This window comes from Astatotilapia calliptera, chromosome 12, assembly GCF_964374335.1.
Source record: "Astatotilapia calliptera chromosome 12, fAstCal68.1, whole genome shotgun sequence".
NCBI classification, from domain to species: Eukaryota; Metazoa; Chordata; class Actinopteri; order Cichliformes; family Cichlidae; genus Astatotilapia; species Astatotilapia calliptera.
The window spans coordinates 38,770,797-38,912,918 of record NC_137433.1 but is presented as its reverse complement, the minus strand read 5'-3'; the positions used below and the strand labels follow the sequence as shown (position 1 = coordinate 38,912,918).

General features: G+C 42.4%; 3 protein-coding genes and 3 long non-coding RNA genes across 11 annotated transcripts; 3 read left to right on the top strand and 3 right to left on the bottom strand.

The window, feature by feature from the left end:
* Positions 1–1,498: 1,498 nt before the first annotated feature.
* Positions 1,499–14,706, bottom strand: LOC113034390 (GTPase IMAP family member 8-like). Of its 3 annotated transcripts, none has more exons than XM_080308956.1 (5): positions 14,475–14,706; positions 12,808–12,885; positions 12,221–12,276; positions 4,440–5,669; positions 1,499–4,347 (listed from the first exon to the last, which is right to left on the bottom strand). In XM_080308956.1, exons 3-5 carry the CDS (start codon positions 12,237–12,239, stop codon positions 2,792–2,794), a joined length of 2,805 nt encoding a protein of 934 aa, XP_080165082.1. In that variant the 5' UTR covers positions 12,240–12,276; positions 12,808–12,885; positions 14,475–14,706; the 3' UTR covers positions 1,499–2,791. The 3 variants fall into 3 exon arrangements, with proteins under 3 accessions (XP_080165082.1, XP_026044696.2, XP_080165081.1); XM_026188911.2 differs by lacking the exon at positions 14,475–14,706 and adding an exon at positions 13,987–14,042; XM_080308955.1 differs by lacking the exon at positions 14,475–14,706 and adding an exon at positions 13,727–13,773.
* Positions 14,707–23,224: 8,518 nt separating this feature from the next.
* Positions 23,225–25,143, bottom strand: LOC145432251 (uncharacterized). The gene is made up of 2 exons (XR_013912533.1): positions 24,142–25,143; positions 23,225–23,661 (listed from the first exon to the last, which is right to left on the bottom strand). It is a non-coding gene; the product is annotated as an uncharacterized LOC145432251 (long non-coding RNA).
* Positions 25,144–34,179: 9,036 nt separating this feature from the next.
* On the top strand, positions 34,180–94,537 carry LOC145432246 (protein mono-ADP-ribosyltransferase PARP14-like). Of its 4 annotated transcripts, none has more exons than XM_080308945.1 (27): positions 34,180–34,470; positions 34,914–34,996; positions 37,233–37,260; positions 37,628–37,696; positions 38,259–38,432; positions 39,036–39,161; positions 43,407–43,580; positions 44,214–44,339; positions 51,125–51,298; positions 55,100–55,225; positions 58,034–58,132; positions 62,214–64,401; positions 75,626–75,814; positions 76,402–76,468; positions 79,056–79,292; positions 80,034–80,255; positions 80,559–80,673; positions 81,026–81,175; positions 81,396–81,458; positions 81,542–81,724; positions 83,452–83,655; positions 87,253–87,335; positions 87,953–88,188; positions 90,149–90,420; positions 91,019–91,173; positions 91,528–91,702; positions 94,049–94,537. In XM_080308945.1, the coding sequence occupies exons 1-27, from the start codon at positions 34,287–34,289 to the stop codon at positions 94,327–94,329; spliced, it is 6,183 nt and encodes a 2,060-aa protein (XP_080165071.1). In that variant the 5' UTR covers positions 34,180–34,286; the 3' UTR covers positions 94,330–94,537. The 4 variants fall into 4 exon arrangements, with proteins under 4 accessions (XP_080165071.1, XP_080165072.1, XP_080165070.1 ...); XM_080308946.1 differs by having other exon boundaries at positions 75,623–75,814; positions 91,028–91,173; XM_080308944.1 differs by having other exon boundaries at positions 75,623–75,814.
* On the bottom strand, positions 84,203–85,775 carry LOC145432249 (uncharacterized). Its single transcript, XR_013912531.1, has 2 exons — positions 85,031–85,775; positions 84,203–84,450 (listed from the first exon to the last, which is right to left on the bottom strand). It is a non-coding gene; the product is annotated as an uncharacterized LOC145432249 (long non-coding RNA).
* A 7,704-nt stretch (positions 94,538–102,241) lies between the features above and the next one.
* On the top strand, positions 102,242–102,738 carry LOC145432252 (uncharacterized). Its single transcript, XR_013912534.1, has 2 exons — positions 102,242–102,271; positions 102,531–102,738. It is a non-coding gene; the product is annotated as an uncharacterized LOC145432252 (long non-coding RNA).
* Positions 102,739–103,219: 481 nt separating this feature from the next.
* Positions 103,220–140,866, top strand: LOC145432107 (protein mono-ADP-ribosyltransferase PARP14-like). The gene is made up of 16 exons (XM_080308668.1): positions 103,220–103,488; positions 104,990–105,072; positions 111,497–111,524; positions 111,879–112,052; positions 113,296–113,421; positions 113,649–113,951; positions 126,145–129,352; positions 129,900–129,975; positions 131,345–131,405; positions 131,598–131,716; positions 135,849–136,084; positions 136,166–136,434; positions 137,144–137,389; positions 138,103–138,242; positions 139,532–139,706; positions 140,247–140,866. The coding sequence occupies exons 1-16, from the start codon at positions 103,305–103,307 to the stop codon at positions 140,525–140,527; spliced, it is 5,709 nt and encodes a 1,902-aa protein (XP_080164794.1). The 5' UTR covers positions 103,220–103,304; the 3' UTR covers positions 140,528–140,866.
* Positions 140,867–142,122: the final 1,256 nt, after the last annotated feature.

Sequence of the window (142,122 nt, the reverse complement as noted above, 5' to 3'; positions counted from 1 at the left end):
TGCTGAGTTCTGCCCACGTGATTGTTGGATTTACACCGGTGAAATGACACACATGGGAGCACAGCTGACACACATGAACCTAACGACAGGACAGGAGGGGTGAAACTAAATACACTGACATTGAATACAGACTTTCAAAGTAAAACAGGAAACATGGAGATTAGACATGACATGAACTAAACATAACCACGCAGACATGACGCATGAACCAGGGAGACTTAGTACAGGGGGAGACAACAAGACTAAACAGCAATCTAGAAATTAACTAGGTGAACTAAGCTAAGGCACAAATCAATACAAAAGATACATAAACTCAAACACTGGGTTGCTCGACCCAGGACCATGACACAAAACAGTGAAGAAGGCGCCACAGCGCCTCTTCTTTCTCAGGAGACCAAAAAGATTCGGCATGAGCCCCCGCATCCTCAGGACCTTCTATCACTGTGCCACTGAGAGCATCCTCACTGGATGCATCACCACCTGGTACGGCAACAGCAGCACTTACAACCACAAAGCTCTCCAGAGAGTAGTGCGGTGTGGGGAAAGGATAACTGGAGGTGAGCTTCCCTCCCTCCAGGACATCTACAGGAAGCGGTGCCTGAGGAAAGCGGGGAGGATCATCAAGGACTCCAGTCACCCCAGCCAGAAACTGTTCAGACTGCTTCCATCGGGAAGGAGGTTCTGCAGCATCGGGTCCCGAACCAGCAGACTGAGAGACAGCTTCTTCCATCAGGCCATCAGACTGCTGAACACGTCATGGACACCTCACCTTCACTTACCAGAACTTCAACATTATGCACTCCACACTGTATATAAATGCCACTCGTTTTGCACATTTCCAACTGCCGACCTCTGTAGATTTAATTTAATTTAATTTTATATATATGTATATATACACACACACACTTAGATATACATATTTACTATACATATTCAGTAATGCGCATACATACTATCCCATAGCCCCCATCCTTAAAACCTCCTCCCTCACAGAGAGAATTATGACCTTGTTTTCTGCTTGTCCATCATCTAAAACAGGAGTCTCTGTTTAACGTCTCCCATGAACTTACAATGGCCTCACTGTGGCAAGTGTGTGTGGTAGAGCATAAGGCCCATTTGTAGTTCACATGCATACAACTAAGTGAGAAAGTGATATTACTGTTACTAATGTGATATGATTAAAATATGTGAACAATACACAGGATAAAGAAATCTGCCACCACACGGGAAACATGGAATTGTTTTCCATTATTCTGCCGATGACTCGAGGATTCATTAAAAAGATAAATGGTTTATCAGCAGACTCCCTGCTCAGGTGTCTTGATAAATTAAAGGCCTGGATGGCTTTGGGCTTTTTGCATTTTAATGAGCAGAAAACAGAAGTGACGGTTTTTGGTGGCTTTTCTGAGACCACGACTATGGATCTTGGTTCTTTGACACAGTTTGTTAAACCAATCATCACTAATCTGGGAGTTAAAATGGAAAACATACATCAGTGTAAGTGGAGATATTAATTCAATGTTTACTTTGATGAAACATCAAGAAAGACATGAAGTTACTGAAAAAAGGTTTTGGACTTCACCATTTAACAACAGTCCACACTGAACCACAGACAAGAACTGTAGTAAAATCAAATAATCCATATGAAACAAGCAAACGACATATCATTAAAATCAGTCTCAGTTATGTCATTAATTATGAAACAAAAACATATTGGAGAATCAGTAATCAAAGAAAAAAATCAAAGCATTAAAGGCATTTTATTACAATATGCTATTGATTTAATTGATATTAATATATATTAAAAATTAAGTTAATGCTGTAATATTTGTAATTTAAAGGTCACAGAGAAAATAGAATGACTTATATGTAAACATTCAATTTCATTCAAGTCATAAAAATCTTTTTTTTTACTGAAAGAAAACCAAACTGTCTCTAATGACCAAAACTAAAGACGTTTTCCTGTCGCCTGTTTATTCATACATTTATGATAAATTGCCTTCTTTACTAATCAAACATATATTTATGAAAGTAGTAATGGTTATAAATGAACATATTGTTACTTAACAACTCAGGGACATAAAACTCAGGGAATCCACACGTTTGGCTTTAATAATACAGTATATAATATTAGCCAGTCTGAGTACAGTCTTACTTGATACACATATACTGTGTTGTGATAACAGCTGTATTATACCACTGTCTTTTCATATTTAGACACAACTATAGTTACATGTCTCATTATTAAGTCTCTATTAACTAGCAGTCGAAGTATATTATGATCACACAAAACTGTATTACAGCTTTCTGCCATATTGTTTACTGTAATAATCAAATAACATGTCGATCCACTGTGATTTTTTTATTGACTGTTTTTACTATTATAATTCATTTTTCCCCTTTTCGGCTCATTTTGTGGCCTGGCTGCATCTGACATCAGAGATTTGTGTTGAACTAATAAATTCTGCTGTGATTGTTCATTGTAATTGGAGACAGAAATAAATTACATAATTATGTGAAGAAGTGCTTGTATAATAACTTGTCTTTAGTGTTTTTGTAAGCTAACAAATGGAGTTCTGTAACATACCCTTATATTGTTAGATTGTTTTTTGTGTATTCATTGGATATGAATACATGTATTTAGCTTTAGAAAATAATGAATGTCCAGGCAGAAGTGTTTTCTATGTGCTGCAAAATATGGGGAAGTATACAGAACTTTAAAGAAGTACTGATTCATTTTTGTTTGTTTTTACTGACATAAAATGAAGCATCTGAAACTGTTCGTTTCTTATCACATAACGCTGCAGGCTGATGCGTCATTGATCTTTTCTGATAAGATTTCTTGCATAAGCGTAACTAATTCTTTTTCATGTGTTTCCTGGAGTTCCTCTTTTTTATCCTCATCCTTCACTTTCTTCATTTCATTTTCCTGTTTTTCCAGTAATCTCTTGATCCTGTAATAACTGGAATTCCTTTTGATGACATGTTTCAGTAACTCATTCATTTCCTTCTGATATTCTTTCTTCTGATAAGCTAATTCCTCCACAAGTTTCTTTTGGGATTCATTGGCATTTTCAGCTGCCTTTCTTGCGTCCTCTTCATGTTTTTTCTTCATCTCCTCCAGGGTTTTCTTATGTTTCTCCTCCAGTTCTTTCTTCTCCTTTTCCTCCTGTTCTCTTCTGAGGTGATCCTCCTTAAGTTTGTTTTCATATATTTGCTTTTCTTGTTTGTACTTTTCTTCAAGCTCTTTGATTTTTTGCTCTTCCTCTCGTCTCGTCTCTTCTTCTTGTCGTTGTTTCTCCCACCATTCTTTCTGTTCTTTCTCCCACTCTTCTTGTTGTTTTCTCAGCTGTTCTCTGCTTTCTTCCAGCTTTCTGTCGACATTTGTCTTTTCCTCTTTTTCTGACTGAATTTGTTTATCCACAATTTCAATCTGTTTGTTAAAATTCTCCCGATATCTTTCTACTTCCTTTTTCTTATTGATTTCTTCTTCATTTCTAATTTGTTCTTCTTTTCTTCTTCTCTCTTGTTCGAGTCTAATTTTCTCCTCCATTTCCTGGAGTTCTTTGGCTTTTTCTTGTCTCTCCTGTTCCATTTGTTTTCTCTCTTTTTCCATTGTTTCCTTAATGGTTTCCATGTCTTGATTGTATTTTCTCTGAATCTCTTCTTCCTTCTTCTTTAGAATGCTCTCCATTTTCATCTGTATCGCTACTTCAGCCTCTTGCAGCATCTGATTGGTGAAGTAGTTGCCTCCATTGTCCTTCACCATGGTGTCAATCTTTGCTATCAGCTCACTGACTTGTGTGCGGTTTTGTTTCTCAGAGTTATTGAACACATGGTATCTTCCTCCACAGTCAGAGATCAGCTTCTTAAAGGAACTGTGACATTTGTTCTTGATGTAATCATCAACAGACTCTCCCTGACGCTCCAGATCGTCTCCTCTGGTTAAAAGAACAAAGGTGAACTTTTCTGAATCCTTCTTAAAGAATTTCTTGATGAGTTTCAGTGTCTCCTTCTCCTCTTCTGTGAATCTGCCGACCTGTATCACCAGCAGGAAAACATGTGGTCCTGGAGCCAGGAGACTGACACATTTCACCATCTCCTCTTGAATTTCTTCATTGGTCAAACTTGTGTCAAACAGACCTGGAGTGTCGACCACAACAACAGGACGACCGTCCACCTCACCGTGTAATTTCTGACATTGTTGTGTAACTGATATTTGACTTGATGCAGCTTTAAACTCATCTCTTCCTAAAATGGTGTTTCCTGTAGAGCTCTTTCCACAGCCGGTCTTCCCAATCAGCACAATCCTGAGACAGTCTGAGTCCTGTTCTCCACCTTCATCGCCTAAAACATAAACATAAAGTTTTATATTTATTATTATAGGTTGTTATGTCAAGACTGTAGGACATCAGACTAAGAAAAATATTTGTGCTTACCTGTGATCATGTTCATCTTCAATTTCTTAGCTTCATCTTGTTGCCTCTTAATGATTTTCTCTTGTTGTAAGACTTTCTCCATTTGTGCATGTAGCAAGGTTATAGCTGTATAACAGTGTGGTTTGCCCATGCTCTTTTCAGACAGGCTCATTTTATCCACAGTCTGAAGCATGGTCTCCAAACTATCCCTCTGCTGTTTAGCCTTGATATTGAGAACCACATGTCTTTGTCTAAAAGTCTGAAGGAGCTTCTGGATGTCCTGGTTTTCCTTGAAAAAGTTAAGAACAGCTGGATCTGTAGGATCTGAGTCCACGGTGAACAGAATCATGGTGAAGTCATTGACCCGAGAGCTGAATGTTTCCTGGATGGTCTCTAACTCTCCCTTGTCTTCATCAGTGAGGGGAGCCACAGGTAGGACCAGGATGAAGGCATGGATTGCCTGACAGAGGGAGATACACTTGAATGATTCCTCCATCACTGCCTCCTGAGGTTTTCCATACAAGGCAGGCAGCTCCACCAGGGAAACCCAACGTCCACACACCTCTCCCTGATGTTTAACACACTCTGATGAGTTGGAGACTGAATGAAGCTCAGTCTGACCTAAAATGGCCTTGGCTGCTGAAGTCTTCACTGCTCCTCTCCTCCCACACAGAACCAGGTTCAGACTGGACTTCACTCTCGTGGGTTTAGCCTCTTCTTTTAACATGAGATATTTTCCCCAGTTTTTACTCACTATTTGATTCATTTTTTCCATAAACTTTGAGTAAGATATGGGAATGTCTTTTTTGTCAAAACTGATATATTCCTGCCTGTGATCACAGTGTTTGATGAGTCTTTCCACTGAGGAACTCTTTCTCTCATTATGTGTCAGGATGACCATGGAGTGCTTAAATGCATCTTGACCAAACACACTGAGGACCAAGTTCAGATTTTTTCTGTCCTCTTCAGAGAAATCAGATCTCACTAACAGCAGCAGAACATTTGGTCCAGGAGGACAGAGACTCACACAGCTCTTCATCACTTCTAACAATTTATCAACAGACAGACTGAAGATGTCGGGAGTTTTGACTACTGTTAACGGTTTCCCGTTCCACTCTCCAGAGGCAGCGTGACATTGCTTTCCTCCAAGGACTTTAGACACAATGGATCTTTTCTTTCCAGTGATGAGGTTTTCCAGGGATGATTTCTTGTCATCATTTTTTCCAAACAGCATTATTCTGAGTTCATGTGCTGAAAAAAAAAATTTCATAATGAGAACACACATGTCCATCTCACTCCTATTTACCACATTTCATTACGTAGTTTTCAATAACTAAATAGACCAGAAAAATGTTCTTTAAAATATTTCTGACTATATCTTTTAGTTGGTTACAGGTGGATCAGCACAGACAGAAAACTTAATGTTACAGACTCAAGTGACACCTAACAACTGCCATCAAATTTGAATATTATCTCACTGTCGACTGATCCATCCATCTCTCACCATGTTGTCGCAGTGTGTGTGTGTGTGTGAAACTATGGACCGTATTTACTAAATGCAGTCCCCAGTTACAGTTAGGTGTGGGTAGTTTCCTTTTACACTCAGCTGTCTCTGCAACACGATGGACTGGTACAGCATCCGTATCACTTCAGCTGCAGCACCAATCCGTCTCTCAATATCCTGCTTCCTTCTCCCGTCACTTGTGAACAACACCTAAAAATACCTAAAATCCTCCACTTGGGACAGGATCTCATCCATGACCCAGAGTGGGCTCTTCAAACTTTTCCGACTGAGGAACATGGTGGAAATTTGAAAATGTTGATTCTCATCCCCACTGCTCACACTAGGCCACGGCCTGTTACAGGCAAACTGGAGGCCATTTCCCACCAGGAGTCTGACTTATTGCCTCAACGTTCCACATGCCACAGCTGTGAGTTGAAGATCTCGTGGACTGGAGCCTCTGCCTGGCATTCGCAGCGCACCTTCACTGTACTTTTAGGTGTGCTTGGTCTGTCCGTGTGATTCGACTCACCACCAGGTCGTGATCAGCTGATATCTCAGCCCAACTCTTTACCAGAGTGTCCAGAACATATGGCTACAGGTCCAGTGATACATTTACAAAATCCATCATCGACCTGTGACCTAGGGCATCCTGGTGCCATGTGCACTTATGGAAACCCCTATGTTCGAACATGGTACTCGTTATGGACAAAATGGGATTTGCCCATAAGTCCGAGAAATAAACGGAGTGTCACAGGGCTCTGTATTAGGTCCGCTTCTATTTATCATTTACATAAACAATCTTGGTCTAAATGTGCTAGATGCAACATTGCACTTCTATGCTGATGACACAGTTATTTACAGCTGTGGTTCAACTCTTGTCCAAGCCATTGACTTCTTGCAGAAAACATTTTCTCCTGTCCAGTACTCATTACTTTAGCTTAAACTAAAGCTTTTATTCGCCACATGCAGTGGCAGGGTGCCCTGCAGTGGAATGAACCCGCCCCCCGACCATACACACACAACACAGACATCACATGGGGATACAAGTCAGAGAACGGTTGCATTACAGAAAAACACTGAAATGTACACTACAATGGGAAAGTACAAGAGGAAAAAAAAGAGACCTCTGCTCATGCTGTGCTATAGGAGGACAGCATGAGAACAGGAAACAAAAAAACTCCTCCGCACAGAAAAGCACATAAATGTCCACAGCACAACAATATGGAGCACGTGACCAGCAACAGGGTTGGGTAGGGGGTGAGGAGTAATCCCAGGCAACACAGCAGCCATCCTGCCACTGCGCCGTCTCTCCAGCGCGGGCCCAGACCTGCCTCGTGTTCCCCGACCCGCCTCGTGTTCCCCAAGAGGAGTCAAGCATCGAAGGCGTTGGAAGGGGAGGGGGGAGAGTGAGTGCTTATCAGTGTAAGTGTATGTGTGTGTGTGTGTCCATAGTTCAGCTGAGACAGTGTCCTTCGCACTATCAGGCTAAGTAAACAGACTACCAGCCAACCCAGGTGGCCTTGCATGGAATGGGAAGAACAGTCTAAACACAGTCGTTATCAGGGTGTTGTTGTACGGCTCCAGCCTTGAGCCCACAGCTGGCGCCGAAGGGATAGCCGCAATTAGATGGTATTTTTTTCTTTTATACAAACAACTCATGAGAATTTCAAAGTTGTACTTTAACACTCCGACACCGACATTGGTCTCTCAATCTCCCGTTGGAGAGCCGCGAGCTTCTCCATGATGTTATCAAACTTGCTCCCCGTGGTCTTGTCATTCTTGTGCTCAGAGAGCAGATTCTGAGAACTCACGACTGCAGTGAGCTGCTCCACGATGTGGTCCAACTTTCACTCAGAGGTCTTATTCTGAGTGTTCATGGCAGCCGTAAGCTTCTCCAAGATCTTAACCATGCTGCACTCAGGGAGCCCATTCTGAGAAGTTGCACCTTGTCCCAACATTTCAATCCCAGCGGGCAGCCTTGGGGGGGTTTGCACAGCTGGTTCCGCTGTCTTAATTCTTCGATAAGCCAGGGCCAAGCCAGCTCCGATCAGCAAGAACCCTGTTATCATGGTTCCAAATAGATAGATATCTTTAACGTCCTCGATCGACAGTCCCGCCAGGCACACAACCCTCCAGTTATGCCACCCGTCCATCGTGTGTCCGGCAGGGAAAGTCCTTCCAGGGCACTCGGACTCTCCTGACCCGGGGCTTCTCGTTGAGAAGAGTGTGTCAATTGCATTCAGAGACCAGTTGATCAAATCCATAATTCTCTTTTAGGTTTTAGAAACAGACTGTGAGAGAGTGTTCCAGGGAGAAATAAAAACACGAGACAAGACAAGGACATAAGAAGCTAAGCAGGGAAGATAAGGGAGAGGAGAGGAGAAAAGTGTGACCGCCTTCGCCGAGAGCCAAACGAGCAACTCAACTGTTGTTCAACAACTGTTCTCAATTCAGGCAAAACAAAGCTAGTGTTGTTTTCTAAATCAAGGAAATGGACCCAAACAATTCCATCAGTAACCACTCTTCAGGGTAATATAATAGAGTTTGTTCACACGTAGAAATATCTGGGTTTTTCTTTTAATACAAAGAAGCGGCTTGTTGCTGCAACATTTTTACCTGTGCTGGATTATGGGGATATTCTATATATGAATGCTTCTGCTGCTCAATTTCTTCAAATGGTTGATCTGATGTTCATCACTAACCGTACATTTCAGACTCACCACTGTGAGTTCTATTCTCAGGTAGGATGGTCTGCTTTGGCAAGTCGGAGGAACTCTCACTTATGCAGTTTTATTTCTATGGCAATACTGGGATTGCTGCCTTCTTATATATGTTCCCAGCTTGCAATGAAGCATGCTGGTCGCTATCCTCTTCATCCACAAGGTTATTTGTTGCTTTCTGTTCCATTTGCCCGAACTGAATTTAGAACCCTGTGCTTGGAACAACCTGCAGAACGACTGGAAAATGACTGAATTATTTTCATTAAGTGCTTTTAAATGTAAACTAAGAATCCATGAAACTGTTTCCATTAGACTGATTGTCATTTTAACAGAATTTGGAATTTTTGTTTAATTTTATTTTTATTTTTTTAATTTTTATTTCTTTTTGCATGTGTGGTGTTGCTGCTGGCTGTGTTTAATTGAGTAACTTTTGTAACTGTGAGACTCTTCCTGCTGCCTATCTTGGCCAGGTCGTCCTTGAATAAGAGGTTTTTAATCTCAATGGATCTTCCTGGTTAAATGTGTGGATGACTGAATGTAGTGTAAAGCACTTTGGGGTGCATAGGGCTAAGATAAGATAAGATAAGATAACCTTTATTAGTCCCACACGTGGGAAATTTGTTTTGTCACAGCAGGAAGTGGACAGTGCAAATGTTATGAGGCAAAAATTAGAATACAATAAGAATAAATACAGTACACAACTGTACAGAATAGAATAAAATACTATATACAGTAGAATACAATAAAATAAATATACAATAAGATAAAAATAGAATACAAATACTATATACAACTGAGTAAAAATACAACGATGACAGAAAGGAGTAAAGCACTATACAAATACAGGCCATTTACCATTTAAATAAAGGTTTTTAAAAAAAGAAAGAAAGAAAAAACAAACAAACACACCACTCGGGTTTTGATCCGGGAGGCCGCTCTACCCAATCACGCCCCTCCAGGTCTCATTGTCGTTGCCCACATGACCATTGAAGTCTCCCAGTAGGACAACAGAGTCCCCAGGTGGAGCACCTTACCCAAGGACTCCAAGAAGGCTGGGTACTCATCATTCAGCGCATATGTGCAGATGACAGTCAGGACCCATTCCCCGACCCGAAGGCGCGGGGAACAAACCCTCTAGTCCACGGGAAAAAAACCCAACATATAGGCAGCAACCTGAGGGGATAGAATACCCACCTCGGCCTGCTACCTCCCACCAAGGGCATCTCCAGCTGGAGACAGAGTCCATCCATTCTCCAGGAGACTGGTTCCAGAGCCCAAGCTGTGTGTTGAGGCCAGTTATATCTATTCGGTGCCTCTCAACCTCACACACTAACTCAGGCTCCTTCTCACCAGAGAGGAACATTCCATGTCCCAATTTCTTGTCTTGGTAGCAGGGGATTAGTCCGCTAGGGCCTTGTTCCTGGCTGCTGCCCGACACACTGCACCAGACCCCTACGGTGCCTCTGCAATAAAATATTTTCTTCATTTAGTTTCCTGTGTGAGGGGTTATGTATGTTACTCCTCCAAGTTCCCTAGCAGAGGGGGTCGTAACATAAGTAGGGGCTCGTCCGGGGCTCCTTTTCCCCCATCAGGAGAATTCCATTTGTGAAAAAGTGAGAACCTGTGTTTTGCTACCTTTATTTCCCCTCTGCCCTCCTCCCTGGTTGAGCACCATGTTGGCTGCATTTTGTTTGGATTGGTTCTTAGCTGCTCCATCTGTTGAGCTCCTTGATAGCTGCCACAAGTGTGAATTGCTGCGGATTGCTTCGTGTCCTTCGTGTCCTTAAAACACTGTAAGAGTAAGCTGAAATAACTAGTAGCAGACAAGTTGGTGGAGGCTGGTTTGATCCAAGCCTCTTACCTGCCTGAAGGCTCTGGTGAGCTAAGACGAACTTCCTTGTTTGAGAGCGACCATAAAGATGGTTCTAGTATGGATGGTGTGGGAGATGGGTGGGCGAAGACACCGCGCACGCTCCCTGGCTATGATCACCTCTCCTCTGGAAGTTCAGAAGCATGGATTGGGGGCCGGTTAAAGGTGCGACTGGTACGGCTCCATTTGGAGGCTGAGGAGAAGGCCCAGGTCAGGCGAGTTCAGCTAGAGCTTGAGATCCATTGCTTGGAGACAGAAGCAGATAAAGCAGTGAGGCTGCGTAAGCTGGAGTCTCAGCCACAAGCCTCATCTGTCTCTGCTGTTCTTCCAGGTTCTACCCCGACTTTGCAGTGGCCGAGTGATATATGGCCCCTTTTATTGCAGTGTAATCTGACTGGCAAAGCCCAGAAGGTGGTGGCCACACTTCCTTTACAGGACATTTGAATTATTCCAGTTTAAAATCGGCTGTTTTTCAGGCCTATGAATTGGTCCCTGAAGCATACAGGCAGAAATTTCGGCAACAGGAAACTTCCCTCCCAAACATATGGGGAGTTTACCAGGGAAAAAGGGATCCTTTTTGACAAGTAGTACTCTGCGTTAAAAGCCAATGATTATTAATCACTGCGTGAATTGATGTCACTGGAAGACTTTAAAAAGGGCCTTCCAGAGAGTGTAGTTTTACACTTGAATGAGCAGAAAGTAAACACTTTAGCAACTGCAGCTGTTCTTGCTGATGAGTATGTGCTCACCCATAAATCCTTTTTCACAGTTAATGAGAAGTCATGGCTCAGTGCCGTGCAGCAGGCAGGCATGGCTAAAACTTTAGGTTCAAAAGAGTCATGAATTTCGTGTTGTTATAAACCGGGACATGTCATTGTGAACTGTTTGGACCTGAAGCATTAAATTCTCAGCAAACTAAAGGTATTGCCTTTGTGAAAGTAGCATCCAATCCTGAGTTGCTTGGTTGTGGCGGTAAGGTGCCGTTCATCTTTGATGGTTTGGTCTCACTAAGTAATAGAAACACTGACCTGAAACCAGTGCGCATTGAGAGACGCTGGAGGTGCTCAGATTAATTCTTTCTAGTGTTTTGCCTTTCTCAGCAGACTGCATGTGGTTTTAATGTTGTACTGCGTGGAATAGAGATGGCTCCCAGACCAGTTCAATGGGTTTATATAAAATCAGAACTTGTTTCAGGAGTTTTTCCCATCGCAGTATGCCCAACCTTGCTAACCTTGCGTGTTGTTGGGGTGGGTTAGTGCGTCCTAGTCTGGAGGTTCTAGATCAGTGGTTCTTAACCTTGTTGGAGGTACCGAACCCCACCAGTTTCCTATGCGCATTCACTGAACCCCTCTATAGTGAAAAATAAAATATGATTTTTTTTTTCAAATTCAAGACATAGATTTTGTTTTACTGGTGCACAAAATGAGCCGTGCATGTCACGGCGGAGCCTCTGCCGAACCCCTGAGACGACTCACCAAACCCCTAGGGTTCAATCGAACTCAGGTTAAGAACCACTGTTCTAGATAATCCCGTCAGTCACAAGGCCCCAGACATTTCGTTGACGCTGAAGCTGTACCCAGCTTGTGTGGTTACTCGTGCACAAGCCCGTAAAGATGTTGATATTTAAACTCTTTTTGTCTAAGTGCTTGTGAAATATTTGCAAAGTGTCAGTGCAGTGTGTTATCTCAGTGAAGATGACTGGACTCACCAGATTCTGAAAAGGCCATGATGTCACTCTGCTGAAAACACCATAGACTGGTTGACCTGTAGAGGGGAAAGTGCTTGATGCTATAAACACAACACTGACAAATACACACTCCAAAAGCAAGGCGACTGTAGAAAATGAATCCTTCTAACCAAAAAGAATCTTAACCTTAACTATGATGCCATTTTTAATTATTAGTATTTAAATTAAGTGATAAGTATGGAAGAAGCAGAAGCATGTAATTTATGCATAATCATCATTAATATTAACATAATATAAGTTCAGAGTTAAGAGGTTCTCAGTCATCCAGGTCATCGTAGTCTAAGGAGCTTGGAAAGAAAAGCGTCTGGACTTCTTTAAGTTGCTTGAAAATGTTCATATGGCTGATAACTGTGATTTGGTGTTTAAAAAATATCACCTACGCATTGCCCCTTAGTATTACTTTGTACTATTATTTCATCTAAAATTTTGATATAATAATTAATTTGACAGTTTTGGGTGTGATCAGTGATTTACTTTCTAAATACATTATCGACAAGCTTCATTTATATCTAATTTGGAAGAATTTACTTTCATTCTAGTTCACTCACCTGCTGATGTCTCCAATGTCTCCTTACACCAAGATTAACTTGACAGTTCAAAAGGTATGAATTAAAGTAGAGCTGTGCCTGGATTAATAAAATAAGATAAAAGTGTTTCACATGGCGATATTTCTCCAAATGTAAAGGTTTAATACAAACTGTGAGTGCTACAAAGATCAAAGTGTTTACAGCTGTTTTCTATGTTTGAAACACATTTCCATTGCATATTTACCAATTGATGAACATATTTTACAAAACATATTCAAAATTCAAACTATTTAAGAAAAAATATATACAAATGTCACGGCTGCGGCGGCAGACGTGTGGAGTTATGATCGAGGACCCAAAATGGAAGCACTGCCTATGATGCAAGTGAGCTTTATTTAAGGTGCGCAGGATACAGCAGGAGCGGAGAATGGCATACACAGAAACTAAGGGGAACCTAAACAGAGGAAACACAGGGAGACTCCAGGAGACATCGCAGACGGACCAGCGATGAGAACGAGCTGACTGCACTACAAATACACAAGCAGAAACACGAAGGAATGAGGAACAGGTGGCAACAGCTGGAACTGATTGGGCAAGACGAGACAAGGAAGTAAAACAGAATACATGAGACACAGACCTTCACAATAAAACAGGAAACTCAACACACACAGACTCAGAGACACAAGCTTTACACAGAGACCTGACTACACTGGAACACACAGGCAGGGATGAGTAGACACAGAACAGGGGGAGCACAGAATAACACGAGGAGCAAAGGGATCAACACTAGGACCTAGAAATACAGACAGCAATAACATGAGGGAAATAAATAATAAACAGTGCAACTCACTGGGTCACAGACCCAGGACCAGGACAATAAATACAAACAAAATAACTGAAAACTCACAAGTATATAATTTATGATTACACAGAAGGTTACCTGTTGTAACCAGTAGTGACTGAATGTCATGAAGCATCTGGTTCTGGAGGTGGAATGACATGTTCTCTATAAAAGTATGTAATCATATAAGAATTTTACAAAAATGCTTATATAAATTGCTAGAAGTAATCTGAAGTGTCAGCTGAGATCAAACAAAACAAAAATCACCACTTATTCCCTCACATTGAAAATTGTATTTACGTCAGTAGTTTCCCTTGTTTTCTTTCGGTGAAGCATTTAGGTATCTAGGTATTACTTACCTGCTGAAGTCAGTTGTGTCTTCACACCAAGATGGCTAAAGTGAAAGTAAAAAAAACTCCAGTTCTGCCTGTGAAATATGTGGACTGGGTGTGGTTTGGAAAAAAATGTGTCAGGTAACACTAGCTTGTTTTTCTGTTGAGAAATATGGACTCAGACATCAAGATGTTAAATCCCACCATATCTGTGCTCTGATGTTTTTTCCCCTAAAGTTAAAGTCCTCTTTGTAAAAAACGTGAAGAAGTCATCAAAAAATGTTTTGCAACAATCAATACACTGAAACAAAGAAATTAGGTTGAGATTTCAATCAATGGGCTTTGATCAGTAGTTGTCCCATTGTTAATTCAGTAGTGTTAGTTTCAGTCATTGTGCAATGTACTTTTGGGGAAACCTGCAGTCAGCTGAGACTGAAGAAGTCACTGAGTGACGAAATGTTTCTCCCACTGAAAACATCCAGATGAACAGAATCAACGTTTTGGGATTTACTTACCTGGATGACTGAGCCTGAGCATCAAGACCTTACCCAAGGATGTTTGGCATGAGACTGAAGCAGCCTGGAGTAGGTGACTTGCTCTACTGCCTGAGCTACAGCCACCCCAGACATATTACAGGGTTTAAAGTCTACAAAAATTAAATATCTTGTAAAGAAGAAAGCAAGAAATAAAAACACCTGGAAGAAACTGTTCTTCTTTCATTTACTCATTGTAACTCACTAGGCCAGAGTTACAGCAAGCACAATTTGTTTGTCGCCACAAATGTATCGCCCATATGAGATCACTAAATGTTTCTCAATCCTAAAAGCTCACACGGCGTCTGTTATGCATGTTTAGTTCTGTAAAGAGAGACCTGTCTGACCTGTTTTACCTGCTCACTTAGTATCAGTAACAGATTCCATGAAGATGAGTTGGTGCAATTTTCATGAAGTGTTTTTTTGCATTTTCACTTCAGACAAACATTTTTTCAAAGTTTGTTTTCTGTGTTGTTGGTGTTATGTAAGTTCCAGGTGGAGGCTGACCATTGGTGGAGGACTGGGAGAGGCCGGACACAAATTGGCCGGGGCACCCTTCGCTGCCACTCCCTGTTCCCATATGGCTGCGTGTGAATCTGTTTTCTAGGATGAGAAGCTTTTCGCTGTGTTGTAAATAGTGTAAATGGGCCTTTTATTTTGACCCTGTAGCTTTAGGGGTGGGAAGCCATTTTATTTCGGTGCCTTTTTTCTGTAACCGGAAGGTCGCCGGTTCGATCCCTGGCCTCTCTGTCCTGGTCGTTGTGTCCTTGGGCAAGACACTTCACTTACCGCCTACTGGTGTTTGCCAGAGGGGCCGATGGCGCGATATGGCAGCCTCGCCTCTGTCAGTCTGTCCCAGGGCAGCTGTGGCTACAACTGTAGCTGCCTCCACCAGTATGTGATTGTGTGTGTGAATGAATAGTGGCATTGTAAAGCGCTTTGGGTGCCTTGAAAAGCGCTATATAAATCCAATCCATTATTAAATATTTTCATAGAGCAGTCAGTGTACCAAGAAGTTTTTTTTTCTTTTGTAATTTTTCCCATGTGAAATACACTAGCTTGGCCACCCAGTTAACATTAGTAATGCTCTACTTTAGCAAATTTTATTTTTCTGTAATGAATTCAATATTCAAGACTTTAATCTCATAATTAATTTTTTTTTCTAAATGTGGTGTAATACTCCTTCATAATATTTGTAATTTCGTTGCTCAGAAATTATTTATGTAATCATCTCACAAAAACAGACCTGAAATAATCCCTAAATGTTTCGTTTTCATTTGCAGAAATGACAAAGCCAAAAACCAAACCAGGCCCTTCCTGTCAGGCTCCAAACACCTGCAACAGGGAGACATGCAGTGGATGCCTGGGCAGCCTGAACGTAAAGGAACAAGAAAACAAACAAGAAAAGCTTAAAAACAGCATCTGGGCTGCTTCTGTTAAAAAAAACAAATGCGAGCAGGGTGGTTATTTTTGCCCAGTTGTCAGTAAGTCTCAAAGTTCTGATCTAGGGTTGGTCTGCCAGACAATTCTATATTTATCACAGTTATCAATGTTTCCTTGAATATGATGAAGTAAGAAACTAACAAGACATGTTTAAACACATAAAATATTAATTTATAAAAGAGCATAAATAAAAAAGCTATTCACATCAGAATAACATCATCACACTAAAGACATCAAACTAGAAAAAACTTCAACTATTTTAATTTAAGCTACTTCTGATTTTTAATTTAATCGGCTATTAACTGAGAGACAAAAGAGAAATTTACAGGTTTGGTCACCATAATTACTGTTTAACTACGACAATAAAACAACAAAGATGTGAAACTTAAAGGTTTGTTATACATCAATTTGCTTACATGAAAGACTGGCTGCATGTTTTTCTTTGTTGTTCTTGCAGGTTTCAAAGCTACATGCACTGGGCTACCAACTAATTCTGTTTCTTGGACAGTTTGACTGAAAGGGCCGTGTAGTAGGGGATGTGATCACTCACATCGAACCAGCGGAAGGTGCTGCACGTGACATCCTCATGAAGATGAGGAAACTTTATGAACACCTGCTGAGAAGTAAGATATGCTTTGTCCATTATCTGTAACCAGGTCTCCTTATCAGGTAGCCTATCCTAGCTGACTTAGATACTCATGGTACCCATTCAGACCAGTAACCTTCTTGCTGTGAGGTGACAGCTGCCCTACATGTGGCTAACATGAAAAAAGAGTTATATGTGCCTTATTACCTCCGCATGTGGAGTTCACATAACCAAAGCTAGCCATACTGAACCTCTGGTGTTACCCGCCTTAACAATTTTGTAAATGTTTTTGTGTGTGTGTGTGTTTGTGTATATAATATGGTCGTTCACACTCATGTATATAAAAATGTAATTGTACAAATCTTCTAGAACACCACACCTGATAATCCTCACCAAGACTTTCTAGTATAACAAATACATCTGTAAACATGTTATGAATATGAACACCAAGATTCTTAAACACTAGTGATGTGCGATACCAAGTAATATCCAGGGTGGTATGGACGATACTGATCCGATACCGATACTTTGTACAAAAACTTATTTTATTTATTGTATCTCAAATTATAGCATCATAATGATTACAGGACATCAGATTTCTTGTTCTTATCACTTAATAATGCAGAGTTCATCATATAGAAATAAAAAACCTCAAGTTTTGCCCTATTTGAACACGTTGCCTGCAGCAGTAAAGGACTCTGTGAGAGACGTCAGTCTCGCCCTAGCAGCACCTGTCCCTGTCCTCCTCGTCAGTTCGCCTCAACATACGCTCGTCATATTCTGTGATTTACTCTGAGGTGTTTGACAAGGTTAGTGATGTTGCCACAACCATACATGCCAACCCTCCTGATTTTTCCAGGAGAATACCGAATTTCAGTGCCCCTCCCGAAAATCTCCCGGAGTCTCCCATTCTCCCGAATTTCCACCCGGGCAACAAAATTGAAAAAAACCATTGTAAGAAACTCCGTTCCGGGTTTCTCTGAGGCGTGGGCTGGAATCATCAGAGTCCATCCTTTAACCTATAACAAAATCAAAATATTCTCAAGCATGATCAACGGTTAATCACGGTACCGGCCGGAGTACCGGGAGCAGTTTGGAAGAACAAAGAGACACGGAGACTGTTCTAGATTGTCATTCCAAACTAACTCAAAGTTTATTCTTTTGTGCAGCAGTTTTATAGGCAGAAGGGTTCGTGTGTCAACAAGTTTCAAGTTACAACCCTGCCCACTGGGTGGGGTGGCGTCCTTCTGACAGTTGGAATCCTTTGTTCAGCAAGGGCAACAAAGATGCACTCACAAGAACAATAAATCTTATACAGAGGTCTCCTACATCCTGAGTTCTGACACAAAAACCAGATGGTCTTCACATAAACATCTTCTGCAAGGGAGTGATAGGTAAAAGAGTGATTTGTCGGTGTTTTCCCTCCAACCTTAGCATCTACTTTCACACCATAAATCTTGAGTTGACATAGCAAGAGAAAATACACTCCTAGACATAGAATACAGAGTTCTTTCATTAGTGAATTCTGAAACAAACCACCTGGCCCTTAACAAGCTCTTTTCTAAGAGATAGAGAAGGGAGGATGGGAATAAGGAGGTGATCTCTTGTGGTATTTTCAACCTTGAAGTACCAGCCTGTGATTCTTACACATTAATTCTTGGGTCACATAGAAAGAGAAAAACAACTAGTAAATGGGCCTTATTGAGTAACAGTTTTCCTGTATAATATCACTACAAAACAATATCCTGTAAATGCTAACCGTAGTGCTAAAATTCACAACAACCATATCACAGAATTGATAGCGCGGCCCAGCCAATTCCAGTTTACAACAATGGCGGCAGCTGCTTAGTTTTAATATTACTCTTATTTCTCTTTCTGGGTCACAAAAAACTTTTAACATATTTTCAGGTGAGAATGTAGCTGTGTGAACTTCAAATATCTGAGCCGACACATCGTCTTCAAACCCCCGCGGTCTTTCGCTACTCGGGTTAAACATGATATGTTTTCTTCACTGTTGTGTTTTCTAATGTAAACTCAGAATCAGAAAGGGTTTTATTGCCAAATGTTGAGCAGGTTTACAACATTAGGAAATTGCTGCGGTGCTTCAGTGCAAACATACTGTCATAAAAATATAAAAATAAGAATAAGAATTAAAAGAGCTAAGTGGATAGATATATACATGATATATACATGAGTGCAGGGCCCTATTTCAGGAAGCCGGTTTAGAAAACTCAGAGTGAAAAATGACACTCAGGGTTGAGTAACCCCGAACTGTCCAACTCGGAATATTCGGTTTCAGAAAGACTGATAACAATTAGTTCAATCAACGCGGAGTTGCTTTAACCCCAAGTTAAGCACACGCACGAGGATACATAAAGCCCTGATTAGTGGAGCACAGATTAAGCGAGTCACCATGGAGACGGAGGGAAAGAAGGCGCGGTCAATGTATCTTACAGCGCTTGAGGCCGAAATTCTGATGGCAGCATATGCCGATAACATGCAAATTCCACGGAAAAAAAGTAACACAGCCTCAGCTGCAAAAGAAAGGGAGCATGCATGGCAAAACATAGCCGACAGAGTCAATGCGTGAGTGTTAATTTAAACATTGATCTAGGGATTTCCACCCATATAACACGTTATTTTATCATATGTTATTTTATTTGTTATTTTATACATTTTATTTTGTGATGTGATGTGAGCGCAGGTGCAACCCAACAGGCCCCAAACGTTCCTGGCAGCAAGTAAAAATGAAATATAAAAATATAGTCCAAACAGGTGAGGTGTAATTGTATTATGAGCCATAGTGCTTGGTCTGTTTGTCCCATGTAAATCAATTGCAGTTAGAGGCTACATTAATTTTCTTTCTGTAAGAACTTATTGAAATTATCTGAGCACATTACAAGTACATATTTGCTTACTCTGTATGCTCAAATGTGACCCGTTATAGCCAACAGAAAAAAAGCGGAGGCCCGAAAAACAGGTGGGGGTCCTCCACCACCACCACTCACAGAGGCTGAGCAGTTGGCCCTCAGCCAAAACAGTGGGCGCCCTGTGGCCGAAGGCATCTCTGCGGGGACATCCTCTGAGTCAATAACCCCGCAAGACACAAGTGCCTACATAAGAGGTAAATCCAAAATAATACATGATGTGCATACATCCTTTCTTCACAGTCACCTTCGCAGTGCTGCTCATTCATTTGATAAACTCTTTACCATAATGGATTATTTTGTAGTGAAGTTATTTTCCGACTGATTTTGCCTTCCCTCAGTCTTGGTTGTCTTTGAGAGCATAATGACAATGAAGTGTGAGGTGATTGGTATGTTTGTTAATTGCCATTTGGTCCCTTGTAAGTTATAAGTGACCTGTATAAACCTCATATTCTATCAGTTGATGGTGATGGTGTACTGCATCTGGTGCAGCCTCCTGTTGAGCCAGACCAACATGCAGTTGTGAGTAATACTCCACAGATTATATGAGTTTACAGTAGAACAGCAATGTTGAGTGCACTATACAGGTCATCGGATGTTTAAGATGGGCTTTACATCTTCCAACAACTGCTCACACTGTCAAGGCAATACACCAGACAATTACATCCACGCTCTTTGGTTCTGTCCACCAGTGCAAAAGTTTTGGCGCGAGATATGTGAAGACTTATCAAAATGTCTGAAATGTAACATTCCAACTTCCCCCTTAGTGTGTTTGTTGGGCAGCTTAGATAATGTCACTTCAGAAAAGAATATAGCCCATATGATCTTCACTGCCCTATGCATAGCCAAGAAAACAGTCCTCATGAACTGGAAAAATAAAAATAATCTTAATTCTAACCAATATAGAAATTATCTATTAGATTACATTAGTCTTGACACAGCCTCTGCCACCACATCAGATCAATTGCTCTGGGCCCCTTTTATCAGCTCCATCACCTAGTGGGGGTGGGGGGTCATAGTTTGGTCCCGCCTTCACTGTTGTGATTGGTGAGGGGGTAGGGACAGGCTTAGGGCGTCGGGGGGTTCCCCGGAGGCATCTTCCTTGGGGGGCTCAACCCGGGGTAGCGGTCACGTCCGGTTGAGGGCTCTGTTGGCTCTCAGGTGACTGTTTCCTCGCGGCTGCGTGCAGCGGGGCTAGGGGAGGGTCTGTGCTGACGGACGTGGGTTACTGACCTGGCAACCTGGCTGCCCCTGGGTGGGTCCGGGATGGGCGTGAGGTTCTGGGGGTGCTCCGTCTCTGGGCGGGGGCCCGGGCCGGGCCTCGGGGGCTCGGGTCCTGGTTGGTGTGTTGCCGGGGTTGTGGGCGGGTGGGTGCATGGGGGCCCGGCCCTGGAGCAGGGTGCCGCCGGTGCATCGAGCCGCCTGGGGGGCTCTTCAACTGGTGGGGGGGATGGTCACATCTGGCAGGAGCTTTCTTCTCTCAGGAACTCTCTGCAGGAGGGGGAGATACAGGAGAGGTGGAGGAAGATCTCAGCCTGGGCGTTTACCGTCTTATGTAGTCTGGAAGATGTGTGGTTGGTGGGGTGGGTGCAGTTTTCTCTGTGGTGGGGTTGGGTGGACTGTCCAGGGCTCTGTGGAGCCGGGGGGCGCTACTGCACTGGGCCCCGGTCTGATGGGCCTGGGCCCCCCTTCCCTGGCGGGTCGCGGAGGGTGGGAGTGCCTACTGGGGTCAGCGGGGGAGCTGGCCCCAGGGAGGGGTTACCTGCCCCTCCCTTCCTTCCCTCCCCATCTCCAGCTGCCTCCCTCTTCCCGCTCCTCCACAACCACCCACACATGCAGGGCCTTGGAGTGGGGGTATGTCACCAGGGTGCAGAGGAGGCTACCCCCCCCCCCCCTGTCCCCTTCTGGCTGCCTCTGCCTCAATTTTATCCCACAACTTAGACATTCACATTATTCACACTCTCATTACACATACATATAGGATCTTGGGGGTGGGCACAATCACGGAGTCCAAATCACCATCAGGGTGTATACCTCACCCCTGACGTCGTTGCCCACCTCTCAATTTTAAATACACTTAGTCATTGAGGGCTAGCAGGAGGGACCATGCGCTTACCTGCTGCTCCTTGGCAGGTAGCTCCATGCCCTCCTGGGTTTTAATTGCACCTTAGAACACATATGCATCAACACTACAATGAGCGGGTGGAGGGAGGTTTGGAGTCTTCTCCCACCCCCATTCTCTGCGGCCTGCTGGAGCGGGGGGGCTAGTAGGAGGAGTTGGCCGTCCGACTGCGGTCTGGGGTGTGGGGCCTCCCTGCTGCTGCGGAGTCGGGGTGGTCTGCCTCTCCCCACCGCAGGGAAAAGGGTAACACCACCTGGGTCTGGGTGCAATTCCCCCCTCCAGGGGCAAGGGTACCTAGACCCGGTTTGTAGAGTACGCTTGGGGAGTGTGATTGTGTGTACAGCGTCTCTTTATGTCTGTCTCCACGTTGGTTGAGTGTGGAGTGAGTGCATATGAGAGCATGAGGGTGGGAATGGATGTTTGTGTCTGTGTGTGCCTGTATGTCTGTGTCTATATGTCAGGTTGGGTATCAGACGCCACCTCTCTGGGGACACCTCAGGCCCTCCAAGGTTTGGAGGCCTATCTCCACCCACCACCACTTCCCCTGCCGGTGGCGGACTCCCTCAGGTGTCGGTGTGTTGGTGGTTCTTTGTGTCTGGGGGTGGGCGTCCGGGTACACACCGGCTCACTCCTTGGCGGCCGCTTGTCGGGGCCTGGGGCCTGGGGCTCGCTCGGGCCCCTTTGGAGGTGGGGTGCCCCCGGCCTCTCGGCCTAGGGCTCGGTCACTCAGGCGCAGCTGGGGGCCGGCGGAGCTCACGGGCGCGTCACTGCAACCCCCCCTGGCTTCTGCTCCGCGGCTGCTGAGTGAACCCTCATCTGGGACTCTCCTCAGCTCTTACTGGAACAGTGGCGCGGCTGCCCCTCTGTTGGTCTTCCATGGTCTCTTGTGTTCTGGGGGCCTCTGGATGTCTGGAGTTTTGATCTCCTCCATACCCGCTTCACACCCTGGAGGATGGGGCTGTGGCCCCCCCACACTCCCTAGCAGATCATTACATGGAGAAACCTTTGGAATGCAAGCATGCTGATCCACACAGGTATGCACACATGGGTATTCACAGACGCGGACGAAAGCTTTCTTGGCTGCTGCCTCAAAGCACACTGTGCGCTGTCTATCTTGCGTGCTGCACAATATCGTTTATTACTTAGTAAATACTGATATCTATGACTAGCTAGTTTATTGTGATGGTGCTTTGTTTTCTCTATTATTATGTTGATCTTTGTTGTTTGCTGTCTCCTCTGTTTGTTTGTTTGTTTGTTTGTTTGTTTTTTCTCCATACAGGTGACCCAGGAGTTTTTTTTTTTTTTTGTCTCTCTTCCCCCCCCTTCTCACCGTCTCTTCTCCCCTTGGGTTTTCTTTCTTTCTCTCCCCCTCTCTCTCTCATTCATTCCCCCTGTCCTATTTATTAAAAAAAAAAAAAAAAAAAAAATGACAAAGGATGAACTGAAGCTCTGCCATCACGTAATGTCGCATACTGCTGTTTCTGATGTCATTTAAAAAAAAAAAAAAAAGAACAGCAATGTTGTTTATTTCTTTACTACAGGAAAATAATGGAGAAACATTGACAGCTGTTACAGAGGAGGAAGCAACAGAGACACTTTATGAGGTTTACATCTTTTAATACTTTGTGTACAGGAAATACAGGCGACCAATAAAGCCAGTTGAACAAAAAATCTGTTTATTCTTCTTTCAACATGTTGAGGTGATGGGTCAAAAGAAATGATTGTGACATATGGTGTCTCTGACTGCGCTTCCATCTTGTATGTCCGTGCGAGGGTCAGGATGTTCATGGTTTGGATCACTGCTGATGTTTGGTTCAGAAGGACAGTGTTCTCCTCTAATTGTGGCAATGTTGTGAAGAATCACACATGCCACAATAATGTCACATGCCCTTTCTGGGGTGACCCTGAGTCTTTGCAGGCACTGGAACCGGGCCTTAAGCATTCCGATAGTCATTTCAATTCTGGCTCTTGTCCTGCAATTAGCCAGATTATATCGCTGCTGTGGGCCCGGTTCAGGGTCAGGGTAAGGGGTAAGCAAATAGGGTAAACATGGATACCCCCTATCACCAAGCAAGTAGCCAGTGAACTCTCCTAAGACAGAAGGATACACTTCAGTTCAAATGTCCCTGAAGCAATTGGTCTTTATATATTTTAAAGTATCCTCAACTCATCCATCCATCCATCCATTCGCTTCCGCTTATCCTTTCCAGGGTCGCGGGGGGCGCTGGAGCCTATCCCAGCTGTCATGGGGCGAGAGGCAGGGTACACCCTGGACAGGTCGCCAGTCTGTCGCAGGGCCAACACATAGAGACAGACAACCATTCACTCGCACATTCACACCTAGTGACAATTTGGATTATCCAATTAACCTATCCCCACAAGTTGCATGTCTTTGGACGGTGGGAGGAAGCCGGAGTACCCGGAGAGAACCCACGCAAACACGGGGAGAACATGCAAACTCCACACAGAAAGACCCCGGCCTGATGGTGGAATTGAACTCAGGACCTTCTTGCTGTGCGGCAACAGTGCTAACCACCGTGCCACCGTGCTGCCCCTGTATCCTCAACTCACCATGTCCAAATTTTGTGCTCAGTGTACATTCACGGAATATTTGTGAGTCATGGACAGAGCCTGGCCACTTGGCTTCCACATTTGTGATAATGTTGGCAGCATCATATATGATCTTCACAGTGCAGAGAACACAAATTAGCATCCATTACTATGATGAAATAATTTGTTAGTTTGAAATGCTACAGGGAACTATGTACCTGTACATTAATGCTGTGGAAAGACTTCCTGTCCACATAGTCTCCTTCATTTACTGAAGGAGCAATGATTGGAATGTGAGTGCCATCTATACAGCCAATCACGCCTGGGAACCGTGAGAATAAATGTAAAATTTAAGTAGTAGTTCAAATATCACCACATCATGAATTAAGTTTTGGTCATCCTGATACCTGCAATTTTGTGGCATCCCTCTTTGATAAATCTTGTGGGTCTATGACCGGGGAACACCACAAACGAGTGCAGGAGACGTTTCAGTGCAACTGTAACATTCCTGACTGCCCGACAGACGGTAGCCTTGGAAACGTGCTCAGCGTCACCAATATTATACAGAAAGCTCCCGTTTGCAAAAAACCGAAGTGCAATACAAATAATATGCAATGAACTGAGAGCATGTCCGCGATGTGTCACATGAGCAATATTAGGCCTGAGGATGTTATTCAAATAAATTATAGATTGTGCTGAGAAACGGTAACGTTCACACAGAAGATCATCAGGAAATGATAAAATGTCCAAACGCGCTCTGATCACTCTCTCCCGGCGGAGAGCTCTGCGGAGAATTTGGGCTTCAACATCTACTGGCTCTTCAAGGAAGGAGCACGCCATGTCTGACACTTCCTACTGTCAGGTTTCCGACAAAGAGGCGGAGAAGGTCAGGGTTAGTTGAAGTAAACCTGCTAGGGGGCAGGTTAGCTTCACGGAGTGTGTCGTCATAGTGACTCACTCAGAATTAATCTGAACTCGCTTTGTGAAACCGAAAACCCAGAGTTTTCGTTAACTCACGGTATACTTACTCAGAGTTTGCACTAAACCGGCTTCCTGAAACAGGGCCCAGGTGGTGATCAGTGCCAAACATGAAATGATGCAGTGACACAGCGTAGGGTCATGTGTTAGTGGCGGGTACAGTCATATGGTTATTGTTCATGTGTCCGACAGCAGAGGGGAAGAAACTGTTCTTATGGCGAGAGGTTCTGGTGCGAATGGACCGGAGCCTCCTGCCTGAGGGGAGCAGGTCAAACAGACTGTGTCCAGGGTGAGAAGGGTCAGCTGAGATCCGAGCTGCACGCCGCAATGTCCTGGAGGTGTACAGGTCCTGCAGAGATGGGAGTCTGCAGCCAATCACCTTCTCAGCAGAGCGCACGACACGGTGCAGTCTCTGTTTGTCCCTGATAGTGGCTCCAGCGTACCACACGGTGATGGAGGAGGTGAGGATGGACTCGATGATTGCAGTGTAGAACTGCATCATCGTCCGTGTTGGCAGGTTGAATTTCTTCAGCTGCCTCAGGAAGTACATCCTCTGCTGGGCTTTCTTAATGACGGAGGTGATGGTGGGCTCCCACTTCAGGTCCTGGGTGATGGTGGTACCCAGGAAGCGGAATGAGTCCACAGAGGTGATGGGGGTGTCAGACAGGATGATGGGGGTGAGTGGGGCTGTGTGCTTCCTGAAGTCCACAATAATCTCCACTGTCTTCTGGGCATTCAGCACCAGGTTGTTGTGGCTGCACCAGGACACCAGACGTTCAACCTCCCTCCTGTAGGCAGACTCATCCCCGTCCGAGATGAGTCCAATAACGGTGGTGTCATCTGCGAACTTGATTAGCTTGACAGACTGGTGGGTGGAGGTGCAGCAGTTGGTGTACAGGGAGAAGAGCAGAGGAGAAAGAACACAGCCCTGATGGTCCGGGAGTCCGAGACATTCTTTCCCAGCCTCACATGCTGCTTCCTGTCCGTCAGGAAGTCAGTGATCCACCGGCAGATGGGATCAGGCACATTCATCTGGGAAAGCTTGTCTCGGAGATGGTCTGGAAGGATGGTGTTGAAGGCAGAGCTGAAGTCCACAAACAGGATCCTGGCGTAGGTTCCTGGGGAGTCCAGATGCTGCAGGATGAAGTGTAGGGCCATGTTGATGGCGTCGTCTACAGACCTGTTGGCTCTGTATGCAAACTGCAGGGGGTCCAGGAGGGGGGCTGTGAGGGTCTTGAGATAGGAGAGAACCAGGCGCTCAAATGACTTCATGACCACAGATGTCAGAGCCACGGGTCTGTAGTCATTTAGTCCAGTGATCCTAGGTTTCTTGGGGACAGGGATTATGGTAGAGGACTTGAAGCAGGCAGGCACATGACAGGCCTGCAGTGAGGAGTTGAAGATGCCAGAAAACACTGGGGCCAGCTCGTTTGCACAGTGTCTGAGGGTGGCAGGAGACACACCGTCTGGGCCGGGAGCTTTCCGAGCATTCAGATTCTTAAACTGCTTCCTCACATCTGCTTCATGAATATGAAGAGTTGTGGTGGGAGGAGGTGGTGTGAAATCCTCTTTTGTGTGGGGTGAGGAGGGGGGTGTTGCAGGTGAAGTGATTGAAGGTGGTGATGGCTCTATGGAGGGGGGAGAGGTGGGGGAATGAGTGTCCAAAGTGCCTCTATTGTTGGGGCCGTTGGAGGTGTGAAGGCTGCCTGATGGCTCGTCAAAATGGCAGTAAAAGTCGTTAAGGGTGTTGGCTAAGAGCAAGTCGAATCCCATCACGAATGACCCCGAGTCCGGCCTCCGCTCGCTGCCTTTTATTGAAAAAACTGTCACAATAAACAATAGTTTACACAAGTACCTCCCCTCGTAAACCCTCCCTTGGTTACAAAGACAAGGCACTGTATGTATGTGTGTGTGTGTGTGTGTGTGTGTGTGTGTGTGTGTGTGTGTGTGTGTGTGTGTGTGTGTGTGTGTGTGTGAGACGTCCTGATCACAACTGTTTCAAACAACATCATGGTCATAAAGAGGGTAACCTCCCTCTTCCCGCTCCACCACAACCACCCACATATAGGGCTTTGGAGCGTGATGTCACGGGGGTGGGCGTGGAAAGGATTTTGGCCCGATCCGCCATTTTGGGGGTCTAGCGCAAGTGAAAAGGGAGCGAAGGCACACACAACAGCCACGGTTCGTTCTTGCTGTGTGGTCGGCTGCAATGTTCGATCGCACGACCGGCAAGAGAATAAGGTTGAAAATGGTTTATCTTTTCATTCTTTCCCAACCTGGAAGCAACATGAATCATCTGCAGCTCAACGTGGCAAAGACCAAGGAACTGATCGTGGACTTCAGGAAGACCAGGAAACACTTGACCCCTGTTTCAATCCAGGGGGTCAGTGTGGACATTGTGGAGGACTATAAATACCTTGGAGTACACATTGACAATAAACTGGACTGGGCTAAAAACACCACAGCACTTTACAGGAAGGGCCAGAGTCGTTTCTATTTTTTGAGGCGACTGAGGTCCTTCAACATCTGCCAGAAAATGCTGAGGATTTTCTACGAGTCTGTTGTGGCCAGTGCGATCCTCTATGCTGTTGCATGCTGGGGGAGCAGGCTGAGGGTCGCAGATGCCAACAGACTTAATAAACTGATCCGTAAGGCCAGCAATGTTGTGGGGATGGAGCTGGACTCCCTCAAGGTGGTGTCGGAGAGGCGGATGCTGTCCAAGATAAAGACAATGTTGGATAACACCTCCCACCCACTCCATGACATGCTGGTCAGTCACAGGAGCTCGTTCAGTGAGAGACTGAGATTACCCATGATGCACCACTGAACGACACAGGAAATCATTCCTGCCTGTGGCCATCTCCCTGTACAACGCATCCACTTAACACACTGTTTGCTGCTACAACTACACATGTTTCTTTTCCAACTATTTATTTATGAGTGACTTATGTATGTATGTATGTATATATATGTATATATTGTACTATTCTTAGTTAGTGTATTGTCTGTCTTGTCTTAATGTTGGTTTAAAATGGAGCACTGTAACAAAAAATAATTTCCCCCAGGGATCAATAAAGTATTCTGATTCTGATTCTGATGAGGCAGCTCGTGTATTGATGTTAGCAAACGAAGGCGTCCAGCCTGGATAGCAGCTGTGAGACGAGCTGATATCCAGTTCTCTTCCATCTCCAAATATCTGTTGGTGCTCCAGACATTTTCATTCCGGTAAGTTCTAAATATGTTCATATCACTCTTTATAGCCTGTTAGTTTTATTTTCTATGCACTCTGAGCTCATAGCAAATTAGAACAAACATCCTACTGAGTGATTTTGCAGAACTACCTTCTATTTATAGAGTTGCTAATTATTTGACATTATTGCAGCAAACCAGCCGATGAAATGGGTGAAACACATCGTGACTGGTTTCCAGCACTACACGAGGGACCTGCTTCAAACATACCACCATGCCAATCAGATTACTTCTTCCATGTGAGGGTGAAGAGGTGACCCTCCTGGATAAGATGGTGAAGGTTTGCTGCGTTTGGTGAACAGTGTGATAATAAAACCAGGGAAGAATGAAACCTGCTCCTGTTAAATATTCTTAAGTATTGTGCTGTTATTTTTTCAAAAGATACAGTAAATAATGTTAGTAGTGGGTGATATCATGTAAACACTCATGATTTGGTGTAAACATTTTGTCATTTGTAAACTGTAAATGACATGGATTCTACACTGTTACTGATGTGATGTTCTATAAAGTGGTTTTAATAAAAAAAAAAAGGCAAGATTATTTTGTTTCTTTATTCAACTTTTGAACAGTGGGACTCAGTCCGTACATATTCAGTAAATGCAAATTATTTACACAGCAGTGCACTTCAGGCATAAATCTAGACCCCTAGATAAAACATGATGGCATTATAGCAGTGACAACTCCTCCACAGTAGCAGGTGGGGTTTTTCTGTTTTGAGGACGGCTCCTTTTACCTTTCAATACAGATGGTCTGTCTATGTTTTGATCAATCAAGAGCCTTTTTTTGGGCAGCTGAAGAGGAGAAGTCCATCTTATGGCCAACCTCTGGCTGTATCTTGGTCATATTACCAGGCAAAACCCAGTATGCAGGTTCATCTGTAACAGTCCTTGTGCCACGGATCAACACTGTTCCGTCTACTTTAGACAGAAGAGCAGGGACATGGCTGCAGGTCTCTGCGACTCCGGCCATGCAGGTGCAGTGGGCGGCTTCAACCTTCCCTGTGATGCTCACAGTGACCCATGGCTGCAATGCTGGTTCATTCAGTCTTTGAGAGTGCAGGACCTGAAACACACACAGACAAAGTTCATTTAAAGACAAGAACTATGAGCCAAGGCCGACATAAATGTGTTTTATCTACTTTATCATAAATGTAACAAAGTGTCTAGAAAGTTAGCAAATACATGTAATTATGCATTTCTTTATGTGTCCATCTATATAACGCTGCATGTTATAGTGTAAATCTGCCTGTTCTCTGTCAGAAACCTGCCTGCAGAAAATGAACTTAAAGTATGTAATGCAAGGATGTCATCACTGTAGAGATGGAGAAAGCATAAAGTGACAATTAAGAATCACTTAATATGATAAGGAGATTCTGCAGGTCATTAATCAATGTATAAAACTAAAATAAAATGTATTTTTAGTGACACAGGATACAAATATGGAAGCAAGATGTATAATTAGGATTATTTATAATAAATATGAATAAATCATTGCAATTTCTTTAACCATAGAGAATAACTAAATCCTTCAGGACAGTGTCACATCAATGCACTGAACTCACTGTTATCCCTCTAACAGCCTCTACATGTTCTCACTGTAATTTCCCCTCATGAATGAATTTATGCTGCACTAATCTGAATGTTTGCAGGGAAATCAAACGCATTTCACTCGCAGTACTCGAGCTGACTTACCTTTGTTTGAATGACGACTTGTACGGCGCTGACTCCACAGATAAGGTATGAAATATGTCAGGCTACGTCAATAGCGGTTGGTCTTCAGGGTTTCTACTCCACGGCCGTATTTCATACGGGTCCACATTTCCAATGCACGCTATTTTCTGCAAGTACCGCCGCTTCGCCTCTGAACGCAATCGGTCTCTATACAGTCCATTCTCTTTTGAGCTGGTTTTAAGCATCTTTCTTGCAGTCGTCGTTCCAACACAGTGTGTTTCTTTTGATTCGTAGACCCCGAAAATGGTGCCGCGCTCCCACAATGCATTGCGGTGTGACGTCAACTCCAAAGCCCTATGCAAGACCTTGGAGTAGGGGTATGTCACCAGGGTGCAGAGGAGGCTAACCCCCCCCTCTGTCCGCTTCTGGCTGCCTCTGCCTCAATTTTCTCCCACAACTTAGACATTCACATTACTCACACTCTCATTACACATACATATAGGATCTTGGGGGTGGGCACAATCACGGAGTCCAAATTACCATCAGGGTGTACACCCCACCCATGGCATCGTTGCCCACCTCTCAATTTTAAGTACACGTAGACATTGAGGGCTAGCAGGAGGGACCATGCGCTTACCTGCTGCTCTCTGGCAGGTAGCTCCATGCCCTCCTGGGTTTTAATTGCACCTTAGAACACACATGCGTCAACACTACAATGAGCGGGTGGAGGGAGGTTTGGAGTCTTCTCTCACCCCCGTTCTCTGCGGCCTGCTGGAGCGGGAGGGCTAGTAGGAGGAGTTGGCCGTCCGACTGCGGTCTGGAGTGTGGGGCCTCCCTGCTGCTGCGGAGTCGGGGCGGTCTGCCTCTCCCCACCGCAGGGAAAAGGGTAACACCACCTGGGTCTGGGTGCAGTTCCCCCCTCCAGAGGCAAGGGTACCTAGACCCGGTTTGTAGAGTACGCTTGGTGTGATCGTGTGTACAACGTCTCTTTATGTCTGTCTCCACGTCGGTTGAGTGTGAAGTGAGTGCATATGAGAGCATGAGGGTGGGAATGGATGTTTGTATCTGTGTGTGCCTGTATGTCTGTGTCTATATGTCAGGTTGGGTATCAGACGCCACCTCTCTGGGGACATCTCAGGCCCTCCAAGGTTTGGAGGCCTATCTCCACCCACCACCACTTCCCCTGCCAGTGGCAGACTCCCTCAGACATTTTTGTGTCTGGGGATGGGCGTCCGGGTACACACCGGCTCACTCCATGGCGGCCGCTTGTCGGGGCCTGGGGCTCGGTCACTCAGGCACAGCTGGCTGCCGGCGGAGCTCACGGGCGCGTCACTGCAACTCCCCCTGGCTTCTGCTCCGCGGCTGCTGAGTGAGCCCTCATCTGGGACTCTCCTCAGCTCTTTCTGGGACAGTGGCGCAGCTGCCCCTCTGTGGGTCTTCCTTGGTCTCTTGTGTTCTGAGGGCCTCTGGATGTCTGGAGTTTTGATCTCCTCCACACCTGCTTCATGCCCTGGAGGACGGGGCTGTGGCCCCCCCCACACCCTCTAGCAGATCATTACATGAAGGAACCTTTTAAAAAAACAAGCGCGTCCATGCTCACAGGTGTACACACGGGTGATCACACCCACAAACTACACCCTTTTTGGCTCCTATCTCAAAGCACACTGTGTGCTGTTGATCTTATGTGCTGCACAATAATGTTTAACATTTAGTATTTACTGTCATATTCCCATATATCATTGTGATGTTGTTTATTCTATTACTCTTGTTCTCTTCGGCTTGTTTTCTTTTTTCTTTCTCAACAGGTGATCCAGGTGATTGATAGATGCATTTTTCCTCTGCCCGTTCTGTTGGTTTTTGTTTTTTGCCCATCTCCCCCGTCCCTCTTCTCAGCTGTTTCTCTTTCTTTCTCTCCTTCTTTCCCCCAGTCAAGTCTGTCCCGTATTCAGCAAGTGAAAATAAAATAAACAATAAAAGGTGAATCAAATGGACCATTACGGCAAGGCTGGGATGGTCAGTTTGGTAAAGTAAATCCGTTGGGCATCTTTCTTTGCCTTTAGACAATAATTCTGATGCAAAAGAGCCAAACGGGACAGGCAAGAAAAACCAAACAATTCACTTTAACAAAAGCCTTACTTTTTCATTGGTCTTTCTTACCATCAAAATAAAGCAGGATCTGTAAGTTGGGACAGATACTTAAAAATGGATTTGCTGGTTAAAATATCAAAAAACAAACGTCCAGCACTCCTGTAAAGTCCCATATTTGATCACACAGTAATAAATAACAAACAAACAAAAAATCTTAGTCACAAACATGGATTAAATGATATTTTCATTCAGCTGCTGGAGACCAAGTACAGCAAGTTGTATCACAAAAAAACTAAACTTTGGAGAGCAGACACACTCTGGGGTTGGACTCAAACCCAGGACGTTTCAGCTGTAAGGCTGAGTGGGTGGGTGCTGCTCAACCCATCTGGTTCTCAGTGTCCCAGTATTCTCACTGGTTTGTGATCCTCAGTGAGCATGTCAATACTACTACTACTACTACTACTACTACTAATAATAATACATTTTATTTATAGGCACCTTTAAGTCCCTCAATAATGTGTTAGTCCCCATAGGGAAATTACTCCTCTGCATTTAACCCATTTACCCAGTGAAGCAGTGGGCAGCCATTGAATGCTGAGCAACGTATAAATGGACTAAGACAGAGTCAGTTGTATGCAATACTGAATAGATGGGTTTGAGAGGTGATTTAAAAGTGGTGAGAGAGTTTGTGGTCTGGAGATCTGGTGGAAGTGCATCCAGTGTTTTATTGCCATTAAGTTTTAGAAAGTTGTTAGTGCTGAGTTAAACCAGAGCTTGATTTCACTGTCAATGACATAAATCCATTGAGGATTAGGGATTTAAAGCACTCAGGCTCAGCACGATTAACTGTTCTAATCACGTTAATGCCTTTAACTTGCTTTGCTGTTTACACTTCAGAGATGCAGTGATGTCTCCTGCTTTATGACAGCAGCACTTTTGGGTTAGGTGGAGCACTTTTAAATTGTTGGGGCTGTGATTCAACATTTTTCTCTGCATAGTCACATGTAGATGTTTCACATCTAGTCAGACTTTCCTATTGGTCTGAATTCCTCTGCAGCGCCTTAGGCTGGTTTCTTTTGTTCGTTCAGATCAACACTTCATGCTGTGCATAGTTCTTGAACTGTAGCATGAACTCTGGAAAATTCAATAAATGTGTGTGAAGACACTTTCACCATGTTACAAAAGTGCTGCTTATTTACTTCATCCTGTCTGCGTTTCCTCAAATTCATCATGGAGTAGGCACATCCTGGAGCGTGCATCAACATTAGACAAATGGGAAGAATCAATCGAAAGTGGCTCGAACAGTGTCAGAGAGGTTTGTGGGTTTTTTCTCATCTGGCTTAAGAGCAGTGCTGGTACTCAAAACACATGATCTGAAAGCAAAGTAAGCAGCAGCTCCAGAAATACCAGCAGCAGTCTTTCCCACACCTTTCTATCAACAACACTTCTTTGTCCACTAAGCCGTTAAAACAGCTTTACTCTCTTCATCAGAGACCAGGGGGACGCACTCGCATTCCTCATCCAGCCAGGTACTGTGTGTGAAATTTTGAGGTGAGAAATGAATTTAATCCATTTTGGAATTGGGCTATAATATGACAAAATGTGGAACGAGTGGAGTCCTGTAAACTCTGGATGCACCGTGTATATGAGCCTCTGCAAATGAGCAGAATGCTGTTTAGCTGTGGAAATCAGGCGTGGCACACCTGGAGCAGAAAACAGCTCTCTTTCATGAAGAGGTCAAAAGGTCAGTGGGCGTAACAGTGTTAGTGTCTGATTGTCTACATTGGTCTTCACAAGACACTCCAAAAATAAATATGATAAATTGCTCGTTGTTTTTTAATTTAGATCCACTCGTAATAAATAAAAGCTGTAGTGTTCAAAATATTTCTGTAATCACAAGGCTCCGCCCATTTTACTGAGGTCCATCCGTAATCAGAGTCCTGACATCGCATCTGAGCTGGAGTGTTGGAAAACTACTGTAAACCAGTGAACCAGTGAAAGCATCTCAGTTAGAAGTAAAAGTAACCAGACCAGTTGGCCTGTGTGTCTAACCAGTAAGTCATGCTTTCACTTATCAGGCTGCTTATGAAGAAACAAAAGTGAAAAGCTTTTCCTGAAGCCTGTGATGCTCATTCAGCTGTGCCAGTGTGTGTCAGTGTGCGACTGTGTGTGTGAAGCAGGATGGAGGGATCCAAGTGTCCACCGGTGATCGTGGAGGGGGACTGGACTCCGGCTCAGACCAAAGCCCTGAAGAACAAACTGCAAATTTACTTCATGAGCAGGAAGAAGTCGGGCGGGGGAGACTGCCAGGTGGAGGCGGAGGAAGGAGCACCGAGGGCGGCTGTTTACTTCAACTCAGTGGAGGGTGAGAGTCTGCTTCATGGGTTAATTTTTTATATCCTCATATCTGTCTGGTTGCTGGAGTCTTTTAGAAATGTGTATTTACAGCCAGGAAATGATCCCACAGCAGCAGTTTGATTGGATTAGAACAAACTGCAGATTTACAGCTTCAAACAGCTGATTTTTAAAAGTGTGTGAGCGTGTATTCATGTCTTTATGGGGACCAACAATTGGAAGTTTACTTTGCTTGTGGGGACCAAAATCCTGGTCCACACAAGTTTGAAGGCCTTCCTGAGACTCAAAATGTGGTTTTAGTGTTAGGGTTACAATTGGGTTACGGTTAGGTTTAAGGTCAGGGTTAGGCATTCATTTTCCATGGTTAGGGTTAGGGGCTAGGCAAAGCATTATGTCCATTACATGTCCCTACAAGATATGAATACCTGTGTGTTTGGTTTGCTGTGATTTCAGTGAGAGAGCGAGTCCTTGCGAGGAAGGATCATGTGATCACCCTGGACAGTCAAACCATTCAGTTATGGCTGAGCTCAGCAGCAGTAAGTCCAGTTTAACATGTTTCATGTGGATTTTTCCTCACTCAACTGCATATTTTCTGCTGATATCATGGCTCTTTGTGTGTTTTGTACGTTGCCGTATGATGGGGTGTGGCTCCTCTGAGCTCCAATAATAACCAGCCTGACTGGCAAGATGATGTCATGTATTCGTTGGGGTTAAAGGCAGTGAAATGACTCATCAGGGCAGCACAGCCTAACCTCCAAATCTCCCAGTTTACACTCTCCTCTCAAAGATTTAGTGATGTTCGATTCGTGAACGAATCATTCAGTACTCGAGAATCACTTTACTGACTCGTGAATCATGATTCACAAGCGCAACTGACTCACTGACTCATCCCTGTTGCTGTTAGCAAACTAATTCCATTAGTAGAAATATATCTAGCTTATAATTAAAATTGTGGGGGAAAAACAACAGCCAGTTTATTGACAAAAACATTCCTGCTTTGAACTGGAAGAAAAAACCCTGAGTAGAAGCTCACATCAAGACAATAGCTCCTCGGTTCACAGTAGCATCGCTCAGCTAGCATGCTAACAGCGCATTTGAGGTACTCACCCCCTCCCTTGCTGTGCTGAATCATAGCGTAAGGCGAATCACTCACTCCCTCCCTCCTGGCTCACAGCTTCTTCTTTGTCTTCTTGGTTGGCAATCAATGTTAAGACTGAGAACCTTCACAGACAACCAATGTTAAGGCACTTTACCGACCCCTGGCTCACAGCTCCGTGGACATTTAGATGAGAAAATATATATTTGACACATTTAAGAAAAATACTAATAAAATAAAATAAAAATAAATAAATGTTTCCTTTGGAATTTTTTTGCTCTTTTTTTGCTCTAAAGAAAATAGTTGTTTTCTTTTACAATCATTCCTCTTAGCAGTAGGATATACATTAAAAGAGAAACAAATTAAGTTTGAGTGAAAATATACATTTTTGCACTCTCTGGTCAACTGACTCAGTGACTCAAATGACTCAATAAAATCCGATTCACTTTGGTGAGTGACTCATTAAAACTCGATTCAGTAAAAAGAATCGAATTTACCATCACTACAAAGATTCACAAAATAAACTTTTGCCTTTAATGTCACTAATCGTTCCTCACAGCTACAGCATGTTAACACTGGACTGTTTAGAAAGAAAGTCACATGCGTCGTGTAATGTGATGTTAGAAATGCTAATCAGAGACAGATCAGAGTTTGCACAGGATCAAACTTCGGATTTTTAACTTTTGCTCAGACAACAGAAGCAATCTGAGGATTTCAATTACACATTTTCACATTTAATATATTCGATAAAGTAGTTAGATATCACATTTATGGAAAAAAAATGTTCTCTTATTGTATAAAGTGATATAAAGTAAAGTAACAAAGTCCTGAAGCTGGATATGGGCTCAGTTTCTGTGAGACGACGGCCTCATGCAGCTCCAGTTCTCCTTCATGGTGTAAACTTCTAAAAATGAAATAGATGCTTATTTGGCGTTTCCTGTTTCCTCTCTGCTCCACACTGAACTTCACTGCTCTCCACGTTCCTCCTGACTCCATCATAACTCTACTCAAATGTGATTGTAAAGTACTTTCAAAGTTCTTGCTTTTTTAAAAATTTCATTTAATTTAATTTAAATTATCTGTATTACATTTCTCTGTTCATCACTTTGGCCAACACTTGATGTCTTTTAAATGTGCTATATATAAAGATGACTTGACTTTAAATTTCAGTTCCACTTCAACAGGGGGCAGATTTTTATTTTTTTATTTACTTTCATTGAAACAAATTGTGAGTTCATAAAAGTGGATCCACCAGAATCTCAAGAAAGAAACACAGAGTATGAGTAGCTGTTAAAAAAAACTGTTCAGGTTTTCTGATGAGTTTATCATTCACTCAGTGAACAGCAATAAAACATTCAGCTCACGCTCACATGTGTCAGTCAGGTCATGTGATGATATATAGACTATTCACCCATACAGGAATTTTTTTTAATCAGGCTATTGCTGCTGTCTGTTATTTATATTTATACTCTTTATGAATGTTTCTGCAGCATTTAAACTGTGCTGTTTGCTGAGTTCAGTGGTCTAATAATGAAGCTATTCTTTTTTTCAATTGTTTTTTCAAGAAATAAAAAGTTTAAAACTCAAAAAAGTTTGAAATGTGCAATGCTTGAAATGCTTGTTAAACTGAATGCAGACATACTTTTAGATTAAATCTTATTTTTGTTTTTTCTCAGAGCCCAACATGCAGTGACGATGTCTCAGGTAAATCCTCCTCTCAGTTTATCTCCTTAGTTTTCATCATCACAGTTTTTTTTTCAACCTCTTCTTCATGTGAAACAAGCTACAGTGAGTGTTTGTGGTACTGAATGAAGATTTTACTGGACTTAAAGTTGAAGCACATTCACATCACAAACTGATCTGTCAACATGTCAGATCAGTTTGTTAAACATGTTCTTCATTTGACTGATTATTTATTGTTTCTATGAAGAAAAACAATAAGATCAACTTTAAATCAGTTTGATGTGTTCAAGCTTCATCTGAGCTTTTCTCTGAGCTCCTGTGGTTCGATGTGTTCATGTTTGCTGATCATTACTCTAAACTGGACAAACTGGATCCTCTTGATTCTCAGACTCATCGATGGACACAAAGAAACCTCAGGCTGAACCTGGAAATGGAGCTGCTGCTGCCAGCAAAGAGGGTAAAAACAATCTGTTTAAATAAAGAGAGCTCACGAAAAAATACAGAAAGCTTGTATTTATACTTTATAAAATCACCAAAAAAATTGGCTTTACTGTAGTTGGTCTTTTCATTGAATAAACCCTCACCTTCATCAGCACATGGAGAAGATTTTTTTTTAAAGCTGTAAAGTGACAAAAACAATTTCCTATATGTTATTATAATTACAAAGTCAAGTCAAGTCAGTGCTGATGAGTCTCTCAGGACTTGTTGATGTAGGCAGCTGCAGCTGGAAGAAGCTTTGCTCTCATGAGGTGCATCCTACTGTCTGAGGTTTATTGAAGTCCTCCTACCCATGATTTTCTACTGTTTACAGAGCACATTTTATTTCTGATGAAAATTTAAACTTTTTTTTCCCCCTTTTAAAGTCTGTGAAGGTTCTCAGTCATCCAGGTCATCGTTACTTTCCTTTTAAAGAGAAATGTTGCTGAAAGTAAAGTTTCAGGAATAACAGGTGAACAAAAGCCTCCTTCCCTCACTGCTCACAGACACTTTCTTTGATCATGTTTGTGTGTTTCTCTCAGACTCAGAGTCGTCTCAGAGCTGTGCAGTGGTTTTGGAAAATGTCACAGACAACATGTCCACAGATCTGCTCTCCATGCTGGTGGAGAACATCTCTGGGTTGGATGAGAACGGCTACAGCATGGAGAGGATCCTGGAATCCAACAAAGCTGTGGTCACCTTCAGCAGCCCTGCAGGTAGGAAGCAAACAGCTGGATGTTTCCACATACACAAACACAACAAGGCAATACAAGGACAAACATTCAAAATCCCCTTTAGATTAACCTTTGAGTCTAATTTTAAATTGGCTTTAAACCTGACTTTATACACCAGTCCCATATCTGATCTGGAAAAGTGCAGAGAAGAGCCCATATTCAGATATTTTGTGATTTATGATGGGTCCTCTGTTTTATGTCTAAATATGTTCACCATTCTGTTTGCTGCCACTGCATCTCAACATCTTTGTTGCTTTACATACAACATAAAGTCGTCTACATACAAAATATGATCACAATATGCAGGAGCTCATTTAATATTTTTCTGTGAAGACAGAGCACAACCATTCCTTCTGTTATTCATTAAAACTGGATTCTAACCTTGAATCAGGATCTATTGCAAAGAACAGAAACAGCATAAAACCACGCAGGTCTGTCTGTAATAAAATGAAAGAAATTTAGACATATATTGGCAATTAATTTATTTCTGACAACATGTCTATATAACAGTTTATAGCCCAGCTCTTTTCTCTCATCCTCTGAAACTGTTTCAGTCTGAAAGGATTAATCTGGATTATTTTGCAGATGTGGAGAGATTCCTCTCTGTAAGTCAGAGCAGCACAAAGATGAAGAAACAAGGACTGACTGCTCGGCCTTTGGAGGCAGCTACGAACATCCGAGTAGAGAGTCCTCCTTTGACTGTGGTAAAAGGTATATATATTTTTAATGCACTTTCACATAGAAAGTTAACTATGCTGCGCTGACGGCTAGGCAGAGGTGTAGTCCAACTGAAAAACACCAGAGTGAGTGATTTTTTTTCTCAAGTGAAACAATTTAAATATTCACAGGTTGAGATTCACTTCTCACTTTTAATGTTTTTCACTCAACAAAGTTTATAAAGACAAAATGTGTGTTTTAAAATTAGTTGCCTCAAAGTGCTTTAAATGACAAGATAAAGACCCTAAAATATTAGAAAGAAAACAGAAAACTCCAACAATCTTACCCCATGAGTCTTGGCTACAGTGGCTACATTTAAAGGAAGAAATCTTCAGCAGAACCAGACTCAGGGAGGTGAGCAAGGGTCAGCACCAGGGGAAAGCACTCTGTTTACATCCAAAAGCTGTATTTCTAACCTGTACTTGGTAAGGAAATCTAAAATCTAAACGTGTCTGTTGTTGTTGTTTTTGAAGGCTGTAAGTTTCGATGATTTTTTTCTAGATGAATCTTACCTCCACCTGAGGTGCCACATGTATCTGTATTTGTCAGGCCTTGTTGATGAGGGCAGCTGCAGAATGGGGATTTTGCACTGATGGAGTGCATCCTCCTGTCTGATGTTTATTGAAGTCGTCAGCAGCTCTGCTTTAGATGACTTCCTCCTTTACTTATCTTAATGTAGCTTTTAAGGAGCACATTTTATTTCTGATGAAGGATTTAAACTTTTTCCCGTTGGGCCCATCCCGTTTAAAGAAAGAGAAATGCTGCTGAAAGTAAAGTTTTAGGAATAACTGTCACAATCTGCAGAAGCTGACTGTATGGAGTGAAGAGTTGGACCCAAGTGGAGACACAGGAAAATCAAACTTGATTTTAACTAAGTGCGAGCCGTTTATTGAAGGCTAGTAAAACAGTACAAAAACTAAGAGCAAAATGGGAAACTAAGTTGTAAACTAAACTGGGTGAGCTAAACAAAAAACAAAAACAAAAAAACAAGAACAAGAACATAAATGTAGAAAACCTGAAACAAGAAGACTTGGCATGAATTCATGGACTTGGAAACATTGCATAATATAAAGAGAATGAACAGACAAGGAAGGAAGGGAAACTCAAAGAGTAAATACAAAACGGAGGTGATCAGAGGTAGTGGGAACACACGGGGAAAAAGCTGATATGAATGAACAAGACGCCACAGAAAAAGTGAAACTAATCACATTGAACATGGAAACACCAGACTCCATCCATCCATTTTCTTCCGCTTTATCTGGGACTGGGTCATGGGGGCAGCAGCCTCAGCAGAGAAGCCCAGGCCAGCTGAGAGATATAATCCCTCCAGCGTGTCCTGGGTCTGTCCCGGGGCCTCCTCCAGGTGGGACATGCCCGGAACACCTCACCCATGAGGCGCCCATGAGGCATCCTTGTCAGATGCCTGAACCACCTCCATTGGCTCCTTTCAATGTGGAGGAGCAGCGGCTGTACTCTGAGCCCCTCCCGGATGGCTGAACTTCTCTCCCCATCTCTAAGGGAGAGGTCAGCCACCCTTCAGAGGAAGCTCATTTCCACCGGTTGTATCCACAATCTCATTGTTGGTAGTGACCGAAAGAATGAGGATAGGGACATAGATCGACCAGTAAATTGAGAGCTTCGCTTTTACGCTCAGCTCTCTTGTCACCACAATGGACCAGTGCAACGTCCGCATCACTGCAGCTGCAGCACCAATCCGTCTGTCGATCTCCGGCTTCCTTCTTCTATCACTCGTGAACAAGACCCAGAGATACTTGAACTCCTCCACTTGGGGCAGGAACCCGTCCCCGACCCGCAGTAGGTACTCCACCCTTTTCCGACTGAGGACCATGGCCTCAGATTTGGAGATGCTGATCCTCATTCCTGCTGCTTCACACTGGCTGTGAACCATTCCAGTGCAAGCTGGAGGCCATCACCCGATGACGCCAACAGAACCGCATCATTCGTGAAAAGCAGAAATGAGATTCTGAGGACACCTAAGTGAAAGCCCTCCGACACTGGGCTGCACCTGGAAATCCTGTCCATAAAAGTTATGAACAGAATCAGTGACAAAGGGCAGCCCTGGCGGAGCTCATCTCCCACCGGGAACGAGTCCGACTTGTTGCCGGCTATGCGAACCAAGCCCTTGCAACAGTTGTATAGGGATCGAATGTCCCGTAGCAATGGGCCAAACACCCTATACTCCGGCAGCACCTCCCACAGGACACCCCGAGGGACACGGTCGAATGCCTTCTCCAAGTCCTCAAAACACATGTAGACTGGTTGGGCAAACTCCCATGCACCCTCAAGTATCCTGGAGAGGATAAAGAGCTGGTCCAGTGTTCCGCGACCAGGACGAAAACCGCATTGTTCCTCCTGTATCCGAGGTTCGACTAGCGGACGAACTCTCCTTTCCAGCACCCTGGCATAGACTTTCCCAGGGAGGCTGAGGAGTGTGATCCCCCTGTAGTTGGAACACACCTTCCGGTTCCCCTTCTTAAAGATGGGGACCACCACACCGGTCTGCCAGTCCACAGGTACTGCCCCTGATCTCCATGCAACATTGCAGAGGCGTGTCAGCCAAGACAGCCCTACAACATCCAGAGCCTTCAGGAACTCGGGGCGGACCTCATCCACACCAGGGGCTCTGCCACCAAGGAGTTGTTTAACTGTGTGGCGGAGGTGTGGTCCCACCCGCGGGTGCAGGGGAGGAGTGATGCAGTGAGCTCAACGGGGCGGTGCTGGAGAGGCAGGTGAGAACAGCTGATGGTGTTTGGACTGATTCCTTCCCCTTTTTAGTGAGACGGGAGAGGAGCGGAGGTGAAGCTGTGATCAGCTGAGGCCGGAGCTGTCCAGACTACAGACTATCACTACAAACGAAAACTAAAAATAAACTTGGCTTCTGGCAGTAAAGAACTGTGTGTGCGTGTACGTGTGTGAGGTGCATTTCACAAACTGCCTCAGTGACCTCACCCCCGGAAATTGGCGGGTCATTCCCCTCATCCCCAGACTCTGCTTCCTCCTCAGAAGACGTGTCAGTGGGATTAAGGAGGTCCTCAAAGTATTCCTTCCACCGCCTGACAATTTTCTCAGTCGAAGTCAGCAGCGCTCCACCAGCACTATACACAGTACAGGTAGAGCACCGCTTTCCCCTCCTGAGTCACCTGATGGTTTTTCCAGAATCTCTTCGAGGCAGTCTGAAAGTCTTTTTCCATGGCCTCTCCGAACTCCTCCCACACCAGAGTTTTTGCTTCAGCCACTGCCTGATCCGCATTCTGCTTGGCCTGTCGGTGCTTGTCAGCTGCCTGCGAAGTCCCACAGGCTAACCAAGCCCAATAGGACTCCTCCTTCAGTCTGGTGGCTCCCTTCACCTCTGGTGTGCACCACCACCTTGCGGCCACAGCTCAGTGCAGCAGCTTCGGCAATGGAGGTGCTCAACATGGTCTATTCGGACTCAATGTCTCCAGTCTCCCTCGGAATGCTGTTAAAGCTCTGCTGGAGGTGTGCGTAGCAAATCTCGCAGACTGGGGTCTCTGCTAGGCATTCCCAGCGCACTCCCATTATACGTTTAGGTGCACCATGTCTATTCAGGGTCCTCCCCCACGACCTGATCCAACTCACCACCAGGTGGTGATCAGTTGACAGCTCAGCCCCTCTCTTTACCTGAGTGTCCCGAACATATGGTTGCAGGTCTGGTGATATGATTACAAAATCGATCATCAACCTGCGATCTAGAGCATCCTAGTGTCACGTGCACTTATGGAGACTAATCTAACATGATAAACCGACGAGAACATGCACACTATAAATACATACAGAAGGGAAAGGGAACTTGAGATGAGACACGGACATAACTAAGCACAAACAGAAACATGATGGTTGGGGAGAAACACACGTGACAGAAGGAATGGGTCACAAGGAGAAAACATGCAAACAAGAGGAGGAGATGTGAGACAAAGACATTACTGATATACATGAAGGGCAAAGGAGACTAAAACACAGGGACGAAAACACTAGGGGGATCTAATAAACATTACACTATCATGGCAGCCTAGGCAAAATAGAAATGAGCTTAAGATAACTAAATGAACTTAAACATAAACCAGAAACATCAAAATAAAAGAAAACTCCATACACTGGGTCATATGATCCAACATCCTGGCAATAACAGACCGAACAAAAGACTCCTTCCCTCACTGCTCACAGACACTTTCTTTGATCACGTTTGTGTGTTTCTCTCAGACTCAGAGTCGTCTCAGAGCTGTGCAGTGGTTTTGGAAAACGTCACACACAACATGTCCACAGATCTGCTCTCCATGCTGGTGGAGAACATCTCTAGGTTGGATGAGAACGGCTACAGCATGGAGAGGATCCTGGAATCCAACAAAGCTGTGGTCACCTTCAGCAGCCCTGCAGGTAGGAAGCAAACAGCTGGACATTTCCACATACACAAATACAACAAGGCAATACAAGGACGAACATCCAAAATCCCCTTTAGATTAACCTTTGAGTCTAATTTTAAACCTGACTTTATACAACAGTCACAGATCTGATCTGGAGGTGCAGAGAAGAGCCCATATTCAGATATTTTTTCCACACAGATTGTGTAGTTGATGAATGGGTCCTCTTTTTGATGTCTAAATATTTAGTACTTTGAGATTTCAATAATGTAAATGAATGAATGAACACAAATGAGTCAACAGACACAATATTCCTCTTCGAGCAGGGAACTTATCATCTACATATAAAATAAGAACACAACACGTAGGACCTGATTTAATATTTTTCTGTGAACACTACCAGTACAACCATTCCTTCTGTTATTTATTAAAACTGTATTCTAACATTGAATCAGGACCCATTACAAAGAACAGCACACAACAACAGCAGGTCTGTCTCCAATAAATTGAAATTAAGAAATTTAGACATACATTGGGAGCTTCATTCATTTCTGAAAACATGTCTATATAATAGTTTATAGCCCCAATCTGCTCTCTCATCCTCTGAAACTGTTTCAGTCTGAAAGGATTAATCTGGAGTATTTTGCAGATGTGGAGCGATTCCTCTCTGTAAGCCAGACCAGCACAAAGATGAAGAAGCAAGGACTGACTGCTCGGCCTTTGGAGGCAGCTACGAACATCCGAGTGCAGAGTCCTCCTTTGACTGTGGTAAAAGGTACTAATCTTGTGCTATTTTATATACAGAGATGCAGTTAATTCATTTTATTAATTACCTGCCAATAGCAGCAACAATTGGCTGCTCAGAATTGAACACATCTGATGAGGAACAAAGGAGCGATTGATGTCCAGATGACAATAATATAGTGTAAGCAAAGGTTTTACATGTTTCTGTCTAAAAAAAAAAAAAAAAAAGGTAGTTAAGATCTGTTAGAGAATGCCAAAGAAAATCGATATAATTTTAATGAATAGAAATACTTTCCTGATAGATTTGTTGGGGACTGTGTGAGGTCCTGAGGATTGAGACTCAGGTGGAGTGCATCATTTAGCCAGGGGATTATAAAAAAAAAAAATATTCCACCGTATAAACCGGTAATCTGTGTGAAACAGCTGACTTGTAACATTTTCAGCAGAACACAACATTATATAATGTCAGCTCTTTATTTGTTCATGAGGTAATGAAGTAAGTAAATAAAGTTTATTTATTAAGCGCTTTTCACAGACAGGCAGTCACAAAGCCCTGTACAAAGATTAAAATAAACAGTACAATCAATAGACATTATACACTTCACCTTTTACATTGTGTAAGTTAAATAATGTGAAGAATATAAAATACATAGATTAACAAAAGGCTTGTTTGAACAGAAAAGTAGTGATGTGCGATACCACTGATTTCCTTTCCGATACCAAGTAATATTCAGGGTGGTATCAATGATACTGATCCGATATCGATACTTTGTACAAAAACTTATTTATTGTATCTCAAATTATAGCATCATAATGATTACAGGACATAAGATAACTTGTTCTTATCACTTAATGCAGAGTTCATCATATAGAAATAAAAATACTGAAGTTGTGCTATTTGAACACCTTGACTGCCTGCAGCACTAAAGGACTCCGTGAGAGACGTCTGTCCCTCTCCTCTTCAGTTCGCCTCAACATACGGTTGTCATGCACTGTAAAATCTAATTAGTTCACAGAACTCAAAAAAAAAAAAAAAACTATGTAAACTCGTTGCCTCAAAAAACCCCAAAAAATAATTCAGTAACGTTTTACCTAAGATGATTAAGCTATGGCAACTTACCCATTTTGAGTACACTGTATAGCCTCTTTAGTTCCCAGAACTCAAAACTCAACTAAATGAAAAAACAATTTGTGGTAACCTGAATATGATTAAAAATAATTAACAACACTTTTTGTAATGATGTTAAAATCAGCCCAACTTTTAATTCAATTTTATTTATATAGCGCCAAATCACAACAAAATTCGCCTCAAGGCGCTTCATAGGTACAGAGAAAAACCCAACAATCATGTGACCCCCTATGAGCAGCACTTTGGCGACAGTGGGAAGGAAAAACTCCCTTTTAACAGGAAGAAACCTCCAGCAGAACCAGGCTCAGGGAGGGGCGGGGCCATCTGCTGTGACCGGTTGGGGTGAGAGTATGTATTTTCAAACACAAAGTATAACAGCCAACATACTGGACATTGTTCTGCTGAACAACAAACAATTATATTGCCATCACTGTTATAATCTTAGAATGAAACAAAGTCTCAGATTTAATTATTCTGAAAAGTTTAGGCCTACCAAAACTTTGTTTTGTACTTACATTACTTATATAACCGAAATAAAATATATGTATTGTTCTGTCACAAGTGCAGTCTCTAATTTAAACAACAAGTTTTTCATTCCAACACAGGAGCTGGAATGTTGTAATATTTTAAGGATGGCTTGTTTTCAGTCCAGGCATTACTGCCTGAATGATTGTCATTGATTTAGGTGATCCAAATTTAAGTGCGGAAGAAAGTCTTTAACTTCCCTTAAGTACAGTGGCAGTGGATGTGTGTTGGAGATGCAATGAGCTTGAACCTGCAGGCGACCATCTTCACTGACCACACCATCTGTGACGGAGGACTCATCTCTCCTGTTGTCCTGCAAGCAAACAATCATATTTTTTGGAACACGAACTTAATTGCTTTCTTAAAACAATTTTTCTGCATTTGGTATAGAACAGACTCCAATTTACACAATCTTAGGCTCCCTGCCCACTGGAGAGGTGACATTCTGTCCCACTTGTCAGTCTAGATAGCCCTGACCACCAATAGAGCGGGCGAGCACAGCTAACTCCTGGCATGTCGTTTTCAACCCACCTGCGGTCTTTTGCTACTTAGGTTAAACATGATATATATATAGTTAGGGCTATGGATTCAAAATACACCCCACACCCCACCCCTAACGGTTGCACCTCCCGAAAACGTTTGTCTAGGCGCTTATCTCACTTTTTTATTTCAAACAATAAACAGAAAATTTCACAGACATATTTTATAAGGTTTTTAAGGCTGTGGTGTTCATTTTTAAGTAACATGAGCCCAGCGGCAGCAGCAATGCTAGGCTAACACTAACTAGCTAGCAAGATTATAAACCTGGTGCTAAACTAAGAGAAGCCACAAAATCAGTTTGAATAAGAGTAAACATTTACTCACAAAGTCAGTGTATCAGGTAAAGATCCACAGCAATGACAACAATAATCTCTTGAGCTGACGCTTTTCTAGGTTTGCTCAACATATTCCAGAAAAAATGCTGGAGCCATGTAAAAGCGGACTGATCTGTGCTAGGGAGGAGGATGGTAGTGTCGTGGCATTTTCAAACCACATCGTTTCATCCTTCCGCACTGAGAAGCTAAACTTCCCGCTTACTTCGTTTTTCTAAGTAAAGAAAACTCAAATAAATTGAGTTGATCAGCATTTTTGCATAAAAAGTACTGGTAAGTTACTTAAATTGAGTTCTAATAACAAATTGATAAAAATTGAGTTTTGCCTACTTAATTTTTAATTAAACACAATATTACATTTTACAGTGTATTCTGTGATGTGATTTACTCTGAGGTGTTTTACATGGCTAGTGATGTTGCCACAACCATACATGCCAACCCTCCCGATTTTTCCAGGAGAATCCCAAATTTCAGTGCCCCTCCAGAAAATCTCCCGGAGCCACCATTCTCCCCAATTTCTCCCGATTTTCCACCCGGACAACAAAATTGAAAAACCATATCGCAGAATTCATAGCGTGGCCCAGCCAATTCCAGTTTCCCACAATGGCGGCAGCTGCTTAGTTTTAATATTACTCTTATTTCTCTTTCTGGGTCGCAAAAAACTTTTAACATGTTTTCAGGTGAGAATGTAGCTGTGCAAACTTCAAATATCTGAGCCGACACATCGTTTACAAACCCCCGCAGTCTTTCACTACTTGGGTCAAACATGATATATAAGTCACTTTGATAACTTAAAAATGTTATTGTTTGGCTTTTTCAGTGTTTTCTTTGTTCGTGAGTAAATCGGTTTGGCTGAAATCAAAGTTATTAGATTAGATCAAATTAAATTTAACTTTATTAATCCCTCGGGAGGGTTCCTGCGGGGTTTTCACACAGCTGAATAAACATCAAACAGAAAACAAATTAAACAAAGTGTGAGACGGTCGAGAGTTTATGCCAGTGCCGGTTATACTTTAGATAGCAAGGAGCAGACGGCAGAGTTTTACTCCACCGAGGGAGCTCGTGACTACCCGGCTTTTTTTAGACCGCGAAGGGCGGGTCCTCAGGTGGAAGCAGCCTCTGAATTTGGACACCCCCGCTGTTTCCGGGCCGGCCAATAACAACGGTGACATTTAACTTATTTTATCCGATAAATAAGCCCGCCCCCCCAAACAGCCCTTTTGAATGTCTCCCTAGTATGGCCACAACATCTCACTTTTTTGCCACATGTATCGCAAACCACGTCTCAGCTGTTTGTGGAGGTAAAATACGTTCGCACATGACTCCAATTACGCTCAGCCATTGTTGTGAGTGCCCACACCAAGGGGTTGCGAGACATTTATACAGCCGTATTTCGCACATGACTATCAACGGCGGAAGAGGAAGTAGTTCCTTTGAATGTAGACAATTAGAATGTTATAGTTTCTTTCCACTGTGTTCCTGTTAATGATAAACTACAAATTTACCCTAAATTACTAAAATATCGATATTTTAATGTGAGAATCGATTCTAGAACATAAATGATTGGTATCGGAGGAATCGATATTTCAGGATCGATCCGCACTTCACTACAGAAAAGTTTAACTGCTTTTTTAAAGGATTGTCAGAGTCAACCAAACGTAATTGTGGTGGTAGACTGTTCCACAGCCTTGGGGCAACAGACTGAAAGCCTCTGTCCCCTTTTGTCTTCAGTCGAGTACGGGGAACAACCAACAGACTGAGTCTGTGAGCGAAGAAGGTGAGCAGCAGTATATTTTATAAGAAGCTTGGATAAATAATCTGGGGCCTGGCCGTTTAATGCTCTGTATGATAAAATTAATTCTAAACTCTATTGGGAGCCAGTGTAAAGAATATAAGGCGGGAGTAATGTGAGAATGCTTGCTAGAACAAGTTAGTAGTCTGGTTGCTGCATTTTGTATTGCATGAATGAGTTTCTCCAATTCTGCTGAAGAGACCATACGTCACAGTTTAGAGATGTTTCTTAAGCAAAAGGAACGGGACAAAGATTTTACATGAGTCAAGGCTCAGAGAAGAGTCAAATATTACTCAAAGATTTCAAATATTTGACTTGACAGAAGGACAGAAAGGAGCAAGAACCTGACTAATTTTAGAATGTAGTTCAGGAGGGGGTATGATCATGGTCTCGGTCTTATTCGTGTTTAATAATAATGAAAATGGATTGCATTTATATAGTGCTTTTCGAGATGCTCAAAGCGCTTTACAATTCCACTATTCATTCACTCTCATATTCACAAACTGGCTTAGAACGAAGTAGTTGCTTGAAAGCCAATCAGAAACCCGAGTTAAGCACTGGACTAGGGTTGACAGTCTATCCAGCTGATGAGGCTTAAAGGACATATGCAGCTGGATGTCATCATCATAAAAATGATAAGACAAGTGGCTAAAAGACTGAATAATGCCAGCTAAAGGAAGCATATAAAAAGAAAATATTAATGGACCTAAAACTGAACCCTGTGGCACTCCGCAGGTTAGGGCAGCAAAGTTAGAGGTGAACTTATCAGTCCTAACAGAAAAAGTCCTCTCTGATAAGTAGGAAGAAAACCAGTCTAGGGCAGAGCCAGATATACCAGCCAAAACCTTAAGCCTGTTAAGTAGAATTTTGTGGTCGATGGTATCAAAGGCTGCGCTAAGATCAAGTAAAATGATCACAGAACAAATCCCTGCATCAGATGGGGGCCTCTGTCAGTGCACCCCGGGGTGGCTGTGGCTACAATGTAGCTGCCATCACCAGTGTGTGTGTGGATGGGTGGATGACTGGATGTGTAAAGCGCTTTGGGGTCCTTAAGGACTAGTAAAGCGCTATATAAATACAGGCCATTCACCATCAGATGCCGTTAATAGATCATTATAGACTTTTAAGAGAGCGGTCTCCATAGAGTGCTGCTTTTGAAAGCCAGACTGAAAAGGGTCATAAATACGTAATTTACATAATAGGGACCTGAACTGATTTTCAACAATTTCTTCTAGTAATTTACTTAAAAATGGCAATTTTGAAATAGGTCAATAATTACTAGTGGAGCTAGGATCTAAATTCTGTTTTTTAATAGAGTTACTTCTGCATGTTTAAAATAAGGTGGAACACAGTCTATCTATATACACACACACACACGCACGCACGCACGCACACACACACACACACACACACACAGCTGTGTACTGCCTTTTGTTCCTGGAGAAGGTATTTAACTGAGAGCTATGCTAGACTCTGTGAGACTTCGCTGACCGTCTGCCCCAAGTAGGCTCTCCATCAAGCTTATTTTTCTGGGGTTTTTTGCGTTTTGGTTAAAGAATGTTAGCTACTGCTCGCCGCTTGTCTGCAGGCTTTATTTAAATGGAAAACATCCACAACAGTGTGATTGGAGAAAAGGTAAATGACCCATGACAGCAAGGGGTATCTTCATAAATGGTAGCACTTGGGGAGATGGTCCATTCCTTCTGTCCATCACCTTATTTACGAAGTAACTGAGGAAAGTATTACAATCTTCATCAGAAAGTAACAGAGCATGCTGGGGTGGTGGAGAGACAATACTGCTCATGGTATCAAACAGAACTCCTGAATTATTTTTATGACGTTTTATAAGATTATTGAAGTAAAACGATCTGGCCTCTTTGACTGACTCACTATATAAGTGAAGAAGTTCTTTGAAGTGTTGACAACGGACAATCAGACCAGTGGACTTCCACAGATGCTCTGATTTTCGACAGGAGCGTTGAGGACCAGAGTCTGATTATTTAACCATGGTGTGGGAACTAACAGAGCAATGACTGATTTTGAAAGGAGCAACCTGATTGAGAATAGCAAGACAGTGTTCATTAAAAGAATTAGTTAGAAGGTCAACCTTGTTGGAAGAAGTTTTAAAATTACAAGACAGGAAAACTTAGAAATGATAGAGTCATCAATAAAGCGCTTGCAGCAGTATGAGTAGGCCCTGCTACATGCTGAACAAAATTGAAAGAGTCCATAATGTTCAGGAACTCCCTAGTGGTACTATTTGTTAAGTCATGCATATTAATGTTGAAATCTCCAACAATGATGACCTTGCCCATTTTAATAGTGGAAGTTAATAATTCTTGTAAGTCTGGCCTCAAATCCTCCCCCCTCCCCATTCCAATTAAAGAAAGAGAAATGTTGCTGAAAGTAAAGTTTTAGGATTAACAGACCGAACAAAAGCCTCCTTCCCTCACTGCTCACAGACACTTTCTTTGATCATGTTTGTGTGTTTCTCTCAGACTCAGAGTCGTCTCAGAGCTGTGCAGTGGTTTTGGAAAACGTCACACACAACATGTCCACAGATCTGCTCTCCATGCTGGTGGAGAACATCTCTGGGTTGGATGAGAACGGCTACAGCATGGAGAGGATCCTGGAATCCAACAAAGCTGTGGTCACCTTCAGCAGCCCTGCAGGTAGGAAGCAAACAGCTAGATGTTTCCACATACATAAACACAAACACAACAAGGCAATACAAGGACAAACATTCAAAATCCCCTTTAGGTTAACCTTTGAGTCTAATTTTAAACCTGACTAAACTGTCTAAATATTTAGTACTTTTTTTTTTTTTCTGCCTGTCCCGTTTGGCTCTTTTGCATCAGAATTGTTGTCTAAAGGCAAAGAAAGATGCCCAACGGATTTACTTTACCAAACTGACCATCCCAGCCTTGCCGTAATGGTCCATTTGATTCACCTTTTATTGTTTATTTTATTTTCACTTGCTGAATACGGGACAGACTTGACTGGGGGAAAGAAGGAGAGAAAGAAAGAGAAACAGCTGAGAAGAGGGACGGGGGAGAAGGGCAAAAAACAAAAACCAACAGAATGGGCAGAAAAAAAAATGCATATATCAATCACCTGGATCACCTGTTGAGAAAGAAAAAAGAAAACAAGCCGAAGAGAACAAGAGTAATAGAATAAACAACATCACAATGATATATGGGAATATGACAGTAAATACTAAATGTTAAACATTATTGTGCAGCACATAAGATCAACAGAACACAGTGTGCTTTGAGGTAGGAGCCAAAAAGGGTGTAGTTTGTGGGTGTGATCACCCGTGTGTACACCTGTGAGCATGGACGCGCTTGTTTTTTTTAAAAGGTTCCTTCATGTAATGATCTGCTAGAGGGTGTGGGGGGGCCACAGCCCCGTCCTCCAGGGCATGAAGCAGGTGTGGAGGAGATCAAAACTCCAGACATCCAGAGGCCCTCAGAACACAAGAGACCAAGGAAGACCAACAGAGGGGCAGCTGCGCCACTGTCCCAGAAAGAGCTGAGGAGAGTCCCAGATGAGGGTTCACCCAGCAGCCGCGGAGCAGAAGCCAGGGGGAGTTGCAGTGACGCGCCCGTGAGCTCCGCCGGCAGCCAGCTGTGCCTGAGTGACCGAGCCCCAGGCCGAGAGGTCGGGGGCACCCCACCCCCGAAGTGGACCGAGCGAGCCCCAGGCTCCAGGCCCCGATAAGCGGCCACCAAGGAGTGAGCCGGTGTGTACCTGGACGCCCATCCTCAGACACAAAGAACCACCAACGCACCGATGTCTGAGGGGGTCCGCCACTGGCAGGGGAAGTGGTGGTGGGGGGAGATAGGCCTCCAAACCTTGGTGGGCCTGAGGTGTCCCCAGAGAGGTGGCGCCTGACACCCAACCTGACATATAGACACAGACATACAGGCACACACAGATACAAACATCCATTCCCCCCCTCATGCTCTCATATGCACTCACTCCACACTCAACCAACGTGGAGACAGACATAAAGAGACGCTGTACACACGATCACACTCCCCAAGCGTACTCTACAAACCGGGTCTAGGTACCCCTTGCCCCTGGAGGGGGGAACTGCACCCAGACCCAGGTGGTGTTACCCTTTTCCCTGCGGTGGGGAGAGGCAGACCGCCCCGACTCCGTAGCAGCAGGGAGGCCCCACACTCCAGACCGCAGTCGGACGGCCAACTCCTCCTCCTAGCCCCCCCGCTCCAGCAGGCTGCAGAGAATGGGGGTGAGAGAAGACTCCAAACCTCCCTCCACCCGCTCATTGTAGTGTTGATGCATGTGTGTTCTAAGGTGCATTTAAAACCCAGGAGGGCATGGAGCTACCTGCCAGAGAGCAGCAGGTAAGCGCATAGTCCCTCCTGCTAGCCCTCAATGTCTACGTGTATTTAAAATTGAGAGGTGGGCAACCACGCGAGGGGTGAGGTGTACACCCTGATGGTAACTTGGACTCCGTGTATCGTGCCCACCCCCAAGATCCTATATGTATGTGTAATGAGAGTGTGAGTAATGTGAATGTCTAAGTTGTGGGATAAAATTGAGGCAGAGGCAGCCAGAAGGGGACGGGGGGGGTTAGCCTCCTCTGCACCCTGGTGACACACCCCTACTCCAAGGTCCTGCATGTGTGGGTGGTTGTGGTGGAGCGGGAAGAGGGAGGCAGCTGGAGATGGGGAGGGAAGGAAGGGAGGGGCAAGTGACCCCTCCCTGGGGCCAGCTCCCCCGCTGACCCCAGTAGGCACCCCCATACTCCGCGACCCGCCAGGGAAAGGGGGCCCAGGCCCATCCAGACCGGGCCCAGTGCAGCAGCGCCGCCCGGCCCCACAGAGCCCGGGACAGTCCACCCAACCCCACCACAGAGAAAACTGCACCCACCCCACCATCCACTCATCTTCCAGACTACATAAGACAATAGACGCCCAGGCTGAGATCTTCCTCCACCTCTCCTGTATCTCCCCTTCCTGCAGAGAGTTCCTGAAGAGAAGAAAGCTCCTGCAAGATGTGTCAATCTCCCCCACCAGTTGAAGAGCCCCCCAGGTGGCTCGACGCACCGGCGGCACCCTGCTCCAGGGCTGGGCCCCCATGCACCCACCCGCACACAACCCCGGCAACACACCTACCAGGACCCAAGCCCCTGAGGCCCGACCAGGGCCCCAGCCCAGAGACGGAGCGCCCCCAGAACCTCACGCCCATCCCGGACCCACCCAGGGGCAGCCAGGCTACCAGGTCAGTAACCCACGTCCGTCAGCACAGACCCTCCCCTAGCCCCGCTGCATGCAACCACGAGGAAACAGTCACCGGAGAGCCAACAGAGCCCCTAATCGGACATGACCGCTACCCCGGGTTGAGCCCCCCAAGGAAGATGCCTCCGGGGAACCCCCCGACGCCCTAAGCCTGTCCCTACCCCCACACCAATCACAACAGTGAAGGCGGGACCAAACTATGACCCCCCACCCCCACTAGGTGATGGAGCTGATCAAAGGAGCCCAGAGCAATTGATCTGATGTGGTGGCAGAGGCTGTATCAAGACTAATGTAATCTAATAGATAATTTCTATATTGGTTAGAATTAAGATTATTTTTATTTTTCCAGTTCATGAGGACTGTTTTCTTGGCTATGCATAGGGCAGTGAAAACCATATGGGCTATATTCTTTTCTGAAGTGACATTATCTAAGCTGCCCAACAAACACACTAAGGGGGAAGTTGGAATGTTACATTTCAGACACTTTGATAAGTCTTCACATATCTCGCGCCAAAACTTCTGAACTGGTGGACAGAACCAAAGAGCGTGGATATAATTGTCCGGTGAATTGGTTTGGCAGTGTGAGCAGTTGTTGGTAGACGTGAAGCCCATCTTGAACATCCGATGACCTGTATAGTGCACTCTATGTAATATTTTGTATTGAATTAATTGAAGACTGGGATTTCTAATTAGATGAAAGGTTTTTAAGCAAATCTGAGACCAGAATATTTAGTACTTTGAGATTTCAATAATGTAAATGAATGAATGAACACAAATGAGTCAACAGACACAATATTCCTCTTTGAGCAGAGAAACTTATCACTGCTCTCCTTTATCACCATTCTGCCACTGCATCTCAACATCTTTGTTGCTTTACATACAACATAAAGTCGTCTACATACAAAATATGATCACAACATGCAGGAGCTCATTTAATATTTTTCTGTGAACACAACCAGTGCAATCATACATTCTCTTATTCATTATAACCTGGATTCTAACCTTGAATCAGGATCTATTGCAAAGAACAGAAACAGCATAAAACCACGCAGGTCTGTCTGTAATAAAATGAAAGAAATTTAGACATATATTGGCAATTAATTTATTTCTGACAACATGTCTATATAACAGTTTATAGCCCAGCTCTTTTCTCTCATCCTCTGAAACTGTTTCAGTCTGAAAGGATTAATCTGGATTATTTTGCAGATGTGGAGAGATTCCTCTCTGTAAGTCAGAGCAGCACAAAGATGAAGAAACAAGGACTGACTGCTCGGCCTTTGGAGGCAGCTACGAACATCCGAGTAGAGAGTCTTCCTCCGACTGTGGTGAAAGGTACATGTGGTCCGTTGCTATTTCAGTTACACTGGCTTCCTGTTGAATTCAGACTATATTTTAAGATCCTGGTTTTGAGTTTTAGAGCTTTGCATGGACTGACACCAGCTTACATCTCTGATCTTCTACAGCCCTATGTTCCCCAGGTCCCTGAGATCATCTGATCAGGGCTTATTTGCTATAAAATACACTAAGATGAGACCTAAGGGTGATAGAGCTTTTGTCAATGTGGCCCCTGACTGTGGGACTCTCTCCCTCTGAGCCCAAGAACTGTGTAAACGGTATTGACTTTCAAAAAACAACAACAAAAAAGAAAAATTCACCTTTTTAGAATTGCTTTTGGTTAATTTTTGCCTGTTTTATGTTTTTGTTTTATGTGCAGAACTTTCTGATTCTCTGTCTAGAAAGCTGCTATATAAATAAAATTTTACTTACTTTACTTTTACTAGCAATCCATACATTATTAGTAAAGCTGCGATTAAGGCAAGGCAAGACAAGTTTATTTGTATAGCACAATTCAACAACAAGGTGATTCAAAGTGCTTTACAGAGACATTAGAAACAAAAACAAATAAAAAGCATGATTTAAAATTGATTAAAACAAGCAAATAAACTAACTAATTAACAAACAAACAAACAAACAAACAAACAAACAAAACAGTATATAAAATCAAAACAGATAAAATCAAGACATTTAGCTGCTATTAAGACATTTAGTAAGTAAGTAAGTAAAGTTTATTTATTAAGCGCTTTTCATAGACAGGTAGTCACAAAGCGCTGCACACAGAGATTAAAATAAACAGTACGATAAATAGCAAAATGCACAATATACACAATATAGAGGTTAAATGTAGATTAAAAATGTAAAAAAGTAAAAAGCATTGGTCAACAGAAAGCTTGTTTAAACAGTAAAGTTTTTAACTGCTTTTTAAAGGATTCCACAGTGTCAACCAAACGTAGTTGTAGAGGTAGACTGTTCCACAGCCTTGGTGCCACAGACTGAAAGGCTCCGCCCCCTTTCGTCTTCAGTCGTGTTCGGGGAGCAACCAACAAACTCTGAGTCTGTGAGAGGAGATGGCGAGCAGCAGTGTATTTTGTGAGAAGCTTGGATAAATAATCTGGGGCCATTTAGTGCTCTGTACGTTAAAACAATAATTTTAAAACGAATTCTAAAATCTATAAAATAGGAGCGATGTGAGCTCGCTGGGTAGAGCGAGTTAGTAGTCTGGCTGTTGCGTTTTGTATAGCTTGGAGGCGAGAAAGAGATGGTTTATCCAAGCTGGTAAACAGGGAATTACAATAATCTAAACGCGATGACACAAATGCATGGACAATTTTTTTCCAGTTCAGCTAAGGAGGCCATATAAGATAAGATAAAACTTTATTAATCCCTCGGGTGGGTTCCTCTGGGAAATTCGGTATGTCGCAGTTTAGAAATATTCCTTAAATGAAAGAAACAGGAACGAGACAGAGATTTTACGTGTGAGTCAAAGCCCAAAGTACAGTCAAATATTACTCTAAGATTTCGAATATTTGACTTGACAGATGGACAGAAAGAGGCAAGAACCTGACTGATTTTAGAATATAGATCAGGAGGAGCTATGATCATGGTCCGAATTAAAGTAGTACAGCATGCTGAGTTGCAGGAGAAACAATACTGTTGATGGTATCAAATATAATTCTTGTGTTATTTTTATGACGATTTATGAGATTATTGAAGTAAGAGGAACTGCCCTCTTTGACTGACTCATTATATAAGTGAAGAAGTTCTTTGAAGTGTTGACGATGGACAACCAGACCAGTGGACTTCCACAGACGCTCTGATTTTCGACAGGAGCGTCGAGGACCACGGGTTTGATTATTTAACCATGGTGTGCAGGAACTAACAGTGCAATGACTAGTTTTGAGAGGAGCAACCTGAGTAAGAATGGCAAGACAGTGTTCATTAAAAGAATTAATAAGAATGTCAACATCATCAGAAGAAGGTTGGTTCCCGCCACCTCCACGGGCCCGCATCCAGCTCCGGCAGGTAGACACTCAGCCGTAAATTGAGAGACTCACCTTTCAGCTCTCTCTTCAGCACAACAGACCGGTACAGCATCCACAGCACTAATCCGTCTGTCGATCTTTTGTCGATTTTTTTTTTTGTTATTGTTATTGCTATGTCTGTTTTTTATTACTATGTGCATATTAGTATTGTACAGCACTTTGGTCTACCAGGTGTGTTTTTAAAGTGCTATATAAATAAATGATGATGATGATGATGATCTCCCGCTCCCTTCTCCCGTCACTCGTGAACAAGACCCCGAGATACTTAAACTCCTCCGCTTGTGGCAAGATCCCTGACCCAGAGTGGGTGCTCCTCCCATTTCCGACTGAGGACCATGGCCTCTGATTTGGAGGTGCTGATTCTCATTCCCACCGCTTCACACTGGCTGCGAACCGTTCCAAGGCGAGCTGAAAGCCATCACCCTATGAAGCCAACCGAACCACATCATCTGCAAAAAGCAGAGATGAGATCCTGAGACCACTCAAGTGAAAGCCTTCCGTCACTTGACTACACCTTGAAATTCTGCCCATGAAAATTATGAACAGAATCTGTGACAAAGGGCATCACCCACCAGGAATGAGTCCGGTGGGTGTTGGGCTCCTACTTTGGTGTTTCATGATGAAAAAAAATGTTTGATGAACTCTGACACTCGCTTCATGTTAATGTGAAATTTCATAGAGTGACCAGGACAATAACCTTTAGAAAGTGAATTTCTCCTTTAAGCAGCTGTAAAACTGTGAATTTCTGTCTTATTTCTAGACATGCTGGAGCTGTATTTCGAGAACTGGAATCTGCCAGACAATATCATCATGATTCCGGCTGAACAGGCTGCCATCATCACATTCAGCGACCCTAAAGGTGCTTTTAGTTTTTTAAACTTAATAGTTTATAAGTGACTAAATTTAGGATTCAGTTCGGTATATATTCATTATTTTAATTTGGTCGTTTCAACAGATTATAAACCCACAACAATGATTTCTCTCAGTAATCCACCAGAGTTTAGTGAGCTCTAACAGAGATCTAGATTAGAAGTTGGGATAACGGTGATGGTTTATTACAAAGTTCCTACACATCTTTAAACGCAAATTGTTTAGCAAAATATGGACAAATGCTTCTAACTAAGCTGTCACAATGTATACTGTATGATTAATAGTTCCCTTTACTGGAAGCTAAGCAGCTAAGATGAAAACAAGGACAGATGATGCAGACCAGGAGTAAGAGCAAAGTTATTCTCGTGTTTTTGCTTATTTAGTAATTTAATTCTAAAGCAGGGGACACCTCTTCAGTAGCCAGGGGCAAGTGGAAAACAAAATAAGCATAACTTTTTGAGCTTTTAAAAGTGAACCTGGGCAAAAAGTGACAGTTATTACTAAAGATGATGAGAATAACAAAAGGTATAAGTTTAATGTACGAACAAGTAGTTAAAATTACTGTACAAATAGTTAGCTAACTGAAAAATGGTAAACTGTCCAGATCCTTATTTGACATTTGTTTAAATAACCTAATTTCAACATGAAATGTGTTATAGAGAATGATTCTGGCCAAATGAGTAACGTCTGAAATACTCATAATTTGTATAAATGTTTATAAAATTATTTTCTAAATCCAAGCGGTTAGAGCAGGGGTCAGCAACCTTTAACACCCAAAGAGCCATTTGGAGCCGGTTTCCACGCAAAAGAAAACTCTGGGAGCCGCAAATACTTGTTGACATCTAAAATGAAGATAACACTGTATATATTGTTTTTTACCTTTATGCTTTGTGTGAACAAATAAGGTGTGTTGCTTGTGAAATCCATGAAGTGCTACAGAGAAAATTAAATTTTATTTATGTAATTAACACATTTTGAACTCTTAAAGAAATATAACAAAAGGAAAGACACCCAGCTGAACTAAAAAGATCCATGTAGCAAACAAAAACTGTTGTGAGCCGCCACCCTTATATCGCCTCTGGGCTTTTGGAGCCTTGACCCGACTTTTAAAAAATAATTGGAAAAAAAATACTATGCTGCTAAAAGATGAAAAATAGATATTTGCAAAATTCTGCCTAAATATGTATTTTACCTGGTTAATGTGCGTGGCGGGGCGTGGTCTGCAGCACAGCTTCAGGGGAGGCGGACGCACCTGAGCGGCACCGCAATCACGCCTCGCCTCCTTGTTGTCTGTGCTCTCTCTGCTGTTGTGTTGGTGTGTGTCGGGCTGTGAGCTGAAAAGCTACAGCCGGCTGTATGCGTACAGCAACCGTGTGTGAAAAGTGGTCAGTAAAGAGATGCTGAAAAGCATGTTCATGGAAACATCGTCGGGTCTGCCGTGATATGTTAACAATGGGACTTCTGCTCCTGAACCTCTGTGCACAGCGTCTGCAAATCGGGGCTGTACAAAGTCACTTTCATCTTTACAGGACTGAAAGCTGTCGTCTGTGAGGCGTGAGCAGTGTTTGTAGTTCACGGTGGAGAATAGCTGCTGACATAATGTGGCTCCGAAGATTCATAATTTACCTACCTGGGGTTGAAAGTCTCGATAAATGCACGGCGTTCCGGCGGGTACACCGGCTTCCGCGAGTTTGACGCTTATTTTGAGTGATGAAAACTGCATTGTTCCTCCTGTATCCGAGGTTCGACTAGCGGATGAACTCTCCTTTCCAGCACCGTGGCATAGACTTTCCCAGGGAGGCTGAGGAGCGGGTCATTCCCCTCATCCCCAGACTCTGCCTCCTCCTCAGAAGACGTATCAGTGGAATTAAGGAGGTCCTCGAAGTATTCCTTCCACCACCTGACAATTTTCTCAGTTGACGTCAGCAGCGCTCTGCCAGCACTATACACAGTGCAGGTAGAGCACCGCTTTCCCCTCCTGAGACGCCTGACGGTTTGCCAGAATCTCTTTGAGGCAGTCCGAAAGTCTTTTTCCATGGACTCTCCGAACTCCTCCCACACCAGAGTTTTTGCTTCAGCCACTGCCCGAGCCGCATTCCGCTTGGCCTGTCGATACCTGTCGGCTGCCTCCGGAGTCCCAAAGGCTAACCAAGCCCGATAGGACTCTTTCTTCAGCCTGGTGGCTCCCTTCACCTCTGGTGTCCACCATTTGGTTCGGGGATTACCACCACGACAGGCACCAACCACCTTGCGGCCGCAGCTCAATGCAGCAGCTTCGGCAATGGAGACGCTGAACATGGTCCATTCGGACTCAATGTCCCCAGTCTCCCTCGGAATGCTGTTGAAGCTCTGCCGGAGGTGTGCGTTGAAGATCTCGCGGACTGGGGCCTCTGCTAGACGTTCCCAGCACACCCTCACTACGCGTTTAGGTGCACCGGGTCTGTCCAGCGTCCTCCCCCGCCACCTGATCCAACTCACCACCAGGTGGTGATCAGTTGACAGCTCAGCCCCTCTCTTTACCCGAGTGTCCAGAACATGTGGTCGCAGGTCTGGTGATACGATTACAAAATCAATCATCGACCTGCGGCCTAGAGCATCCTGGTGCCACGTGCACTTATGGACACTCTTATGTTCGAACAAGGTGTTCGCTATGGCCAAACTGTGATTAGCACAGAAGTCCAATAACAAAGCACCGCTCGGGTTCAGATCAGGGAGGCCGTTCCTCCCAGTCACGCCCATCCAGGTCTCGCTGTCGTTACCCACGTGAGCATTGAAGTCTCCCAGCAGGACAACAGAGTCTCCATGTGTAGCATCTTCCAGCAGGAGGGAGGCAAAGGAGCCCCCCAGCCAGGCTGAGAGGACCCCAGAGACCCAGCAGCCACGGTCAATAACAGCCCCGGTGCAGAGAGCGCCCTCCGAGGAAACACTGGAGATATGACGCAATACAATATATATAGGGTAAAATGATAAAATAAATAAGAACAGGATACAATATAAATATAAATAGAATAAGAAGATTAAAAAATGAATAAGAATAAAATCAAATAAATATTAGGTAAATCCTAAATTAATAATAGAATAACAGGATAGAATAAATAAGCATAAAATAAATAAACGCTAAGTAAAAGCTAAATTAAAAAGGTGGGTCTTGAGCCTGTTCTTAAAAACATGTACGTTCTCTGCGGCCCTGAGCTCCTCCGGCAGGCTGTTCCACAGACGAGGACCATACCACTGAAAAGCTGCCTCTCTGTGAGTATGTGTCCTGACTTTAGGGACAATCAAAAGGCCAGTACCAGAGGACCTCAGGGTCCGCGAGGGTTCGTATGGTAAAAGCAGATCTGAGAGATAAGATGACAGTCAGGACCCGTTCCCCGACCCTAAGACGCAGGGAACAAACCCTCTCATCCACCGGGAAAAACCCCAACGTACCAGCAGCAAGCCGAGGGGATACTAGAATACCCACCCCAGACCGCCGCCTCTCACCAGGGGCAACTCCAGACTGAGACAGAGTCCAGCCCCTCTCCAGGAGACTGGTGCCAGCCCAAGCCATGTGTAGAGGTGAGCCCGACTATATCTAGCCGGTACCTCTCAACCTCACGCACTAACTCAGGCTCCTTCCCCACCAGAGAGGTGACATTCCATGTCCCTATTGCCAGTCTTGGCAGCCGGGGATCAGTCCGCCAGGGCCTCCACTCCTGGCTGCCACCCGGCACACAATGCACCCGACCCCTATGGCACTTCCTGCAGGTGGTGGGCCTGCGGGAGGATGGGCCCATGTCTCCTCTTCGGGCTGTGCCCGGCCGGCCGGATGAAAAAGTAATAGAATATAATTTTATTTTTATATTTCAATATCACAATAATCTTCCAATTTAGAACTACAAGTTAAAAAAGAACTAACATAAATAAAATACACTTCAGCTAAATACTTCTAATTTATTTTCGCAAACCACCTGGAGCCGCAGTATAAGAACTAAAGAGCCACATGCAGCTCCGGAGCCGCAGGTTGCCGACCCCTGGGTTAGAGTAACCACTTACCTAACCTTTGTTTCTCTGCTCCTCTTTTGCTGCAGTTGTGGAAAAGATTTGCATAAAAAAAGACCTCGAGATCAAGTCTGTCACGGTGAAAGTGTATCCATACTACAAGTCACTGGGAACCGCCTTGTACGGCAAAGAACGACCAACATGGAAGATGCCTGACCCCTTCACAGAGCATGTTCACCATGTTATCTGGAAATTCCTTGTGGAGAAGAAACTATCAGAACACATCAATGATCAGATGCGTCCACATTTCTGCAGAGTGGATTTAAATCACCCCAACGTGAAACTCAGCCCTGTGCCAGAGTTTTTGAGGCAGCAAGGTCTGACTGCAGAACATGTAGATAACTGGATGAATAAGGCCCAACATGCCTTCCATCGCCTGATGTCTCAGTACACAGCATTCATATGTCAAGCAAATGCACAGGGATGGACAGCTGCAGAGAAAGATGTCCGTTCAATTGTGAAAGAAGATGCCATCCTGGTGCTGGATGCATCACAAGGGGTTCTGACTGTTGCTGGCCGAGCTGATAGATTAAAGAAAATCAAGGCTCCTGTGGAGAAGATCCTTCTTAAAGCAATGGGTCACATTGAACGACAGACAAACAGCATCTCTGAGGAAATGATTTTGTCCCCTGCAATGTTTTACATTCTGAACCAGGAGGGGCTCCAGACAGCTGCTCTGAATGTTTCTCCTGAGATGAAACTCTCTTATGATGAAAGCACCCAGAAGTTGACAATTAGAGGACTACCTGCAGAGGTCTACAAGACCAAGTCATGGATCTCTGAGAAGATAATGAATATGAGTAAGAAACATCAGAGTGTCCCCCCATGTCTTCTAGACTTTCTCAGAACATTGGATCCCATGGACTTGTCCCAGGATTTGTTCACATCTCAAGGCATCAGTGCAATCTACACCATCGACAACAAAAGTGTTCTCCTGTTCGGGAGTTCTGACAGAGCCCTTGTTGATGCAGAAAGTAAGATGAAGACTGCTTTGGCTCATCAGATTGTAGAAGTGGAAGACCAAAAAGTTCTAAAACTTCCCACCTGGGGCCACCTGAAGCAAAAGCTGCTGGATACCTACAACCTATCCAAGAAAAAAACGGTTGCCATTGAGATGCATCCAGAAAGAAGAAACAAAATAACAGTGGCGGGTTTTGTGAATCCAGTGAAAGAGGTCAGCCACAGTCTGAAGGAGTTTATTGCAAGCAATTCACAAGTCCAAGAAACCCTTCGTCTCCAATTCTGTGCTGTTGTTTTGTTTATTAAAAAGAAGAAATCAAAGGAATGGTCCAGTATCGTTAAAGATAATGATGTATCAGTAAGGTTTTATGTACAGAAGCAGAGCATCAGCATCCTTGGTGCTCGTCTTCATGTCCAGAAAGCCAAATCCTGCTTTATGGAACTGGCCAGTGCTCTCTTCACTGACACCTTAACTGTGGACAAGCCAGGAGCAAAGAAATATTTCCAAAACCAAGGAAAAATGTTACTGTCTACATTAATGAATGAGATAAGATGTGCGGTCTTCCTTCGTCCAGAGATTGAAGATGATGAAGAAGAAGAAGCAGAGAATTATGGAGGAGAAACTAACTTTTGTTATTGTAAAGTGCAGACCAACAGTGGAGTACTGATTTCTGTCAGTAAGGTGGACATCTGCAGCTTTGGTGTGGACGCTGTGGTCAATGCAGCTAATGAGGACTTAGACCACATTGGTGGCCTGGCTTTGGCACTGCTAAAGGCTGCAGGACCACAGCTGCAGAGAGAAAGCAGCGACTACGTCGCTAAAAATGGACGTCTACGTCCTGGTGACGCCATCATAACAGATGCCTACAACCTGCCTTGCAAACATGTTGTCCATGCAGTTGGTCCACGATTCTCTGACTTTGACAAGAAGACAGCAGTGTCACGCCTGAAGACTGCCGTTAGAGAAAGTCTGAGACAAGCAGAGATGGCCAACTGCTCCAGCATTGCACTGCCAGCGATCAGCTCGGGCATCTTTGGTTTCCCTGTTGACCTCTGTGCTGAGACCATAGCCCAGGCAGTTCGGGAGCACTGTGACAGCCCACAAGGTCTGAGATCATTAACTGAGATTCACCTGGTGGACAACAACGATACGACCGTCAGAGTCATGGCTACAGCTGTGAGCAAGGAGTTCTCAGACCTCGGACCTACCATGACCATCCCACAGCAAGCAGGCGGGAAACGAACAGGAGCTTCAGGGTAATGTTAAAGTTTTTTAATAATGAACTTTTACTGCAGTGAGCAACTAGTTAGACTAGTTTAGGAAACAATACTGGAATAAGGGAAAACTGCAAGTCTGACTAGCATCATGATCACAGGATCGAGGGTTCTATAATGTCATTATGGGTTTTGGGTTTTGTTTTAAGTTTATTGTCATTTAGAATGGTGCTACCCAGGCTGAAACAAAATACTGTTTCTCACCAGCCTCTATAGTGCAATAGTCAATACAAATTAAAAACAAACAGGAGCAATAAAAGGACAGCAATAAATTGCAGCAATAAACAGGGATAAATAACATAAAATCTAAATTCTAAAATGAACTCAAGTATACATATGTCACGGCCAAGACTGAAGCAGACACCCAGACTCAAATGCAAATAACACACAGAGGCTAGGATGAGTAATTAACAAAAGTTTATTTTCCAGGGCCTGACAAATACTGTGAGCTATAAACAGGAGTGATACTAAACTATGACAAATACTTGATTTTACAAAAGCACCAGAGAATTGTGACGAGGGGATAGGTACAGAGGCACGGGGCAGGAAACACTGAACACTAGAATGAGAGGAGACAACTTTTAGTGGCTGAGTCTGTAAATCCTGGTGAGTATGAACCATGAAGAAACATTCTTACTTTGGCGGGTGGAGGAATGGCAAGGGAGAGGTAAGTGGTCAAAGTGAGGCAGTTTCGGTCTCCAGGAAAACATGGTCCGATTGAGTACTGTGACAGGAGGACAGGCAGGTCGAAGAGGTGCTGTGATGCAAAGAGCTGCCAAGCACAAACCAGCTTCAGGATGAAAGAGTGTATCGCCAGAGGATGGAGGTGACAACAGGATGGTGTGGTTAGCTGAAGACTTGGCGAAGAGGAGTGGTGAGTGCTGGTCTTAAGTACTGGCAGCTCAATTGCCAGCAGGTGTAGAGACATGTAGGAAAGCAGCGACTCTGCCCAGGGGTGGAACAGTGACTCAGTGGAAAAAACCCCAGCACTCACCCAGACCATGACAACATAGTCCCGCTCATTCAGGTAGAGGATAACTAAGTCAAACAGTGTGTGTATCTGGGGAGTATATTGTGTGTGTGCATATGTAGAGCATCACAGCTTGCTTGTGGATTTTACAGTATATCTGTGTGAATAGCTGAATGGATGGAGAGGGTGCACAGTCCATTTATCAGTCTCACAGCTTCTGCAAAGAACCCTTCCAGCATCCTGGTGGTTCTGCAGCTGATGCATCTGTACCTCCTGTCAGACGGCAGGCAGGAGGGAGTACAGGCCATGAGACGGGTGGTGGGAGTCTCCGATGATGAAGATAGCTCTGCATATACATCACTGTTTGTAGATCTCCTCCAGAGACGAGAGAGGGGCACCAACAATCCTGGCAGTCTTAACAATCCTATTGAGTTGTCGCTTCTCATAGGACTTGCAGCTGCCAAACCAAGATGTAAAACCTTGTGTCAGAATGTTTTTAATGGTGCCTCTGTAAAATGGTTTAAGGTGAAGTTTGGAGAGTCCTGCTTCTCTGATTCTACCAAGGGAGTGGAGACTTTTGTGCTTTTTTTATATCTGCTGTGGTATTAATGGAGAAGGACAGGTCATCAGCTAGGTGCACACCCAGAAACTCAACACTGCTGACTATTTCCACAGCGGCACCATCTATGGTGAGGTCTGTGTGGTGATCTCTGCCAACCTTCCTGAAATCAATCACCATCTCTTTTGTTTTATCTACACTCTGAATTAAATCTAACATAAAAAAAAAATATAAAAATTGAGGAGGAAACATTTTGATAATGACTGGTATAATTCAAAACAGACTGACAGCTCTCCAAGTAAGACTTCAGTATTAAATAAAACTGTCCAGTTATGAAGCCGAACTATAATCACAGCCAAAACCAATCTACTCAGGAACAAAAATCAAACAGAGGATTTGTAGCAAAAGTGTGTAGCGAAAAACCGCGCGGGGGGGGGGGGGGGGGGGGTGAAAACGCTGTGCCGGGAGTACGCCCCTTGAAGAGCCGGTCAGCCAGGGCTGGACTGAGACAAAATATTGACTCGGGCATTTTGACTAGAGACCGACCACCACATTATAGGAAAAACCATAAAGCCTTTGAACAAAACAAACACTGTTGTGACAGTGATGTACACTGTGTTGTTGGTATATATATGATTTCTATTCAGTTTACATGAGATGAACACTAAAGGACATCTCCTGGTTTCAGTTCAGTTCAGTTCATTTTTATTTCAACCATTTCAAACATGTGCCTTGACAATCATTACAAAATATGATTCCATTATTTGTTTGAAAAGGAGTAGGCTGAAGTATTTACTTATTTGTCCCTACCCCCTCAAGTTTTACCTCTCATTCATTTAATTTTTTTTAGTCTTAAATTAAACAGACAACATATGAAACAAAAGTAAAGAAAAACAAAACAAAACATACATAAATCAAAAACAAGAAATTAGCAAGCCCACCACAGTATAGTTTCTTTCATATGAAAAATACAGAATGTGTATATTTGCAGATACACAAGTTATGGAAAAACAAACAAACCAAAACAAAAAAACCAAAAAAGAACCACAACACCATTACCAGCAACATTACCGTCCTGGGTTAACCCCGTTTTCTTCATTCTTATACTTATTTAAAATTAGGTTTTTATATTTTACTTTAAACTGTTTCATGTTTTTACTTTCTTTTATTTCTTCTGTTAGACTGTTCCATAATTTAACTCCTGCAATTGAGATAGACATAGTTCTTTGGTTGTTCTAGCACAGGGGTGTCAAACTCAAATACACAGTGGGCCAAAATTCAAAACTGGAACAAAGTCGCGGGCTAACATTAATATTTATTGAAATATATTTATTCCTCCAGATATGAGAATGAATCTTTTCTTATGGACTAAAACACGTTTTGCTGAAAAACTGAATATGGAACAAGCAAAGCTTAATACTAAACAATATATATATTAGCTGTATAATACCAGTAGGCCAGCTCTGATAGTAATTTGGTATGGCTTCTCGGGCCAAATGTAAGTAGGCCAGAGTTTGACACCTATGTTCTAGCACTTTGTATTTTTAAATTCCATTTCCCTCTTAAGTTATACCCACCTTCTCTTTCTATGAACAATTTACAGATTTCTTTTGGAAGCAATTTATTTCTTACTTTATACATTATTTGCACTGTTTTAAACTTCACCAAGTCTTGGAATTTAATAGCTTGCATTTTGACAAAGAGTGCATTTGTATGGTCCCTGTACCCCACATTATTTATTAATCTAATGGCCCTTTTCTGTATTATAGTTATTGTTTGTGTGTTACTTTTGTATGTGTTTCCCCAGACCTCTACACAGTAGCTCATATATGGCAGTAGTAAAGCACAGTATAAAATGTGCAGTGCTTTCTGATCCAACATATGCTTTGCTTTCCCCAGGACGGCAATGCCCCGTGCCAATTTCCCCCGAACATAAGTAATGTGTGGCTTCCAACAGAGCTTGTGGTCAATGATCACCCCAAGAAATTTTATTTCATTTACTCTTTCTAAATATACATTGTCAACACATATTTCTACTTCGATGTTTTTCTTTTGGTTTCCAAACAACATAAATTTGGTTTTATCGAGATTCAATGATAATTTATTTATATCAAACCACTTCTTTAATATCGTTAATTCCTGTGTGATCATCCCCAAAACCTGTGGCAATTCCCCACCTGCACACAGTATATTTGTGTCATCTGCAAATATTACAAACTTTAAAATCTCCGATACTCTGCAGATATAATTTAAGTACATAATAAACATTTTTGGACCCAGTACTGAACCTTGAGGTACTCCACAAGCTATATCCATCAAATTAGATTTATATTCATTTATTTGTACATATTGTTGCCTATTCCCTACATAGCTTTTTAACCATTCCAAAACCACTCCCCTAAACTCATACCTTTCCAGTTTTTTTAATAGAATTTCATGATTCATCTTCATGTTTCCCCCTCACCAGATATCCAAACCGATGACCAGCAGCTTTTATGGTTGTGGCTCCAGCAAACATCAACTGGGGGGGGGATATGAGAGGAGAAGAGGCAGCTGTGCATCAAAGACCCAGAATAACTCCAGCTTTGCATCTTTTTTTCAATCTAGCTGAATTTCAGGACAAATTGCGTTCCCTTTCACCTCAATTCAGATGTATTTTAACTGGTCCAGCCCAGAGTCCATCATGACCAATTAGCAAATCAACCACCTTTCATTGTTTATACTGGTACAAAAACAAACAAACAAACATAAAAACAAAAAATCACCAGCGGCCCACCGAGCAAATGCCCGACATACCCGATGGCCAGTCCAGTATGTGGTCAGCTGGTGGGTAACAGGCATCTACAAAACATTAGAGCACTTTTTCTAATATGTGATGTCTTGATAAATCAAGCAGATATTTGAAGTTTACACAGCTACGCCCATATGGAAAAGATATATATAAATCCTATAAAGTTTGTATCTGTCTTGTGTGAAACTTGTATGAAAAGCATACAAGAGTGATCCCTTAAAAAATTATATAAATGAATCTTGTATGTTTTGGATACTTACTAAAACAATATATGAAAGTAATGAGAAAGTGGCCACTTTCATGAGTAAATCATATAAGCCTTATATGATTCACTCATGAAATAGGCCACATCTTATGCAAGTCTTTTACAAGTTTCTACTATTTCTTTTCCGTATGGGCGTTCTCGCATGACAATTTCTTTAAAGATTATTTTTTTGACCCAGGAAGAGTATTTTAATCCTAGCCACTCTTCGTTCCTGCTCAACTGCCTCATTTGAGTTTTGGACGAAACACATTCAGGGATATTTGGCTGGGTTTGGCTCAGGGCTGGACTAGGACAAAAAATCGGCCCGGGCATTTTGACTAGAGACCGGCCCACCAAAAATGTGACGTCATTCAGCGGTAAAACCGCAAAGGATTCTGGGAACTTGTGGCAAGAGGTACTAGCGCATGCAGGCTTTCAATTGAACTCAGTTACACAGCGATAAAAAAAACACAAAAAATGGCAAGAAGTAATAGCCGGTGTTGTGCCAAAAAGTGATTGTCTGCCAAAAACTGATTTCCGGTATTTGCCAAAAGCTGATTGCTTGTATTTAAATTGCTATGAGTAACTTGTTGGGCTATAATATGTGAAACATATGTCAAATGCATCCCTCATGGATGACATAAAGTCATCTCTCCATCTCCATCTCTCTCTGCTGCTCTTCTGTCTCCTGTCACAGACTTCTCCACTTTTGATGATAAATCAGCCTGGTGCAACATGTAAGGATTGGCACAATTTGCTAAGATTTTTAGGAGTTTGAGAAACTAACCTTAAGCATAAAATAAAATGTACTATCAGTAACTTCATAGCACCCGCCCAGCAGTATATAAACTCCGTCATGCTAGCTAGTACGCAGCACCAGTTATTCTAAGCGACTGTAAAAAGCCAGCACAACGAAAACAAACTACAACTAAACTTGGTTTATATCTGACACAGACAGACAGCAGGTCATAACTTCTTACCTGAAGTTCAGTTCCTCTGCCACTATGACCGGCGGCCGCCTCGGGTCTCTCCTCCTCTTGCCTCCCCTTTCCCTTATCCACCTGCTGGCCTCCACCACTTTCTGATGTTGCTAAATCTGTGGAAGCTATGCCATAGCTACCGCCAAACAGTTCAGTTATTTTTACACATTTGGCAGCGTCTGCCTGAAGGGCTTGTTTCTTTTTGGCCCTAATTTTTTCTGCACCTCCTTTCCTTTTTTTGTTCTCCATTTTCTTTAGTTCGTCTATAAGATTGCTAAACAAGGGGGAGGGTGCATCCGACCTCCTCGGCTGTAATTGGTCCAGCCCAGAGTCGATCATGACCAATTGTCCAATCCAACACCTTTCATTATTTATACCCTTCCAAAAAAAAAAAAAAAAAATTGATCGGCCCATAAAAACAAAAAATCGCCAGCGGCCCACCGGGCAAATGCCCGGTATGCCCGATGGCCAGTCCAGCTATGGTTTGGCTACAGTAGCTACCGCGCTGATTGGAGACCACAACAGCTAATCAGAAATTTTTGCATCCAAGTCTGTGATCAAATGCCAACAACTGATTGAGAGGGGCTGTTATTGTGTGGGTATATGGATAATCGCAAACATTGAAATAGATTTCTTGCACGCAGAAATCAATTTTGTTCGCTTAAATTAAACTTTTGTCAAGGTCAAGGTAACTTTATTTATACCCATAGGCAAGGTAAATTTGCTTTACAGAAAAATGATACCATTTGCCATCCCTTCAGAAACACACATACCGAATAAAGATATAAACCTCACTGTAGCACATATATTGTAATTTAATATTTAGAAACAAAAACAGTTCTTATTTGATTCAGTGACAGCAACAGGGACAAAGCTATTTTTATAGCATCTCGGAAATAGAAGCCTCCGTCCTGAGGAAAGAAGATGAAATTCACCCCTTAGAGGATGGGAACCATTTTTAAGGATTGATAAAGCCATCCTCTGTACCTGCTTAGAGTACAGGGAGGCTAAACAAGACTGTGGTTCACCTATCAGACAACTGGACCATCTCGCTATCTGATTTAGAGAGTTTTTCTCTGTGACAGAGGTCTGACCGAACCATGCCACCAAACAAAAGGAAAAAACAGACTCAATTAAAGAACGATAAAACAAAGTTAAAATTTTTTGGTCAATGTGGAAATGAGCAAGTTTTCTAAGGCAATAAAGGTGCTGGTGACCCTTTTTACAAACTGATTTGGAGTCAAAGTTCAGTTTTTCATTGATTATGGTCCTAAGATATTTATATGATTGTACTTGCTCTATTTTCTGACCTTTAATTAAATTGACTGCGTGCCCATTTTGCTGTTTCCTAAAATCAACAACCATATGTTTTGTTTTAGGTATGTTCAACTGGAGATAAGACTCCTCACACCACTGAACAAAGTCATCAATGACTGGACCGTGGTTAGTTTCACCCTCTTTCAGTAAGCTGACAATAACAGAGTCATCTGCATATTTAATGATGGCCCTGTTTTCATGTCTGCTCTGACACATGTTTGTATAGAGAATGAATAATAAGGGCGATAAGACGCACCCTTGACCAGAACCTGTGGAGGAGAACACTGGGTCAGACAGAACCCCATTTATTCTCACTCTTTGTGACCTGTCAGTTAGAAAATCTAAAATCCAGCCCACCAGGTTTTTCCTGATTTCAAACTGTTCTAAAAGTCTTTTAGTTAAAATATGGGGCTGTATTGTATTAAAAGCCGAAGAAAAATCAATGAAAAGAAGTCTTGCAAAAGTCCCTTTACTCTCTACATGTTTAGGAATCAGATTTAATAAAGTCAAAGTGCGTCCTCCACTCCTCTGTTGGGCCTATATGCAAACTGCATTGGATCCAGCTGATGTTCAGTCTCTTTCATAATCACATTTCTGAGGATTTTTTCAAAGACTTTCATGACAACTGAAGTGAGGCAACAGGCCTGAAGTCATTTAGAATTGTTGGACGACTAGATTTAGGGACAGGAACCACGACTGCTTCTTTCCAAAGAGAGGGCACATGTTGTGTTTGCAAGGATTTGTTAAAAATAACCTGAAATATAGGACTGAGTTCGTCAGCACAAGATTTAATTAGGCGGCCACTAATATTATCAGGACCCTGGCTGTTGTTCACATTGACTGTATGAAAGGCCTTTTTAACATCGCTGAGTTCAATGATAAAGTGCTGAGTATCTCTCAGTTTCTGTTTCAGTTCAGAAATATCCTCGCTAAAATCAGAAGAACTAAAACGAGCATAAAACATATTTAAAGCATTTGCAAAATCTCTGTCTGAATTAAAACCATCTAAAATGATCTGACTGCTGCTCTGGGGATTTTGAAACCCTGCTATGGTTTTCATACAATTCCAGGCAGACCCAAAATTTTTTGCAGCAAATTTGCTTTCAAGAAGGTTTTTGTAGCTCTGTTTTGCTCTCAAGATCTCGATTTTCAGTTCCTTGGTGGCTGTCTGAAAATCAGTAACAGCCCCCTCTTTAAAGGCCTGTCTCTTTGACGCTTTTGGTGACCCATGACTTATTGTTAGCGTACAGTTTAACGTGCTTACAAGGTATAATCATGTCTTTACAAAATACTGCATAAGAGCTAGTAACATCCATGGAAACAAGCCAGCACAGTAGAAATCCAACCACAATGAAGAAAAAAGAATCCATGATGTTCTCACTGTTGTGGAGCATGTGTCACTTTGTAAGAAAACTGTCACTTCCTTCAACCAAAACACATGCCAGCAATAGAAACAAAAAGAAACGATAAGAACTTAAAAACTTAGGACGCCAAGCTCTCATTCACTCCCGGTCGCTGCGTGCGCATGCGCCCGGGGTTATTACCATTTCTCCCACTTTGGCTCATGTGGTTGCTCAAACTAATTTTCTCTTCAACATACAACATTTGCGCTTGCAACTTTTTTTTACGCACGCACTAAAATAACACCATATCATCTCTGTACGCTGATGAGTCGTTGCTGCTGATGAGTCCAACCACGGTTGTGTCGTCAGGGAACTTGATGATGTTGTTAGAGCTGTATAGGGCGGTGCAGTCGTCTGTCAGGAGGGTGGACAACAGTGAGCTAAGAACACAGCCCTGAGGAGCTCCTGTGCTCAGTCTGATGATGCTGGAGATGTTGTTGCTGATTTGGACTGAGGCCTCTCTGACAGGAAATCTAGTATCCAGTTAAAGAGAGAGGTGCTCATACCCAACTTGCTGAGTTTGTCAAACAGTTTTTGGGAGATAATGATGTTGAATGCTGAACTAAGGTCTATGAACAGCATTCTGACATAGGTGTCTTTCTTGTCCAGGTGGGAGAGGGAGAGGTGAAGTGCAGTGGAAATGGCCACTATGCAAACTGCAGTGGATCCAGTGAGCAAGAGAGGTTGCTTTTCACATGTGCCATGACAAGTCTCTCGAGGCACTTCATGATGATAGGGGTCAGGGCGTTGGGATGGTAGAGGATTTCTTTGGCACCAGGATGATGGTAGTGGACTTGAATCACGTTAAGACAGCCATCTGGCTCAGTGATGAGTTGAAGATGTCTGTGAAGACATCAGCCATCTGATCAGCACAGTCTCTCACGACCTGGGATGTTGTCTGGTCAAGCAGCTTTCTGTGGGTTGAGCTTGGTGAAAGATCTTTTCATGTCGGCTGCAGGCAGAGAGATGGTCTGGTTGGTGGTGGGGGTGTGTGGGTTTCTTTGCTTGTGTGTTGTTCAGTGTATCAAACTGTGCGTAGAACTTGTTCAGCTCCTCAGGGAGTGTGGTACCTCCATCACAGCTGCTTGGTGCAGGCTTATACTGTGTGATGGCCTGAATGCCCTGCCATAACCCGCAAGAGTCTTTTTGTGTTGTGGAAGTGGCTCTGGATCTTTTATGCATGTGCAATTTGCTTGTCGGATGGTACGAGAGAGGTTGGCTCTGGCTGTTCTGAGAGCTGTTTTATCTCCAGACTGGACAGCAGCATCTCTCGCTCTCAGACATGCACGTACTGCTGCAGTGAACCAGGGCTTCTCATTGGCTCTTGTCTTGGTGTTTTTGGAGACCGTTATATCCCCTGAGCACTAACTGATGTAGTAGGTCACAGATTCAGTGAACTTGTCCAGGTCCATCTTTTTAAACATGTTCCACTCTGTGCACTCAAAACAGTCCTGAAGCGCTGAGATAGCCTCACTTAGCCAGACTCTGATAGTTTTTCTGGAAGGTCTTGTGCGTTTCAGTAGTAATATGTATGTGGGCAGCAGCATCACAGTGCCATGGTGATGTGCCGATTTGCGGGCGCACAGCTGCCTTGTAGGCCCCGTGCACGTTGGTGCACTTTATCCAGGCAGTTCTCTCCTCTGCTTGGGAAGTTCTTGGTTGATGGAATTTGGAGAGAACTGTCTTGAGGTTTGCGTGGTTGAAGTTGCCGGCTACGACAAAAAAGCCTTCCTTGTGCACAGTCTGGAGCTCGTTGATAGCATGAGACAGTTCTGCTAGTGCCAAGTTAGTATTGGTGTGAGACACTGCTATAACAAGTATCAAGGAAAACTCTCTTGGTAGGTAGAATGGGCAACACTGTCCAATTAAAGACTCACTTCAGCCGAATTTGGGGACCACAGTTTGTTGATGTAGATGCACAAACCACCGCCCGAGCTCTAACCAGACAAGGAGGCTTTTCTGTCGGCTCGATAGCATGCTAGCCCGGTTAGCTGGATAGCCTAGTCAGCAATGTCCATGTTCAGGCATGTTTGCGAGGATGAAAACACAATAGTTCTTAACTTCACACTGGGTCAAATGCTGGAGCCACAGATAATCCATTTTACTGTCCAAGCAGCGAACGTTACAGAGCAGGATGGATGGAAGTGCTGGTTGGAACAGTTTAGCCTTTCGCCTAGCGCTAGCGCTGGCATGCTTTCCTCGCTTTTGTTTATGTGTGCAGTGCTTGCATTAGAGCAGCCTCACTGCCTTGGTGGGGAGTGCGGGAGTTAACAAACCCAGACTCCAAAGTTTCTCTGTTGGCAGATTAGTCATGGAAATTGTGCTGTTTTTCCAGATTCTGAGCAGAAATTGTCTGGTGTAGATGGTACACATTGTACCTCTGTGACGAAACAAAGCAAAACAATACATTGTAAAAACACTGAAGAACTGAAGAAGCTTCTTGGATGAGAGGTGAAACGTCTTCAAGCAATTTAAACAAGTCCAGACGCTTTTCTTTCCAAGCTCCTTAGACTAAAAAACACTGAATTTTGCCAGGGCCGAGTTAATGATAATAATAATAATAATAATGGATACTTTATTGATCCCCATGGGGAAATTACTTGTTTTTCTCTGCATTTGACCCATTCACTCAGTGAAGCAGTGGGCAGCCCACTAAGCAGGCGCCCGGGGAGCAGTGTGTAGGGACGGTACCTTGCTCAGGGGTACCTCAGGGTAGCCGTTAAGTGGATTCGAACCGCCGACCTTCCGATCATGGGGCGACCACTTTACCTACTGAGCTATCCCTGCCCCCAATGATGCCAAGTCAGATAAGAAAAATTATATTAAGCTATGATTCCCATAGCTTTAATACTGGCCGTTGCTTAATGCCCAAATACGAAGATGCATTATGTAGGCTGAATGTCAGACGGAACCTGTATAAAAAATTGATTGCTTCCCAGCAGATATCAGTGGAGTCGAGGTAGAGGTCAGAACCAGTCACACAGCGTCCGTTGGTTTAATGAAGGAGGAAGAGGAGGTGAACCAGGAAGAGGAGGTGGTGGAGGAAGAGGAGGTGGATTCCGTGGAAATCATCAGGGTAACAGGGGAGGATGGAGCCCCAAGCAACACACCAGTCTTGGAGAGCATGGAGGGTAAGGTTCTTCATCTTCGCTTTCCACTTTTTCATTTTATCATACTCTTGGTGACATTATTTTATAACGATTTGCGTGACCCAAATCGCTCCCAGTTCCACGCTCCCAGCTCAAATCTAGAGGTGACAGGGCTTTCTCCATTGCCGCCCCGAGACTCTGGAATAGTCTTCCCCCCTTCATAAAATTCTCTTCATCCTTGGAAGTCTTTAAATCGAATCTCAAGACCTACTTATTTTCCAAGGCTTTCGGATCTCTTTGATATCCTTTTTTATTCTGTCTATTTGGCCTCTTATCTTATTGAATGGTGTTGTATGTGTATATATGTTATGTTCACATATGTGTGCTTGTGTGTGAATGTGTACAGTTTTGTATATATATATGTGCATATTTGCATGTACATTATATGCTATATACTCTTACATGTCTTACAATTCTTTTTTAAAAATGTTTTCTTTCTATTTTAATTCTTTTATTATATTATCCCTCTGTTCAGCACTTTGGCCGACACTTGATGTCTTTTAAATGTGCTATATAAATAAAGATGACTTGACTTGACATTAAAAGTCCTGTTATCTCATTGGATGTAGGTTGGAGCAGACCACAGCTAAGGGCCTGAAGATCATTCTGTGCAAGGGAAACATTCAGGACCAGACTGTGAGTACCTGTGGTGCCATGTAGACCACAATATAAATATAAAGAACCATATTATATGCTAAATTTGGACTAGAACTAACATGAAAGTATAGATTTAGATGATATATGTAAATAAACCAGAATAAAATCTTAATACTGGTTTATTAGATTTTGTGTCATATCTTTATAGTTTTTAATTCTTTTTTGCAATCTTTCCTAGTTTTGCACAGTTCTACTGAACATCATAGCGGCATTCACTACAGGGCCAAATGAGCTTAACACAGACACTCAAGCTCATCACACATATTGGTACCATGATACCTATTACACATTCAAAAATCAAGTGATTCCTGCTCAAAAGCTTATGTTGATAATTGACTAACATGGCGGTGTGACATGTTTCAAACATGACTCAAAATTTGCTCATTTCAGTTTAATTTTTTGAAAATTCTGAGAATCCTCGTTTCATATCCTTGGCTTTCTATCCCAGGTGGAGAAATCAGAATTGCAGAAATGCAGAATTTAAGTTGCAGGCCAATTTTTTTCATACACAATACTTGCGTATGAGATCATATGGGGATTTGGTCAAACCAATTTATCCTTTTGTCGCTGAATGTAGTCATTTTCAATTCAATTCAATTCAGGAATTCAGGAACTTTTAACAGGAAGAAACCTCTGGCAGAACCAGGCTCAGGGAGGGGCGGGGCCATCTGCTGTAACCGGTTGGGGCAGTGGTTCCCAAACTTTTTTTGCTGGGCCCCCCTTTGTTTTACAAGAAAAATGCTCATGCCCCCCACGAGCACGCGCGCACGCACATACACATCCTCCAACCACACACACCCATATTTTGCTCCATTGCGGTTTATTTCACACCTCAAACATTTAGTGAACAATTAAGCAAATACAAGTAATCTGCAATAAATGACAGGTAGTAATAAAATAAACTACTAACTCTTTTACGCTACGTCAACACCTACACGGGTGATTTTGAAAACGCAGCTGTTTCGTCCACAAGTGTTTGTGAACTAAAAATCAAGAATGTGGGATCCTGTTTGTCCGTGGTTTGAAGAGCCCAGCGCTGCTCCCGACGAAGGGAAAACCAATCCTGCAGGGAGACCTGCCTCGGCACTCGTGCAGGTGAAACCAAAGGGCAGATTAGCTTCAGCATATTTTCTAGTCTTTGGCTTAGAATGAAGTTGGTTTGGAAACATATTCAGCGATGCTTCATCTCCTGCTTTGCATTTCTGTAGGCGCCCCGTGCTAGCAGTGGTTTTTTTTCCCCCCTTTTCATTCCATGCCCCCCTCTAGGGGGCGGGCCCCACACTTTGGGAAGGTCTGGGATGGGGTGAGAGAAGGAAGACAGGATAAAGACATGCTGTGGAAGAGAGACAGAGATTAATAACAGGATTCAGGGTCACTTGATCCAGCTGTAACTATATGGAAGCTGGTTCCATAGAAGAGGGGACTGAAAACTGAAGGCTCTGCCTCCCATTCGCGCCATCGGCCCCTCGATACAGCAGCCGCGCTTCTGTCAGTCTGCCCCAGGGCAGCTGTGGCTACAACCGTAGCTGCCTCCACCAGTGTGTGAATGTGAGAGTGAATGAATAGTGGCATTGTAAAGCGCTTTGGGTGCCTTGAAAAGCGCTATATAAAATCCAATCCATTATTATTATTATTATTCTACTTTTAAATACTCTAGGAACAACAAGTAGGCCTGCAGAGCGAGAGCGAAGTGCTCTAATAGGGTGATATGGTACTACAAGGTCATTAAGATCAGATGGGGCCTGATTATTTAAGACCTTGTATGTGAGGAGCAGGATTTTGAATCCTGGATTTAACAGGAAGCCAATGAAGGGAAGCCAATACAGAAGCAAACATAACAATCATTGATCAAAGACCACTGATCAAGGTCCATGAGTCCCATTCACAGAGAGTTGGGGAATGGCTGCAATCACAGCATTGTAAGATGGCGAAAGCTATACCCATAGGCCCCCTCCTCGATTCAGACATGGTCTTTCCCTTTTCCCATGGTACTCATGGCCATTGATCAGTGGTTGTTGATCAATGTTCATGAGAATTTGCATATAAATGATCAAGGAACTGACCTCCCAGCCCATTGTTCATTCAGTGGTGCTAGTTTCAGTCATTATGCAGATGTACTGTATATAAGGCCGGAAACCTGCAGTCACCTGAAAACATCCAGATGAACAGAATCAACTTTTGGCATAGATTTTTAATGATACATTAAACTAATAAACTGTTTTAAAAAAGTAGAAAACTCACAGTTAACAGGCCAGCTTGCCTAAGATAATACCCTAAAATTATCTTCATCAAATGAACCATATTGAAAATATCAGAAGGCTAACGTCACTAGGAAATATAGTCAATGAGCCATAGCAATGAAAACAAAGATGCACTGGCTGACAACACGTATCTAGTCATATAATCAAGAATTTAAATGACAATGTTTTTATGCAGCACAGCTTTTGTATTCACTGTAGTGCAGTGTTATCTGCAGTCATTTAGTGCCTATGCCTTTTTAAAGAAAAATTTCTGAACTATTTTTACTTAAAATGAAAGTTTTTGTGATTTAACCTTTGTTCCACAGACTGATGCCATTGTCAACACCATCTCAGAGGACATGAACCTGAACCAGGGCGCTGTGTCCAAAGCCATCCTGTCAGCGGCTGGGAGCAGCCTGCAGGACGCCATCTACTCTGCAGCCACAGGGTCCAAGTTGCCATCCGGCAATGTCGTCGTCACAGACGGCTACAACCTCACATGCCAGAAAGTCTTTCATGCCGTTTGTCCATCATGGGACAATGGAGGTGGCAAAGCAGAGGAGGTGAGGCTTCTTATTTAACTTTAACATCGGTCCAGAGATGGATGAATCTGTAAGAATGCGCACGGATGATCTAACCTAACAGTCATCATGTGGTTCACTTTATATGCTTCAATATTTAAGGACAGCACTTTTTAAATTGAATATTTCACTTTTGTATTATTCCCATGAGCCCCCAGAATTTTGGGGAAAAAATATCATAGCTTGACACAGACAACAACCAGAATGCTTCAGAAAGAATAAAGAGAAGCTGAACGACAGAATTGAGAGTCGTGTATGTTAAAAAGATATACAATGGTCTCAAATCACAACTGCACCTGCAACTCTTTAATTAGGAAGTTTTAGATGCAGATGTAGACATCAGTTCTAAATAAAAATAAATAAACTACAAATATTTGACCTACATTGAAAATGTCACTTACCCACATTTTTATGTGAGCTGTGAAACTGTGCAGAAAAATGACCTCTGATGCATAAAAACAGTTTTTATTGGGGATTCACAGTGTAGGGGTCATGTTCATGGAATTGTTTGTAAAATCTTTAAAGATTAAATGACAAGTAACCAATTTGCATTAATATATCACATATTCTGTCTGAAATGTCTGAAACACCAGGAAATGCATTTGATCATTTAAGTAACTTCCAATGAAAAGGACACTGTTGTTCCTGAGAGTTCATGCACCATGCTCTTTGTAACCCAGTCACTGAAGTCCAGCTTCACTTTGTCTTATCTCTGTTTGTCAGGAGTTAACGTCCATCGTCAGATACTGTCTGGAGGAGGCTGAGAAACGTCAGATGGCATCGTTGTCCTTCCCAGCCATCGGGACAGGACACCTGAGCTTCCCCAGAGCCCTGGTGTCCAAACTCCTGCTGAGAGAGATCCGCTCGTACAGCAGCAGCAGAAACCCTCGCTGTCTGAGAGAGGTGGTCATCGTCGTTCACCCCAGTGACAGCCAAACCGTGGATGTGAGTTTGTGACTCTGATAGGAGCTGAGAGTGTTTAAGTGCTTATCATGTTCTGACAGTGACCACTAGAGACGAGCAAACCCACCCTGTTAGTGAGTGAAAGCACAGAGTAACACAGACATCCTATTATCCTCCTCCATAAAATGTAATTAAAACCACCTTCAGGTTTAAAATGATGAAACATTAAATTGTATTTTTCCTCTAAACTTTCCAGTGCACTGAGCTGCAGTTACAGCAGCTTCATCAGTGCTGAGAAAACAAAAAATCACCAGCATGGACGTAACACATGAAATATATTATCAGTGTTTCACCAGAGAGTTCACCGGTCAGACCGCTCAGAGGAACGTCCAACATGAAGCACGTGGTTTTAATGAGGTACCAGCTCAACAGGCTGTCGACCAATCACAGCACTCCTCAGGTAAGAACCATCAGAGCTACAAAGAGCAGAATCCCTTTTTAACCTGATGTTCACAGGTTATTTAGAAACTCTCACCTATAAGCAGGTGTTATGCAACAGAAGAAGGGAAACAGTTTTGTTGATTATCACGTCATGTGAATTGTACTGGGTGGACAGTTATCAACAATTCTTGCCTCAACAAATTTAACATAATTTAAGAAATAAACCTGTAAGAGGCAACATAGTGGAGGAGGCCTTGGGTTCAAATCTTCACTCGGGTATTCCACCTTCCTCCCACAGGCTGCACGTGTTAGGATAACTGTTGATTTTAAATTGGTGTGAAAACTTAAATGTGTGAATACGTGTGTGTCAGCCTCCTCTCTCCCAGTCTTGCCCCCCTCCCTCGGTGTGTACCAGAAGCAGATCGGTCAACTTACCCTTGAGGTGTCATCAGGTGACATCACCAAAGAGTCCACTGATGTTATTGTGAACTCGTCCAATCAGAACTTTAGCCTTAAAGCAGGTGAGCATTGAGTGTGTGTGTGTGTGTGTGTGTGTGTAAAACTATTTAACAGTGAAAATAAACATATCTTTAAAATGTCCATTCTAGTGTAACATGACGTCTGACTTTTTTATGCTCCAGTATGTTGTTGTGATCTTTGTCTCGAAAGGTGCTAGATAAATAAAATTTTACTCACTTACTTCCCTACTGGACCTGTTGCTCTCCTCTTATTGCTTCTCAGGAGTGTCCAAGGCAATCTTAGACGGTGCTGGAGTAACAGTTGAGCAGGAGTGCGCTCAGCTTGGTGTGTACATGAAACCAAAGCCACTTTACTTCATTTTTAGACTCAATATGCTTCACATTCATAAAGCTGTTTCTTCTCTGCAGTGAGTTCCACGGCTCAGCCTCCTGCAATGATCCTGACATCAGCCGGGCAGCTGCCCAGCAGGAACATCGTCCACGTCGTCGGCCAGAACGACCCTGCAAGCATTAAAAACACGGTTTACTCAGTGCTGAAGGTCTGTGAGGAGAACAAGTTCAGCTCTGTCGCCTTCCCAGCCCTGGGAACAGGTCTGTACAAACTATTTATGCAATTCATTGATTCAATGAGCAGCAATGTGAAGTATCCTTACTTCACACCACTCTTACAAAGCTAAAGTCAGAACAGAGACTGCGTCACATACAAAGCCAAGACACACTAACTAACCAGCTTCCTTCTGCAGCGTCTGTGTGATCTTAGATTATACCAGTATGTGGCTAAATCAGCTAACTGTGCTACGAATACAATCCCAGCGAGTGGTCACCACCTCTGCTACATCCTTCAGGCTTCCTTGACCAGCATGTGTGTCTTAAATGAGACATTAACCAAATTAATAAATCAGTTGTTACCAGAGATGGGCAGTAACGCGTTACTTGTAACGCGTTACTGTAATCTGATTACTTTTTTCAAGTAACGAGTAAAGTAAGGGATTACTATTGCAAAATCAGTAATTAGATTACCGTTACTTTCCCGTAGGAACGCTGCGTTACTGCGTTACTAAAACCGTGATTTTTTTGCGAGAATGTCTCATGACAGTGACGTAAGCAAGTGCGACGTTGGTGACAGCAGCTGTGTGCAGATCAACAATGGATAATATATCGAGTGCGGGAGAGAGTATGAGCGTGCAGCGTTTAAAGTGTGGAAGTACTGACCTTACTTTGAGTTTGATTCCATAAAAAGTGACAAAAACATTAGCGTCCATCGTGCGTGGGAAGAAAACTTCTTTTTACAGCGAAAAAAACCCCTAAACTTCCGAGCAAGCACCGAGTAGCTACGACGTGATGGGAAACTCACAGAGACACTCGCGCGGATTCTTCAACTGACCGCAGCACACCTGCACCAGGGTAAACCTCCGCCTACCCTGCTCCTGCTTTACAGGTGAAAATAGAGCAAAAGGACCGCTGAGTCTTTGACTTTATTTATTTTCTGCTGTGTTTTACTTGCATCTGTTTGAAAGAGTGAGTGAAAACACAAAAAATATTTTATTTTATGTGCTGGAATGTGTAGAAAATAGGTTTAAATGTTAAACTAATTTCTTCCAGTCAGAGAATGTTGCATATAATTAAATGTTTTGCTTGATGCATAAAGTTAAAAGATTAAAACTGATAAAACAAGTTAAAAAAAGAGACTTTTCCATTTGATTACATTTTGTATGATGGATTATGTAGAAAAAGTAGAATTGGGCTGAAAGATCTATCACTTTATCACCTCTTCAGGTTGTAAATCGTGTTTTTAAAAAGTAACTAAGTAACTAAGTAACTAAGTAATTAATTACTTTTGAAAATAAGTAATCAGTAAAGTAACGGGATTACTTTTTTGGGGGAGTAATCAGTAATTAGTTACTGATTACTTTTTTCAAGTAACTTGACCAACACTGGTTGTTACAGCCTTGAACACTGCACATCTAACACTCCACATATGATGTTTTTAAGAAACATGTATTGAGATTAACATCTTTTTTTAATTCATTTTTCATTCATTCATTTATTCAGTTTTTTTATATAGAGCCAAATCACAACAACAGTTCCCTCAAGCTGCCTTATATTGTAAGGTAAAGGCCTTAAAACAATCCAGAGAACACCCCCAAAATCAGACTATACCCTATGAGCAAGTACTTGGTGACAGTGGAAAGAAAAATTCCCTTTCAACATGCCCTATCTGCCTCCCCTCATCCCTGACTGTTGTTGTGATTTGATGGTATATAAATAAAATTGAATTAAGCTGAATCTTGAATGTTTGCTCTGTTTCTGCCTGTCAGGTCAGGGAGGGGTCAGCCCTTCAACAGTGGCTGATGCCATGGTTGATGCAGTGATGGAGTTTGTGGAGAAGAAACAGCCGAGTTTTGTTCAGAGTGTGAGGATCCTGATCTTCCAGACAACCATGTTGACAGAGTTTCACACGAGAATGGAAAAGAGACAAGGAGAGGTGGTGGAGGAGAAGACTGTTGTTGACAAAACTGAAGGTATCACAATGTAATGTTTTTTTCTCTTTTTGACGGAACAAATAAAAAAAAAACAGTCCAAACCAAAGGTGGTAAAGCTGCTACATCTTTACCACCTTTTAACATCACGGTTAGTTGATTGGAACTAAGAAGAGAAATTGGTTTAAGACCCATTCTCTTCCACAGCATGCATTTTAAATTTCTCTTTGATATTTGGGCATATTGGGTCCCGATAAATGCACACAGCAAATCCAGCATGTCCAAATTAACACTGTCGGATTTGATTTCAACACTATTAAAGTGTCTATATGGGTCCACACCAGAGAGTGTTAATTTAACTCTTTTTGGAGAGTTGGTACGTTAACTCTGATTTAGTGTTAAACACCAAATCTGTCTGGAGTTGATAATTTAACACTTAGTGTTAAGAGTTTATATATTAACTCTCAAAGAGTATTTTAGTTTAACTACTTAAGAGTTATCTTCTAATTCATTCTAAAAAGCAGGAATTTTACTGTCCTGAACTTCTAGAAATTTCTTTTGGAAATAAACATTTACTAAAAAGATGCAATGGTTTTTGAAAAACATTTATTCTGAACTGTGCACCACAATTTCAAAACATTTTCTGAAAGATGTAACAGTGTACATGTTCTCACTTTCATTAGAATTTTGTTTATCAAAAGGTCTGACATGGTAAATGCAAATAACAGCATCTCATCACTTATTTCTTCAATACAATATGCATGTCCTTCATTCATCCCTTTGTGGAACTTCAACGCACTTCTGCTCTCCCCCATATTCCATCTTCACAAGCATATCCTGTGTGGAGATTGAATAAAAATTAGTTGACACTAATTAATGGCACAAATAATCCAGTAAACAATTGCAGCACAGTAAAAAAAAAAAGGAATCCTCTTTGAGCCATTACTTGTGTAAAGTATTTTCCCAAAAGCCAAGGACACAGGCAACAGGTAATACTGAACTAAATGTAAAACCTCAACCTTTTTCATTTTTACCTAAACCGTGTGCACAAAACTCTGGAGGGATCTATGCTAACGTAGAATCCAGTCAGGACGTCAGCTACTGCTGTTTGCTCGTTTTTTTTTATGGGCGATCGTTTTCAGGCTTCAAGTAGCACCATTATACCAACATTTCACATTCTACACATTGTTTTAGGTGTATTTGACCAAAAGTTTGACTGAAAATTCACATGCAAGCTTTTTTTCAAGGCTGTGGTATTTGCCGCAAACAATACCTTTCAGCTAGCTAAAACAGAATATTATGCTATCAGCGAGCAACATGGCTAATGCCTTTCACACAGCTTCGTCTCAACTCCAAAGAGCCACAGAAGTAAAAGTTCATGATAATAATTTAAACAATCTTTGAAAAAATGACTTACCAAGCATGGCAAACAACTCAAATATGTAGAGCAAAATGTTCCGAAACGGCTTCACTTCAGCTTCGATTGGAGCCGTGCTGGGGGCGGAGTCTGTGAATTTACTTTGTTGGTGTCATAGCCCCTCTAGGAGTTCAGAGTTAAGAGGTCAAGAGTTAATGTTTCCATTGTAACACCTCCAGATTTGACAGAGAAACACTCATTTTTAACACTCGATTTTAACTACTATCATTTTACACCTCAGAGTTACATTAAAAGAATGTGACTCTGCTTAGAGTAAAATTAACTCTACTTTTGCAAGGAGACTATTAACACCAAAAAATTTAACACTTTTGAATTTGCTGTATAAAAACAAAGAATTACCAGATTGGGGTTTTTTTTATACCTGATTTTTGTTTCTAAGAAAAATGAGAGCCACATATGAGGATATTCATTTAAAATTTTGATAGAACAGTAGCAGTATAATGTCCTCGTAACTGGATATCAGGCCCTTGTAGAGCAAAATTAAGTATTTTGGTCAAAATAACCCAAAATGTGATGTCCACATATGTGGACTCCAGGTCCTAAGAGGTTAAAAACTGTAGCAAACAGCTTTATTTTCTTAAAGGTTTCATAAAGCTAACAATGTTAGCCTTTTCTGCAGCTATAGGGCATATATGGTATCACTCTTGGCTGGAAGCAGTGCTTAAACAATGGAAAAAACACCAACTTTGTCCAAAAACCTCTCATGTTTAGCTGTTTTCCACTTTTTCTTTGGTCATTTCAGCCTTTTTGGCCAGGGTGAAGGGAGTATCTGCCATCAAACAAGAAGACAGCCGCATGTAACTACGACGGTGTTTGCTAGTTCACCTTACCTGCATTAATGTAATAACGTGGTTAGCCTACTCAACGTAAATTACACACGAACAACATTAAGCTACTCACGCAGAGAAGAACGGCTGCTGCTGCATCATCATCCTCATCATTTCTGCTACACTGGCAGGGCTAGGGGCCAGGACTCTCCTCTTCGGGTTTTTGGGGGATGTTGCTAACTCCGGGTCCGATAACAGGCACCACACCCGCAGTAGATGTGCTCGGTGTGAGGTCTCGCAGCAAGCTATCAAATACGGCGCATTTTTCGGCTTTTAAAAAAACGCTATGCGTCGCCAGGTGTTTCATCGGATTTGAGGTGTTACCTCCTTTGCACAGTATCACAGTATCAGCTTAAAGCACTTGTTGCTGCTGAGTTTGCATCTTTTGCTGTGAAGTACAGCCAGACTTTGACCGCTTCGCCTTGGGCATTTTTAATCTGTATCTCTGCTCTAAAAGAACGTACGTACCTGGGCCCGCCTACTATCCTCGGAAACATAAAATGATTGGCTAGAATCCAAAGTGTATCACATCTCAGGAAAAAAAAGCACCGAAATAAAGCACCGAAATGTGCGCTGCTTTTCGGACTGGTTACTACCGTTTATGTCAGAACCGGTACCGGTACCCATCCCTAGTTGTGACTTTCCTAGCAGCCTCCTCATGGTTCCCACTTGCCTGTGGGATTCCCAGGTACTTGTAGCTGTCTCTAAATTTTTCAGTGGTGCCTGCTGCCAGTACAATCCCCTCAGTTCTGATTACCTTCTCTCTGTTTGTTAAAGTCCAATTACATCTCTCCAGTCTGTTGCTGACAGGAAACTGCATGCTTTTGCAGCTAGAATGAAGTGAAAGTGAAACCAACTAGGCTGTTTGATGCACACTAGAGAGCAAGTATATAAATACCTAGGCTTCCGTTTGTGCTTCAGACCTTTGGTTGTGTGCTGTGTGCTAAGGTCTCCATATCCGGATATGTAAAATAAAGATAAATTTTTAAAGTAAAAAGACCACTTTTGAGCCGTGTCTTTCTTGGCCCTAAGAATCCAAAGAACCGGAATTTACACTTGGTACTCAATCTCATGTGGGGGGGAAGACATCTCGCCTGGTTCCTTGTTGGAACACTGAGCTACTAGTTATTTTGCCATCAGGCTGGATGTTGGGTATCAAAGGTTCCACATGTCCCACATGCTCTTCAAGGGTGCTGTTCTCATCCCTTGCCCACTTCTGCCTTCTCATCAGTGTTCTGGTTTCTTAACACCTGACACAAACCTTGTTAATCCACGTAACATCCGATCTGACCACAAAACGTCTTTGCTATAATACAACACAGTGTAATTTTGAGCCATTTCATACTCTAACTTTGTTTTTTGGGCTCTGAGCAGAAAAAATCAGTGCTTCTGACTTGGTCTTGAAGAGGGAGGAGTTTGAGCCCATAGTGCTTCAGCTGTGTGCCGATAACCACAAGGTACAAATTCATTCACTTTATGATTTTCCTTGGTTTTGGTTTCTAGACAGAAGTCGGTGCATTTTACAATGAACCCTTTCTTTAAATATTCTCTTTATCAGTTAAAATGAGACAACAGAGCAGTTACAAACCTACAGAAGTCATGTATAAATATATTATTACACACAGTCACTTCCTGTTAATAATATTGATCTCAGATCTTCCTACATGTGTAATGCAGAGCTCGAGGCTAGTTTAGCATAAATAACAAAGCAGCAGAGAAACAGATTTCCTTGTTTGGTCGAAAGTTCAGAAAACATTGTTAGAGAATGAATCCACAGTTCCTTCAGAGTTCAGCTTCATCAAGTCTTTCATCACAGTGAGGTTCATTACCATCGTAAATATAGATCATGTATAAAGATAATTTCCCCTAGGTATCAATAAAGTATTCTGATTCTGATGAAAGCCAAAATCTTTGCTTGTCTCTGAACAACCAATACTATATTCAGAGACACCATGTTGAAGTAACTGCTGGTCTTGTTGTCAAGAAGATATAATTTCAGTACACTCAGTAGAATAAAAATAAAATTATTGTCTTTAAATCTCTGTTATTAACATACATTTGTCTGATGCTGCAGGCAGCAAGTCAGGCCAAGAAGAGGATTATTGAGCAGATTCGGACTGAGCAGGCACAGAAAACCATCTCTGACCCCTGCATTAGTCAGCTGTCACAGGCTGACATGGAAAAGCTGAAGGCTCTGCAGAGAGAACTGACGGTCAGCATCCGCCTGGACAAAGGAGCAGAGGACCAGGACCCCGAGATCCACCTGGAGGGTCTGACCAGAGACGTGTTCACTGCTGAGTCTACAATCAGGTCAGAAAACAGGAAAGCCACATAAACCATTGACATGCATTAATTCCAGTGTTGGGTAAGTTACTTTAAATTAGTAACTTAGTTACATTAGTAGTTACTTTTACCAAAAGTAACTCAGTTACTTTCCCTAGTTCCCTACTTTTATCAAAAGTAACTCAGTTACTTTCCCTAGTAACTCGTTACTTTCAGAGTAACGAGTTACTAGGGAAAGTAACTTTGGTTTTACTCAGAATTCTCTTGTTAATGTGTTGCTTCCGTAACTGGATACCCAGCAAGATTGCCAGTCTTCTAGCTTGCTTATTGCCACAAGTGCACTGTGCCACCTACCAATAGAAAGGAAAAAAATAATGTGCACATTTCCACAAGAGAAATCCCACGCCTGGACTGTCGTTGACCGCCGCATGATTCTAGCCTGCTTTTTACATCCAACACAAAAACTGCAGTCGTGGTGCTTTCGATTGTACTCAGAACTCGGATATTCTGCCTTCTGAATAGGAAGATGTAGGTAACACCAGACTGCAGATGAGCTGCATACAGGGCTGGACTGGGACAAAATATCAGCCCGGGCATTTTGACTAGAGACCAGCCGCCATTATAGGAAAAATCATAAAGCCTTTGAATGAAAATAAACACTGCTGTGACAGTGATGTTCACTGTTCTGATGGTATATATGTATCAATCTATCAATCGTTTGTTGTAAGACTCAGATAATTATTTTTTTAAAAGCGAGACGTTTTAAATGAGAATAAAAAAGAAAAGTATTTCCTTGTGCCCCCCTCTCCCTGTTAATGCCCTACCTGCCCCCTGGCAACACTTTGCTAGACCCGCCCCTGCACAGTTACCAGCTGTCAGCTACATAAAAAAGGATCCTGGTGTTATTTGTCTCTCAGAAACAGTTCATAACTTCAACTCATTCATGTCACCTAAAAGGTAAACCTGTTTCTCCATCACAGCTCTGATGATGAATCATCACATCTCCTGGTTTCATCTTCATGTTTCCCTCTCACCACATATCCAAACCGACATCATGACCAGCAGCTTTACAGCTGTGGCTCCAGCAAACATCAGCTGATACTAGAAAGTAATATTAAATAAATTCTAACAACAGCTGATCAAACGTGCTGCTGTTGTTTAGCGCGACATCTGCTGGTTTCTTCTTTCTGACGCAAAGTGGGCGATAAATAAACAAGAGAGAAAAGCCAATCAGCTGATCATTGATCAGTTTCAGGATTGAAGTAGAAACAGGAGAGGGGGGGGGGGTGAGAGGATGAGAGAAGAAGAGGCAGCTGTGCAACGTAAAGACAGAATAAATCCAGCTTTGTGTCTTTTCCATTGTAGCTGAAGTCCGGGACAAACTGTTCCTTTTCACCTCAAAATGAAACGCGTAATATTTTCTCTGAATACGAGACGGGACGGTTGGCAACTCTAATAACTTATGAATAAAATAAAGTTCAACATCAGTAACATAGCACCACCCAGCTGTATAGAAACTCCGTCATGCTAGCTAGCACGCAGTACGAAAAAGTCAGCATAACGAAAATAAACTTCACCTAAACTTGGTTCATATCTGACCCAGATGGACTGCAGGTTATAACTTCTTACCTGAAGTTCAGTTCACCTGACACTCGGGCGGGCGGCCGCTTCAGGTCTCTCCTCTTGCCTTCCTTTTCCTTCATCCACCTGCTGGCTTCCACCACTTGCTAATGTTATTGAATCTGTGGAAGCTCCGCGATAGCCACCACACGAAGTAACGAATAACGAGCCTATCTAAATCCCAGTAACGAATAACGCGTTCCTGGTTTTGGCATAATAACTAGTTACCGTGCTCGTTACCACAATAATAACGTAGTTACTGTAACGCGTTACTTAATAACGCGTTAGTCCCAACACTGATTAATTCTTAGGTTTAACATGTTACATGTTAAAGTATTGCTTTACCTTTTTATTTGATGACCATCAGGGACATCATCCGTAAGGTGGAGCGGGCGGAGGCCTTGATGAAAAAGGCCTTGGAGATGAGTGAACTGGTGGAATGGCAATTTAAGGACCATAATGAGTCAATGGTGGCCTTTGACTTGAACACCAACCTCACCCTCGAGGAAGCTTTCAAGACCAAACAAAAAGCAAAGATCAAGATCAACAATGACGCGTACACCGCCGACCCAGCGCGTGAAAAAGCAGTTTCAGCAAACGGACGTAATGACGTGGAGCTCCATCGAAAAGACCTGAAAGGTGAGTCAGTAATGTGCACGTAGTCCTCATTTAACCTGCTGGAAGAACACAGAACAATGTGTCCAACGTTTTCCATCAAACCAAACCATAGGCTGAAGAGATTCTAAGGCTCCATTCACAACATCTTGTTCGGGCTCCCTGACCCAGTCTATTTCTAACCCTTATCATGTGTATGCCTAAGCATGCAGCTTTGCTCTACGTCATCCTGCAATATTTCAGCCCAGTTATCATGCTGGATGAAGCTTATGACCTTCAAAACACCAACCGCCAACTCGTTATGAGCACAGTCACATTGTGTATATATTAGAATAATTAAAACAGCTTTAGTTAATCATTTTATAAACAATATAATAATTTTCAATGCTATTTAGACCAAGAAAAGGCTGAAAAGTTTCAATGGTGAGTTTTTAAATTGAATTCTTGCTTAAAATGTTATAATGAACAGGAAAACTGAGCTGAATAGCTGTAGCTTATAAAACAAACTAATGAGCACAGTCCCACGGTGTTGTTTTAATATTTTCCAATGAAACTGCAGGCAGAGCCTGTTGCACATATACAATGTTTATGTGGAATTAAATAGTTTGAACACTTATAATAGCTGTTTCAGGTACCAGCGCTCTGCCTTTGCCTTCATGTTGGGAGGACATGAAGGACGACCTGCTGAAGTTGTTTGCTGTGGCTCCAGCATCTAATGAATACAACGATGTGGAGAAAGAACTGACGAAGACCGGACTCAACCTCAACATCATCAGTGTATGTTCAGTCATAAATACACGGACCAGGCTGTATGATGTACACAGAAGTATTCTATATTTTTTATATAATTGAAAACAAAAGGAGAGTAAATTAGTTCCCAAGTCTCAGCTTTAACTTCAGTTGGTTTGGCATAAACTGTAGTGTTGGACCTAAACATGTGACATCACCCATTCCCAGTTTGAAGTCTTGACTTTGCCACCTTGGATCATTTCAAGCCAGCAGAATTTGAATGTTGAATAAATTATAAATACTTTGTCAACAATCATTAGAGAGCAGACACAGAGGTAAGAAGGACAGTTATTGTACTTCAATGAAAATCACCAACATGATGTGTTTGGATTACGTCGGCAGATCGAACGAGTCCAAAATCCGTCACTGTGGCAGAACTACCAGATCATGAAGAAACAAATGGAGGTGAAGAATAAACACACAAACAATGAACTGCTTCTGTTTCACGGCACCACTCACACCTCCATCCATCTGATCAACAAACAAGGCTTCAACCGCAGCTACGCAGGAAAACATGGTAAAGCCATCACACACAGTACACATTTTAACATTGCAACACATTTATTCAAAATTAAGTGCTGATGAAGTAAATGAGGTAAGTAATCACAGCTTCTCGTGTCGGAGATTTGAAAAAGCATGGTGCAGTGTAAGTGTGATGATCCACACATCTTCAGTCACACAGTTTTTCATTACTTCATAAAGTCACTGGTAGGAAGGCCGTACGCTGTCCTTGAGTCACAGGTCACTGTATCTGTTTCAGTCACTGCATCCACTCAAAAACATTAGGTTAAATGGACAACCATGAAATGGGGAAAATATTTAAATATTACATGTACTTATTTCCCCCATAAAAACATTAAATACATTATATATAGAGATGGCACGATACCACTTTTTTATGTCTGATACCGATACTGATATCATAAATTTGGATATCTGCCGATACCAATATGAATGCGATATAGTGTTTTTTAATCAATAAAACTGTTTATTTTTTTTATATCTTGCTGCATTTTGTATAAGTTCAAACTCAAGTTAAAAAAAAACCCACTAAAGCTATTCTGTTAGACCTGTATGCAAAAAATACACTGCACCCAAAATATTTTATAGTTCAGCAAAACTGATCAATCTAATAAACTTAAACCTGCTCCATCCTCCCTATTCTGGTATTTTAAAGAGTAAGCAACCTAACCAATAGGGCTCTAAACTCCCAGCAAAAAAACAAACAAAAAAAAAACAGGGAACCACCCCCCACCTCATGATGCTTAATCGACGTAATCAACTTTAATTTGATGCAGTGTGAAAAAAAAATGCACAGAAATAATTTATTTTTCAAGAATAATTAAATAGATTCAACATCTTTCTTCTACAGAACTGCACAGATGGAAAAAGTACTATAGCTTACTAGGGTATATTAGACTTAACAGTTACTATATACAGTAATGGACTTCTATACATTTTACATCAGATTAAAACTTTGGGTGTAAGATTCAGATAATTATTTATTAAAAGCTCGACATTTTAAATGAGAAAAAGAAAGAAAAGTATGTCTTTGTGCCCCCTTTTCCCTGTTCATGCCCTATCGGCCCCCCTGGCTAAACTTTGCTAGATCCGCCCCTGCGCAAGGTACCGTCCCTACACACTGCTCCCCGGGCGCTGCACTGGTGGCTGCCCACTGCTTCACTGGGTGAATGGGTTAAATGCAGAGGAACTATTTCCCTATGGGGACTAACAAGCTCACTTTACAGTTACCAGCCATCAGCTACATAGAAAAAGATCCTGGAGTAGAAAGTAATATTAAATAAATTCTAACAACAGCTGATCAAGCTTAAACGTGCTGCTGTTGTTCAGCCGCTGGTTTCCTCTTTCTGGTGCAAAGTGGGCCAAAAACAATGAAGAGAGACGATCAGCTGATCATTGATCAGTTTCGTGATTGAAGTAGCAGCAAGAAGAGGCAGTCGCTCCATATATCGGTTGTTAAGCTTTACGTGGGAATGCTTTACAAACATTCAGAGATGAACTTGCACACTTGCTTTACTTCTCTCGGGGAAAACTTCCTCGGAGATGAAATGCCGGGTTGCTAGCGAGGCTACAAATACACACAGCCGCTCTATCACGTGACCACACTGCTCCCACGTGCTACGGTTATGAGCTGAGTTACGCCGTGTCGCAAGTTTTGTGAGGTGCTTTTCTGATATTTAATGGATCGGATTACATTTTTTTCTCTCTCTGATATCCGATCCAGTAATTTACGTCAGTATTTGACCGATACGTAATATCAGATCGTCCATCTCTAATTATGTACATTTTTTTGTATTTATTACTTTTTTTTTTTTTTTACCACAATTTTAAGGAGACAGCTGATGTGCTGCAGCAGTTTTGAACCTTTGACCGATGGGCTGATGTGTGTTTCTGGAAGCATTTAAATCAGATATCATCGCCTGAATCTTGCCATTCAAAGAACAACTCCTTCATGCTTTTTTTTCACCCACACTTTTTTAATGAACAAACTGAGCATGGGGGATGTACATCATGTAGCATCAAGAGGATAAGGTCTGAACAGGTTTAAACTCTGGCCATAGTTGTGCTAAAATAAATAACACACATTTGTTATGACCCCGATCTCAGCTCTAAGGATAAGTGTCTGTTTCATTCTAGTTGTTTGATGTTTTACAAGGATGCCCCACATTTTGACATGTTTGGGATCCAAGTCAGTCTCTAAAATCTGTTGTGTCGTAAAGTAAATGTGTGAGCTGCAGTCATTTTACAGGGAGCACAGTGGAGATGCAGCGTTCTAATTTCCACTTTAAATTGTCTGTCTATTAAACCCAGTATTCAGTTAATTTGTTCACTCTGTTCACAGGTGCAATGTACGGCAACGGCTCTTACTTTGCTGCGGACCCTTGCTATTCAGCAAGAAACTACGCAACGCCCGACACCAGCGGACACAAGCGCATGTACCAGGCCAGAGTTCTAGTTGGAGACTACGCCCAAGGACAACAAGGCATGATCACCCCTCCTCCCAAATCTGGGAGTGCCTCAGACCTGTATGACAGCGTCACAGATGACGCTGCTAATCCAACCATGTTTGTGGTCTTCAATGATATCCAGGCCTACCCAGAATACCTCATCACATTTACATAAAGAGCCATGCTCCTACTGTGCAACATGTCTGGGAGTCGGGTGTTCTAATTTAACTTCAGTCTATCAACTCTGTCAGATAAAATAAAATACTGTACGTCTTTGAAGGGGGCGCTGTTGTTATAGTTTTTCCTGCTGCTGGTGTCACTTTGTACTTTAAATCTAATCATAGGCAGTTTGAAGGAGCATTAAAGTAACAATACAACAATCAGTGAGTCTCTTGTTGGTTATTTCATACACGCTTCATGTTGATAATGTTATGTTTGAGTTTACAGATCCTGTTCTGAATTAGTCACTTGAGCTTTGACTGGATACATTTAATAATAATGAGTTCAGATGCTGCTTTGGTCATGGAAGGACATTTCCCTTCATCAGATTTGGGCAGTCCAGTACTTGGACAAGCAGCATTCGAAGATTTTGGAGGTTTTAGCTCGTTATACAGTAAAATCATCAGGCAAAACATCCTCAGTTTGTTGAAATAATTCATTCATTTTCTGTCACGGTTCTTGGTCAATTTTGACCCAGCTTTTTCTGTTTCTATTTTGTTTTTCTAAATATATGATTTGTTGGGGTTTTTCAATTGTGCTTTTGTATTTAGGGTTATTCTTGGTTTTGTTCCCTTTACATTACTTGGTGTTCTGACCTTTAGTTTAAGTCACTGTCGTCTGTTATATTTTTTCTGTCTGCCTTCTGGTGTGTAGTCTGCGTCTTTGTGATTTGTTTCATGCTTCCTGTTTTATTTTGAAGGATTGTGTCTTATGTCAGTGTGTCCAGCTTTGCTCCTCCTGTCTTTTTAGTCCAATTTCTCGCAGCTGTGTCTCCCTCCTGTTGCCCATTCCCTGATAACCACCCTTTGTATATTAGCCCTGTGTTTTCCTGTGCTCAGTGTCGCGTCGTACCCTCAGACTTGCCTGTGTGTTTCAGTTCATGTTTTGTCACCAGCAATAAAGCTGAGGTTTTTGAGTTTCAATTCAGTGTCTGAGTCCTGCATTTGGATCCTCCATCTGCCTGCACATAGAGCCCTAACGTTTTCTGCTGTAACCCACAAACTGGACGGTAATGTGACAACACTGATCCTTCACCTTCTCACTAAAGTAAATCAGTGATGATTTACTTTAGTGACACAGTGGGAAGTGTAGTTATTTCTCTTCTCTCTCTTTTGTTTAGGGTCGTCCTGCTGGAAGCTGAACCTCCGCCCCTCCACTTTTGCAGACTCCAAGAGGTTTTCTTCCAAGATTGCCCTGTATTTGGCTCCATCCATCTCTGACCAGCTTCCCTGTCCCTGCTGAAGAGAAGCCCCCCCAGAGCATGATGCTACCACCACCATATTTGACAGTGGGGATGGTGTGTTCAGAGTGATGTGCAGAGTTAGTTTTCACACACAGCGTTTTGCATGTTGGTCTCATCTGACCAGAGCAGCTTCTTCCACATGTTTGCTGTGTCCCCACATGGCTTGTGGCAAACTGCAAACGGGACTTCTTATGGTTTTCTGTTAACAATGGCTTTCTTCTTGCCACTCTTCCATAAAGGCCAACTTTGTGCAGTGCACGACTAATAGTTGTCCTATGGACAGATTCCCCACCTGAGCTGTAGATCTCTGCAGCTCGTCCAGAGTCACCATGGGCCTCTTGGCTGCATTTCTGATCAGCGCTCTCCTTGTTTGGCCTGAGTTTAGGTGGACGGCCTTGTCTTGGTAGGTTTACAGTTGTGCCATACTCCTTCCATTTCTGAATGATCGCTTGAACAGTGCTCCGTGGGATGTTCAAGGCTTGGGAAACCTTTTTGTACCATAAGTCTGCTTTAAATTTCTCAATAACTTTATTCCTGACCTGTCTGGTGTGTTCTTTGGACTTCATGGTGTTGTTACTCCCAATATTCTCTTAGACAACCTCTGAGGCCGTCACAGAGCAGTTGTATTTGTACTGACATTAGATTACACACAGGTGCACTCTGTTTAGTCATTAGCACTCATCAGGCAACGTCTATGTGCAACTGACTGCACTCAGACCAAAGGGGGCTGAATAATTACACACCCCCCACTTTGCAGTTATTTGTAAAAAATGTTTGGAATCATGTCTGATTTTCGTTCCACTTCTCACGTGTGCACCACTTTGTGTTGGTCTTTCACGTGGAATTCAAATAAAATTGATTCATGTTTGTGGCTGTAACGTGACCAAATGTGGGAAAGTTCAAGGGGGCCGAATACTGTTGCAAGCCACTGTACATGATAGTACGGAGCCCCGCAGGGGACATGGGAGAAAATAAAATTAAGACGGACTTTTGCGAGATCTCGCAAAACAAACTCGGGATCTCGTAAAAGTTGAATTCTAACAATGGCGGCAGCTACTTAGTTGTAATATTACTCTTTCTGGGTCACAAAATACACTTTTAAGATATTTTGAGGCGTGAATGTAGTTGTGTAAACGTCAGATACCTGCTCGGTTTACAAGACATCACATATTTGCAAAAGTGCTCTGACGTTTTCGGAGATCTGACACCCACCATCTCGAAGCTAACGGGAGGTCGAGACCTACTACAGCCGGGAGGAACACCGCTTTCTCGGCACATCGTGCCTCGACCTCCGAAGAATGCGGCTAAAACTTTTGCGAGATCCCGAGTTTGTCCGTCTTAATTTTTTTTTTTCTTCCATGTCCCCTGCGGGGCTCCGTATGATAGAGATGGCACGATACCACTTTTTTTATGTCCAATACTGATATCATAAATTTGGATATCTGCCGATACCGATATGAATGCGATATAGTGTTTTTTAATCAATAAAACTGTTTATTTTTTTAATATCTTGCTGCATTTTGTATAAGTTCAAACTCAAGTTAAAAAAAAAACCCACTAAAGCTATTCTGTTAGACCTGTATGCAAAAAATACACTGCACCCAAAATATTTCATAGTTCAGCAAAACTGATCAATCTAATAAACGTAAACCTGCACCATCCTCCCTATTCTGGTATTTTAAAGAGTACTTAGCAGAAATATTAAGCAACCTAACTAATAGGGCTGCAAACTCCCAGAAAAAAAAAAAAACAGGGAACCACCTCCACCTCATGATGCTTAATCGACGTAATCAACTTTAATTTGATGCAGTGTGGAAAAAAATGCACAGAAATAAATTATTTTTCAAGAATAATTAAATAGATTCAACATCTTTCTTCTACAGAACTGCACAGATGGAAAAAGTACTATAGCTTACTAGGGTATATTAGACTTAACAGTTACTATATACAATAATGGACTTCTATACATTTTACATCAGATTAAAACTTTGGGTGTAAGATTCAGATAATTATTTATTAAAAGCTCGACATTTTAAATGAGAATAAGAAAGAAAAGTATGTCTTTGTGCCCCCTTTTCCCTGTTCATGCCCTATCGGCCCCCCTGGCCAAGCTTTGCTAGATCCGCCCCTGCACAGTTACAGCCGTCAGCTGCTAGAAAAAGATCCTGGTGTAGAAAGTAATATTAAATAAATTCTAACAACAGCTTATCAAGCTTAAACGTGCTGCTGTTGTTCAGCCGCTGGTTTCCTCTTTCTGGTGCAAAGTGAGACAAAAACAAACAAGAGAGACGATCAGCTGATCATTGATCAGTTTCATGATTGAAGTAGCAGCAAGAAGAGGCAGTCGCTCCATATATCGGTTGTTAAGCTTAACATGGGAATGCTTTACAAACATTCAGAGATGAACTTACACAGTTGCTTTACTTCTCTCTGAGATAACTTCTTCGGAGATGAAATGCCGGTGTTCTGACAAACCATCCTACTTTGGCAAAACGTCCTACTGTAAGTACATTTCTGCTGTCAGAGAGTAATTCCAGCACCAATTTAAGTAGGTATGACGGTTACTTAACTTTGCCCATCAGAGTATACTTGTAGCTCATATACATACAGCCAGGATGGTTTGCCACTTCATTTTACCCGTTAAAGTATGCTTGTAGGTAACATTCACAAAGGTAGCATGGTTTGGCACTTAATTTTACCCGTCAGAGTATGTGTGTAGCTGTTATCAACAAAGGTAGGATGATTTGCCACTGAATTTTAGCTGTTAAAGTATGCTTCTAGCTCAGCTTTCAGGCTTTCAGGAGCAAAGTGAAGGAGGAGATGAAAGCAGGACAGCAGGAGGTGAAACGCTGCCTGAGGGAAGCAAAGGACACCTACAGGAGGAAGGTGGAGCAGAAGTTGGAGAGGAACAATATGAGGGAGGTCTGGAATGGTGTGAAAACCATCACAGGCCACAACACCAAGAAAAGCACAGTGGGGGGGGGGGGGACTGTGGAGAAGGCAAACGAACTCAACAACTTCTTCAACAGGTTTGACCAGCCCACAACCCCCCCACCCTCACCCTCACCTTTACTACAGAGTCCTCTCCCCGCTCCCCCCCCTTCCTGACACTAAAACACCCTCCTCCTCCAATCCCTCTCTCAGCAGCAAGACATCTTCTCCCCCTCCTCCCAAACATCTCCCAGTGTCACAGTGGATCAGGTCAGGAGACAACTGAGGAAGTTTCGCTCCAGAAAGGCAGCAGGCCCAGACAAGGTGTGTCCTAGGATGCTAAAGGCGTGTGCTGCTGAACTTGGGGAGCCGCTACAACGAGTCTTCAATCTCAGTCTGCGACTGGGGAGAGTGCCTGCCCTATGGAAGACATCCTGCATCGTCCCGGTCCCCAAAAGGAACCGGCCCAATGAGCTGAATGACCTCCGACCGGTGGCACTGACGTCACATCTTATGAAGACTCTAGAGCGGCTCTTCCTCAACCTCCTCCGACCACAGGTACAACATGCCCAGGACCCACTACAGTTTGCATACAAGGCGGATGTCGGAGTGGAGGATGCCATCCTGTACCTCCTACACAGAGCCCACTCACACCTGGATGAGGGAAAAGGCACAGTCAGGATCCTGTTTCTTGACTTTTCCAGTGCCTTCAATACCATCCGGCCCTGTATGCTTCAGGAAAAACTGAACAGGATGCAGGTGGACCCCTGCCTGGTGGCTTGGATCTCCGACTACCTCACTGACAGACCACAGTACGTCAGGCTGAAGGACATCACGTCTGACACTGTGGTCAGCAGCACAGGAGCACCACAGGGAACTGTGCTGTCCCCTCTTCTTCCTGAGGATGTTTTACCAGTCAGTGGTTGCTGGAGTACTTTTCTATGCTGTGGTGTGCTGGGGGAGCAGCACAGCAAAGAAGGACTCATCCAGGCTGGAGAAACTGATCAGGAGGGCTAGCTCTGTGGTCGGCATGAAGCTGGACACTCCGGTGACAGTGGCAGAGAAAAGGACATTAAAGAAACTGCTGGACATTATGAACAATGCTGGGCATCCTCTGCACACGGCCATAAACAACCAGAAGAGTCTGTTCAGTGACAGGTTGCTTCTCCCCAAGACAAGAACTAACAGACTTAAAAACTCCTTTGTCCCACACGCCATCAAACTGTTTAACTCCTCTCTGGAGGGGAGAGGGAGGGGAAACAGGAGGACAAAGGAGGGGGGAACAACTAAGCTGTAGTGCCTCTTCACCTCACTGTGCAATACCTCTGTTAATAGTCAATGGTGCAATAGACCTCAATACTTGAAATGTGCAATTCACTTGTATTTTTTTTTATTCCTATTTATTCCATTTATCCCCTTTGTATATTTTATTTATGTGTGTGTGTGTGTATATAATATTCTGTAACTGTAACTTCTGTCGATGCTGTGCTTTTGGAAACCGAATTTCCCAGAGGAACCCACCCGAGGGATTAATAAAGTTTTATCTTATCTTATCTCTTATCTCTCTTATCAGATTAACAAAAGTAGGACGATTTGTCACAAACTTTTAGCAGTGTAAGGTGGTGACTTGCAGGTGACATTCACAAAGGTAGGATGGTTTGTCAGTTAATTTTACCGGTCAGAGTATTTTTCTAGTTAATATTCACAAAGGTAGGACGGTTTGCCACTGAATTTCGTGTTGCGCAGAAACAATGGGTAGGATGGTTTGCCAGGTTTGCCAGCTTCCCAGAACACCGGGTTGCTAGCGAGGCTACAAATGCACACAGCCGCTCTATCACGTGACGCACACTGCTCCGACGTGCTATGGTTATGAGCCAAGTTACGCCATGTCGCAATTTTTTTGAGGTGCTTTTTTGATATTTAACGGATCGGATTACATTTTTTATTTCCCTCCGATATCCGAGCCAGTAATTTACGTCAGTATCGGACCGATACCGATACGTAATATCGGATCGGTCCATCTCTAGTATATGATGCAAAAAAAGTACTGGAATGCAGTCCGAAACAGAATGTGTAACGTGACATGGATTAACAGAAAACGAGGAGTCTATTAAGGCTAGCAAAATAAATACAAACAAAGGGCATGAGTGAAAATAAACAATAAACTAAACTGGGTGAACTAAAACAAAAACATGAAAAACAAGCTAAGCTCCTCAGAGCTTGTTTTTTTCCCAACCAAGCACACCATTGTTTTTCTTGTGACATTACCAATAAGTTTGATGTGTCACATGGCCCTCTTCCTATTGAAAAAACAAAAGCTGTATCCAAGATGGCTGATAGGTTTGTAGCTTGAACCCATCCGCTGGAACGTTGAAGACAATATAATTACACTGCAAAGCAAGACACGAAGTAGGCAAAGTTCTTCATGTTACTCGTGCACGGGAGAAAACCGGACAAAGCGCCGTCCCTTCGCTTGACCCCAGTTGCTCTCGTCCGTTCTCCCGTACCACTGTCCTTTTATTGAGGTTACATGAATATGCATAGGTTCATTAACATATGACGTCTACATACACACAAAGAGTACCGTGTGTGTGTGTGTGTGTGTGTGTGTGTGTGTGTTACTGCTGATCAAAGGGTCATAAAAGCACACAAGCAAACATCCTTGGTCAGGAAGAGGGTAGACCCCCCCTCATCCTAGATAACACAGTAAGGAAGTCCAGCAGTTCATTTATACACAAAAGCACTTAGACTAGAACAAACGTAACTACGTTAATCCTACCATAACAATTAAACAAGGTACGAACTTTCCCATGCTCCCAGGATGTAGGTGTGCATTCTAGTGTGGAATGCACACCAAGCCTCTGTAGCCTGTTAAAGATCACACAACTTATCACTACACAATTGATTATACACCTCTAAGCATCTATGGTTAAATATTTCTAAGCATAAATGACAATCAACAATACAAACTCTAACAATGGCCGACTTCTAAATGGCCACCATGGTCACCACCCATCTTGAGGAGTTTGCCCCTCACAAATACTGTTGCTGACAATCTGACTGTCTGCCGTTTTTACACGCTTACATATGCGCAGTTACTGTCCCCCCAGAAAGACAGAGGCATCACAGTGAACTTCTCCATTCAACACTGACAGTCTCACAACCTGGAGGCCGACATCGTCATCGGTTTTGAATAAATTATTTTTTTTTAAATTTAAATTTATGCATGTGTAACAGGGTCATAAATCACATTGTTATAATTACACAAAATGTGTTCTAAACCCCCAAACTGCTCCTTTTATACCTGACTTTTAGGACCTTTTAGGAGTTTTAGGAATCAAACTCAAAGTAAGGTCAGTACTTCCACGCTTTAAACGCTGCACGCTCATACTCTCTCCCACAATCGATATGTGATCCATTGTTGATCTGCACACAGCTGTTGTCACTAACGGCGCACTCGCTTACGTCACTGTCGTGAGACATTCTGGCAAAAAATCACGGTTTTAGTAACGCAGTAACGCAGCGTTCCTACGGGAAAGTAACGGTAATCTAATTACCGTTTTTTCAATAGTAATCCCTTAATTTGCTCGTTACTTGAAAAAAGTAATCAGATTACAGTAACGCGTTACAAGTAACACGTTACTGCCCATCTCTGGGTGCAATACTATAAATACAGTGCACCCCTTTTGCCTCTCCCCTTTTCTACAATTCCCCTGTGGGAGAGGTGGGTGTCATTTCTTTCCAACACTTTAAAACACACATAATTCATATTTAGCCACCTGGATGTTTCTGATTGCGATTTTAATTCAATTATTGTCATTATTAAGCCTGTTTTTGTAAGATGTTATAAGTGTGTAGTATGTGTGTATCATAAATGTGTTTTAGGCGCCATAAATGCTGGCATGAATATATACTCCTTGCTAGCTTGGGAGCTGTGGTGGGTTGAGCTAACCCTCTTCCCCACTGTTTGTATTTGGTCGTAGGAGCTGGAGTGGGCAAATTATTTACTTGGAGGTCTTTCTTTCTTTTACCTTTTTTATCAGGTATGTCGGATTTCATGTTGTTGTTTTTGTTTTATCTTATGTCAAATATGTTACGTGTAAATGCATATTTTATGTTTAATGTAAAAATAAATGCCAGCCCCTTTTTCTACAATTCCCCTGTGGGAGAGGAGCTGGAGTGGGCAAATTATTTACTTGGAGGTCTTTCTTTCTTTTACCTTTTTTATCAGACACAACGCAGAATCACACCGGTTACACATGCTGTATGCATTTTGTTCATTCCTAAGTTGTGAGTCTACACCAGCCAAAATACTGTTTTTGGTTATTAACATTTGAAATGATGAAGGCAGTTGAAAAACAACATTAGCTGCCTTTCCAGGAAAAAAAAACTTTTCAGAAGCACCGAAGATTTGCATAAAACCCCGTTTACTCTTACCCCTCCCAGGCTTCTAGACTTCTGATTGGCCAACATTTCTACACGGATTTGACATGTTCTTCACATTTGACTGTGTTTTTTGGCTTTTTACTTGTGGACGGAGATATCTTTCAAAACTGCACGTGCAGTTTTGTTTTTTAAAAACGAAAACGGAAAATCTCTGTTTTCAAAAATACCCGGGTACGTGTGGACATAACCGTGAGTCAGGCTCCAGTGTTTTGCGGTTTGTGAAGAAACGAAAGTGAAAGTAAAGTTTAGTTTGAAGTGTGTTCAGCTGTTAGTGTCAGTGTGTGTGTCCGTGTGTGTGAGCGGACGGCAGGATGGAGGGATCCGAGTGTCCGCCTGTGATCGTGGAGGGGGACTGGACTCCGGCTCAGACCAAAGCCCTGAAGAACAAACTACAGCTTTACTTCCAGAGCAAGAAGAAGTCGGGCGGAGGAGACTGCCGGATCGAGGCGGAGGAAGGAGCCCCGAGGGCGGCCGTTTACTTCAGCTCACCGGAAGGTGAGTCTGCTCCGGCCCTCAATGGCCGACTTTGATAGATCAGCACTGCCTGACAGCTGCGGTTCATTGTGGATGGAAGAAAAGAGGTCAGGCAGGCTTGTAAGTTTAACAAAGTGGGACAGTAAAGGAAAAAACTGCAGTGAAAGCTTTCAGTTTTCTTCGCGGTTTTGTGTCTTTATCTTTAATATGGAGTTTGAACTTTAAACCTAAGCAAAAAAAAAAAAAAATGTTAATTGGTCAAAGACACCCTGCTGTCAGCTGATTTCCCAGCATGCTCTTCACCTGGTCAGTGCCACTCCTTCGTGTTACTGTTCAGTCACAGCAGTAAACAACTCTTCTCGTTAATGAAACATTAACCACAAACGTTAATATGGAGCAGAGCGCTTTTAAGTTCTTTAAAGTTTGGATAGTTTTTATTTTTTTTTTTCTCAAAGTAGTCTAAATCCAGTGCTGGAAAATCTACTTCAAACTTATTTTTCTTTTCTTGTTTTAAAATTTCCTGTCATATATCATCAGTTCCAATGTTGGAAGTTCATCTAACAGTAATAATAATCCCTGCATCAAAATGTCAGGATTCAGACTGCTCAGGCTTTTTTTTTCATGTGGTCGTCTTAGATACAGAACAGAGTTACATTAAAGAGTGAAGAGCTCAGACAGCACTTTAGATGAACTGAGGTTCTGCACCCAGGATAAGATATTCCATTTTTTCAACAGTAAATCATACCAAGGAAAAAAAAAAGAACCAAACTTTACAGAAAAAGCATATTATATCGTGTACTTGAGTATTTTCATCTTGCTACTTTATACTTGTACTGCACCGTGTTTATCTGACTGACATATAGCGTAGAGAAAACTACACTGAAGTCTAAAACTCGATGATGACATTTTACATTTGGATTTAATAGATCCCACAACTTTGTGCAAAACATCTCTCAGCATAATCTGAAAATGTTTCAAAGAGCATTTGTTCATGTTAGGACTGTTTGCCTTACTCAGAGGGGTTGAAGTCAGCCCACTGTGGAGGACAGTACAAGTTTTGACTCATACTGATTTTTTGCTTTGGAATAAAATTTCCACAAAATGCAATATACCCTGAGAAATACATGCTCAGAATAACAATGTGACTAATGACTCTTTCACTCAGTTCTGATTCCATGTTTGTCATTGTCAGAGTGCAGCAGTTCTGGCACATAACCCTCTTTTACAGTTAAATTTAATGGGGTGCCAAAACCTTTCAGAATCTGAGTTGTTTTGCCAGATATAAAATATTTATTCAGCAGAATGAAAATATGTAAAGAAGTGAAGAAAGATTTAGAAAACTAGATTAGGAAAGAGACTGAAAAGAAAATTAAGAATTCTGTTTTTATATTTATCAGGATTTGTAGAAGTCTGGTAGGATTTGTTTCCTGCAACTTAAATCCAAATGGCTCTTACTTAAAATATTACATGTTTGCAGAAAGGTGTGTTCATAACTCTGTGTGAATGCTTTGTGTGATTTCAGAGAGGGAAAGAGTCCTCGCAAGGAAGAACCATGAAATCATCCTGGACAGTAAAACCATTAGGTTACAGCTGAGTTCAGAACCAGTAAGTCCAGTTTTAAATGTTTACAACTGATTATTTTCACCATCAACATGTCAGAGTGAAATCCATATCAGCCCCACCTGATCTTAATGACCTTGTAGTACCATATCACCCTATTAGAGCACTTCGCTCTCGCTCTGCAGGCCTACTTGTTGTTCCTAGAGTATTTAAAAGTAGAATGGGAGGCAGAGCCTTCAGTTTTCAGGCCCCTCTTCTGTGGAACCAGCTTCCAGTTTGGATTCAGGAGACAGACACTATCTCTACTTTCAAGATTAGGCTTCAAACTTTCCTTTTTGCTAAAGCATATAGTTAGGGCTGGACCAGGTGACCCTGAATCCTCCCTTAGTTATGCTGCAATAGACGTAGGCTGCAGGGGGATTCCCATGATGCACTGGGTGTTTCTTCTTCACTCACTATGTGTTCATAGACTTTTCCACAGTATGTCTTTATCCTGTTTTCCTTCTCTCTCCCCAACCGGTCGCAGCAGATGGCCCCGCCCCTCCCTATATATAAAAATATATATATAAAAATTCCCCTCTCTTCAAGCTCGGGTCCTCTACCAGAGGCCTGGGAGCTTGAGGGTCCTGCACAGTAGCTTGGCTGTTCCCAGGACTGCGCTCTTCTGGACAGAGATCTCCGATGTTGTTCTTGGGATCTGCTGGAGCCACTCGCCTAGCTTGGGAGTCACTGCACCTAGTGCTCCTTTCTTGATGTCTGCGGCTTCCATCTCCTCCTTTGGGCAGCTGATTATCACAGCAGTGTACCTGATGACCAGTTACCATCTGACTACACTTACAGTGTATGACAACTGACAGCATGTCTGACTGATGTTGTTGCTGTATATCCTTGTGGTGTGGATCAGTGAATCAATGTCTCGCTCACTTCTGGCATAATGATTGATGCCATCCATGTAGAGTTGGCTGATTCTGTAGTTGTCATATGTAGCTAGTCTTGTTGATGATCTCACTGAGGTGGGCAAGGCATATTCAATTCAATTCAATTCAATTCAATTTTATTTATATAGCGCCAAATCCCAACAAAAGCCGCCTCAAGGCGCTTCATAGATACAGAGAAAAACCCAACAATCAAATGACCCCCTATGAGCAGCACTTTGGTGACAGTGGGAAGGAAAAACTCCCTTTTAACAGGAAGAAACCTCCAGCAGAACCAGGCTCAGGGAGGGGCGGGGCCATCTGCTGTGATTGGTTGAGGTGAAAGAAGGAAGACAGGATAAAGACATGCTGTGGAAGAGAGACAGAGGTTAATAACAGATATGATTCAATGCAGAGAGGTCTGTTAATACATAGTGAGTGAGAAAGGTGACTGGAAAGGAAAAACTCAATGCATCATGGGAATCCCCCGGCAGCCTACATCTATTGCAGCATAACTAAGGGAGGATTCAGGGTCACCTGGTCCAGCCCTAACTATATGTTTTATCAAAAAGGAAAGTTTGAAGCCTGATCTTGAAAGTAGAGATAGTGTCTGTCTCCTGAATCCAAACTGGAAGCTGGTTCCACAGAAGAGGGGCCTGAAAACTGAAGGCTCTGCCTCCCATTCTACTTTTAAATACTCTAGGAACAACAAGTAGGCCTGCAGAGCGAGAGCGAAGTGCTCTAATAGGGTGATATGGTACTACAAGGTCATTAAGATAAGATGGGCCTGATTATTTAAGACCTTGTATGTGAGGAGCAGGATTTTGAATTCTGGATTTAACAGGAAGCCAAAACAGGAGAAATCTGCTCTCTCTTTCTAGTCCCTGTCAGGACTCTTGCTGCAGCATTTTGGATCAGCTGAAGGCTTTCAGGGAGTTTTTTGGACATCCTGATAATAATGAATTACAGTCGTCCAGCCTGGAAGTAATAAATGCATGAACTAGTTTTTCAGCGTCACTCTGAGACAGGATATTTCTAACTTTAGAGATGTTGCACAAATGGAAGAAAGCAGTCTTACATATTTGTTTAATATGTGCGTTGAAGGACATGTCCTGGTCAAAAATGACTCCAAGGTTCCTCACAGCGTTACTGGAGGCCAAGGTAATGCCATCCAGAGTAAGAATCTGGTTAGATACCATATTTCTAAGCTTTTCAGGGCCGACTACAATAACCTCAGTTTGATCTGAATTAAGAAGCAGAAAGTTAGCGGCCATCCAGGTCTTTATGTCTTTAAGACATTCCTGCAGTTTAACTCATTGGTGTGTGTTATCTGGCTTCATGGACAGATAGAGCTGGGTGTCATCTGCATAGCAGTGTAAATGTATGCTATGTCTTCTAATGATGCTGCCTAAGGGAAGCATGTATAATGTAAACAGAATTGGTCCTAGCACTGAACCCTGTGGAACTCCATAATTAACCTCAGTGTGTGAAGAGGACTCTCCATTTACATGCACAAACTGGAGTCTATTAGATAGATATGATACAAACCACTGCAGTGCAGTACCTGTAATACCTACAGCATGTTCTAATCGCTCTAATAGGATATTATGGTCGACAGTATCGAACGCTGCACTGAGGTCTAGCAGGACAAGCACAGAGATGAGTCCACTGTCAGAGGCCATAAGAAGATCATTTGTAACCTTCACTAAAGCTGTTTCTGTGCTGTGATGAGCTCTGAAACTAGGGCTGGGACAACGCGTCGACTTAATCGATTACGTCGACGCAAAAAATACGTCGACGTAAAAAAATCTGCGTCGATGCGTCGTCACTTTAAAAAAAAAGACATGGCGGCAGCGAGTAGCGGAATCATGAGTGAGGCAGTTGCAGTCAACTTAAATCACTCCACCCGAACATGCAGTTCTACAGTATGGGGATATTTTAACAGAAAAGGAAGTGATTCAGTCGTTTGCCGGCTTTGTGAGGTGGAAATGGCCTATCATAAAAGCACGACGGCTATGCACCAGCACCTCAAACGACGGCATCCAGGAGCAGCTTCTGCAAAGGACAAACCACCGTAAGTTTTCAACTTTTTTACTAACACTAGTTTTTACCCGTTAATTCATCCAGACCCCCCCCCCCCCCCACGTAGACGTACACTCACTCATAGACACAGAGATAAACACCCAAACTCCGTAAATGCAAAACTCATTTAAGCTGCTGAGCAGTAACATATAGCAGCTGCTGTTTAGTTGTTATTGTTTTTTTGGTTTGTGGCCCATGCTGGCAAAATGAGTCTGAATGCGCGCAGGCTGATTATCAGAATCGGCGAAAGACAAAAATGTGAGACAGCGAATTGGCCGCAGGAGAAATGTTAACAAGGATAATGCACCACCTGCTAAACGTAGCCGTCGTGGACACTATTACAACATTGTTAAAGTGCTTGCAAAAGCAAAATGACAATGAACTCTTGATTTGTCAAATTTAATGTGTTTCATCCTATTTGAACGCTGTTTTCATACATAATGCTTCTCCAGCTTGATCTTATAGGTCAAAGTTATGCCATCTAATGACTAGAAAGCAGTGCACCAGTAAAGGTGCCATCAGCTATGGCTGTTTAAACGTTATCTTTTCCAGCCATCATGATTACTGCATATCATATGTTCAACATTGGGGATTATTATTAACCTCTTACTGTTATGCTATGAAAGCACATGGCATAACAGTATGTGTGTATCTATCTATCTATCTCAACCAGATCCTTATCAAATTATTTTGATATTATGCTTTCCATATAATTATTTTGTAATTATTCGAATTCATCTGTGTGCTGTGTGTGATTTATGATTTCAGGAATAAACAGAAATGTCTGGAGGACTACTGTCAGAGAAGAAGTACACCATGCACCCCCCAGGAGGTGGCTGTACTTACTGAGAGCGTCTTAGCTATGATTTTAAAAGACAAGAGACCACTTGCTGTGGGTGAGGGATTCAAAGAAATGCTGACCACTTTCCAACCAGGTTACACTCTGCTGTCTAAGCGTCATTTTACAAGCATGATGGAGAGAAAGTATGAAACTTCAGTGGAGAAACTAAGGAATGAACTAAAAAAAAAGCCACATCCAAAATCTCCCTTACCACTGATGCTTGGACAAGTCTGGTCACAGAGTCCTACTTAGGGGTAACTTGTCATTTCATTATTTGTTCAAAGACGCCATTGCTGCTGTTTGTATATTATTAATTTTTTGCTATGATTTCCTTTATATTTGTTTTGCAAAACATTTAATTTTTTGTTAAAAACAGAAGATTGTAGTACAATGTTATTGTGGATTTTGTTTTGTGAATGAAGAGCACTTTTTGGCAGAAAGCAAAGTGAATGTTACATTTTGTTTGTTTAAAGACACCATTGTTGCTATTTATTTGAAATGTTTTGTTAACTTTTCCTTAATTTTATATATGTTTGCACATTTCATTTCTTGTTAAATGCTATCTCTATTGTATTGATTGTACGACCTCTACAACTTTATTTTGCAATTTTTTTTATTTTATTAAAAGGTCTTCAAATGAATACATTTGTGTTTTTCATTTATATACATAAATTAGTAAATGTGAAATTGCTATACAAGTCAAATAATGGGGAAAAAAATCATTAATCGAATCGAATCGAAATCGAATCGGATTGAAAAATGAATCGTTAGATTAATCGATGCATCGAAAAATTAATCGCTAGATTCATCGATTAGGAAAATAATCGTTTTGCCCAGCCTTATCTGAAACCTGACTGAAACTCTTCAAATAAACCTCTGCAGATGATCTGTTAGCTGTGTGACAACTACTCTTTCAAGGATTTTTGATATGAAAGGAAGGTTGGAGATTGGCCTATAATTAGCTAAGACTGCTGGGTCTAGAGATGCTTTTTGAGTAAAGGTTTAACTACAGCCAGCTTGAAGGCCTGTGGTACATAGCCGATCATTAGAGATAGGTTGATCATATTTAAGATCGAAGAATTAATTAATGGCAGGACTTCTTTGAGCAGTTTTGTAGGAATGGGGTCTAAAAGACACGTTGATGGTTTGGAGGAAGTAACACTGGTGTTATATTCATAACAGGATAGGGTACATGCTCCCAAATATCAAAGTATCAAAGGTTTTATTGGTGAGTGTGTGACAACAGCATTTTACCTCTTCTTTTGTTTTTCCTGTTTGTGTGTTTTGTACACTGTAGTGTGATCAGGTGTATCTCCTCTGAGCTCTAGTCATAACCAGCTTGACTGGAACGTACAGCCTTTCAAATGAGGAAGTTTGTTCCAGTGTTGTTCCAATGATGTTTCTTTTGTTCACCCTTTGTAACCCTCACAGATCACCACCCAAAATTTCAAGTCATTTAGCTGCGAAGTTTTAAAAATTTATTCAGTGCCATTAGCACTTACAGATTTTTAAACAATTTAGTGGCACAAAACCCCTCTAAAGTCAAAGTCTCTCCCCAAAGTCAGGCAACCTGAGGCTTTACAAAGGCAGTGTGAGGATTAGTGAGTGTCAGAGTTATAATTCAGAAGCACAGAACATCCACAAATACATCAAGAAGATGGACCTCCAGATGACCTGCTCCACAAATGCCTTCAAGCAGCTGAAGACAGCCCTGCCAGTGATATGTACTATCAATAGAGAAAGGAAGTGGCTGACATCAAGCAATCTGACCAGTGGTTAGAAAATGCTGGGTTAATGGACAACACAGAGGTACTGATCATGGCAGCATAAGAACAAGAACTAGGTACTAGATCCATAGAGGCAGGTGTCTACCACAGTTGACAGGAACATCTGCATCAAATACAGACTACAAATCCCCAAGTCCTGATGGGAGACACCCCCAAAGGTGGTTAAGAACAACAAGGATAAAGTCTTGTGTGACTTCCAGTTGCAGTCAGGCAGCTGCTGAAGGAACAACTGGAGAAGATGTGAAGGCAAAGTTCAAAGTGGTTCCAGTAGTAATAGGAGCACTCGAGCTGTAGACCTGAAACTGGAAGAGTGGCTTGAGCAGATTCAAGGCACAACTTCAAAGGTCTGTGTCCAGTCATGGGAAGAACTAAGCGACAGCAGAGCAGAACTTTCAGACTCTCAGCCCTCTGGCAGAGGACCCGAGCTTAAGCATGACACACATACCACCCCCCAGGGGGTGAGAGGGAGATCCCTTTACTCTACGTGGATCAGTGGTACTATGAATAGTTACACCTCCCAAATTCTGCAAGGAAGAAAAGAACAAACGTTTTGGTTTTGTTTTTTGTGCATTTGTTTTATGAAATCGCACACATCTTCACAACAGTTTTACTTGCTGTGAATTTTTTTTGAAATGTGACATAGGACACTTTCCTTCCACTCAGAAGATCTGCAGGTAAAATGGTACCATAGTCCAAAAACTGCTTTCATTCCCACTGAGCTAAATGTCTACAGTTTGTCGACATAAGCAAATGAATCTGATGTAAATCTAATTTCACACTCTACTATTTTTGTATTTTTATTTTATTGTGTGTAATTAAATCCTTATTTTTGTTTTTCTGTTCAGAACTCATCAAGAAGTGTTGATGTTTCAGGTAAAACCTCCTCTCTCTCCTTAGCTGTTTAAGTTTTTATTGTCAGTTATTTATTAACATCTTATTGATATCAAAAAACAAAACAGCCACAAGAACAAAAAAATCACCTTCTTTATGTCCACTCCATGACACCTGTCACCATGTGGTGTAGGGAAAAATGCTAGGTCTTGTTCATTGACAATTCAGTTCAATTCAATTTTATTTATTTAGCGCCAAATCACAACAGTCTCCTCAAGGCGCTTCATATTGTACAGTAGACAAGGCACATCCACTCTAGCATTGTTCATCCCGAAGGTTCCTGCTTCATCAGTATATTTGAGGTTAAATTACTGAAAATTTGTCCTTTTATCTCAGACTCAGAGTCTCCTCAGAGCACTGCAGTGGTGTTGGAAAACGTCACAGACAACATGTCCACAGAGTTGTTGACCATGCTGGTGGAGATCATCTCTGGGCTGGACGAGAACAGCTTCAGTCTGGAGATCATCAGAGAATCCAACAGAGCTGTGATCACCTTCAACAACTCTGCAGGTAGAAAACAAACACCAAGACTTTCACTCAAACACAAACCCAGTGAGCTGTATTCAAAAGGAACATGATGAAGCCACACTCTGAACTCAGCTTCCATTAACAAGTTTAAACTTTCACTAAACCGTCATGTAAGTTTGAAATGTGGTCGTGGCATTTAGATATCAAGGACTCCATCAGGGTTTCCCTTTTATGAATACAATTTCTAGGCCCCAACAAGCAGAGAAGGGTTTCCAGTTTGGGGAATTCAGGACCTTTCTGGTTTTTCTTTTCCTTACTCTACCAGAGAGAGAGCCAACACCAAGTGAGACCGCCACCCAAAGAAGTGTGGGAGTTCTCTCCCACTAAAGATGTCTAATTATTGAGAAGTTTTCTCACTTCCCAATAAATACAGATCTTTACAAAAGATAATCTAGAGGACTTTCTAAATTCTCCAATTTCTCCATTCTTACCAGCAGCTGTCAGACTCTTTAATGCAGCTTAACAATCTTTTGATCATCTTACTCACCAGCTTGTTTGTTTACTGTACATTTTATACATATCTCCGTACAATTTCTTTTTCTATTTTTCTATACATATTCTGTACATTGTTACCTGTATATACCTGTATATATGAACTTCAGTTGCTTATGTTTATAGGACCACCCTGTGTCTTCCTTTTATATTTTATTTTCCCTTGCTATAAGAGCTCTGTAACACCGAAAAGTCTCATCCGTGGGATAATAAAAGTTTATTGTATTCTATTTTTCTTCTTCCCCCAGCAGGTAAAAAATTTGACTCGAACAGCAACGCTTTGATTACCGTTGTGTTTAGTGCTTGTTACAGTAGAGGTTTTCATTTTTTTTACTAAGACACTGAGGCATTTTCCCTGCTTCAGCTCAATCACTGAAATTGATAATTGATTGAACCTTAAAGAGTCTCAACATAAGGGCCAGGTTTAGTGTTAAACAGTTCTTATTTTATAATAGCACATTTCATTTGTGAAGTAAAACAACTTCATTACATGCAATAGTCCCTGGATGTGGGTCAAATAAAGAAAGATTTTGACTAGAGAACATAAATCTACAAAGTTGAATGATTGTAAAATGTAAAAGGACAATAATTGGTATAACAGACTAACACAGACATATTGTTAGCATTAGCATACTTTATTCCTGGGTCTAAGTGTAATTTCAGGTTGATTTGTTTCATTCCCCTCCATGAACCTGTTTCAGTCTGAAAGGATTAATTCTGGAGTGTTTTGCAGTTGTGAAGAGATTCCTCACTTTGAGTGAAACCAGCTCAAAGATGAAGAAACATGGACTGACCGCTCGGCCGCAGGAGGCAGCGAGGAGCGTCTCAGTGGAGAGTCTTTCTCCAGCTGTGGTTAAAGGTATGCACACTGTACATGAACACACTTTACAGTATACATAATATTTGTCAAATAAATGCATTAAAAACCATTTAATACGGCAGAAAAATGCTAGGTCTTGTTCATTGACAATTCAGTTCAATTCAATTTTATTTATTTAGCGCCAAATCACAAGAACAGTCGCCTCAGGGCGCTTCATATTGTACAGTAGACAAGGCACATCCACTCTAGCATTGTTCGTCCTGAAGGTTCCTGCTTCATCAGTATATTTGAGATTAAATTACCGAAAATGTTTGTCATTAATAAACACATACATGCTTTACTGGTATTGCTTTCATTTTTTTCTCAGATAAAACACATTTGTCCTTTTATCTCAGACTCAGAGTCTCCTCAGAGCACTGCAGTGGTGTTGGAAAACGTCACAGACAACATGTCCACAGAGTTGTTGACCATGCTGGTGGAGATCATCTCTGGGCTGGACGAGAACAGCTTCAGTCTGGAGATCATCAGAGAATCCAACAGAGCTGTGATCACCTTCAACAACTCTGCAGGTAGAAAACAAACACCAAGACTTTCACTCAAACACAAACCCAGTGAGCTGTATTCAAAAGGAACATGATGAAGCCACACTCTGAACTCAGTTTCCATTAACAAGTTTAAACTTTCACTAAACCGTCATGTAAGTTTGAAATGTGGTCGTGGCATTTAGATATCAAGGACTCCATCAGGGTTTCCCTTTGTCACTAATTCTGTTTATAAAATATATGAACACAATTTCTAGTCCTTATGCCCTCCTCGGACATTTCTTCACATTTTTTGAACATTTCTTTTGATATCGTGATCGTTTTGGCTGTGTTCTAGCTTGTTGCATGGATTTTTGCAGGAAGTCTTTTTTTTTAGTTAAATTTTTGAAATCGAGTTTCTTTTACTTTAACATGCCTTCCATACACCACTGATGTACAAAATCTACCATAAAATTCTCATATAGTCTTTTGTGCTTGTTTTTCACATACACATCCATACAAATCACTTTTAGGGCTCCTAACCTGGAAAAAACAGATAAATGATGAGATGGACGACAGGTAGTGTGTTTTCCTGTCTCATTTCTGCCAGATCTGAAGACAAGCCATCTCACTAGGGTGGAAGTGCCCCCTTGTGGCGTAACTAGGGATCACACCACATGTTGTCTCCAACAAAATCACAAAATTAAGGCCCTTCTTTAACAAAACTACACCTAAAGACTTATACAATGTACAAAAATTAAATCACATAATGTGACCACACATTACAGTTTGTCACAGAAGGGTGCAAAATTTGAGCAGGGCACAAGAGCTAGGCACCAACAAAAAAGGGTTTCTGGTTTGGGACCTTAAGATCACCTTTGTAGTTTATAGTTTCTAAAGTTTGTTTATTGTTTCAGACTTTATAAGGAAGTATTAGAAACTTAGAAAGTATTTTGTGTGCATAGTTGTGGACTAAATGGGAGTGGAGCCTCTATTTTGTTGTATTTAATACCAGTTTTCAAAGTGTTACATTTAGCGGTCGTCAAGAAGGCCCAACAGTGGCTGTACTTCCTGAGGGTCCTCAGGAAGTACAAGCTGAACTCCAACCTGCTGCTGACCTTCTACCGCTCGTCTATTGAGAGCCTGCTAACCTACTGCATCACAGTATGGTACGGCAGCTGCACCAAGACGGATAGAGTGAGGCTTCAGAGTGTAATCAAGACAGCACAAAAGATCATCGGCTGCCCTCTCCCCTCCCTGATGGACATGTTGATGATGTTTGCTGCTCTGCTGCCTCAGCAGAGCAGCAAACATCATCAAGGACAGTTTCCCTGGTTTCAACATTGTTGGGGGAAAACTTTGTCTTATATAACAGCAATAGCATATTATAATATTTTATCAGTGTGTACCACTATACTACTACTGAGCCAATTTGATAGTTAGGATCATCTTATTCAGCAAACAGATAATTTAGAATTCATCCAATCTACGGTCACATTTGTTCTTTCTGTTGCATGGCGGACCAGGCAGTTCTATTATAATATATTATTTATATTTTATTTTGTATCCATCAAGGGCTTCAGATGACCTGCAGAATCATCCTTTTCCCAGGGTGGAGACAGTTACCTTTTCACACACTGTCCTTGGCTGAACAATGACACAGCCTTAATATACTTTATTTATGTTATTAAAATATTTTCGTGTGAATTATTTGCTTTATATTCATTTTATACATGCTGGGCATGGTCATCATGCCAACTGTGTTTCATTGATAATATCACTTTACAGGTTGTTATCCTTGCTATTATTAATTTCAAATACTCTAAAGATCATTTCTACTGTAATTTTCCCTTTGTTTATCTTTATTTCGTACTTTTTATATTTATATCTACTCAGTGGGGTCTGTTTTCAACCCTTTTAAACTACTTCAAAGTACTTTGATCTCTAGTTTTCACTTAATAAGGGATTATTATGTTCTTCCTGATATGGGTGGTGCTGCAGATGCGGCTGCAGGAATGGGTGATGGTTTACTAAAAGGATTGTGGGGACTGCACAGTGTCTCGTCTTCTGGTTTTACTAAACTGGCAGTTGAGTTCTGTTCTTCTGACTGTTTATATTTTGTTTTCTTAAATCTCTCAATTTACAGACACTGTTTTTGTCCGGCGCCTGGACTTTTCTTTTCTCACCACTGCTCGTCAGCAGGAGTGAGTTTTAATTACACTTGCTTGATTACCCATCTTATTTATGTATTTACTTATTTTTCGTTTAAGTAATATATACGCGATACAGCTGCTATCACCTTCGCTGGTATTAGAGACGAGAGTGGTTGCTCACACGCCCTTCTACTTTCGGACTATTTCCAAAAGCGGTGTGAACTTTACGAGACGGAACTCGACCGTTCTCTCAACTCACCAGCACGTCAGTGAACAGCAGTAAACACAGTAGGAGCAGCTCAGTCTCTTATTGGACCGTGAAAAGTCAGCTTGCTCCGTTAATTAAAACAATACACACACACACACACACATTCACATTCACAGCTTTGACGCGCGCGCGACCGGAACCCTTATGATAAGGGGAGCTCCCAGAGCTACTTACTCCCTAGACCCAGTCTAGACCCAGCTGGGGGAGCTACCCAGAGCTCCAAAGCTACCAGTCGACGAGCTACTTCCGCTATTTTAAATTCCCTGAATTTAAAATGCGCTTTTACGCAAGATTGTGTCAGTGTGTCTGTATCTACCTGGTCAGTGTCGCCGGGTCTGGTCCACCTCGATCGGGCCCCACCACCGTGGGTCGCTTTCTAAGACGTTGGCCAAGACCCGAATTTAACGCTCTTGGACTTTTATCACACACCTGGTGTGTGAGCTGTCGACAGACGAACAACGTGGACTGCTCACGGAGATGGGACACGATGGAGGTGCTCCGGCTCTCGAAGGACCAAGAAATGTTGGGGGAAAACTCTGCAAAAGACCCAGGAGAAATAAAGACACAATGAGACAAAGTTACTTTCTTTATTAAACGTGTACACGGGTGAGCTGCAAAGAATAACTCACAACCATGAACAGAGGCTTGGCATTTTTATAGGCACAAATCACAGAGACAGTGAGAACAGGATAAGAAAATAATAAACAGATAAAATAAACAACTCCATATGTGGTGCTAGCCTCGTCAGCAGAGAGCTGGGAGAAAGCTGTGAGAGATAAAACAATATGTCTTTGCTGGGAAAGTCTAAAAGGATAATTCTAAACTAATCTAACCACAGACAAAGGGCATCTTTGTACATTTAAAAGAAGGTAAAGAAACATAGAATCATTTTTCCTGTAACAAACATGTTCAGTCTGCTTTTACAGGTGCATCAGCACAAAGACCCACAGACTCAAAAACAGTCCCCCCCCACTTCCCTCTATGAACCATCACTGTGCAATACCAAGTTCCATGTGCAATAACCCAACTGTATATACACAACACTATTTATTACATATTGCTTTTTAAAACTGGGTTGTATATTTGTACATTTTATATATTTTTTCTCTGTTAATACTGTTGAATGCATTTATTTATTTATTAATAATGTATTCATCATTCTTAATTTATTCCTGACATTTAGTTTGTTATTTTGTAGTCCAGGCCTTCTTTCTTGTGCCCTGATGAATCAGTGTTTTACAGATGTGCAGAGATTCCTCACTGACAGTAAGACCAGCACAAAGTTTCAGAAACATGGACTGAGCGCTCGGCCGCTGGAGGCAGCAACAAGCGTCCGAGTGGAGAGTCTTCCTCCAACTGTGGTTAAAGGTACTAAAAACATTTTTTCACCATGATATTGTTAAAGTACGCCTACTTTGCAGATTCTTTTGATAGTAGAGCTCGGGCGGAGACTCAACTCTACAATTCACAAGTTTTATTTTCCATACAGCAAACAGATATATCTGGAGAGGGAAGGGGAGCAAAACTAGAAACACTAAGATGAAGAACAGACCTTCAAAGTAAAACAGGAAATGCATCAACAGAACTCTAGACATGTAAACTTGACAAAGACTGGGAGACAGAACATAGGAACCTAAAGTCTGGGAGAGAGAGGCACAGAGTAGACAACCTGGAACAAAGGGAAGCCAAATAACAAAATCTAAGAACTAAAACCGTAGCAGCCATAACCGAACCTAGGGTAATAATAATAACCACAATACTCAAAACAGCACAAAGGACTGAGAACATAAATCATAATATAAAATACTAAAACACAAGAAACTCAAAATGCTGGGTCACCTTTCAACAAAATCAGAGAAACTCTGTCCCCACTGCTGTTCTGCATAGGCCTGAACCCCCTCAGTGAGATCATTAACAAGACTGGCTACGGATACCGACTACAGAACGGAGCAGTTGTCAGCCACCTCCTGTACATGGATGACATCAAGCTGTATGCCAAGAGTGAACGAGACATCGATTCACTGATCCACACTACCAGGCTATACAGCAATGACATTGGAATGTCGTTCGGACTGGAGAAGTGTAGTCGGATGGTAACAAAGAGAGGGAAGGTAGTCAGAACTGAGGGGATTGAACTACCAGAAGGCAACATTGCAGACATAGAGGACAGTTACAAGTACCTGGGGATCCCGCAGGCAAATGGGAACCATGAAGAGGCCGCTAGAAAGGCTGCAACCACCAAGTACCTGCAGAGGGTCAGGCAAGTCCTGAGGAGTCAGCTGAATGGTAAGAACAAGATCCGGGCCATCAACACGTACGCCCTGCCCGTGATCAGGTACCCTGCTGGGGTAATAGGCTGGCCAAAGGAGGAGATAGAAGCCACTGACATAAAGACAAGAAAGCTCCTTACCATGCATGGAGGGTTTCACCCCAAGTCCAGCACCCTGAGGCTGTATGCTAAGCGGAAGGAAGGGGGCCGGGGACTGGTGAGTGTCAGCACCACAGTCCAGGATGAGACAACGAACATCCAAGAATACATTGGGAAGATGGCCTCAACTGACCGAGTGCTCAGTGAATACCTCAGGCAGCAGAAACCCAAGAAAGAGGAGGAAGAGGAGGAACCATCATGGAAGGACAGGCCCCTGCACGGTATGTACCACCGGCAGATAGAGGAGGTGGCTGATATCCAGAAATCCTACCAGTGGCTGGACAAAGCTGGACTGAAAGACGGCACAGAGGCACTAATCATGGCAGCACAAGAACAAGCTCTGAGCACAAGATCCATAGAGGCTGGGGTCTATCACACCAGGCAAGACCCCAGGTGCAGGCTGTGTAAAGATGCCCCAGAGACAATCCAGCACATAACAGCAGGGTGCAAGATGCTAGCAGGCAAGGCATACATGGAACGCCATAACCAAGTGGCCGGCATAGTGTACAGGAACATCTGTGCTGAGTATAACTTTTTTTTTTTTTTTTTTTGCCTGTCCCATTTGGTTCTTTAGCCATCAGAATTGTTGTCTGAAGACCAACAAGGATACCCAATGGATTTACTTTGCCAAATGGATCTTCGTGGCATTGCCGTATTGGTCCATTTGGTCGATCTTTGTTTTTATTATTTATTATATTTTATTTTCAGATGTTACAGACGGGACAGACATCAGTGAGGGATAGGAAAGGGAGAAAGAAAGAGGAAGGAAAGGAAAAACAGAAGGGGAGAGGGACAGTGAGAAAGGGGGGGAGAAAAAAAATAAAAATCTCCTGGATCACCTGTTGAGAGAAGAATAGAAGACAAAAAAAACAAAGCAACATACTAAACACAACACCATCGCATTAATCTAGCTAAGTGTAAACAGCAGTAAATACTAAATATTCAATGTTGTTGTGCAGCACGCAGGACAGATGTGCTTCGAAGTAGTAGCCAAGAAAGGTGTAATTTAAGTCTACGAGCAGTGAACACCCGTGTGCATACCTGTGTGGATCAGCGTGCTTGTATTCCAAAGGTTTCTCCATGTAACGATCTGCTAGGGAGTGTGGGGGGGGGGGGGCACAGCCCCGTCCTCCAGGGTATCAAGCAGGTATGGAGGAGATCAAAACTCCAGACATCCAGAGGCCCCCAGAACACAAGAGACCATGGAAAACCAACAGAGGGGCAGCCGCGCCACTGTCCCAGCAAGAGCTGAGGAGAGTCCCAGATGAGGGTTCACTCAGCAGCCGCGGAGCAGAAGCCAGGGCGAGTTGCAGTGACGCGCCCGTGAGCTCCGCCGGCAGCCAGCTGTGCCTGAGTGACCTCCGAAGTGGTCCGAGCGAGCCCCAGGTTCCAGGCCCCGATAAGCGGCCGCCAAGGAGTGAGCCGGTATAACCTGGAAGTCCCGAGGTCAAAATGGGAGATGCCCCCAAGGGTGGTGGAGAATGACCGAGCTAAGATCCTGTGGGACTTCCAGATACAGACGGACAAATTGGTGGTGGCTAACCAACCGGACATAGTGGTGGTAGACAAACAGAAGAAGACGGCCGTAGTGATCGATGTAGCGGTTCCGAATGACAGCAATATCAGGAAGAAGGAACACGAGAAGCTGGAGAAATACCAAGGGCTCAGAGAAGAGCTCGAGAGGATGTGGAGGGTGAAGGTAATGGTGGTCCCCGTGGTAATCGGAGCACTAGGTGCGGTGACTCCCAAGCTAGGCGAGTGGCTCCAGCAGATCCCGGGAATAACATCGGATATCTCTGTTCAGAAGAACGCAGTCCTGGGAACAGCTAAGATACTGCAGGACCCTCAAGCTCCCAGGCCTCTGGTAGAGGACCCGAGCTTGAAGGATAAACCGCCCGCAGGGGCGTGCTGGGTGTTTTATATATTTATATATATATATATATTAGGGGTGCAACGATACGCAAAATTCACGGTTCGGTTCGGTTCGATACTTTGGTGTCACGGTTCGATATTTTTTCGATACAAAAAAAATGTTCATGCCTTTTTAATTTGTCATTTATTAAAAGTATAAATATATATTTTAACTCAAAAGTACAGTTTTTAAATTGAACCCTAACCCTTGTGCGTGTTTTTTATTTTGACAGCGAATGCGCACCTGCGGACCACTTATGTGCAGCCCTGGTTATTTAGCTCGTCATATTGCAGCCACAGAAATTCTTTTGTCCATGAAACCATAAAGCTGCACTTTCTTTTTGCCTTATAGTCTGATTTGTCATAACTTCTCCGTTTTGTGGTAAGCTTTTCTTTGGCTGTCACTTCTTCACCCTGACCTGTCTTATTTGGCTCAGCAGAACTAAAATATATATGTCCTGCTGCTTTTACACGCGCACTCACATAAGCTCAGCGATTCTCTGCGCGATCAACCTCTCACATGTTTAAGCTGCGGGAGATTTCACTTGTCATGTTTGCGTAGTAAGCTAACGATTAATAAGACAATGTCAGAGGAATTGGTGCACAAATTATCATCACTCACAGATCAGTGCTGTCGCTCTCTATACACAGTTCGCACGATTGCAAAGTGAAAGCAAAAAAACAAGCGCAAATTCAAACGCGATTTCAATATGTCACATATTGACAGTGGCTCACCGATGCCAATGACATAATTACCCAGCTACATTTCCGAAAGAATGCAAAAGCATTGACATATATTTTTCCTTCCTACAATAGCCCGACGGGCAGGGCAGAGATAGATTTTGGTACCCCGACTGAAAAAATCGCTAGCCCCGGGCTAGTCGGGCTAGCGATATTGCGAGCCCTGTATCTGATTGAGGAATCACTCATCTTTGTCTTTGCACTAGGATGATGTCGGCGTAAATGTGCAGTCATATTCGTTGTGTTCCCACTAGTGCTTTCAGGTTAATCTCGTTGAAATGACCTTAACGCCACAACACGGCAAATCTCCGTTAACGAGCTACCGCCGATCGCCCCGTGCATGGGGCTAGACGGCCAACACGTTAACGAGCTAACTGCGCTAACACACTAGTTCCCACCCATGTAATTGAGCATTGCATGGCACATCCAACATACTGTTTTACTTTAGTCCATGACTCGCTTACCTTCAGGGTCATACGTCACATGAAAACCAAAATAATTCCAAACGCCAGATCTGAATGAGGGTGGGCGAGGTCCAAGTTGCAAGGAGTGCTTAACTTCTGTCTCGCTAGCTTGCCCTGCGCTCTTCCTTCTGACGATGCTGTCTGTGTTGAGCGCTCAGTGGATCTGCGCTGGACAGTACAGCCTAGGCGGAGTAGTCGAACGCAGATTCACTGAGCGCTCAACACAGACAGCATCGTCAGAAGGAAAGTTGATAAAATAAATTACAAATTTTGTATTGTTCGATACATATGCGTACCGAACCGAAAGCACTGTATCGAACGGTTCAATATCGATACGAATATCGTTGCACCCCTAATATATATATATATATATGTATGTTGCCTCCACCAGTGGCAACATATATGTTGTCTATACTATATATAGCTGTGAGACAAAACTGCACATTCCAGGGTGGCCTTTTGTTGTGGGCAGTCTGAGGTACACCTGTGCACTACTCATGATGTCAGATCAGCATCCTGATGTGGCACACCTGTGAGGTGGGATGGATTATCTCAATATGGCAGATGTGCCCACTACCACACATTTGGACTGATTTGTGACCACTGTTTGGGAGGGATGATTATATTGTGTATCTGGAATGAATTTTAGGTCTCTACGTCCATCCCATGGGGAATGGGAGCAGTAACAAAGGTGTTGCGTTTATATTTTTGTTGAGTGTATGTTTAACCCGAGTAGTGAAAGACCACGGAGGGTTTGAAAACTGTGCCGCGCCTTGACCACCCGGTCAGCTGGTGGGTAACAGGCATCTCCCAAAACGTTAGAGCACGTTTTATGCAGCACCATTCCCGCATGAAAATATCTTAAAAGTTTATTTTATGACCCAGAAAGAGTAATATTTCAAACTCCGCCACTCTGTGTTCCTCCGCCACTGCCTTGTTTGATTTTTTACATGCGCTCAGAATAGTGACACAAAAATAACGCCATATGGTTTTGGGTTCTGTTCTTCCACGGTTTAGTGTCTAGTCTCCCTGCCCGTGTGTTCCCTCTGTTCTTTGTCTGTACCGTGTCTCTGAGCCCAGCCTGTATTTCCTGTTTTACTTTGAAGGTCTTTGTCTCATGTTAGTGTATTCTGTTTTACTTACCTTGCCTCGTCCTGCCCAATTAGTTCCAGCCGTATTTCCACCTGTTCCTCATTTCATCATGTTGCTGCCTGTGTATTTTAGTGCCTTGACAGTCAGTACTTGTTATCTTGTCGTTAACGTTGGTCCACCCTCATCTTGCGCTGTGTGTTCTGTCTGCCTGCCTGCGAAAGTTTATTTTTTAATCTTTAGTTTTGTTACTTTAGAGTTCAGCATTAAAGCAGTTTTGACTTCACGTTTGTCGCTACGAGTCCTGCGTTTGAGTCCTCGTCTCCTGCCTGCACACAGTGACAGCTGCTGGCTGAATTCCAGAGATTCCCTCAGGGATTTAATTTTCCGGTGTAAAATCTCCACCAGGAACAACCTTCCATTGTAGCTGGATGTCTGAAAAGTCTTTGCCGGACGGCAATATTGTACCGGGGAAGTGTGCTGGGCGACTTCTTTTAGAGGATGGCATCTGATTGTTGGTTGGAAAGATGCGCTCTGGGCCTTCAAGCATCCAAATTCACCCTGATGTCCTCCAGAGTGCTGGAGACAATTAAGCAGATATGGTTGGATATGAACCAGATATGATTAGTCATTTGTCAATTGTTTTTAATTTGGTTGTTGTTTTGATCTGTGTTGTTCAGCACTTTGGTCTGCCTGGTGTGTTCTTAAAGTGCTATACAAATAAACGATGATGATGATGATGATGATGATGATGAATTGTTTGATATAACTGAAGCTTAAAGAATATTTGTTTAATTTTGAGCTAGGATTCTTTTTTTTTTTTCCACCAAGTCTCCGGTGTGTGACACCATTCTCTGTTACTTACCTTTTCTGTCAATTCCATCGCTTACCTACTGCATCTGTGTCTTACCTACTCTTGGCATTCCATGTTCCAATTGCTGTGTATTGGTCTGCCAGAGTCTCCGCCCCTGGCCGCCGTCCACCAAACACCTCACCTGACCCCTAAAGCAGAGCCCCTTTTTCGGCTGGTGGAAGAAAATCCAAACTTACATAGCCCTGTGTGGAAAAGAGACTGCCCTCTTAGTAATAAACACCTTCATTTAGAAACTGCATTTTGCCTTTACTTCTTTATCTAATATTTAAATTTGTTTGATGATCTGAAACATTTAAATGTGACAAATTTACAAAAAAAAAGCAATCAGGAAGGGGACAAATACCTTTTTACAACACTGTATGAATAATCCCATCACATATGAATTTTCTTTGCAACATAACTTTAACTGATTTAAATAAAGTTCCAATATAAATTTTTGATAAAATGCTGAAAAAAAATTGTCGTAAAAAAATATTTGACTTAAAGTCTGATGGTATTCTGAGATTAACAGCAAAGCTATTTTTTCTTTTTTGGTATTGTTTGTTTTATATTTAATCTTATTTTTAATTTTTCCTTTTTTTTTAGACATGTTGGAGCTATATTTTGACAAGACTTGGACTCTTCCAGACAATATCACAATGAACCCAGCTGAAAAAGCTGCAATCATCACCTTCAGCGACATTAAAGGTTTATACCAGTCAAAAGTTTGGACACACTTTCACATTTAATGGTTTTTCTTTATTTTCATGTCTATTTACATTGTAGATTCTCACTGAAGGCATCAAAACTATGAATGAACACATATGGAACTATGTAGTGAACACAAAAGTGTGAAATAACTCAAAACACGTTTTATATTTTAGATTCTTCAAAATAGCCATCCTTTGCTTTGATTACTGCTTTGCACACTCTTGGCGTTCTCTCGATGAGCTTCATGAGGTCGTCACCTGAAATGGTTTCCAACAGTCTTGAAGGAGTTCCCAGAGATGCTGAGTACTTGTTGGTCCTTTGCCTTCACTCTGCGCTCCATCTCATCCCAAAGCATCTCCATTAGGTTTAGCTCAGGTGACTGTGGAGGCCAGGTCATCTGGTGCAGCACTCCATCACTCTCCTTCTTGGTCAAATAGCCCTCACACAGCCTGGAGGTGAGTTTGGGTTTATTGTCCTGTTGAAGAATAAGTGATGGTCCAACTAAACGCAAACTGAATGGGATGGCATGTTGCTGCAGGATGCTGTAGTAGCCGTGCTGGTTCAGTGTGCCTCCAATTTTGAATAAATCCCAAACAGTGTCACCAGTAAAGCCCCCCCACACCATCACACCTCCTCCTCCATGCTTCACAGCGGGAACCATGTATGTAGAAACCATCTGTTCACCTTTTCTGCGTCATACAAAGAACCAAAGATCTCAAATTTGGACTCATAAGACCAAAGCACAGATTTCCACTCGTCTAATGTCCATTCCTTGTGCTCCTTGGCCCAAACAAATCTCTTCTTCTTGTTGCTTTTCCTTAGTTGTGGTTTCTTAAAAGCTATTTGTCCATAAAGGCCTGATTCACACAGTCTCCTCTGAACACGTAGGGATGTGTCTGCTACTGGAACTCTGCGTGGCATTTATCTGGGCTCTGATCTGAGGTGCTGTTAACTTGTGATTTCTGAGGCTGGTGACTCGGATGAATGTATCCTCAGCAGCAGAGGGGACTCTTGGTCTTCCTTTCCTCATGTCAGCCAGTTTCGTCTTAGCGCTTGATGGTTTTTGCGACTGCACTTGACACATTCAAAGTTTTAGCAGTTTTCTGGACTGACTGACCTTCAGTTCTTAAAGTAATGATGGGCTGTCGTTTCTCTTTACTTAGCTGATTGGTTCTTGCCATAATATGGATGCTAACAGTTGTCAAATAGGGCTGTCAGCTGTGTACCAACCTGACTTCTGCACAACACAACTGATGGTCCCAACCCCATTAAGAAGTCATGAAATCCCACAAATGAACCCTGACAAGGCACCCCTGAGAAGTAAAACCATTTCAGATGACTACATCATGAAGCTCATTGAGAGAAGGCTGAGGGTTTGCAGCGCTGTCAACAAAGCAAAGAGCGGCTACTTTGAAGAATCTAAAATATAAAAATTTTTAGAGTTATTGATCATTTTTTTTCTGTGGATTATGACAGATGAAAAAGTTTGGAATGGGTGATACAGTGTATACTGTAACCTAGATAAATCGTTCTAGAATAATGAAAACAAAAATAGTTGTATATAATTCCTTGTAGAGTAACGACTTATCTAACCTTTGCTTCTCTGCTCCTTGTTTGCTGCAGTTGTGGAAGAGATTTGCATAAAAAAAGACCTCAAGATGAAGTCTATAACTGTGAAGGTGTATCCATACTATGAGTCACTGGGAACCGTCTTGTATGGCAAAGAACGACCAACATGGAAGATGCCCGAGCCCTTCACAGAGCGTGTTCACCACGTTATCTGGAAATTCCTTGTGGAGAAGAAACTATCAGAACACATCAATGATCAGATGCGTCCACATTTCTGCAGAGTGGATTTGAATGACCCTGAACTGAAACTCAGCCCTTTGCATGAGTTTTTGAGGCAGCAAGATCTGACTGCAGAACATGTAAATAACTGGATGAATAAGGCCCAAGAGGCCTTCCGTCGCCTGATGTCTCAGTACACATCATTTGAATGTCAAGCAAATGCACTGGGATGGACAGCTGCAGAGAAAGATGTCCGTTCAGTTGTGAAGGAAGATGCCATCCTGGTGCTGGATACATCCAAAGGGTTTCTGACTGTTGTTGGTCGAGCTGATGATATAAAACGAATCAGGGCTCCTGTGGAGAAGATTCTTCTTAAAGCCATGAGTCACATTGAACGACAGACAAACAGCGTCTCTGAGGAAATGATTTTGTCCCCCGCAATCTTCTACGTCCTGAAACAGGAAGGGCTCCAGATAACTGCTCTGGACATTTCTCCTGAGATGAAACTCTCTTATGATGAAAGCACCCAGAAGTTAACCATTACAGGACTTCCTGCAGAGGTCTTCAAGACTAAGGCGTGGATCTTGGAGAGGAATGTGAATTTGAGTAAAAAATACCAGAATGTCCCCCCATGTCTTCTAGACTTTCTCAGAACATTGGATCCCATGGACATATCCCAGGATCTGTTCGCATCTCAAGGCATCAATGCTATCTACACCATTGACAACAAAGGACTTCTGCTGTTGGGAAATTCTGACTTAATCCTTGCTGATGCAGAAAGTAAGATGATGGCTGCTTTGGCTCATCAGATTGTGAATGTGGAAGATCAGGAAGTTTTAAAACTTCCAACCTGGATGGACCTGAAGCAACAACTGTTGGACACCTACAACTTATCAAAGAAGAAAAGAACAGTGGCCATTGAGATCCATCCAGAGAGAGGACACAAAATAACAGTGGCTGGTTTTGTTAATCCAGTGAAAGAGGTCAGTCATAGTCTGAGGGAGTTCATTGAGAACTACTCACGAGTTCAAGAATTTATTGATGTTCAATCCGGTGCTGCTGTTAAGTTTATTGAAGGGAAACAGACAGAGGAATGGTCCAGTATTGCCAAAGACAATGATGTGTCAGTAAATTTTGATGTAAAGCATCCAAGAATCAGCATTGCAGGAGCTCGTCTTCATGTCCAAAAAACCAAATTCTGCTTTATGGAACTGCTCAGTGAACTCTTCTCTTTTGAATTTCAAGCAAATGCACTGGGATGGACAGCTGCAGAGAAAGATGTCCGTTCAGTTGTGAAGGAAGATGCCATCCTGGTGCTGGATGCATCCAAAGGGGTTCTGACTGTTGCTGGCCGAGCTGATGATATAAAACGAATCAGGGCTCCTGTAGAGAACATTCTTCTTAAAGCCATGAGTCACATTGAACGACAGACAAACAGCATCTCTGAGGAAATGATTTTGTCCCCTGCGATGTTCTACATCCTGAAGCAAGAGGGGCTCCAGACAGCTGCTCTGGACATTTCTCCTGAGATGAAACTCTCTTATGATGAAGGCACCCAGAAGTTAACCATTACAGGACTCCCTGCAGAGGTCTTCAAGACTAAGTCATGGATCTTGGAGAGGAATGTGAATATGAGTAAAAAACATCAGAATGTGCCCCCATGTCTTCTAGACTTTCTCAGAACATTGGATCCTGTCGATTTGTCCCAGGATCTGTTCACATCTCAAGGCATCAATGCAACCTACACCATTGAAAACAAAGGACTTCTGCTGTTGGGGAGTTCTGACAGAGCCCTAGCTGATGCAGAAAGTAAGATGATGGCTGCTTTGACCCACCAGATTGTTGATGTGGAAGTTCTAAAACTTCCTAACTGGATGGAACTGAAGCAAAAGTTGCTGGACACCTACAACTTATCAAAGAAGAAAAAGACTGTGGCCATTGAGATGCATCCACAAAGAAGAGATAAAATAACAGTGGCTGGTTTTGTGGATCCAGTGAAAGAGGTCAGTCATAGTCTGAGGGAGTTGAGAATTGAGAATTACTCACAAGTTCAAGAAACCCTTCGTGTTCAATCTTGTGCTGCTGTTCAGTTTATTGAAAAGAAAAGAATAGAGGAATGGTCCAGTATTGCCAAAGATAATAATGTTTCAGTAAGTTTTCATGTACAGAGGCCAAGAATCAGCTTTGCTGGAGCTCGTCTTCATGTCCAGAAAACCAAATCCTGCTTTATGGAACTGGCCAGTGCTCTCTTCACTGACACCTTAACTGTGGACAAGCCCGGAGCAAAGAAATATTTCCAAACCCAAGGAGGCATGTTCCTGTCTACAATAATGAATAAGTTAGGATGTGTGATTCTCCTTCATCCAGAGATTGAAAATGAAGGAGAAGCAGAGAATTATGAAGAAGAAACTAAGCTTTGTTATTGTAAAGTGCAGACCATCAGTGGAGTTCTGATTTCTGTCAGTAAGATGGACATCTGCATCTTTGGTGTGGACGCTGTGGTCAATGCAGCTAATGAGGACTTAGACCACATTGGTGGCCTGGCTTTGGCACTGCTAAAGGCTGCAGGACCACAGCTGCAGAGAGAAAGCAGCGACTACGTCGCTAAAAATGGACGTCTACGTCCTGGTGACGCCATCATAACAGATGCCTACAACCTGCCTTGCAAACATGTTGTCCATGCAGTTGGTCCACGATTCTCTGACTTTGACAAGAAGACAGCAGTGTCACGCCTGAAGACTGCAGTTAGAGAAAGTCTGAGACAAGCAGAGATGGCCAACTGCTCCAGCATTGCACTGCCAGCGATCAGCTCAGGCATCTTTGGTTTCCCTGTTGACCTCTGTGCTGAGACCATAGCCCAGGCAGTTCGGGAGCACTGTGACAGCCCACAAGGTCTGAGATCATTAACTGAGATTCACCTGGTGGACAACAACGATAGGACCGTCAGAGTCATGGCTACAGCTGTGAGCAAGGAGTTCTCAGACCTCGGACCTACCATGACCATCCCACAGCAAGCAGGCGGGAAACGAACAGGAGCTTCAGGGTGAAAAAAAGAAAACATTCTTTCACATTTTTTATTTTTATTTTTTACTTTTTTGAATTTGCAGTTAACGAAGACGTTAAACAGAAATGCTGCAAACAGGGCAAACAGCTGTCCTAGCTCTGTTCAAAGATAACATGCATCTACTTGTACAAAAACTCAACAGTAACCTTAGAGTTTGGTTTTTGTACAGATTAAAATCAAGACATAGGGCCAGATTAATTGACAGACTGCACCAGTAAAAAAAAAAATCCTCTTTTGGCTTAAGAAAAAGTAGTGTATGTTTTTTTTGTTTTGGTTTTTGTTTTTACTAAAAAGGTGCAGTCTCTGTTTTGTGACTGACTGCATTTGTAATTTTCTTTGAGAGCAGAATAAACTAGAAGGAAACTTCAGACGAAGATTTATTAATGTTTTGTAGCTTGCTATTACAGAAGATTAAGAAAGAAAAACTTTTAAAAAAATGTGTTGCCACAGAGCAAGATGAAAAGATCAACAGAAATACAAACAAATTTTTGTGATAGCATCCATCCTGTTGTTTGATTGACTGTAGGCTCAGGAAAATGAAGCAGACCACAGCTGAGGGGATGACGATTGCTCATGATACAAGAAACATTCAAGACCACACTGTAAGTACCAACCATTTATTGTCTTGTGAATCATTATTCGGAAACCAAATTGTTTCAAAGTGACCCCAGGTTTTGATGAAACAATCCAAGTTATACTTCAGTTGATCAGTACTTCCAGCTGGAAAGTTCTTAGTCTTTATTTGACTGGCAGCCATTCAATAAATGTATCTCTACATATGGTGACAAAAACTCAAATGAAAATAACTTTTTAATTTTTAAACTGTTGGTAATGTTGCTGTGCCACAATCTATTTTCCCCTTTACCTCAGAGGGAGACAGCAGTTCTGATACCGTTTTGTCATTAATATTACTCCAATGCCTGATCAAAATCTTAATTACTGTGATTATTGAGCTTCCAAAGAATTTTACACAAAACTTAACACACAGTTCTGTCTTCAATAAAACCCAATGATTTGCATAATGTAAAGAGGCAACAGTGGTGTGGGGCTGCCACAAATGATTATTTTGATAGTCGATTAGTCACCAATTATTTTTGCGATTAGTCGACTAATCAGATCATCATCCATTGGACGTAAAACGTACAGCTTATTGCACCAGCAGCATCTGCTCTTATATAACTATAATTAGCTTACAGCTTGAAGTGTTTAAGGTATGTGCTAGTCAAAGGAGCTTGCAAAGAAAAGCGTCTGGACTTCTTTAAGTTACTTGAAGACGTTTCACCTCTCATCCGAGAAGCTTCTTCAGTTCTAAGGTCAAATGGTGGAGAGTCCCAGATATAAACCTAGTGGGAGTTTCCCCCCACAGAGGGACAAAAGGACCCCCTGATGATCCTCTAATCGCCTGAGCCAAGGTGTGAAACTGGGTGTGGGTCACAATCAGCCAGAGTTTCGGGTGAGTTCATTGTGAAACCTGGTCCCACCTTATCATGCGAATTCCTGAGATCAGATAGCCCAGGATGTGAGTGGGCGTTAAGGCGTCTGGGAGGGATCTCAAAACTGGATTATAGATGGCAGAGAGTTGGTGTCGTAAGCCCCGCCTCTGTTCAAAGATGGTCACTCACAGTGAACATAGATGGCTTCTGTCACTCCTCTTTCAAACCATCTGTCCTCTCTGTCCAAAATGTGAACATTGGCATCCTCGAAAGAGTGTCCTTTATCCATAATCCATCCATATCTGGGACTCTCCACCATTTGACCTTAGAACTGAAGAAGCTTCTCGGATGAGAGGTGAAACGTCTTCAAGTAACTTAAAGAAGTCCAGACGCTTTTCTTTGCAAGCTCCTTTGACTCTTTTTCTCTCCTTTTAATCACCACCTAAAACATCTCACCAACTACAGTTTGTTGTGATTATTGAGACACTGGGTGTGCAAACTATGAATAAAAAACATTTTAATGTGTGGCCGAATACAGAGTACGTTGGGCAGTTCAGGGATGGTGGGTGCTCTGATGAGACGCCTCGGCCACTCGTTAGGTAAGAAGCTTTTAATTTAATGAATTTTTACATCTACACTTTCGTGTATGACCAGGACAGTTGTAATCACCTTTATATACAGAGAGAACACCTATGACCACCTGTGGTGATTAATAACACATTTGGTCTCTTAAGTTTACGAAGCTGAAGAAATGCAGTAATACAACCCACGATTGGTTTGTTTTACTTCAGGCTCCTTTAATTCTGCTGCTTCATGTGGATGGGTGGAGCAGCGCAGGACTGCTGACTTATTCCTGGAGGAGGAGAAGTTTGAGCATGCAGTGTTTCAGCTGTGTGCTGACAACAGCAAGGTAAACATTACATTCATTCCCTCTGTCTCAGCTTTCAAAGGAAATCTGTTTTCTGGACACTTTCTACTGAGTACATCAGTATCTACTCTGAACATGAATAATTTCGTCTTTTATGTCTTTTTTTCTTTTTAAAAAAATTATGAATAACAAATCATTGATCACAAAAATGTATATGTGTATCACAGAGGTGGAAAGTAATGAATTACATTTACTTGCGTTACTGTAATTGAGTAGGTTTTTTTGTGTATTTGTACTTTTTAAAGTCATTTTTCAAGTCTGTAATTTTACTTTTACTTAAGTATATTTTTAAAAAGTATTGTAGTTTGCTACGTTTTCAATCATACCCGTTACTGAGTAAATTAAAAAAAAACAAAAACATTGCGCTTCGGAAATACTGCAGGGAATGATGGGTAGTAGAATAAATTGGGGTCACGTTAAAGATGGAGTCTGACATCGGTGTTACGGATCCAGTGAAAAAAGAAGCCCCGTCGAATTCTGCTGACCCTGAACTCGAAGAAACGGATGTGAACCCCTGGCCGTATTTAAGGGACCATTTCGGCTGCAAGTGCAAGAAAGGCAGCAGCTTTATTATGCAGTGTAAGCTGTGTTTGCCCAGAGAGACCGAGTTAGCAGCTTTTAAAAATTCCACATCAAACCTGCGCAAGCATGTAGAGGTAAGTTAAATACAACTCGTACCGTTATGGTAGCAAAAAGGCTGTGTTCAAATTAATCACATTACGTTAAGACATCTGTGAAGAACACAGATAACGTTGGTTGGTACTAGCAACTTGCTGTAATCGGGCACGTTGTTGTCGACGCAACTTACATTTTTTTTACGGGGTTGGTAAATTGCTAAAAGAAAATGTGTTTACCTACGTTTTTCCTGTTTGTTAATAATAATTTATTTTAAAAAATAGTTAAATTAGAGACAGAAGCGGCTACTTTCTTACTTAACCCACATATGTTCACACTGCAGGCAAAAGAATAACAGAGCGCTCACTTACCTTAGATTAGTCAAAGACAGCTGACTTCTGTTACTTGTTAATTAGCACTTGCAACCTCCCGTTAACTAGCCTGTTACTGTCCAATAAAAAAAACACGAGGTATATTGGTGTAATTTACCAGCGGTAGCTATGTAATGCATTGATGTCTTATTAGGGACGTCAAAAAACTTTCTCTCAAACTTAACACTGGCCTGCCTGCCTCAGCTGCCTTCGAGCGTCTCTTTAGCTGTGCTGGACTACTGTTCACTGCAAAGTGAGCAAGGATGAACTCTACTAACTTTGAAAATCAACTGCTCCTCAAAATTAACAGGAAGTTCAGAGAGTAACACTCTAGGATAGGACAGTAGGGCAGGGCCATGTTTAAAAAATTAAAAAACATTTTTAAAGCAGCTGCCGTTCAGTTCAGTACTTGTTCTCTTATTTGACAGTTTAGAACACATTCTCATGTGAAAGAATGATATGGTTTTGTATTGAAAACACTGTAATACCTGACAGTTTGGTTGATTGGTTTGGTGACCATTATCCATTTTCATGTATAGACTTGCAGTTTAACTGCCACTGCACTTTAATTTGTAAAGTTTTTCTTTTCACTAAAAAAGAACTACTTTGAGATTTATATCCCACTGTCTTTTTTTGCACTACTCAGAAGAGGCTGTCCTCCTGCTGACAGAAAAGTAACTATGTAACTTTTACTCTGAGTACATTTTAAATGAGCTACTTTTTACTTTTACTTGAGTACACTTTTAGACAGGTAATTTTACTTGTACTTGAGTAAAATTTCAGCAAAGTAATAGTACTTTTACTTGAGTAAAATATTTTAGTACTCTTTCCACCTCTGGTGTATCGACAAACATTAAATTATGTGTTTGATAAGCTTGAATCTCTGTTTAGTACCTGGAGTCAAGACATGATGAGTTTTGCTTGGTATTTACATATTTATCTCCCATCACCACTAAACAATAAATCCTTTTTAAAGTGTAGTATTTTCTTTGATACTGCCTAAATCAATAAATGGTGACACTGGATGCTTTGCAGCCTCCCAGTTAAGTAACAAATGCTAATAAATGATCAGGGTGCCCAACCTGTAATGTTTAGCTTCTGTCCCCTCCCCATTAGCTTTCATAAAGGAGATCATGCACTAAAGGAGTCATTTACATCTTTTTCACTTTCCATGTTCTCTACATCAAACATGGTGATGAGTTTCTACTTGCAAAGGTCATTAGCAAGAGGAAACTACTCTGGTATGATGATAACTCACTGGACCTTGTCGTCAAAGGGACGGGTTTCTTGGGGGGCTCAACCCAGGGGCTGTGGTCGTGACCTGGATGGGGCTCTGGTGGCTCTTGGGTGGTGTTTTACTTCCGGCTGCCTGCAGCAGGGCTGGGGGAGGGTCTGTGATGGCGGACTTGGGTTGCCGGCCTGGTAGCCTAGCTGCCCCTGGGTGGGTCCGGGGTCGACTTGGGGACTTCCAGGCTAGGCCTCTGGCTGGGGCTTGGGGGGGCATGGGGGCATGCACGGGGGCCCAGCCCTGGTGCGGAGTGCACCAGGGCACTCAGCTGGAACTTCAGCTGACGGACATGTTGTTTGCAGGAGGTCTCTGCTCTGTCTGGTCTCTGCAGTGTCTTCTCTTCTTATTTCTTCTTCCCATCCTCAAGTCCTGTCTGGTCTGATTGTAATAACTTAAAATAAAAATAAATAATAAAGATCGAATAAACTATGACAATCCAGTGGACCAGTAGAGTAGAAGGTCCACTTGGGAAAGTAAATCTGTTGGGCATTTCTCTTGGCCTTCAGACAGTAATTCTGATTGTTACAGTGCTGGAAAAATACATGAATGTCAGTCTCTGTTATTAAGACACATTTGTCCAACACTGCACGCTTTGAGACCAGCTGTCAGAGACCCTATGTAGAAGAAACATTAAATGGTTTCACAATATGGAATAGATATGTTGTCCATACTAGGCCCCCTGTTGTTTATTCTGTACTTGCTCCCTCTGGGCGATGTGCTCCGTAAACATAATGTGTCCTTCCACATCTTTGCCGATGATATTCAGATCTACCTCCCTCTGAGGTTGAACTGCAATGTTTCTTTGCAGCCGCTACTCTCCTGCTTGTCTGACATTAAGACTTGGATGACTCTTAACTTCTTACACCTTAATGAAAGCAAAACTGAAGTCATTGTGTTTGGGCTTCCTAAAGATCCCAACTTCTCTCTTGACTTTTTGGGACCCCTAACCTCCGATTGCACTTCTTCCATTAAGAGTCTTGGAGTTATTTTTGACAATGCTTTTAAACTTGATAAACAAATCAGCTCTGTAGTTAAGGGATCTTTTTATCATTTACGGATTTTAGCCAAAGTCAAGTCTTACCTTTGCAGGAACGATCTAGAAAGAGTGGTCCATGCTTTTATTACTTCACGGCTGGACTACTGTAATTCCCTCTATGCTGGCCTAGATCGTTCCTGTCTACATCGCCTTCAACTGGTGCAGAACGCTGCCGCTCGCCTGTTGACCGGTTCAAAAAAAAGAGACCACATCACTCCGGTTCTCTGCTCTCTCCACTGGCTCCCAGTTGCTTTTAGGATTGATTTTAAAATCTTACTGCTGGCTTTTAAGGTTTTAAATGGCACTGCACCTTCTTACCTGTCAGAACTCCTTAGTACTTATCGCCCCAGGAGATCTTTGAGGTCAGCCGATCTGATGCTTTTAGATGTTCCCAGGTATAAATTAAAGACAAAGGGAGAGAGGGCGTTTGCTGTGGCTGCACCCAGACTGTGGAACAGTTTACCTCCTCACGTCAGATTCTCCAAAAGCCTAGAAACTTTTAAAACTGCTCTTAAAACTCACCTCTTCTCATTGGCTTTTAGAAACGTTTAATTTATTTGTTTATTTATTTTTTATTTTGATCAGCGAGGTGTTTTACGAAATTGTGTTCTATTGTATTTTTATCTGTATTTACTGTACAGCACTTTGGTCAGCCTTGGTTGTTTTTAAATGTGCTCTATAAATAAACTTGACTTGACTTGACTTGACTTCTATGATTTTATCAAAATGTACTGAATGTGCCTCTATTGGGGCAAATGTGACTGTTTGTAACTAAAATGTACCACGATTTCTCCAACCCTGCAGGCTTTGAGTGAGGCCAAGAAGAGGATTAATGACCTGATTGTTGCCGAGCAGGCACAGAAAACCATCTCTGACCCGTTCATTAGTCAGCTGTCACAGGCTGACATGGAGGAGCTGAAGGCTCTGCAGAGGAAACTGACGGTCAGCATCCGTCTGGACAAAGGAGCAGAGGACCAGGACCCCGAGATCCACCTGGAGGGTCTGACCAGAGACGTGTTCACTGCTGAGTCTGCAGTCAGGTCAGCAAACAGAGACGTAAATGTATTTCAAGAATGTTCAGTGCAAAGTCCTAACTGCTTTTTCTATTTGATGACCATCAGGGACATCATCCGAAAGGTGGAGAGGGCGGAGAACTCAAAGAGACAGGCTTTGTTAGTGAGCAGCCTGGTAGAGTGGCAGTTTATAGACCGCAGTGGCTCAATGGTGCCGTTTGATATTTACACCAACCTCAAACTGGAGGAGGCGCTAGAGAAGAAACAAAAGGTGAAGATCAAGATCAATGATGAAACGTACACCGCTGATCCAGGACTTAGAAAAGCAGTTTCAGCAAAGAGGCGTAATGTAGAGCTTCTTCGGAAAGACCTTAAAGGTGAGTCACTTATGTGCATGTAGTACTTATGTAACCATTTGTATTTTCCAAAGTAAAACCTTCATGAAAGACTAAGTGGCGAGTTCTGACATCTTCCCTTAAAATGTTTAGAATTCTAAAGAAAAGGAGGGAAAAACTAATAAAAAAAAAAACTTATAAAAACCCTGAGAACAGGTAACCACAGTCCTAAAGTACAGTCATGGCCAAAGGTTTTGAGAATCACATAAAGATTGGAAATTGGAAAAGTTGCTGCTTAAGTTTTTATAATAGCAATTTGCATACACTCCAGAATGTTATGAGGAGTGATCAGATGAATTGCATCGTCCTTCTTTGCCATGAAAATTAACTTAATCCCAAAAAAACCTTTGCACTGCATTTCATTGCTGTCATTAAACGACCTGCTGAGATCATGTCAGTAATCGTCTTGTTAACTCAGGTGAGAATGTTGACTGGAGATCATTATGTCAGGCTGATTGGGTTAGAATGGCAGACCTGACATGTTAAGAGGAGGGTGATGCTTGAAATCATTGTTCTTCCATTGTTAACCATGGTGACCTCCAAAGGAACGCGTGCAGCTGCAGCCATCACTGCGTTGCATAAAAATGGCTTCACAGGCAACGATATTGTGGCTACTAAGATTGCACCTAAATCAACAATTTATAGGATCATCAAGGGCTTCAAGGAAAGAGGTTCAGTTCTTGTTAAGAAGGCTTCAGGGCATCCAAGAAAGTCCAGCAAGCGCCAGGATCGTCTCCTAAAGAGGATTCAGCTGTGGGATCGGAGTGCCACCGGTGCAGAGCTTGCTCAGGAATGGCAGCAGGCAGGTGTGAGCACATCTGCACGCACAGTGAGGTGAAGACTTTTGGAAGATGGCCTGGTGTCAAGAAGGCAGCAAAGAAGCCACTTCTCTCCAAAAAACCCATCAGGGACAGATTGATCTTCTGCAGAAAGTATGGTGAGTGGGCTGCTGAGGACTGGGGCAAAGTCATTGCCGATTGTTTGGGGCATCTGGAAAAAGGCTTGTCTGGAGAAGAAAAGGTGAGCGCTACCATCAGTCCTGTGTCATGCCAACAGTAAAGCATCCTGAGACCATTCATGTGTGGGGTTGCTTCTCATCCAAGGCAGTGGGCTCACTCACAATTTTGCCCAAAAACACAGCCATGAATAAAGAACGGTACCAAAACACCCTCCAACAGCAACTTCTTCCAACAATCCAACAACAGTTTGGTGAAGAACAATGCATTTTCCAGCACGATGGAGCACCGTGCCATAAGGCAAAGGTGATAACGAAGTGGCTCGGGGACCAAACCGTTGACATTTTGGGTCCATGGCCTGGAAACTCCCCAGATCTTGATCCCATTGAGAACTTGTGGTCAATCCTCAAGAGGCGGGTGGACAAACAAAAACACACTAATTCTGACAAACTCCATGAAGTGATTATGACAGAATGGGTTGCTGTCTGTCAGGATTTGGCCCAGAAGTTGATTGAGAGCATGCCCAGTCGAATTGCAGAGGTCCTGAAAAAGAAGGGCCAACACTGCAAATACTGACTCTTTGCATAAATGTCATGTAACTGTCAATAAAAGACTTTGAAACATATGAAGTATGTGAAAACTATTAGTGTAGCACAACATTATTTTAACTGAGCCCTTCCAATGATCTTTACAGATGACAGTGCTCTGCCTTCTTGCTGGGAGGACATGAAAGGAGACCTTGTGAAGTTGTTTGCTCTGACTCCAGGAGCTCAGGAATACGACGACGTGGAGCAGGAACTGACAAAGACCGGACTTTATCTTAACATCATCAGCGTATGTTCAGTCACCAATACACAGAGCAGACTGTATGACTGTGACGGTTAAAAATAATTGGCTAGTAAAATTAAAGTTCTAAATTTCAACTTTAAATTGAGTTTGTTTCTCATAGACCATAGGTGTCAAACTCTGGCCCACGGGCCAAATTTGGCCCGCAGCCTAATTACATTTGGCCCGCGAAGCCATACCAAAATACTATCAGAGCTGGCCTACTGGTATTATACAGCTAATATATATATATATATATATTGCTTAGTATTAAGCTTTGCTTGTTCCATATTCAGTTTTTCAGCAAAACGTGTTTGAGTCCATAAGATTCATTCTTATACCTGGAGGAATAAATATATTTCAATAAATATTAATGTTAGCCCGCGACTTTGTTCCAGTTTTGAATTTTGGCCCACTGTGTATTTGAGTTTGACACCCCTGTCATAGACTGTTTATGAAATATGTGTGAAATTAAATACCTGATAATTTATGTCAGTGTAGGTTTTCATGCAGGTCATGCTTGAGATGAAGTCAACTGGACTTTTTAGGCGCTTAAAGATTTTTCACCTGGCATCTAAAAAAAACATCCTACAATTTCACTTAACAAATTGGAGCACAGACTTCTTTGATGGTCTCTTAGTGTTAAAAACAGAGTAAACTCCAAAAGCCATCAATAACATGGAAGTGGTATTTCTTAAATACATTTAAATAGATTAGAATATAAAAATGACCCCCTGTACAGTTGTTATGACTATATTTAGGACAGTGCAATTTTCTTTTTTAAATTGTGCACTATATTTTTCTGCTGTTTATTATTGCTGTGCAATATATTCATTTTCCTAATATTTTGTAAAAACTATATGCCTATATTCTTACATGTACATTTTTTTTATACCTTACAGATTTAGATTTGTTTATTATTTATATTGTACAGTTCGATGGTGAGTAAATGCACCAAAATGTTATTCTGATGTGCACTAACTGGTGTATGTTCTGAATGACAATGAAGTAGATATTCTTGGAATTCTCTTCTATATTCTTATGAAAGAGACCAAAACCTTTTTCTGTATCTGTAAACATGTTTATTTCTGCTGTAGTCTGTAGGACTGACTCACTACTGGAGGCAGCTTCGGCCATCCTCTTGGGGAGACCTGTGTTGTTTCAAAGTTCATGTACAGAGACAGCCACCCCAGTGTTTTCATGACAAGAACAGAAATATTATTAGAGAAAAGTAACAGACATAAGAAGGGGAAGAATTGTGAGAATTAATTAATGTTATGTTTGGACTCTTTTGGCAGATTGAACGTGTGCAAAATCCAGCACTGTGGCAGAACTACCAGATCCTGAAGAAACAAATGGAGACAAAGAATAAACACACAAACAACGAACGGCTTCTGTTTCACGGCACCACTGACACCTCCATCCATCTGATCAACAGCAAAAGCTTCAACCGCAGCTACGCAGGAAAACATGGTAAAGCCAGAGCCTCACATTACACCTGTCCAGTAAGATCATTTATAAAACGTCCACTAATGATACAGCAAATAGCTACAGTATACAGTTAGGTCCACAAGTTTTAATTTTGCCTCTGTACACCACCACCATGGATTTTAAATCAAACGATCGTGAAGTGATTGAAATGCAGAATTTGAGCTTCAATTTGAGGGGTTTGAAAAAGTTCCAGGATAAACTATTTAATAATAAGTCATTTTCATAAGCTGCACACTACGATACAAAAAATGGCTGGAAGTCCACAGCTGCCTGTGATCTAGTCTGCAGTTACCTTTTAGCTTTTACTTATCTCTAAATGTTGTTTCTTTATCCCTCCTGTGACCCTCTGTCTGTGACTTCCTCTGGTTTCTGTGTGTTACTTCCTGTTTTGTTTTGAAATGACCATTTCTCGTCTTTAGGAAATGTTACTTCCTGTCTTTATCTCCCTACCTCTGCTATGCTATCTGGTTGAGTATCGTCACCTGTGTAGAGCTTTGCTCAGTCTCTTTTTCTTTCCTGCAGGTGCGATGTACGGCAATGGTTCTTATTTTGCTGTGAACCCCCACTATGCAACACGTCAATATGCCAGACCCGACACCAGCGGACACAAGCATATGTACCAGGCCAGAGTTCTAGTTGGAGACTACGCCCAAGGACAAAAAGGCATGATCACCCCTCCTCCCAAATCTGGGAGTCCCTCAGACCTGTATGACAGCGTCACAGATAACACTACTAATCCAGCAATGTTTATTGTCTTCAATGATATCCAGGCCTACCCAGAATACCTCATCACATTTACATGAACTGCCACGCTCCTGCTGTCCAACACATCTGAGACAGATGTGCCACAGATGTGTCATGTTTGTTCTGGTTTCAAAGTAGTGTGTGTCATTTAATTTAAGCTTTAAAACAGGAAACTGAAAGAATTATCTTTGGTTTGTTTTAAAGTGCCATGTCCTTGTGGTTTAATAACTTTCATGAACACAAAAAACACAGACCACAATACTGATATTTACGTTTTATAAAATCTTATTTTTTGCTGATATATTTTTCAGTTAAAGTTTAATTTTTTATAACCACTGTAACTGAGAAATGTATTGATAAAGACATTTTACAGCTAAAAAAGTACATTTGACTAAAAATACATCTTTGAGATTTTTTAAGCTTCAGTTTATCAACTGACATGTACGCTGGTATCCATATGGCAATCAGCTAATGTAAATGGATTTTTGTGGTCAGCTAATCATTTAGAGTTAAATTATTGCTGAAGTCTGGGTTCATTGGAAAAATAAATAAATAAAAACAAACTTTATAATACGATGATGTCATGTTAGGAAAAGGAAGCTGAGATGGTGCTGATGGCACAAGCCTGTATTGTTTATTAATGGCCAGCAGGGGGTGCCGCTCTTTGCAAACATATCCATCCATCTATTTTCTGCCTCTTTCTTTTTTTTCTCTTCCTGTCCCATTTGGTTCTTTAGCCATCAGAATTGTTGTCTGAAGTCCAACAAGGATACCCAATGGATTTATTTTGCCAAATGGATCATCGTGGCATTGCCGTATTGGTCCATTTGATCGACCTTTGTTTTTATTATTTATTATATTTAATTTTCAGATGTTACAGACGGGACAGACATGAGTGAGGGATAGGAAAGGGAGAAAGAAAGAGGAAGGAAAGGAAAAACAGAAGGGGAGAGGGACAGTGAGAAGGGGGGGGGGGGGGGGAATCTCCTGGATCACCTGTGGAGAGAAGAATAGAAAACAAGCCAAAAAAAAAGCAACATACTAAACACAACACCATCGCATTAATCTAGCTAAGTGTAAACAGCAGTAAATACTAAATATTGAATGTTGTTGTGCAGCACGCAGGACAGACAGCGCACAATGTGGTTTGAAGTAGCAGCCAAGAAAGGTGTAGTTTAAGTCTATGAACAGTGAACACCCGTGTGCACACCTGTGTGGATCAGCGCGCTTGTATTCAAAGGTTTCCCCATGTAATGGTCTGCAAGAGGGTGTAGAGCAGCGGTCCCCAAACTTTTTTGGGCCACGGACCGGTTTATGCCCGACAATATTTTCATGGACCGGCCTTTAAGGTGTTGCGGATAAATACAGCAAAATAAAACTAGTACCGGTACCGAAAAAAAGAAGATTTATTCGTAACACACGTGAAAACACCAAGGAAAACTGAGTTAACAATAAAAATGATAACAAAATAACGCTGAAAACCGATAAAACCCTGAAAACCATACATTTCACACCTGAGCCTCAACTCTCGCGGCCCAGTACCAAACGACTCATGGACCGGTACCGGTCCGAGGCCCGGGAGTTGGGGACCGCAGGTGTAGAGGGCCATAGCCCCGTCTCCCAGGGCATGAAGCAGGCATGGAGGAGATCCAGG

Bases quoted from the DNA above. Each gene is read 5' to 3' on its own strand.
- LOC113034390 (XM_080308956.1), bottom strand. The intron at 4,348-4,439 runs GTAAGCACAAAT...TTTATGTTTTAG, and splicing joins GAAGATGAACATGATCACAG to GCGATGAAGGTGGAGAACAG.
- LOC145432246 (XM_080308944.1), top strand. From the start codon at position 34,287: ATGGAGGGATCCAAGTGTCCACCGGTGATCGTGGAGGGGGACTGGACT. The intron at 39,162-43,406 runs GTATATATATTT...TGTTTCTCTCAG, and splicing joins TCCTTTGACTGTGGTAAAAG to ACTCAGAGTCGTCTCAGAGC. The intron at 43,581-44,213 runs GTAGGAAGCAAA...AGTATTTTGCAG, and splicing joins CACCTTCAGCAGCCCTGCAG to ATGTGGAGCGATTCCTCTCT.
- LOC145432107 (XM_080308668.1), top strand. From the start codon at position 103,305: ATGGAGGGATCCGAGTGTCCGCCTGTGATCGTGGAGGGGGACTGGACT. The intron at 136,435-137,143 runs GTGAGTCACTTA...CTTGTTAAGAAG, and splicing joins TCTTCGGAAAGACCTTAAAG to GCTTCAGGGCATCCAAGAAA. The intron at 137,390-138,102 runs GTGAGTGGGCTG...TGATCTTTACAG, and splicing joins GATCTTCTGCAGAAAGTATG to ATGACAGTGCTCTGCCTTCT.